Below are 125,246 nucleotides of genomic sequence, written 5' to 3'. Positions count from 1 at the left end.
GGTGTTGAAATGATCGCAAACCTAAACCTAGAATTAAATCCAATCAAAAATGTACTAAAACGCTTAAAATTGATGCAAAAAAAAAAAAAAAAAAAAAAAACAATGTGCAAAGTTGGAAAATACCGTTAAAAACTTCCATCTGTCATAGCAGCTAATGGTGATTCATCAAACTATTGGTCTTTTTAGGATCCTGAATATAAACATCTCAGATATCTACTTATACAAAATGTTGAAAACTACCCATTTGTTCCCTTCCTCTTCAATTATACATCGTTATGTGACAGTATGTCACAGACAACCTTGATAAAAATACATGGACTTAAGGGTTTTAATATGACAAATGATGTTCAAAGGTTTAATAATAAAAATACTTGTGTTCCTGAAAAGTCTTTCCAAACATGTTACCAGAAAGAGTCCCATATTTTCTTTTTTATTACTCCTGAGCATAATGAGCATAATGAGTCATCATTATAATAGATGCACTTTGGTCTCTGTTGAAATTGGGGTCATATTTACAGCCACGCGCCACGATGTGATGCCCAGCATGGAAAAAAATTTCATACCACAAAGCTTTCCTGTATATTTAACAAACCATAATTTATGAACTTGAAGTAACTTGAAATGTGATTAGAAACAAGTAGCTCACTTCAGCTGCTGCTTGTAACCAGTTTTTTGTAATTTTATAACAGAATAAAGAGACTTGAGCGTCATTGATTCAGACACAAACGATATCCACAAGTCAAAAAAAAAAAAAAGAAATAATAAACTTAACCCTCATTGGTTTCCATTAAAGTTATTTGCATTAGGGGTACTGTAATGTATCACTCCCTGACCTTATTAACCCAAAGCCCTTGTTCTCTGACCTTTAACCTTTTGATGTTCTCTGGCATTGGGGGTCACGCCTTTCACTATTTACAATTAACACTGCTCTAACCTTTAGCACAGAATTAAAGCTACTTGCTGCTCAGCACAGGAGGTCAGACAAGCCCAGCTTATTGTAATCTGCATTTATTTAGCTTTTCTCAGTCTTATTTAAACAGATCTCTTCCCTTTGGTCCCCTAAATCATTGGTGCCGATTGGAACGTTGAACATCGAGAAGCCGTCTAGTCTAGTTTTTGGAAAAGGAAGGAAATTGGTTTCGAAATCGCACCTGACAAAAAGGGCAGTCAGAAGTCGATGGGTAAGATCTAGCCGCTCAAAGAGGTTAATGGCTTTTTGAGGCAGTAGATTGGACTTGTCTGCTTCTTCAGAATGACTTTGCTCATGTTGGATCACACAGAACAAGGAACACCAGCGAAGGGAAGAATATGCCACAAGAACCCAATTCAAAATTATGTTACTAGATATATTTTCTTATCTTTTCCCAAAGAACATAGTAAGTAACTTATGCATCAAAACAGACGTGTTTTTGTTTCACCACATGCCAATTTGACAATTGCAGGTATTTGAGCCTGGAAGTGTTCAAATTTATCAACACTTATTCTAAACATGCACCTTCATTTGTCAGCACCACCTGTTTGTTTTTGGTTTTTTTCTCCAATTTTTTGGTCCATTTTTTATGAATGCAGTACCGACTCCTATCTTCTATGTATGCATTGGCATGGTGGTAAATTTGGCAACAAGTACCCTTCTCAGAAATAAAACCGATGATCAACATTTTTATTCTTCCAAATTAAGACGGCTTATGACAGATTGGCAGTTTTGCTCAGAAGGGGTTATCAGGTGTATTTGCAGATGTGGTGGAGAATTTTCCAAGAGAATCACAAGCGCCACTATTCGACAAGTTTATAAGTCAGGCAGACAGAAGTGCCAAAAGTAAGGAAAGGATCAAAACTATTCGGTCAGAGTCCAAAAAATATATAACCAGGCAGAAGCAGGTAAAGAGCATGGGTTCAGATGGTAGAAAAAGTCTCACGTTCATAGTAAATTGGTTTGGTTTGGCTTAATCTGCTTGAAGCTTCTGATAATCAATAATCTGACACTGGTGCTGTGACTGGGGGAGGCTTATATCCTGAACAGAACAGGTGAAGATCATTACACTGGCATAGGTGAGGAAGATTAAGTGATTAGGCAATCAAGAGTAATAAATGGTTAAAAAAATAAATAAAAAAATCATGGCATGACAAGAACAGCCCAGAAACATGAATCATGACATTGCATTTTTTTCAGTTTGATTAAGAAAAAGCATGAAACAAAAAAAAAAAAAAAAATCTAGAATCTTAATCTGGAAACAGTTCTCAACCTATTTTGTAATCACTGACAAGCTTTTTACAAGACATGTTTCCACTGATATTTTTGGAAATGTATGTGTTGTGATAAATTTAATTTTGCAAGTTAAATAAATAAGGCCTCCTTGCCATAATTGAAAGTTTTATTTCCCTCCACAGATTCATGTTTGGACTACAGCTGGGGTTCCAAAACATTAATGTTGCTTTCAGTCAGAAATCTTAGTCAAATCAGAACGTTACTCTTCACAGAAATCTGACAGGGGTTTGCACAAAATATGGTGTATTTATATATGAAAATATATATTTGCCTGGTGGAGGACATTATAAATAGGAATGCTGAACAGATTAACAAATAAAAAATCTCTAAAACTTAAATTACTGAAGGGACGCAAATGCCACTATTACGTTTAAAAGAGCTATGAAAGACTTGATCAAAAAGAAAAGAAAATTAAATTACTTCCAAAATAAAACTGCTTTTCTGCCTTAGGAAAACCACTGTTACAATTTTGAAAATTAAATAAATAAACACCTGAAAGACCTTTCTTTTTTCTCTCTCTCTCTCTTTCCAACAGGAGACCAAAGAGACTAAATTTGCTTGTGTTGTTGCTCTTTGTATTCAGCAGCCTCATGAAAGTGCATTGTTGAATTTAACCAAACAATTATCGTCAGCCCTGAGAAAAGCATAGAAAAATTTTTTAAGTAAATTCCTACTTTATTGCCGCATTGTACTCTCACCCTGAAAATCGTCAATGAATCAAACATTTATTTGGCAGTGGGGAAAATCACATCTCGCACAGATATTTATTTGCACCCTTTCTGACAGTTCTTATACCTGATTTCTGGAACTCAAGCCTGACGCAAACAGAGAGAGGGACTTTTGACTATATTCTTCTTTACAAAATTTCTCCAGATGTGTTTAAAGAACAAATGAGTCACACTTTGAGAATTTTATTCAAGATTTCCTTGTATTTCAAAGAGCTAATGATGGCATGCTTTCTAAAACGTGCCTTTGGAAGAGAGAAAAAGCGTCACAGATCCTCCATGGTATTTAACAGGTGGAACGAGTTGCTTTCCAACATATTCATCTCTAGTTCCCAGCAGTGTTTCACAAAATTCTACGCATCTGTACTCGTGATGGACTGAAACCCCTTTCATCCTCGCATAACCCTCAAACAAACAGATGTGGATTGCATTTAAATGCACTTGTGGAAACGTGGACCTGAAGTGGGGCTTTGACTGTTGGGAATCGACTTGTTATTGATCCCAATATCCTTTAAGGTGAACAGTTTGGGCTGAATATTGGTGCAAGCAGAGGTAGATGGAAACTGATTAGCTTACTTGTATAAAGAGGCTAAAGTTTTGATGTGATAAAAAAAAAAGAAGAAACAAAATAACAGTCAATCCTTTTGGAGAATCTTTGACTAAATCTTTTTTTTTTTTTTTAAATCAAACCTCCATTTAACCCAAGAACTGAAGTAGAAAAAGAAACTTTTTATCTTTAGTCTTTTTTATTTAAGCTGAAAAATCTAACAGTAAAACTTCATCACTCTGCAAAGAAATAGCTTTATAAAGGCTTATTCCTTCAAACGGATGATGTAAGTAACTAATCTACTCTCACAGGGGAGCTCTGGTCACATCAGCGGGGAGCGAGCTTTTGGACTCGGCTAATTTGCGTAATGTTCACGAACAATGGAAGCTTCACTACGCCATCCATCAGTGGCTGACACGGGACTGCGGGAGCAACGAGGATTGACCGAACATGTTGCCTATTGTCTGGGAGGTGTTGCTTGCAATATGCTGAGGCTGAGCGGCTGCGTGTGCATGTCACATTAATCAAACCTACATCATTTTTCATGATCCTTTATCGAGGTCAGGCTGTAAAATGATTAATAGAGAATTCTAAGAACTGCGCACAAACGCAAAATGCGTCGACGGAGCTTGTTAAACTGTCTTTTTTTTTTTTTTTTGACGGGGTGATGTTGACGTGTCTTATATGTGACTGGAAACATTGTTTATGAATGTGGAAGAAACATCACTGGATAATCTTTTACTCAAATAAAAAAATAAAATTACGGAATATTATGGAAAATATTTATATTCCTTGAAATTTTTTTGTTTGTGTCACATCACAACGTTTAATGTATTTCATTGACATTTTATGTAATAAACCAACTCGTGTTATGTTGAAAGACAATCGTACATGGTTTCACAAAAACACTACAAAATCTACTGAGTGTGGTATTTAGCCCCATGATGCATCACTTTCTGGATGTATATTTTGCTTCTATTAATGTTTTAAGTCTTTATACATATAGCGATGGAAGTTTTTGACCTTTTTTCGTTGCTCAATACTTCAGAACTGATGTTCTCTGTACATCTGGGAACATCAGTTTTCAAGTCTTGAAAATAGTTCCTCAACTGGATCGAAGTCTGGATTTTGGGACATTTTAAACACATGAATATGCTTTCATCTGAACTATTCTGATAAACATCTCGTGGTACGTTTAGGGTTGCCAGCTGTGTACTCAGCACGGCTTGAGACAAACCGGAAAGGCTTTCTTTCAACAATGACATGGCAATAAGCAATGCTTGTTTTGTTGACTTTCTCCACCTGAATTCTGCCAACAAGTCCAAAGCAGCTTTCTAGCTGTCTCTCTTAGTCTTGCTTTCTTCACTCCATCTATTGGTAGGTTTCCAGTTGTACCAAATTGCTTGGATTGGTCAGTACTCTGTTAGATATCCAAAGCTTCACATGTTTTATAACCAGGAAGGGAATGTCTACAATCATCTGGTTGCACTGGGAACTACTTAAGTGTATAGGAATAATGATAGATGGCAAATATATGCGTACATTTTCATTTGTGATTTCTGTAATTATGTATTGATCGATTTCATAAATTTCCAATAAACTACATTGAAGTTTGTGGTTATAATGTGAAAACATCTTTAGCCAACATCAATATTTTCCCAGACGCCATCAGTGTCCTGACTTTTTCTCTGTGATGCATGTCTTCCAAAGACAATTAGTAGGCAAACACAGATGTTTTTTCCACTCATTTTGCCATGATGTCATTAATTAAGTGACATTACTACAAGACAAGACTATGCTGTGTTGCCCCATGGGAAATGAAGCTGGCAGGTTCTTCTTGAGACTGGATAGGTTTTTAGTAAGTTCCCAAACATCTGCCAAGTCGTTCATTTTAGCACCCAACTAAGGCGCAGTCTGTAGCCTCCCTCGAGATTGTGACAATTGACAGATGGCTGCAAAAGAAAACAATCCATGTTCATCTCTGTTTATGTATCCATCTGCCTGTATGTTTATCCAAGCTTGCCTCTACATTGCATATGAGCAGTCGTCGGGTTTTTCGGCAGGCCAGTCATCCATGTAACGACAATGTGCCCGCCTTTTGAAATCGACGTGGTTCTCTCCAGGTGTGTTGGTCTTGGTGCAACCCTGAGGGGAGCATACAGAACTGAAGCATCCAGACGAATACCGCTGACCCGACATGGAAAGCAGATGTTTCACAGGATGCAAATATTAGCACGGGCTATAAACTGGTAAGGTTACAAAACCGATAAACAGAATGATTAAAACATTCTCATTTTTTGGTTGATTGTACTCTGTTGAGTTCAACTACAAACAGCTACTTTGCTTTGAAAATACAGAAATAAAGATTCATCAAAAGTACATTTAAAAACGGCTAAGTTTTGTCTTTGAGTTGCCGCCAGAGGCAGTTGTATGGCCATTAGCATTTATCACCTATTTTGCATAATTTGATGCCTCTTTTGCTTTGAGCCAGGACGAGTCATTAAAAATGCATCGGTCTCAATTAAGAATACCACTAACTCATTCTCACACAAAGCCTGTCACTTATTGCTTTTACTTGTATTTAAGAGGGTAATCACTGGAGAGCAGGTACACGATGATGTACCTTAATTTTGGTAATGTGCTTATTAGATTTAGTAGCGCTGTAGAGCGAATTACCTTAAGTTAGAGTGGTATTTTGTCAATTGTTGATGTCAATACGAATTTACAAGACATTGGAAGTACTTCTGGAACACAAATGTGTTTCTGAAAAGATCTGTGTCCACATGCTCTCTAGACTAAAACATAAACATAGTTTTTATTTTATTTTATTTTACATTGTTAACCCTTCAATCTTACACATAAACTTCAACTTATATTTGAATTTTATCAGAGCCAGAGTCAGGAGAAAACTAGAGGAAAGCATGTACTAAGTTTGGATGGTGAAATACACTGGTCACACAGTCAAGTTATGATTTAACAAATGGAGGTGATGACTTTTTCACATAACACTATGTTGGTTAAATGAAATCACTATTTACAAACTTGCGTGTGACAAAAAAGCAAATACAAGCGAAATCTGTAAGGGGATGCAAGTATTTTTCAGAGCCATGTATTTACATTCTAGAAGTAGACAAAAAAGGTTATAGTGCTTAATATACAGTACAGACCAAATGTTTGGACACACCTTCTAATTCAGTGGGTTTTCTTTATTTTCATGAATATTTATAAGGCAAGAAATCCCACTTATTAACCTGACAGGACACAGCTATGAAGTGAAAACCATTTCAGGTGACGACCTCTTGAAGCTCATCAAGAAAATGCAGAGTGTGTGCAAAGCAGTAATCACAGCAAAAGGTTGCTACTTTGAAGAAACTAGAATATAAGAGGTATTTTCTGTTGTTTTACACTTTTTTGTTTAGTGCATATTTCCATGTGTTATTCATAGTTTTGATGCCTTCAGTGTGAATCTACAATGTCAATAGTCATGAAAATAAAGGAAACTCATAGAATTAAAAGGTGTGTCCAAACTTTTGGTCTGTACTGTATTTCAGTCAACATTGCTCCCACTCGCTTTTGCTTGAGTTCTAACCCTTACTGCTTACTCCAACATATTCTGACTAACAAGAGTTCAATTGAAATTCCCAACCGAGAAAACTCTCCAAAAAGCAAAAGAACGGCTCAAATTTGGATCCTGAATGCAGCCCTTCCTTTGTATTTTCTTGCTGCCTTGGCAGTACCTTGACATGCTAAGCACAAGCTTTTCCCCCATAAAGCATGTCCTTCTATGACCTCACAATTCATACTTCTTGGGTGTCCAGAAGAGCAAGGTAAGTGGAGAATTTTGGAATTTTAACAGGCAGCTTTGCCTCAATTGTTGGGGGTTTGCAGACACCAGCGCCATGTCCCGTGCATTTAGTCCATCAGCTCCAGCAGGGCATTATGGACATTTACAACTGATGTCACCTGCACAAATAAAGAAGGGGGACCCATTGTTGAAGCTGACAATGCAACACGTTTGCTGCCATTTGGGCCCGCACAGGAGACTCATCATTCACAGGGAGTGACGTTTTTACTGCTCTTTTCCTGTGGAGATAAAGTTTTACGGCTGACAGAGGACAACAATTCTCACTAAAGGGGGGAAAGTAGCGGCTAACGCGAGCGAGTGCGCGCGATGCAAGAAAACAGAAGATAGACTTTCACCTAATGCAGTTCCACTAATGATTCTCAATGTAACGAGTGCGTCAACAACCAGAGATCATTCGAGACTGAACCTGAGCCAACAATGTCTGATGCAATCCAACATCCACGCTGACAACAGTCTGAGATAATGCTTACTCCAACATATTCTGACTGTGTGTTGACAAGGGTTTCTCCTGAGTTGCTGTCGGGGAATAAAAATGCTAAATACACTACAGAGACGGCTTTTAAGTGGAGATAAAGAACGTACAGATGCCTAAACCTGACACACATCCTAACAGAGACACCGCTGAGTCTCAGTCTTTCTGTGCATCTGCTCCCACTTCAGATTTTCATGAAGACGTTTTCACCTTTTGAAGTTGACATTTTCGTCATGATAGATCCGTCATAGGAGAAAAGAAACTATAAAGGGAATATTTGGGAAATCTGCCATCTTGAGTTCCCGCTAAACTTTAATTGGATGTCTACTTTGATGTCACCTCATCCTTGTGGGGAAAATAAAAGAAAAAAATCTACCAAAATATGACTGTGAAGTTAACACTATTAGTAAATACAGTACTGCTAATATGTGCTGGTGTTGCCGTTAGTCTAAATAGACCTAGAAATGAAAAATCTAGAGCCATGTCCTTATATGGAATCTTTTTAAACGCATGTTATCTTCTGCCATGTGTTTTCTCATTATCAGAGGATTCCAACATGCTCTCAGACTCAAAGACGTATGCATTTTATCTGAAGGCAATGGCGTTGGCGCTTATAGATAGCAATGTGGAGATGCTGCACACAGCGCTGCCATGCGCAGTCACTCAGGCGGAGGCAATGTAGATGCTCTCATTGGCTATAACGGCTGCATTATTACTGCAGAGGCCATTCTGTGAAGAGACAAACTATGTAAATTGGAGGTCAAGGTGTTTCCATTGCTCACATTTTTCCTTCCTGACCTGACATTCATCCTTTGTCAAGCTAACAGAGTACATTTACTTCATGGCCTACTGCCTGGCAGATAAATATTGGAGTCTCGGAGTTTGAGCCAGCAGATGAGATTTTTCTGTTTGAAGAGCTCTGCTTTTTCACTTCCATCAAACAAAAGACATTTTACAACTGGACATTCTAAATTGATTGTGATTTCAAGTTTTCTTGGTTGTCTTTGTCAAATTTGTAATTTACCTACTCAGCAAACAATGGAATATTGGAAGCACCATTGTGACGTCGGTTCAAATTGCATAACATTTGCAAATAACACGGTGTGAGATTGTTGACATGTTAATATTAGAGTGGTTGGAGTACATTTCAGCTTAAGTTGCAAATGGTTTTCATGTTCACCATTATTACACTGCCATCTCCTTTGACAGGAAACTATTTTAGTATTTTTTTTTTGGAACCTAATGCTCATTTAGAGATAAACGGTGACTCAAACATAAAATTGTATCCAAAATATTACTACTGTTGATTTAAGCTGTGGTCTTCTGGAGTTTGCATAACAATCCTGTGCTTGCACAAACTGAGTACTCTGGTTTCCTTCCACATTTTGCATGCAAAGTCTTTCATCTTATGTGCTTGTGTTAGGCCTGTGATCGACTGCCAACCTGTTCACAGTTTACCCCTCCTTTCACACTTTGCTGCCAAGATAAACTCCAGTTCCACAGCAATCACGGGCAGGACAAAAACGAGCAAAGAAAATGACTCCCAAGAAATTTTCTTTGGCTTTGAGAACAATACCTGGCAAAGATTACTGAAAAATATTCAATTGTCAACTACTCGTGTCATATTTTTACATGTATGGATTTAAAAAAAAACAACAACAAAAAAAAACATGTAAAGCACGTCTTGATTCATCATATGTCAGTGACTGCTAAAAAAAACCCAATATAAAGAGCAAATGAATAATCAGTTTTCAACAGCTGAAGCCACAGCTTATCCGAATAAAGGTGAAGGTACAAAACAGTTAAATTAATATATTTGGAAGAAATATTTGTAGGCATGTTATTTTTGTAACAGAAATAAAGAAATATGATTAAACTGGAAAGCAGGAGCTTCAAAAATACAACTTACCACATACATTTATTTATTGTACAGGAAGTTACTGACAATCAATCTTCCAACAGTGTTGCTGTCAGTAAATAACCTGACTAAAATGCTAATTATATTGTTAATATTCTGAAAACCCAAGCAATGGTCTGACAAAACCCAGAGAAGACAATTTGTAATTGCCATTCCTCACACAGTAAACCAGGTCATAAACTCTCTGCAGAAGAGGCAATTACTTACTTATCTGACACCTCAGCCTATTTCTGTCACAGAACTAGCTAAGGAACCAGAGAACATGGTCCTCAAGGCTGCTAACCAGGTTAGCAGCATTATTAACACAACCCAGCACCACACTGCAAGATTTGTCAGGAAGATTTAGTGGGGGGTGCCTCCAAACCCCAGGAGCCATCTGAAGAGACTTCTTGCTCTGCTCTGTGGGACTCAAATCTTCTGGGGCTTCTTGGGTTTGAGCCATCTAGTGAGTTGGCCGGGGGGTCTGGGCAAAGATGTGATTCATGGCTCATGCCGATTACTTTGCATATGCCCTGGGTTTTGCATTTTTCCTGGCACTATTATAAAGACCTGCTGCTGTTTAATGAAAAGTAGTGGTTTATTAACTTACATTTATATCTTGCTCAACTACAGAGGATGCACCATGTGGATATGGGGCTAATTCAGAGTAAGGAAATCTGGGGCTAAAAGGGTTAAAAGGACTTGATAACGATGCGACGAGGGTATAGAAACCACAAGCAAGCACACTTTGAGCAATAAGGGCCTCAACTTGATTACAAAATCCATCTTTGAGCTCCCACCATCACAGGTTTAATGTGGCAATCAGAGCCTCCCTGATCAAATGGAGGATATCTAATATGTAAATAACTGGGTGTATACTACCACAACAAGGGAGCTTATTTACTCTATCAAACATCTGAGACTGGTATTTGGTAATATTTTTGGTGTCTGCTAAAACATGGTAGTTAGAAAACCAGTGGTGTAGGACGAAGTTCTTCCTGTGTCCTCTCTAGTGCTCCGTTTCTATCAAGTCCCGGTTCTGGGTCCCTATTGCGCCCGGTAAAGAAATATTTTCAGTTTCATTACAGTCCATCATTCTGTCTAGATGAAACATGTTCTCATTAGCCTATTCTTTGACAAGATTTCAGTGACGTATAAAAGAGAGACAAGTCCACAGCATCACTGATACCCCACTCTACTCAACAAATGGACTGCAGGGCTTTTCTGCACCTGGTGTCCTTTGCCACCATCGCATGAACAGATTGTTTCTGAGATTTTCTAAAAAGGTGCAGTAAGCACAATGTGATACATTAGCAAAAAACAAAATTATAGATATGGGTTCGTACTAGCCTGCCCATAGCCTTCCTGTGCAATTCTACTTGAAAAAATGTCTCGCTTCCAGCACAGTCCGATCTTTCTCCCATTGACTCTGAAAGTCTCCGATCAATTTTTGACCAAACCAATCAGAAAACAGAAGAAGTTGTGAACGATTACTTCAATTTTCCGCATTGTTTTATAATTATGCCTGTAGTTTTAGCAATGGCAGTGGAGGAACTGAATGACGCCGTTCGTCGACAACGATTGTTTCAATTACAATTAACCCAAATTTTTCTAGATATTTCTGCTCTTATCCTACATCGCAATGTCCCCATTTCTCTTTGTGTACATTAAAATCCCACTCACTTAAATGAGTAAGGTTGGCAAAACTCCAAACTTCTCCAATGACTAATTCAACAGTCTATTTTGTCCTGAAACATCAATGCTGCCTACAAAAGTACAATGACTGACGGAGTACTGATTTATTTTACTTTTCCACAGTTATGGTCAGAGCTCAACTACAATTGTACATTGCATTTGCTAATTCGAGCTGAATGTCTACTTTTTATAGTCAAGAAAGTCATGCTCAAACATTTGCCTCATAAAAATAACCACCAGCTTAGAGATAGATAAGTGTGATGTTCATATTTTAATGTACACAGTCCCATACTGAAGGGAATGTACAAAAATTAGGTTTGAATTGAAAACTCAGCTGCATAAACGCTCATTTTCAAGATATTTTTATCATGTGAAGAAGAGGCAAACAAATACTAAGCAAACAAATTGCTGTTTTCTACATCAAACAAACAATGTATTCAAAAGAAGAACCAGACTGAGGATGTTAATAAAACCCAAAGGAGATATCACAACAGGGTTATTTAATATACTTCCCTGAAGGAAGAAGACCTCCCCCTTGCCGTGGAAGGACTCACCTTTGTGTGACTGCTGTGGTTGTTTGTAAATGATAGCAAGATTGATTTTTCTTTTGCTGCTTGCGGGATTTTTCTCGGGCGGAGTAATTTGTTTATCAGGAAGGAGGTAAAATAGGAGGAAGAAACAGGTAATAGACGTGGGAAAGATAAAAGCCACTCAGAGAGAGAGAGAGATGTTTTTCTAAGAGCAGCTGCAGATATTACAGAAATGCCATTTTGAAACTAAAAGGAAAATTGGAAATGCATGATAAGATTTCCAGATGGCAGGAGTACATAAAAAAAAAAAGAAAAAGACAAAAGTGACAATGTGTTATCTTGCAATAAAATGGGCGTGCCTCTGTTCAAGTAGAGAAAAAAATGTTTCTATGAGATTGGAATGAAATGTACCTGAGGCAACGGTTAATGTCATGTGGGTACACTGCCATCTGGTGACTGAATTTCTACTTCATTTCATTTCTAGATGTTATGATTTTTATTTTATTTTATTGAAAATTCTTCAAATTCACACATCTTCAAAAAAACTCTACACTAAATGTAGCATTCTTAAAATTTAGCTGACCTGCATAATTTGGTGATTTTTTAAAAATATTTGTAAACATATTCCAGTCTTTACTGGTTTCCTCAGCCTCTCTCTTACAATATCTTGCCACTACTCACCTGTGTGTTGTTCAGCTAATTAGTGCCGAGTTGCTTTTCCTTTGTTACTATATTTTGAAGACTCAACTCCAGTTCTGGAGAGCTACTATAATACAACTTTTACACCTGTCCCTTCTCCAACACACCTGTATCAAATGGCTAATTTCCCTCATTAGCAGTCATTCTGCTCTGCAAAAGGTCTGGAAACAGGCCATTTGTTATTTCATTCAGGTGTGGAGGCAGGGCCGCCGCCAGGAATCTTGGGCCCCATGACAAAAAATTAAATTGGGGCCCCCCCTTCGAAGCTGCTGTTACAATTTCTTGAGTCTATCTGACCAATCAAAACCGTAACAGTTTTAAAGGCTTGCAACTGCCTTGCTTTTGTTGGTCCAATACTGATACTAGCACAATATTCACATGCACCTATTTACTTACTACTTAAGCAACCTATTTACTGCATGCAAATAGGTTGCTTAATTTTTTTAAAATTAGTTTTAGCTCATTGAAATGTCTCCCACCAGCAACAGTCCCACGCAACGTGCAAAAGATACATGAAGCAATCCAGACTTGTCAAAAAAATGCAATGTAGTTGCATTTTTTTTGAGTTGCAGCATATTATTAAAAAATATGTTTTTTTCCACATTTGTTAAAGCTGTCACCATGTCGTGATAGTTTGTTATGAAACAGATAATCTGTGAATAGATCAATCTCTCCCACTTCCTCCCTGAGCTGCTACTGCTGTGTAAAGAAATGCGCCGTTCTGACCAAAAACAACCAATCAGAACCAGGAGAATATTCTTAATTAATCTCATTCACTCACTGCTAAGTGTGCTAAAGGAAGATTTTATAAAGATTGTTTGAATTTCTGTGTAAAAAGAGTAGAGACAAGAAAAATTAAAGCTGCAAGCAGCCTCGGGCGGCCCTCGCAGCAAGCGCCGCTCCGGCCTATTGGCCACCGCGGGGGTTCCGGCCACCGCAGAAGCTCTCGCGCGGTTTCCAGAGCCGCAGCCCGCTCCCCACCGCGGAAGCTCCGCCGCAGTTTCCAGCACCGCCGCCCGCCAGCCGCCGCAGAAGCTGTCGCGCATTTTCCCCGCCCGTCCACCGGGCGATACGCGTGAATGCGTTCGGCGGCGCTGCCCGACGACTGTCGAAAAATCTGGCGCAGATCGGTCGATGCGTCGAGGAGATACAACCCATGTATTAACTTAGGGGGCGCAGTGGAGCCAAATTACATTTCAAACCCGTTGGGCTCTTTAGAGGTGAACAAAGGTCATACATATCCAGTTTGGCGCCAATCGGATGATCTATGCCTCAATAAGAGCCAAACGTATGCATATGGCGAGGGACTGATATTCGCCGTTTGGCCACGCCCACACGGTTCAGCCAGCAGCGAGCATTGACAGAGTTTATCATCCGAATCATCTTGATTAGGTCAAGAGAGCCATAAACGGAGCTTTCCAAGTAAAAAAACGGCACTTCCTGTTCTGAGGGGGCGGGGCTTAGATGACGTCATAATATGATGACATAGGGTCGTCAAGGATCCCAGGGTCACTCGTGCAAAGTTTGGTGCAGAAGCTATCGACCGTTCACAGTAAAATACAAGACTTCCTGTTGTCAGAGGGCGTGGCCTACGTGATGTCATCATTTGACCATTGGATATTATTCTACACCCCAGGATGATCAATATCTCAAACTTTGGTGTCTCTGTGAGTTTTTGTTATAGAATTACAAATTATTTAATTTTTTCCTATTTAATTCAACATTGAACTGTCATTCCGTAGGGCAATGCTGCCCTCTGGTGTCGAATTACTGAAATTACTGAAAGAGTTTCATTATTTCAGTAATTCGACACCAGAGGGCAGCATTGCCCTACACATGACAAAGCCCTTTGTATTACACAGTCGATTACAGGGGAACTTTGAGCCTTGCTAACCCCCCTTCCACCTGTTCAAATGTCACCATATTGATAACTTTGAATTGGACCTGCCTTATGATCAGACTGACCGAGTTTGAAGCCGATCAATCAAAATCCCTAGGAGGAGTTCGATCAAATACGAAGGCTGTAAACGTCAAAATCGAGGTCAAATGAACTTCAATCTAAAATGGCCGACTTCCTGTTGGGTTTAGAGCATGGCTCTAAGACACTTTTTTGTACGTCCTGACAAGATACACATGTGTACCAAGTTTCGTAATTCTAAGTCAAAGCATGTCTTGGGGCTGATTTTTTAAAATATTCTATGGGGCAATGTAGAAATATTAGGCCACGCCCATCCAAATTTTGTTATGAATTCCTGTCGGGGGCTGGATAAGGATCCATCCTAGTGAGTTTGGAGCAGCTCTCCCCGAAACTGTGGAATTCAGAGCCAAACGAAATTCGATGGCGTTCGCAACGCCGCCACGCCCACCTGCTACATCTCAGCCAGTCGGGGTTGGAATCCACAACACACCAACATGTCTTCTGTCTCTGGACACAGTTTCATGTTGATTAGGTCAAAGGGCTAAGATAGCGACCGTTCACAGTAAAACATGACACTTCCTGTTCTCAGGGGGCGTGGCCTACTTAAAAAAATAATTTCACCACAGGGTATTTTAGGACACCCGATGACGATCAATGACTGAACGTTTGGTCCCTCTATGTATTTTTATATAGGAAATATAAGAGTTTCGTGTTTCATGGCGAGTAGCTGAACTTTGACCCCTGGTAACCCCCCTTCAGCAAGCTCATACAGTCACCAATTTGATAACTTTAAATCAGACATGCCTTATGATCAGACTGACCGAGTTTGAAGCCGATCAATCGAAATCCCTAGGAGGAGTTCGATCAAATGCAAAGGCTGTAAACGTCAAACTCGAGGTCCAAAATGGACCTTCAATCCAAAATGGCCGACTTCCTGTTGGGTTTAGAGCATGGCTCCAAGAGACTTTTTTGTACGTCCTGACAAGATACACATGTGTACCAAGTTTCGTAATTCTAGGATAAAGCATGGCTTGGGGCTGATTTTTTAAAATATTCTAGGGGGAGATGTAGAGAAATTAGGCCACGCCCACCAAATTTCGCTATGGATTCCTGTTGGCGGGTGTATAAGGATCCATCCTAGTGAGTTTGGAGCAGCTCTCCCCGAAACTGTGGAATTCAGAGCCAAACGAAATTCGATGGCGTTCGCAACGCCGCCACGCCCACCTGCTTCATCGCAGCCTGTCGGGGTTGGAATCCACAACACACCAACATGTCTTCTGTCTCTGGACACAGTTTCATGTTGATTAGGTCAAAGGGCTAAGATAGCGACCGTTCACAGTAAAACATTACACTTCCGGCTCTCAGGGGGCGTGGCCTACGTAAAAAAAAAATTTCACTGCAGGGTATTATAGGACACCCGATGCCGATCAATCACTGAAAGTTTGGTCCCTCTATGTGTTTTTGTATATGAAATATAAGAGGTTTTTGTTTCATGGCGTGTAGGTGAACTTTGACCCCTGGTAACCCCCCTTCAACATGCTCCAAAACTCACCAATTTGATAACTTTAAATCAGACATGCCTTATGATCAGACTGACCGAGTTTGAAGCCGATCAATCGAAATCCCTAGGAGGAGTTCGATCAAATGCGAAGGCTGTAAACGTCAAACTCGAGGTAAAAAATGGACCTTCAATACAAAATGGCCGACTTCCTGTGATACTTGCACTATGACATTACTTGTAAATTCTGAGCGTCTTAGTGAGCTCTACAACTGTACCGAATTTCAAGTCTCTACGATGAAGTAAGTGAATAGCAATGGGTCTGTTGAAAATTGCTAGTTGCCGCCGTTGAGCAATTTTTTTTGCGATTTTTGCGGCGACCTTAAAATTCAAAATTTTTAAACCGCCTAGTCGCTTCCGCCAAGTTTGGTGAGTTTTTGAATATGATAAAGCCCCCAAAAAGGCACACGAAGAGGGGGGCAGAATAATAATAATAAACAGTACAGATACAATAGGCCTTCGCAGCGCTTTGCTGCTCGGGCCTAATAAACATAGATTGAACACAGTGTCGCTCACCTTTTTCACTGGGACAGGGAGGAGGAGTTATGCAGGTACCTGGGTTAGAGCTGCTGCTGACTGACTCATCTGTTGTTAATGTGGTAAGAGGTACAGGTACAAGTTAAACATATGAATATGTTGTTAAATTTTTTCCTTCATTCATTACATGCTCGTGAAATGGAGGCAAACAATAGCCTGCAGCTACTATGGTAAGCTAAGCTAACTATGCTAAATAGTTGACAATCTCGCGCAGTCTACCCACCTCTCGGAGAAAAACTGGGCTATAAATTGACACTCTTGTCATTTTTCTCCTTCTCCTTTTGAAAACCTGATTTTATATATATTTTTTGGCAGCACAGTAGTTGCCACAGTCGTTCTTGTCTTCCACCGACTGCTGCTGAACACCGTCGCCGTCAAGCGGGCTAAGCAGGGACGAACCATTTCATGAAGATCCGGGGGGGTTCAGAGAAAATACGGATGTCTGCTTTTTGGTCTGGGAGTGGTAACATTTATGTTTTACTGCTAAAATAATTTTAAAAACAGTATATGATTAATTTTGTAATCGACAGGGCCCCCAATTTTTTTTTATTTCTACAAGACAAAAATAAAAATGTGGGAGGCTCCCCTGTCGGTCAGGGGCCCGTGGAATTGTCCTAACTTGTGGAGGAGAGAGGCCGCTTCTTAGAGTTGCTTTCAGGGACTGGAGTTGTGCAACCAAGGCCTAAATATTAAAAATGTACCTGTATGAAAATATAATTTCACAAATGTGCTTCCACTGTTTGCTAATCTGTTAAATACTTGCTTCATTTTGGCATAAAACAAATAAAATACCTGAGATCTAACCTGACATCTTGGGGTGAGCACAGAATATCATAAAATAACATCAAGACTGTTGAAATCTGTTTAATAGTTTTCCAGCTTTACATAAAGGAAAGTGGCGTTACGATACATATATAGCTTTACATCAGTCAAACTCCCTATACATGGCTTTAATGTTGTAATATGTACAAAAAACTGCTGGGTTTATGCTGTTTGGACAGAAAGCGTTAAACACTGTCAAATATTGTGACCCAAAAGTTGGGTTGCAGAGAGAGGGAAACTTGTTGTTCTTCTCAGTCCACCATTTTGGACCCTACAAAGACCTGATCAGTGAATCAGAAATGAAAAGGTTGAAAATGATGCTGTATAATAATGTAAATGTCAGTGGGTTGGTCAAATAGCTTTAGTCCACACTAGAGAAAAAAGTCTGTCTACCTAAGACAATGCTGACCCTTAAAATTATAAGGAGATATAAGTACAAGCTATTGCTCACTACAGTTGCTACTCCAATGCCAACTCCTCAATAAGAAAAGCAGTTATTGGCTGTTACTAGAAAATAATTTTCATTTAGACAAGCAGCTCGGCTCTGACTGCAGCTGAGAGGGACTGTTCCGTGAGAACTAGTCCGCCAGTGAATGGTTTGGAAGTGGCCATTGTAGCAACCACGGGTTGTTCATAAAAGTAAAATTAAAGTGATTTGACTCAATAGTCTTAAAAGAAAGACGCATGTCGCATGTTTTTCCACTGGAGCTGTCTGAAAACTTGTTAAACACAGAGAAAATGTCTCCAAGTTGGTTAAACTGTGTGATGTTTGCATGTCTTCCCTGTGTATGTGTGGTTTTTCTGGCTTCACACTAACCCCTAAACCTTTTCCATATTCAATGCAGTACTTGGTTAGAAAAATATGCCAAATTAGATTGTTTGTATCCCAGCAGTTTTTAAAATATATCAACAATACCAGCATGGATTGTGTTCTGCTTGTGAATAACTCAGACCACATTTTAGAAAATGTCTAACGATTTTTTTTCAACAAAGGCAAATAAATAAATAAAATGTACATATAAAAGTTGATTGTGTTTTATAAAAAGCAAAACAAATGAATCAAATCACTTTGTACATAAAAATCTTTGTTTTCTAATATCAGTGATTGTTCTTGTAATCTACGAATGGTTCGTAATGTTTTGAGTGCAAGCTCCGTTTCAACAGTTTAAAAAAAATACACAATAAACTAAGTAAAAGGATCACAAGAACAAGTATATTTTGTGCAGCATAGTGATCTTTCTATACATTTATTTCATTCTAAATAGTGTTTTAAATATAGGCCCCAGGAGTCGTCATTTGTCTTTATTTACGATGAAAAGCGTCTCCGCGTTTTAAACATTTTTGATCTTGTGTTTCCAAAAAACTCCAGCTATGTTGTTTTTGTACAGTACATTGTCCAGAATAAGTGCTGACAACCCATTTTAATTTGGGAATCAAAAATCTTCAGTGTATTGTCACAAATACTGTAAAAGCAGATACTAGTTACTGAACTACCATGTAAAGATTTCTCATGACAACTCAATCATTTGCTAGGTCCTATTATTTTCCTTCCAAAGTCCATTATATACAATGTATTTGCTTCACACTTAAATTTACAAACCTGTAATACACAGCGCCAGCAGCAACAAGGATAAGAAACTGATTGTTGGTGTGGTCAGAGATGCTTTACCTGGGGAAAAAAACATCAAAAAAGTTAATAATAAAAACAACTAGAAGTTTATTTAATAACCCACTATTATCTTAATTCTTACCCTTAATACTTATCATCCTGACTGGACCATCTCCCCCTTCATAGCGACCACGAACCATCAGTTCATAGTCTCCAAGCTGAGGCATTGGGAAGTCCATAAAGTGCCAGCCAGTGATGTAGACCTTCCCGTAGATGTACCCCGTCTTTCTAAACATGACCTGACAAAGAAATCAACCCCAATAGATTTTTCCAATTTCCAATTCCTAACAGCCATAAAACCTGAAGGCATAGAGGTGAAACAACACTAAATGCTCCCACCTTGTAGTACAGGGGGAAAGAAACATTCCCAAACCAGTCATACTGGATATGATCCCACCACACGTACAACCATTGTCCGGTCCAGGTGACGTAGCGCCACATTCTGGGAGGCTCAGAGGGTGCTGCGGAGAAACAGTTTACGTATTTTAAAAGTTTCCGTACGCATTTTTACAGATCTCATTGTCCGTTTTTATGTCGCCCTTACGTGGCCTCTTTGTGAACATCTCGCAGTGTTCACCGGGCGGTCCAAGACCAGCTCCGTTGAACGCCCGGACCTCAATGAGGTAGTGCGAATCTGGCAGCATGTTCTCCAGCCGGGTCTGATTGACTGTAGCTGGAACGAATATGCGATTTGCCCCGGGCTCTGGATCGTCATACTTTCTCCAGTATTTGATCTATGTAGTAGGATACATTTTTGTAAGACTTTTGCTTTTTTAGTGTATAGCATGGAAGATAAAGTGAAGATAGGTACAAATTTAGATGCAAGTGTGTATGGTAGTGTTAACATAGGCTGACATTGATGTAAAGGGCAAACCAAACATCTTGAAGAACAAATTCATTTGAGTTTGCATTTATTTTATCACATGCTATATGAAAAAAATCAAATATGGCTACAGTTATTAAAAAAAGATGATCATGAGACTAAAACTACCTATATTTTCTACCCATACTGCAATCTAAACAATTACATTTTTAAAAAAATCACGTGGAACCAAAATCAACAGAAAAAAAATCTTGTATAGTAGCTTTAATGTACATCTGTAATTTGAAAAAAATCAAACTGTCAAGATCGGTAACAATGTAATTTCCATACCTACGTGACATCTCATGATAAGACATTTATTTGAATAAACTCCATGTAAAGCAGTATAAATTTTAAGATTTATTTTGAAGAGTTGTATAGGTTTGTACGTTGCAGGAAAATAACCATCCTGTTATTCAGGATATTCCTCTTGTTCACAGAGCATCAAATTCATATTGAACATTTTGGTCTCCCATCAGGTCATTAATCATAGTCTTTATTCCGTTATGCAACATTGCAAATTTGACTGTTGGGGTCTGTAAATACGATCTATTTTTAAAACAAATTCAAACAATTTCTGACATGTTATTTTTAGCTGATCTAGTTTAAAAAAATTAGAGGAAAACCTCCATACCTGGTATCCCTCAATGTACTGCTGCAGGCCAGTTCCAGTATCAACTATAGGCAGCCACCAAACCACAGCTTCAGTGGAAGACACGGGTCTGGCATAGACATCTGTGGGAGGTTCTATTGGAACTGAGTGACCAGGAAAAAAAACATATATATTAATTTACAAAACTTCTAAAATTATAGTGTGCACCAAAAATTGAGATTAAATGTGATTAGAAACTGATAAGACTCATAATTAAAGACAAATTCTCACCATCTCTAGGATAATAGATGACCTTGGTGAGGCTGTACGGTCCATCTCCTTTAACATTAACTGACTTTATCTTCACCTGGAACTCTCGCACCAGGAAGTCCTCGTCGGTCGGAATGAAGTAGGAGTCTCTGTGAACGTGTCGTCTCGTCTCAGGGTCCGAGATGGTTTCATAAAACCAGTCGTAGGCATTGTGAGGCTTTAACGCGACAATGTACCCAAATTTCTTGCCATAGAAATACCAGGGCTGAACAGGCTGACGATTGCCAAATAAAAAGAAATCCATGTACATTAGAAACGTAGAGGAGACATGAATTTAACTCGTGAATTTGGAAGCTTACGTTCCACGTGATGACAATCTCGCCATTTCTACCTCCATATCCTGCCACGTCTGTGGGAGAAACGACTGGAGCTGGACAAAGAAGGCAGCCTTTTGTTAGATTTTTGCTAAAAATCTGCCTCATGGCACAATCATAAATAAAACAATTCTCAATGAACTTACGGGCATCCCAGGTTTTGATCTTAAGGGAAGGTATACTGGCCTCCCCGGATCCATACTCATTGGTGGCGATGATTCTAAACTGGTACTCCATCCAAGGGTATAAGTCTGTGACGTCTGCTTTCTCCAGAGTCCCATCGAGAAAGGTTGGAGCTGAGGGACACAATTAAGGACTGCTTAAGATTTGATTGAACTACAGCTTGTCCTGGAATTGCGTTCATTGCTGTTGGTCGTCTTTGGAGCAAGATGGCCCTCTGCTGGCCCAAATCAGGACTCACATGTGCTGGCATTCCTCCAGTCGTCTTCATTCAAAGCCCAGAAGTGTCTGGTCTGAACAGTGTAGTACAGGATGGGGCTGTTGTGCTCAGCTGGTTTGGACCACAAAAGTTTCACCCAGGTGTCGCCAATCTCCTCGATCCGGAGCACACCGGGAGGCCCGGGAACACCTGGAGGTTTCACGTGCAATCGATTTAAAACACTAGTGCAAACGACAGATGGTGGTCTCGGTTATTATTTTCATGCACCGACTTACCTACGACTTTCAGGTCAGCATAAGCGGTGTCGTCATCCACCACGGTTTGAGCGGTGCAAGTGTAGCGACCTTCATGCCAAATCTGTGCATTTTTTATCCTCAAGTCACCGACTCCATCTTCACTCTGATCAACACCAAAAACAATGGTTCTCAGGAAAGCTCCAATTGTGAAACATGTTTTCAGTAATTACATGCAAATTTAAAAAAAATTATAATAATAATAATGCTTTTCAAGGTTAAAAAATGATTAAAATGTTGACTTACCATTACTCGCTCATAGTGTTGCCACTCAGCATTGAAGTCAATGGCTCTGAAGTCAATGGCCCAGATGAAGGTGATGTCCAGCATGGGGTCGTACGAAGCAGCACAGTGAAGAATCACCTCGTCTCCAACTCTAACTTCAGAGTCTTCAGGTGCTGCAGTTATACTTGTTGCCTCTGACAATAACAAAAAAAAACCTGATCCCACGTCCAAATCATTATGGACAACAATAAGAAGAAATTAAAGTATTGTAAGTGAATGTAAACATATATTTTATCTTTATCTTTTGCCTTTTTCATATTAAATTAAATATTTATTTTCAGTTTAATGCTAGGACTCATCAAGTTTGTTTTTTTTTTACCAAAAATCTTCTTGTTTGTAGTAATTCCTTAGAAGAGAATTATGCTCATTGCAACATATATTCTTCATAATACATCGTAGTGGGCATTGAGGAATTTTACGAAGTATTTATTCTGTCTTTTATACCAGACACACCTGAAAGTGTGTGTTTTTTAATAGCTCAAACTTATCCCTGGTTTTGGGGTATTAACACACTTCTGATTAACTTAAATAGCAAGAATTTAAGTGGTTAAATTAAATTTTTGCAAGAATTTAAGTGGCTAAATTTTCTTTCCCAATTTAGCTTATTCTTCAATAAAGCCAGGAATTAATCACTTATTGTTCCTAGATAAGCTAATCAGTTAAAAAGTGAAGTACGAATTTTAAAGTGTCTCCGTTCCGTTTATTTTACTTGAAAGGTTGGCGATGCCAGCAAATGTCACACATGTAAATTTAAGTAAATAAGAAAAGCTTTTTTTTTTTTCTAAATGTGGAATGTTTTTCATGAATGAATAAATTTACATTTAAAAAAAAAAACCCTCCAAAGGACTTCAAAACCTTTAAAAGAAACAATCAGACATAACATCACAAATTTAAACTTTTTTAGACAACAGAACTGGAGACCGTAAGCTATCATAACATTTTGTATAAAACAAGACATATTTTGACAGGCAGTGTACAGTACATGTCCATGTGAAGGTGACTTTACATAATTTCCTTTTAACCGTCTGCAAAACTAAAAAAAAAAAAGATCTTAGAAAAGTTCTGACTAAAGTTATTCTAAGTTTTGAGGTTTTATGTTTTTGATTAAAACTAGTTAGTTTTAAAGGCAGTAATAGTACTAAAAAACGACAAAAAGCAGAGAAGATCTGGGTGTATGAATGCTGCTACTATGATGCAGCTAACCTGTGATGGTAAGATATCCTGAACTGTCGGCCTTCCCTCTGTCATTCTCAGCGAAGCAGGTGTAAAGGCCTTCGTCGTTTTTGGTGGCGTTGCGGATCTCCAGGCTCCCATCGAACATGACAGAAACACTGTTAGCAAGCAGAATCAAGTCAATTCATTAGAAAGTTGTTTGTGACTTCTCACAAATGGAAAGTGCTTCTGCTGACCGTGAACTGTTGAAGAGGACCTCTTTGCCCTTTGTCCAGGTGAATCGAGGTTTCGGAGCGGCTCTCGGCTTACACTCTATTACCACGCGTCTGTCTCTAGCTCCAAGAAGATACTTCTTTACTGGGTTGCGCTCGAATGTTGGAGCCCAGGCTGGTGGGAGATAGTAGATGGGGATTTCAGTTTAAAGAACTGTTATCATAAAAAAAAAAAAGAAAGAAAGAAAGAATTGCTACCTACCAACAACTCGCAGCTCAGCGTTGGCATATTTGATGCCCCAGTAATTCTCAGCAATGCACTGGTACATCCCCGAGTCATCAAAAGTTAAACTGGAAAACTTCAGCTCGCCTTTGCCATACTAGAGAAACCACATGCCAGAGAGGAGTGCAGTTTTGTGGAAAAAGACGACAGTTCAGATTACACACATTCTTTAAGAAAAAGCTCACAATATATCCAGTTCATGAACCCGTCCATTATACCATATATCCATCTTTGTACCAACGGATGAAAGGGAAAGGTTTTCCTGAAGCCACGCAGCGCATTGTGTGCTCTGATCCAATGTCCACTTGAGTGTTGTTGATTGTTTCTGCCCATTCAGGTGCAGCTACATGAAGATAATAACTATTATTATTATTATTATTTCATACAATTTCTTTTTTAAACATTTAACTTGACTTACACTCCACATAAAGCCAGTTTTTATGCCAGTCCTTTCCTTTGGTGTTGATGGCTTCGCATTCGTATGATCCAACGTCCTCATACTGAACATTGTACAGATGAAGCACAGCGCCTGATTCACTGATCTCATGATTTGCAGGGAGGTCAGTGGCGTCCACCTTCCTCCACACAATATGTGGGATGGGACTGAGTGGGCATGGCGATAAACAGAGACAGGAACTCAATACTTAGAGAAGAGTATTCACTTTGATCACATTGCAAATGCATTTACAGCATTTAACTTTCTTTACTATTAAGTCAACAATCAGAAATAATTTTTGCAACATTTTTTGTGGTTTTAGAGCACGTATTGTCTTTTTCAAAAACTACAGTCTAGTCTAGATCTATAGACTAGACTAAGTGTTTTGTGTCTAATTTATTTGCAAGTGCTCTGCTAATTTTTATTATGTCACAAACGTTTACCAAGAAAGCTTTAAAAACATACTTTCCAAGAGCAAAGCACTCCAACGTAATATTGGAGGCCAGCATTGCAGTAGTGTCTGGAAACTTCACCCTAATGTCAGCTGGGTATTTTCTCTCTTCACCTGGGCAAAAAAAAAAAAAAAAAAAAACCTGACAAATATGAATGACGCTAAATATTAAACTTTTTTATTTCAGCCTGCCACAGATTATGACTAACCGTCTTCTGGAGGTAAAGGGATGAGAGGGATGTACTTGGAGTAGACGCTCTTTCCTATGATAGGACTGGAGACGAAGCAGGAGTAGTTTCCAGCATCCTGAGCTTCAACCTTTGCGATGTACAAGTTCCCCGTCTTCTGGGAGACGAACCGACGGCGGTCTGTGGGCAGGAATACTGGGAACTCGTTGAAGATCCAGCGATAGCTTACTTCCTCTGAAAATAAAAACGTAGACGCGTGGGTAAAGTGAAATTTGAACATCTAAACACACGTTTTTGAGTTAAACAATTACAAATCTTAAATTTTTAGACCGATGAAGAGTGTATACATACGTGGCCAGGCCTTCGGTGGGACACACAGCAGAACTGCTCCCTGGCCTTCTTTGACATACACTGGTTCCCTCTCTTCATCAGGAAACTCCTCAATATCTACATGAGAAAATAAAACAAACAAAAAATATAATAATGATGAAATTAGCTGCTAGGCAAGCTTTGAATTGGTTTCACCATCTTTCAAAGCCAAGTTAATAACATAGATTATTAGTTATATAATTCATGTCTGCGCTCACATCCAAACTTGATTCGGGCCTCCTTGCTGAGAACAGTGCCATAGATATTACGGGCCACACACGTGTACGTCCCAGCGTGTTTCTTCTGGATCGGGTTAGTGATAACCAGGTTTCCTCCAACCAGGCTGTAGTGTTCATCGGGTTGTTCCATCAGCTTGATCTCCCAGTTATCCCGGCGCCACCTGTGCAGGAAGATGCCACGCCTGTGTGGCGTGCGGACCAGAGATGCTGTGCACAAAGAAATATCCTCCTTACCTGTACGTAGCTGGAGGATTTGCACGGGCCCTGCAGTTCATGGAGATCCTCTTATCAGGTGAGTCATCGGTGTAGACCACATCCATAGGCTCTTCCTCAAAAATGGGACCATAACCTGTGGCATCCTCTGAGACAATATAAGAAAATATGTTAGTTTGTGTTTAAAAACCTCACTAAATAAGCCTTGGTGTTTTAAACTCACCTCCATATATTCTGGGTTCACCAAATAAGACCGCCACTAATCAGGAAGAAACAATGAAACATTATCATGATCCCTGACGATGAGAATGCATTGAGTATACACTTGTCTGCATTCTGTTTTATCAATGTAGTTTTAGTCTTACATGTGACGGACACAGAGGAGAAGAGGCCCAGTAGTAATAAAGGTGTGGAAGCCATGATGGTCAGCAAGGAGAGTCTGTGCAACCGAGTAAGTTAGACGGATGGAAAGACGGGGGCAAGGAAGAAGGCGAGAAGGAGGAGGATGGACAGGGCATGAACTGGAGTGGGCTGAGAGAGACCAAAACAGAAGACATTCGCATTCACTTGAGGATGGCATCTAAAACATGTGATTTTGTCCAGAGAGATGGGTACAGTGAATATTCAGTTTGATCTCCCTGACTGGTGACTGGCTGTTTGACATCTTAAATCGGATCTATTTTGAGTCAGTAAATGCATCATACCTAAGGGCTACGAGGTGTGGAAGATGAAGACTCCAATGTATTTCTATTTCTTTCTTGTTAGAAAGAAAAATATTAGTAAAGAGGAAGAAATTGAATTCAGGCAGCGCGCAGAGGTGTACAGAGCTTTTTAAATTCTATTTTCATTCGCATGGCCAAAACATGTCTGAGGTTTGTTCAGGTTTTATAAAGAGCAAGACTGTAAGCAGATAACAGTAAGGCTGAATACATTTTTTTATCATTTCCAGCATTTATTCTCTGTGTATTATGTAACATGTTGGATTTGGAAATTTCAAAAATTAAGGTTTCTGTGGGAAAGACAGATTTAGCAATGCAACTTGCTCTAGTTATGATAGTACAAGATACTAAAACTAAATTAGAATTTGGACTTATTTTGTCTTTGTTTAAAAATAATAGTAAAGCCTTTTTTTGCAGAAACTAATCTCTTACACACAAGACATTGCCTCATGTCTAAGTGTAAGTATTCAATGTCTGCATTATAGCAGGAACACTGAGGAAAATGTTCAGATTTTTATTTTTCTTGTCAAGAAACCAGAATTAACAACATGCAACAACTGGTAAAATTGATCAAAAATCAGAAACCATCAACAGATTTCTGATTATTGCATCTCTAATTTTGTCCCATTGTGGTTGACTGTGTAATCAGCCTACTTGTATGAACCTGGACATGTGTCAGCAGGGCGATATGCGAGACTTTCCAGAACAGAAATGCTCCAAGCTAACCTATCTATCTGCAGTCCTCCTAATAAGTATAAACGATTCAGGACGTCAGTGACTCAGCAGAAGAAAAAAAAAGCTTGCCTGAATCGCAACAATAAATCCCCATATGAGCAAAATGGAAAGAATCTCTGCAGTATGCAATGTGTCTTGTGTAATCACACAATAAGGAAGAATCGGACAGGCTGAGTTAGAGGTTTAAGATTAAAGCAGATACAGAGGGGAGCTGCTATATATAGCAGAATGCAGAGAGTACTGGGAGAGTAACCTTCTGTGTGCAGACTCAAACATTAAGCTGGAAAATTACACAGCTAAATATACAGAAAGTAAACTGGGAACCTTTGCATCCACATCCCCTCGCATCTTCAAAAGAAAACGTACAAACTACACTTCTGATTAAAATGGATATCAAATCAAGTAAGTTTTTTTGTTTGTCTGTTTCTTTTTTTTCTGCCAGGTAACAAAAGATGTTTTGGGCTCTTCTGTGTAAAAATCCAAATCCTTGCTTGAATGATTAAGCATTTAATATAAAAGGAAAACATAGCAAGGATGGGAACAGATACACCATGTGTAGAAGGACACCTGGTGTACAGTGCCTGTATAAAAGTATTTACCTTCTTAGTACTTGTGTGTGTGTGTGTGATTTTTTTTGTCACATTCAGACTATCAAATAAGAATATCAGGCAATGTACAGAAAATGTAGTTTTCAAATTACTTAAGTGAAAACGGCAATAAATCAGCTTAGGTCAACGTGAAAAAGTAATGGCCACCTAAACCTAAAAGCAACAAGTACAGATAACTGGCAATGAGTTCTACTTTTATCTCATCAGTACTCAAAATACTTTCACAAAGGTGTTGGTGATCTTCACAATGTTGTTTGGTAAATGTGAGTTTTTGCTAATTTAAGTAATTCTAGCCACTGAGCTCTCCCATGAATGCAACATTGTCTTTAATCTATAAAAATTGCTGTGGATCGCTGTGGCACTGTTAGATGGTGAAATTTCTCCCTCTTGTTTGGGCACCTTTTCCTACCACAAATTTTCCCTCCACTTAACTTCCCATTTTTATGCATGGTTACAGCAATGACATTTGTTTTGTGGCCAACTGTCCTTGTGAGGTGTGCTAATAACTCTCCTATTAAAATTTTAACTCATCTAAATGCACCTGTAATTCTTAACATCCGAATTGGCTAAAATTAGTATCAACAGGTTAAAAGGTTACAAAACTTAGACATCTTAAACCGTCCATAAAATTTAGATCTGTGCACCTCCAATTAAGATCTCCAGAACGAGAGCAAAAGTCCTGCTCAAGGAAAAGCAAAAAAGCGCAATTTCCTATGTAAGAGATCTTCATACAGATATCAAATACAAGGAGTGTCAAAATTTTGGACAATGTAATTTCTAGTTAGCAGCCACAAATAACTATGAATGAGAAACAACATTGACATAATGTTAATGATGATTTAGCATAGTTTAGAGGCAGTGCAACCCAATACATAGGAGAGACCGCAGCTCTGGGTCCGGAGGCAGTTCTGATGACTCAACACTAACATTGCTTCAGCACACAGCACTCGGCTGCATGTGTTGTGCCACTGCAAGTCAATATGCCCTCTGTCTATCTTCGGGACAGAGAGAAAGCATGAAACAGCAACGTCTCTTCTATCAGATCTCCTAAATGACCCTATAGTGTCGCAAGACATGTCTCAATGATGCAAAAACATTTAAATATCGTTTTATAGTTTATCTATCCCATTCTAGATCTATCTGATACATTTTTTTAGAGTGTTTTCAAGCTTTTCCCTCTATTGGTAATCCCATCACAGATCCTCTTTGGATTTCCTGCCATGAAATTTAGGTCACACGTATTAACCCAAGCCTACTGTTTCAGCCACTGGCTGAACGGTGATGTCTGCTCTGGCTTTGTGGATTCAGAGAATCACAGTCAGAACAATCTCTGAATCTAAAAAAAAAAAAAAAAAAGAAGAGATTGTCCTCTGTAATTCTATATGTATAAATCCTGATTTAAATGTAGGATTTGGATATTAAAAAAACCCTAAAAATAATATACTAACTGCATTGTGTCAAATGCTGAAGAACTTCCAGCGTTTTCCTGTCACAAGCAAATGGTTTCTGGCAATATGCTGAGAAATCACAGACTTTAACTGCAGAATTTCACCCCCCCAAAAAAAGTTTTTATAAAGCTAACTCAAAAGAAAAATCAACTATTTCGACCTTGTGTGCATCTAGATTGATGACGAGGCAGAAGAATCAGATCAATATCAATATCAGATGGTACTATTTGCAAACACTATGGCAGACGATCATTAAAAAAATTGGCCAGTGCTTTACCCTCTCTTTTTTTTTTGTCGCAATTCAGGGGGGAAAAATAGGAAATGATTACAGAAAGTAAGTAAAATGGTGAAATGCAGCATAACATCAAAGCGAGAGGTTGAATTTCTATATAAATACCGAGGGAGTGGCCATTTAATCCTTGGATGCAGCTCCCTTCGCCCTTGCCGTATCTGCCACTTTCACCTTGCGTTTCCCTCCCTACCTTTACTATCTAGCTGTTGTGTGTTTATTGAGAAGTCTACGACTCCGACTACAGAATGACAGATTTTTTTTTTTCTAATAGTGCCGACTCCAACGAGGCCGTCCGGAAAACGCCTCAAAAAGTATCTGCGCAGCTCCTTCCATCACCTCACCCTAATGACGCCGGAGCGGCACCGGTAATTCGTAGCTCTGCATTGCGGTACTCCAGAGCCGGTCCACTTCAGCACCACGGCGAGCCCAAAACAGTCCACGGAAATTAAGAGGCACGAAAGGGCGAAGCGCGGCCGGTCTTACCTTCGAGATAGAAGGACTGAGAAGAAAAAACAACAAAAAAAAGGAAAAATCAGTAGTCGGTCTTCATGGAACACATGAACCCGAACCGCATCGCGCCCAGAAACAAGCCCACCCGCCGGAGCGTCCCGTTCAGGGCGAACTTTTCTATTGGCTGAGAGCGGCGCGTGAGGAGGGCGGCGACGCCGTGGCTGTGATTGGTCCATGAGCAGGAGAAGATGGGAGGGATGCAGGAGAGACGCAGCTGCGCATCCCAGACAGGCAAAGGCGTCATGGAAATGATGAAAACAGTATTTGTCCACCTGCGGATTTTTTTTGTTTTGTTTTCATTTTATGTCTCTCTCTGCTTTTACTTTGAGGTGTGGATGTAAGACTTTAAAGTTTAAGATCATAAAAGGAAATGTCAATATCACCCAAGGATAATATACATAAATAGGACTATTTTTCCTCTTTATTTACTAACATTTAGAGCATGAATATTCTTTATTATGATCATCTTTTTTTATTATTTATTTATTTACTTTAAGTTCTTAAAATGATCTGAAGACCCAATACATGCTGATTTAAGATCCCATCCCAACCACTGTTACAATGGACGGGTTCATGAACTCTGAAATAGCACAGCCACCGCATATTAAATACAAACCTGAATGACAATTGTTTCTTAATGGATCATTATCGATGCGAAGATCACTCGTGTTTTCATTCTTAAAAGAATATAAGTGAACATCTCTCAAAATACTGCTCAACGTATCACCTAAAGGTGAAGTTCTGCAAGTTTGTAAACTTACTCAAACATGGCTGCCTTAAAGAATAAGGAAGGAACGCATTAATAAGTAAAGAAGGCCAACTGTAATTCTGAAAATGCTGCAGAGACACGAAGTTTAAGTAGAACAATCTGTGAACACAACATCGATTCTTTATGCAGTCGATAAATCTTGGCTTTATGGAAGTGGAAACGCATAGCAGTTGTGGAGGAAAACATATTGGATGCAAAAGACATCAGTCTAAAGGCGACGTTCACATTTCACCAGGAGAACAACATTAACTACACAGCCTGAGCTACAATGAAAGACGTTTAAATCACACTCTATTAACTATATTGACAATGGTCCAATCAAAGTCCAGCCCTGATTCTACAAATTGAAAAGAAACGTTCAAACCTTTAGAGATTGAATAGATACACCAGGTGGAGCCAAATCTCTCACTTTAACATGTTGCACTGCAGCAAGGATACAAAAATAAACTGATTTGAAATCCCGAAACCAACATTTATTCGTTCTTTTTTTGTACTTCATTTAAAATACAAAATATTTTGCAGTAGTATATTGTGAAGTAAACCATTCAACAGTCTTTCATGCTTCTCATGTAGCTTCAACATTTACCAGAATGTTATAATTATATACTGTTTCAGCCAGCAACATTGTTTCCAGGGTATTCACACTGAAATGCACCCGTTATTGAGTCCATGCCATCCTATTGTATTCTCCAAATTACTAGTATATTTTTCATTTTCCAGTGCACAATCCTAAAAAAGGGGATCTATTTAGGACAATCTGGTTGTCCTAAATTAGGTGTGCATTTTGAAATAATAGTCCACTTAATGTTTTTTTTTTTGTAATATTTATATATATTAAATATAAAAAGGCAGAAAATGTGCATGAACTGCCAGAAATAGAAACAATACAGGTGTCACAAGAGCTCAGTCACAAGTGAAATCATCAGAGGTGATACCCGATACTGTAGGCTAAACATGTTTACCTGACGATAATATAAAAAAACCCAAAAACAAACAGAAGTTCACAATAAATCAAAGAGTGAAAACTAGAAGCCGTCTAATTCCTCACAGTCTAACTTCCTTACGCCATGCCAACTCTGATCTTAACACGTCTACGCTCAAATCAAACCGTTATTTACAATAAACAGAAAATATATATATCTACACGCGGTGTTCTGGCATGTTGAAACCTAAAAACTTGATGCAAGTTATGATAAGACATGAAAATGCTTGAAAAAAAAAACAACAAAAAAACAAAAAAGAATCTCCTATGTCCAGAAGGAGCAAACTACAGGATACACATTGGAACAATAGAAAGCAGTGTGCACTTCACGCATGCACACACACGCTCGTGAACTCAGACATTCACACCTGTACTTCATTGGCAAAAACATGAAACCTGCACTCAGACTGTAATAACATATACTGCAGAAGGTAAGCATAAATGCATAAATCAAAGTCACCAGTGCAATCACTCCTTGAAATGAAACAAGCAGTATTTTCATTCACATAAACGGATACACTTGTATCCACATTCAGTATTATTATTTCCCCCTGCCCCCACTTATTTTTCCCAATGGTGACGGTTACAATAGGACGAGACAAGATGGTGAAGCTGGTTCACACTGGCAGTTATCTGGTGAGCAGTTTGGCAGTAGTCTAGTTTGGGTTTTTGATGAATGAGTTGAGAGAGGGAACATGAACGCGCGATCTAGTTTCCTATCACATGCCCGTTTTAGAATTGCTTAACTCTCAGCAAGATGCTTTCTTTGTAGAAGAGGATGGAAGCTGAATAACATGATTGTCGACAAAGCTACAACCATCGAGAGTTAAAGTAGGTTCCTTCCACTTACTGCCACTTTTGAAATCTGTTTTCAGCCTGGTGTAGGAACCCGGACCCCTAAGAAAATATGGATTCATTAACATTTTTTTCAGATACTGTAAAAGAAGTCGAGGAGGTAATCGGAGTCTCACATCAGCTAACATCCATTCGATCTTTCAGACCTTCCAACCACAGGAAACAAACAAGGGCACCTTTGAAGAAACTCTAAAAAACACAACCACGGAGGGGGTTTTCCAATCACGTCAAAGAATATCAATTCAATTTGTTAATTTGTTCTTTATAGCTTACAAAATGGTCAAATCTGTCATATTTTCTGGCAAAATAAAGGTCATTATCAGCTTTATATTAAGGACTATTTGAAACAACAAACTTTTTTTTAAAAACTCTTTTTTTCATGAGGCGCCTTCTATGAAGCTTTGAACATCCACCTTGTTTTTAAAATTTCTGTTTGCATAAATTGGCATTGAACTGTGGACCTAAGTATCTGCTTCCTACCAAGGCACTGGAAACCATGCTGACAGCTTTGTGATTACCAACACGTCGCTAAATACCTCCAATATTCTTAGCAAACTTGTACGATTAGAATATTTCTGTAAGTACGTGTACATAAAACGAAGGTGGAGGATTAATGCCAGTGAAATTAATGTTAAGATGGAAGAGTGTTGACAGGGTTTGCACTGCGGGTGGAAGCAATAGACAGCGACACTGGATCAGTCATTAGTGTTGAGCAACAAGGGCACAATGCAACAACAATAGAATATAATTTAAACGATGGTAGAAACCATGAGGCTACAAGCAGATTGTTTGGGACCACAGTGGCTTGGAAATGTGCTGATACTTTTACTTTTTTTATTGGCTTTTGCTACATTACAACCTTAGCTTCAATGTATTTTTTTAATAGCCAACATAAAAGTTGCATGACTGTAAAACGGAAGGATGAGGATTGATGGTAACCAACATTTTTCCAATTGTAAAATAGGAAAAGGGTGACGTTCATTTGTGCTCTGCTTCTTTTATGCCTTGATTTATCCAAACAAAATCCAACCATTTTTCTACATCTGCCTGTTAATCGGAGGGTTTGCCTTTAACTTTTGAACAACGGACAACAGAGGCATTCACCCTATAAGACAAAGGACATCAGAGGGCATGCAGACACTCACAGAGGCCAGATATATGGCATGCATGTTTTTCAGTTGAGGGGGAAAAAAAATCAAAGAACCTGGAAAGAACCCATGCACTGTATGAACAGAAAATCCCCCTGCTAAAACTTTAACCAAGGAAACTCAAAAGTTTCCAACTATCAGCACTTGCCTTTAAAAATCACCAAGGAGGAAATACATTGGGGGATGTTGAATTTTTGCATAAACGCTTATGTTTTGTCCAAGTCTTAGAGTTTGGTTAGAGAAAATCAGTGACCAAACCGTATCATGGCGACTTTCATTAACCACAAATGGAAAGAGTATGACACAATTTGCAAAACAAAACGAGCCTAACTTAAGCTTCTTTGCCAACATGCAAAACGAAAAAATGTGGTGGAAATATAACACAAGAAAGAGGAAAAGTTCCGGTTTCTAGATTTGGAAAGCTGGTAGAGACATACCCCAAATCATTTTCACCCGCGAAGACAAGCTTACTGTGTTTCAGCAAAGTACAAATGCACGCCACTTTCTTAGATTTTCATAATGAAAAATATTTTGAGAAATCTCTGTGTCAATTATGAATCACCTTGTGTTGGTCTCTCCTGTAAAATCCCAATAAAATTCATTAAAATATAAGGTTGCAATGTGAGAAAATGTGAAAACATTTAGTTTAGCACTGCACTGCTAGCGTGCGACACCAGGCTGGCTCCCGAGGCTTTTCAGGCACTACGACCGGACACCCCTGACCTGGAAATATAGCTCCCATTCTTTCTCTAGCACACACGCACAAACAGTCCACCTGTAATAAAATAAAGAAAGGTAGTTAAATAAAAACACCAACTAGTTTCTACTTTGAGTCACTCTTTTCGCAGCTGGAACCACAATACCACTGCTGCCATTTTTTTCTTCTATATGTCAAACACCATATAACACTTTTCTGCAAGTAAGAAAATAACACCCTGGCTCATAGGCGTGCACCAAATACAGCGTAAGATGCAGCATACTTCTGCAAAAAAAAAAAAAAAAAAAAAGACAATAGGAAAGTAAAATGCCTAACAGACACACAATTTGCTCCATGCAGTTGCTTATGAATGTGATTCATTTATATTAGCCTGCCTGCGGATCATATGCCGTACTTCCATCAAATATATATATATTCGCTATATTTATCATGTTTGTAAAGAGATCACTAACACGCACACGTACACTTGGCCACACTCATGTTTCAGTCTGAGCGGTAAAATCCTCTCTGGCACATTTTGTCTGCTTTTCAGCATTGCCCGCTGTCTCTTTTCTTCTTTTAATGGTTGTGGGGGATTCGTAAGTGTGTGTTCACTGGTAGGTCACAGTGCGACTGGGGTCGACGGGGTGTGGAGATGAGGACATGTCAGCAGTCTTGGTGTAAAGGTAGCCTTGACCACCAGAGTGACGGCAACCACAGGGTAAAAGTAGGTGCCCACGACGGCTGTCGCCTTAGCAACTGTCACCACCGGGATGATCACATTTGCCAGGGTGACGCGGGGACAGCCGTAGCAACCGCTGCAGACAGGAGGCGGCCGCATTAGACAAACGAGTTCATGGCGTTGACAGGCGACGGCGCCTCCGAACTCTCATTGCCCTCATGCGTGTCCTTCTCCTTCTTGCCGCTGTACTGGCCGATGAAGGAGCCGTCCTCGTTGAACTGTCCATCCCCGCCCTCCCCGTAGTCCACTAAACTGTCGTCGCTCTCGTCGCGCCGCACCGTCCCGTTGGATGGTGTCCGGCTGCCCTTCAGTGGCTTGTGGTCCTCGGTGTCACTGTTAGAGGGCGGGAAGGTAAAGCAGCGCAGAATCACTGAGAAATTATTCATACCGTTGATCGAAATTCAGACAGGCTCTTCAAACACATCCACATTCTACAGCTTTTCCACTGCACAAGCGTTACAAGAACAATGCCATGGTGGCATTTCTTGATGCCAAATTTTAAGTCTACAACAATTAGGCATGGGTCAAGTCATGGTAAACAATGACTTTCTAGAACCTTCCATTATATTGTTTTTGTGGCATAAGGTGGTTGCTGCAGACTGAGAGTAGGCAGAGGGAAAGGAATTTCCATGAACTTTCATCTAATGTTTATGGAAAGTAATTTTTCACTATTTTTAGCACAATATTTTTTTAACAAATACTGGCAACAACATGCAAAAGTTGGAAAGTTTGTTTAATTAAACAGCCTACCGAAGGCAAGATACAAATGGAGAAAGGATTCTATCACCAAACATCATCTGATTTCAATACTCTCTACTATCTATCTATTATACCAGATCATGCCTAATTACAAGTACACAAATTAATTATGTCAACATTTACTGCACAAAAAAACAAACTGTAAGTTGTTTATATTACATTTTATGTTCCTGTACTTGTACAGTGGAGCAGCTCAGCTACATAAAAGTATCATGTAAAGCGTTAGTGCTTCAATGCTGGAAGCCTGTGCACTAATGGAGGAAGTCTGCGAAGTGCGTGCTGTTTGACTTGTTGCAGTGCCCCAGAATAAGAACTATTTTAGTCAATATGCCAGCAGGTAACATGCAGCAATCCAAAATGCAATCAGAATGTCTATTTTGATGCTGCATTTCAGTAAGAACTCCTTAATCTAGTCCTTTTTTATTGCAAGCTTTTCAAGGATAATATCAACACAGCCTTTAGATTTTTTTTCTTTACCGACTGTCTATTTACAATCAATAAAGCAGTATTTATTTGTTAAAATGATGAAGGTAGAGTAAATAAAAGTAACTGTTTTTGTGTTAGACCATTTACTCAGGTAATACAGACCCAGTTACACATGGTATTAACTGAAGGGGATAACTGGTAAGTATGTTTTAAAAACTGTAGAGAAGTTGATAACTGATTATTGACACAACATTACAGATGGTTTGAAATAAAGTTGGAAATACCACGCTCTTCTGCGCCACACTAAAACAAGTAACAAAAAGTTCTGCACATACGAAACTTAGACCGCTCTCTTCAAATTTAGGCAAGTAAACATTTTACAATTAAGGAGGATCCAATGGCATAATAGCTTGTCTTTCCCATTTTGAAGAGTGACACTAGGCGATTGTAACATTAGATATATGTGTCAGGGTGACATTATGGAACTACATAAAATAGATACAGTTATGTTAAAGCTTTTTTAAACAGAGCTACACATGAGCTGCCACTAAAAAGTAGCCATGTCGGCATCGACAGTGAACAAAATGAGATGAGTTACGGTGAGCTCCATTTATGACTTTTGGACAACTGTAAGCACAGAATTGTTTTTTTTTATCCATTGCATGAAAGCAAAAACTACTAACAAGGAGACTAAGACAGCTTTAAAAGACAACAATGTCTGATTTCCTGAGACTATTGTTCAAGTTATTAAATGTTATTAAATGAACAAGACTGTCACCTTAATGCCAGGTGTAAACTGGGTCTGTGTTGATGCTGCTTGTCCCCACAAATTAACCCACTAAAGTTAGAAAGCGCTTGAAAAGCAACCGAGGGCTGCATTAGGTGCATGCTGGTTTTATCGCATGTCTTACCTCTCCATTGACCTAAATCCCACAGAGGAGAAAGATAAAAATGCAAATTTACATAAACAGCACTTTATGGATAATTCATTCGTTTTTGGCCACAGAAAATGTATATATCTCACAAAGAATGAAAACTGACAAGGATGCTAGTTTCCATTTGCATCTTTGTAAACCAAGCATGCAAATGGAAAGTAGAAAATAAACAAACAAACAAACAAAGCTCCTTTAATAGTTAAACCAAAGAAACTAAATTATTTCAATACTATGTCTCTAAATTCCAAAATACACCTTGACCAAATAATGTCAACATTATGTCAAGGTTCTTAATTACATCTGCTAAATCAGATGATCTCATTGAAAAAACTAATAATGAATTGGTTGCAACATTTTAGAATTAGTTAGTGTACATGACTAGATACGGATTAATCAAAACTTTTTCTGGATTACAGGGTCAATTAGGCGGCCAATGAAAAGGTGAGTTGGTAAACAAAGCATGTTTTGAATTTTGCCTTGCCTCAATGGAGCGTTTGAAAATGGAGCCAGGTGAAGGGGAGTGTCTCTGTAACCTGATGGCAAGTTTTACATACATAAAGTAAATAAAAACACACATGTATTTCTTACTATACACTCTATTGTAAAGAGTGTTTTCTCTCACCTGTACTCCCCGAATGTTCCATCGTCCTCCTTCATAGGTTGGATCTCTGGGTCTTGATGAGCGTCTTCTTTCTCTTTCACTGCAGTAACACAATGAGAGCCCTTTAAACATGCACTCTTTAAACATGCACTCTTTAAACATGCACTCTTCCATTCCCCGCAGGCCCCAGTTAGGTCTTTTACTGTTGCCAACTGTGCCTTTACCTGGATATTTGCCACCTTTGTTTCTCTTGATGAAGCACACGATGAGAAGCACCAAGATCAGGAGAGCGATGGCGCACATCAGTCCGATAAACCAGCCCTGCGTGGCGATGTCTACCTGCCGGTTGGGGACAGCTGGAGGAAAAGACGGAGAGAGACAGGAAGGGAAAAAGAACAAATGGAAAGTGTGAGAACAACTGACTGAGTACATTTGAAGAGATGCACCAATAAATGGGCGGGAGATCTGAAAAATGGCTGACTCAGCTTAACTGACCCAACGGCCAGTGACTGTCTGGTTAGAACATTAAAAGTATGAAATCTTTCCTATTGGCACATTAGGAAACAAGGTGCACTGCAAGCACTCTTCGACGTGGAAGCTGTTACCTACCAAACTCAAAACGTAGCTATTTTCTGTAGCAGTGAGGTGTTTAAAATTAAGTCTGAAAAAGCACAAAAAGAGAAGTTGTTGAGAAGAGACTGTTTTCACATAAAAAAAATATCCTCAGCTCATCCAAGTAGCTATAAATAAAAAGGAAGCAACTGTTCTTCTGTCTTATCCTTCCGAGGTTTTGACTCTCTGTTATGGAACCTAGTGGATTTATAAAAGCTGGAAGTTAAGCTAACGGTCCATAATTTCCATTAACATACAAATAAAGAAAATTGTTCAGGTTAGTAATCCTACCCACTCACATAGTGGCCACTCTTACAAATATTTATTGACTGCTCACACTGCGAAAATGGAACAAATCAAACAAACAAAAAAACCATTAAGTGCTGTTTTAGGTTTGATCAAACTGGAGATCTGAAATCTGCCACAAAACTTGGTGCATCTCTTTACATTAATAGTGAAACTTAAATGTTTGGGTGGTTCTCGTCATGGAGTCCAAAACTAAAGTTGACAGAGACTTCAAATTTTGAAATAAAAATACTAATATGGATCAACATGCAGTTTTTTTTTGAGACATTAAGTAAAATGACAGAGTGAATAGAACACAAATAACAGAAAATATGGATATTAGAGTAATTATTAATGTCACATGCATTTATTTTGCTTTGTTCTTTTTTTCTTGAAGTTTATTTCTTAATTTATTATAATTTCATACGTAACATGTCATGTCTTTCATAATCCTTTTATTAAGCAAAAAAAATTGTTTTTCTTTTCTGAATATTATTTGGGTCCAGAGAGAAGATTTAAGGATTTGAAAACTGCACAGTTAAAATCCCCTCACGTTTCGCTGTTCTTGTCTTTAAAGATTTGAGTTTATTCCTGTAAGAGTTGCTTTTGGATTACATGCATCACAACTATTGAGCAAAACACCACCAAACGGCAGGTCTGACTTGGACACAAACTCCTCCCAATTTTTCAATAAAATCTTTCTGACAAACAGATCTTTTCAAGAAATCCACTATTTTAGGAAAAAAAGAACAAATTTTGAAAGGAGCACACACGAAATGAAAATGACCTGAAGTAAATGACGACAGCTACAAAACGACTACGTTCACGGCCGACTGTAACAGTCGACGCCGGGTGACTGAAAATAACAGAAAACTGACTTAAATCAAACAGAAAAGACAGTCTGCACCCTGAGGCACGCCGCCTCACCTGGCACTGTTACCGACACTTCTTTGGTCTTGTGGACCGCCGGGCCGGCGCCGTCTCTAGCTACCACGCGCACAGAATAGGACGTCCCCGGCTTTAGGCCTTTTATAGTATGCGAATGTGTACCATTTACTGACTCCCTTTTCCAGTCATCATCACCTGGAAGTGGTGCAGCGCATGGAGAGGGATTAGAATCGGACAACATTTGGAATAGCTGCATGCGCAGGGCATTCTGAAGATGGAGGAAGCAAGGAAATGCCTTACTGTTCTCTACAACATATTCCACAAATAAAATCTTATTGTGTCCAAAGTATTCCCAACTGATCACTGGGCCTTCCTCTGACACAGATGCGTTAACTGTTCCGAACACAGGCCCAGCAGAAGGCACTGGGCAAACAAAAGAAAAAACAGACGTTCTTATTTAAATATGAAACAGAAATTTCAGCTTAGAATGTTTTTCAATATAATCAAGTTACTGTATACTTTTTTTAAAAAAACCTACAAAATACATTTTCAATTGCTACTAAAGAGTCAAAAGTCAGTGCATTCACGAACATGAAGTTCGTAGGATCATTTTTCGCATTTTGGTTACATAAATAATTTCAAAATTAAGCCAAGATGAGAAAACAGTACTATATTTTTATAAGTCGCAAATGTCCTTGTTTTTTCTAACTGTTTCTGTGACATAGTAGAAAATAAATAAGTTAGTTGCTGCAAAAACCTCAATTCCTTGTAAAGACTATGTTACCCTGGAGTATAAATCATACAAGGAACTAAAGTAAAAATGCCTTCATTCCTACATAGTTCAATACCACATCATTTAGAAACCACACTAAAATTTGTCATTTATTCGTTGATAAGTTATTTGGTAAAAAAAAAAATTAAAAGTCAGAATATATGTCCAGAAATGAAAGTTGATCATCAAAGGTTAGTTTCTCCAATGTATGATATCTAAAAAAACACCCATCTTTCTTCAATAAATAAATGACTCAATAGGTTCTTTTCGGGGTCTACTTTTAAGGGAAACCATTTTTGCAGCACTCAGTGTAAGCCAGGGTAGACGTTTGGATGTGAAGTTAGGGGCATGGGAAGTGCTTGTACCCTTGTGAAGCGGGGGATGTAGAGACAGAGTGATGGGGGAGGTTGGGTGAGGGGGCTCTGTGGGGCCTGAAAGGACACGGAAAGAGTAAGACAACACACATACAGTGCACGTGACAAAAGGCAACATACAGCACTGAGATAAGATATTCTGTACTACCTCTGAGCTTTGTCATTTAGAACGCGTTCAAACACTGAATTGATCGTTGTATCCAGACCAAAATAAGCCAGATCTGAATTACAACAAGGCAGGCATGCACACTAACTGGGCTTGATTAAAATCTCTTATGTAGCAGATCAAAGACAACAGGTAGCAGAAGGTAACAAGGCGAAGGAATTATAGAGTAAGGTTAGACAGAGAGAGATTGCAAGCATAGCAACAAGGCAGTGTGCATAAAGGTGAGATACAACTGAAAGCAGATATTCACATAAAGCTCATGAACACACATAACCGTATTTTTTCTCAATGTGACATTAAATCAGATTTGAATGTTTCCTGTTCCAGCTCGTCAAGGATTACCAAAATCCTTACAGATTGTTTCTTTGTCTTTCTTCAAAGTCAAAAATTAACATACACTATAATTACTACACCATTAATCTTTTTGAGGACGCTCAAATGATGATGTCATGGCATTGTAAGGTTCTGAAAGGTTAATATACCAGCTAATTAGAGGCGGAGTAGGTATGTTGCATTGCTTCCTTGTTGGATATTATAGAGAAATGACAAGAAATCAGCAAAGGTGTCAGGAAGAGATTTGCGAACCTCCGTAAGTCTGATTTATCCTTGGGTACGTCTTCCAAATGTCTGAAGGAGCCAAATGCCTCCAAAATATTATCTATAAGGATAAACGACCATACAAGTTGTTGATATTTAGCAAATAATTGTGGTAATTGTAAATGACCTAAAACAAGAAAAATTTTGCCTGATTTTAAGTCACATAATGAAAAAAAAGGTTACATGTCAATTTAATTTGTAAATATCTAAGATTAACTCTAAATATAGTTATAAAATATGACATCCTAGGGATTGTTTTGGTTTTCTAATGGAAAAAATATCATGCAAACATGTTTGAGGCACACATGTTACCTTTGCCTGGCTGTATAGTGGGCTGAATAAGAGCTTAAAAGAGAAAAGGAAAGACAAAGACAGGGCCGTAAGACATTAAATGGGGGATAAAGAAGAGCCTCCTCATGGTTGTCCATTTTAAAGGAATCTTTAACCCAACTTTAGTTCTAACCCTCAGTAATGTTGCTGATGTAAGATACTGACCTTTTCTGTCAATCAGAATTTTGGTGTGAATCACCTCAAGCTAAAAACCGAAAACACACCAGGCCATACCTGTATCCATGGCTGTAGACGCCTCTTCTGTGATTTCCGGGCCAGGGCCTTTTCTTGTCCGAGCCTTCAAGTAAAACTTATAGAGCATGCTTGCGTTCAGGCTGGTCAGTGTGATGGTAGTCACGTTGGCTGGAAAGGTCACTTCCTTGACTGGTCCCAGTTCACTTGTGGTATTAACTGTTGAGGAAGCAGAAAGAGGTCAGTGACGGGAAATGAACGACTACATAAAAGTAGAAGAGAAAACAAGTTATTCGGTGTCCGGTTATCCCTACCAGCGTGGTATTTGAGCGTGTATCCTGTAAGGCGTCCATTGTTGCTCAAAGGTGGGCCCCATTTTACCGTAAGAGTGTCCAAACCGTGGTCAGTCACTCTCAGAAAAGAAGGAAGATCCGGTACTGAAATACAAAGTTAAGCCACAGTCAGGACTTATTATGTATTAGAAATCTCTGGAATTGGTATGAAAAAGGGTGTATGAAAGCCAACTATTCAGAGGAAATCGCTAAACCTTATATACGCACCTCCTTCGGGGGTTTCAAAGGTCTTTTTGGGGCTAGGAGGTCCTTCTCCTTTGTTATTGAACACCTTGATGAAAAGGTCGTAGACACTGTAAGGCTGAAGCCCCGGCAGCATTCCCTCACTGCGGTTACCACTGAAAGTTAAAATCTGCTCCTGCTCGTCTGCTTCTTCCTGTTGGTCTTGCTGGCCTCGCACCCGACGGTAGTACACCTACATAAAAGACACAAAGACATAAGCGCTATTTTGAAGCCTGGTCACCAAATGTCCTGGTTTATCTGAGTAACTGAAGTCATGATTGCACATTGGTCCAAGAAAAACCAAAAACTAACAAATTTCTGTGGATGAAAAAAAAAAGTACCTTGTATCCTTGCAGTTCACCTCGGACAGAGGGATTTGATACTGGCTCCCACTGAACTTCTGCCAGCGTGCTGTTAGGAACGGTGACCTGGACGCTACCAGGAGCAGACAAAGGCTCTACCAAGTGGAGATACACCAGTGTTAGTCATCAGCATGGAAAATGATACTGTGCTACTGTGTCTGAGGCAACTACACAAAAAAAACAAAAACACAAGGACACGTGTTGAGAAAGTTCAACATTTTAAACTTGCTCAACGCTTTTTCTTTTAAACCTATCTGGTCGAAAACAAAAAACAGAATTCATGGAAACATCCACAAAATTCACTCACTGTCTTCTCCCGAGTATCCAATCACAACTGTGGGCTCAGGTGCGTTGCCGTAGTTATTAAAGGCTTGAACTTTAATTTCGTAGGCCACATAGGTTGGTGTTCCAGAAACAATGAGCTGGGAATCGTTGACAACATTCTTCGAGGCCCAGTCGTCTTCCACATCCTTTTGTCTCCACTGCACCTTGTACTGCAGTCCTGGACCATTTGACTGAAATCCTGTGAGGGGCTACGCAAGACAAATGTTAAAGAGTCTATTGACTAAAAAGCTGAGGAACACAGTTTTAAATCTAACTAAACTCAATCAAATCCTTCTTACCTTCCAAGAGATGACCAAGTTGTCGGACTCGGTTCCTGCTCCTTCCACATTTGTTGGATTTTCATCCGGAGCTGAGGAAAATCAAATAATAATGGACGGCTCACTCTGTACATCTGGGAACCTTAAACGTGAACGACTTGTTAAGTAATCAATGAAAAGTCTTTACTACCTGAAGGGTTGGTCCTGTACTGCGCCGAGGGGTTACTGGGGTCGCTGTAGCCGACGCCATTCTGAGCCAGCACTCTGAACGTATAGTAGATGTATGGAGAGAGCTCTAGCTGAGCCGTGGTGGTGGTACCAGAAACTTCTGTGAGGTTGACCCAAACTCCTGGCTGGTGGAGTAGATCCATGTATTCAATCAAAAAGTCTGGAAAAGAAAAATGCACAATGTTACTAAGACCATATAGATGGGAAAGTAAGGATCTTGATTCTAAAATGCCAATTTGACTAGTACTGAGTTTCTGCACTGGCATAGGAATAATCATGTTGGCATCCCCTATCTTTGCATTTTATACTGTAGCCAATGAGATCATCGCAACCTTGGGTATCGTAACATGAGTAAATTTCTTCATGGTTTGACTCATGCAAAAAATATTTTATAGAAGTGGCAACATAGGAAATAGTGTAAAGAGAGGTTCACACAGGGAATTTACGTTTTTTCATTTGTTACCAGTTCAAATCTGACATCAAAGTGCAAAACTGAATGAATGAATGAATCAGTCAATCAATATTTCGTACTCTGTATTGGACTGTTGTTTTCATCTCCGGGGATCCAGGTGAGCTGAACACTTCTCTCCATCTGGTCGGTGAGCTCCAGGTCTGTCGGAGGGTCCGGCTTTTCTGCAAGACCGGTCAGAGTAAAGCTAGTACTCGACATCCTGCCGGTGGGCTTTTAATTGTTACACAGTAAAGGGAGCATGTTTGAGTTTATAAAGACATATTTAATGTACCATTATGACGACAAAAGCAAATCGTTAAAATTCAGCATGAGCCTTTTGGTGGAATGTATGTTTTGTTTTGGGTTATTTCTACATTCATTTCATGATGACTTGCGAATCCCTAACACGTTTGCGTAAGTTTGCTAAGTTTTCGGTGAAATTTTATTTTGCAGCAATTGGATATCTCCTACACAGGTTTTTCACTTTTAGCTCATTAGATCTAAGTGCTGAACTGGATGTAGGGGGGAAAAAAATCAATCAATGATGCTTATACACACACCCACAGTTCTGACAGGAGAGAATGTGAAAACGGCTGCATCGAAGAACTGTGGACATGGAGAAGAAACTAAAGTGCCAAAAATGTAAACATAAATAATGCAGGACATGACAAAACGGACCGGATGGACTGAATGAAAGCTCTAAGTTTACCTAACACAATTGGTGGAGGAGGAGTTGCCTCTGATAGCAAGAAAAATAGAGGAAAGTGAAAAAGGAAGATAAGCTGTTAGTAGAAGACATTTTTGAAATGCAAGAAAAGGCAGGAAAAACACGACTGAAACATTAGGTTATCACAGAATCAGCAAAGATAAAAGAAGAGGACAGTCATTTGAATTCATGGAGCTTAAAGATAGATTCTGATGTACAATAAGTGATTGTTCTTGCTTGAATGAAGTGCTGGGCTATGATGCAGTGGTTAGCCCAGTCCAAATTGACACAACATGTCAGCAATAAATCAGATTACATGTGATTTCCCTCCACCTACCTTCCCCACCCCCTCAGGTGCTTGAGTCACCCTCAAGGCGCTGCTGCCCTGGGTGGTCAGCCATGTTGCGCGTATCACCGACCGTCAATGTTTGCAATGTTTTTTAACTCATGTAATGTAACGAATGCGTCAGAGAATAACACGTTTAAAGCAAAAATGTGTCAACGCACCAACAACAGTCAGTGTAGCGCTTGCAGAGTCCTGATCCAGAATGGTGTTTGTGACGCAGGTGTAAGTGCCTGCATCATCATCTGTCACATCTCTGATGATCAGACTCTCATCGTCCACCTCAAACCTGCATGGATTACCAATGAAGAGGTTTTAGTATCATTATTATCGCTGTCGTGTTTTCATCTGAAGGTCTGCTGTACCTCTGATCGTCTGGTAGTTCTCCGTTATCTTTCAGCCATGTCATGGTGGGCATGAGGGTTTTGTCGTGTTTGACTTTACACTCAAACAGAGCACTCATTCCTCTCTGCACCTTTTTGTATGTCGGCTGGGTGAGGATGCGAGTGGGTTCTGGAGCACAGCGTTAATAGTAATTCATATTTACAGATAGAACATAAATAGAATCATTAAAGCAAATTTTCTATCTCTTACTGACCTTTAACTTCCAGGAAGACATCATTCTCTTTAAATCCTAGGTTATTGGTGGCGGTGCAGGTGTACTTCCCACTGTGTAAAGGCTGAGCCACGTTGATTTCCAGCGTGCCGTTCTCATGGATCACATAGGAGTCGCCGTTCCTTATGCTGGTCTGACCGTCTTTAAACCTGTATTGAAAAATTGAAAAGGACACTTTCGTTATTGTGGTTTTGGGAAACACAAGAAACTGGAAGACTTCTGGTCAAGTTTGTTCATAATGTCTACGGATGGAACCAGAAACAGTCGATGCAGTCCCCGCTCAAGCAGTTTAACAGAAAGGCTGTCTGACAGACACAAACAACAAGCCAGGAAACAGCTATTCAGCTTGCCAACACGTCTCAGTCACGGCTCTCCTTTACATATGAGAAACTGAATCAAAAATTTTTCGACACTGAGCAACCGTCAGTTTTATGCCTGGAAGAAAACGGCAAAATGGAACAGTGACCGACTTGGTTTCGGTTCCAACTCCTACCATGCGATGGTTGGTATCGGTGAGCCAAAGGAGGCGCAGTCGAGCAGCGCCGGGTGGTTCATGATGACTCGGTACACTTGGTTTGGCAGAGTGAGAACTCTTGGTGCTTCGGCTGTTGAACGCACAGACAAACATTGTTGCTGGATTTCACTGCTCACGTGCATGTCTGCGTATTTGAAGATACGCTAACAGGTAGATAACGTTAAAGCTTACCCAGCACATTTACAAACGCATTAGCCATCAAGTAACCAAACTCATTGGATGCATTGCACTGGAAGACGGCACTGCTTCCCGACTGTACATTGCTGAGAATCACGGTGTCCTCCTCTATCTTTGGGCCATTTTCTTCATAAACATCTAGGACAAATAAAAAAGGAGATATTTTTGTCTTTCTGACACACAGCTTTCTGGCACTTCAGTCAACTGCAATGCAGCATTTGATCGAATTCGTCTGTATCTTGTTTCACCGTAGTGTATATTGCAGTGAACAGATACTAGTCTGTTTGCTTTTTTTACCCTGTATTGGACGTCCATTGACAAACCAATTAATTTTTGGCTTGGGATTTCCATTAACACGGCAGGTTAGGATGCCGGTCTCATTCGGAGCCAGTATCAGGTTTCTGGGAGCACTGATCCAGAAAGGAGCAGCTGGGGAGGGAGAATAAAAACGCACAATGAGATTACTGAGAACATGACTCCAATCCTTTAGATATGCTTGTCTTTATATACGCTTATGCAATGACGTTAGGGGAAGCAGACGAGCCAAATGCATTTTTTTACAGTGTACTCCATTGCAATTAAAAGTATGTAATCAGCAGATTTTGGTGAATTTATTTGGATTGTACATTTTACTTAAATCAAGCACAGTAGCACATTAAGCGATACTCAAAAAAATCTTTAGAACCAAGATGTTTTTGCTTTTTTTCCTCAAACTTAAATGTTGCAGATAACTAAACAAAGTAAATAAACAAGATTTTATATTCACACCTGGCTAGGAAGGCTTGGGTAATTTTCTCCCCAAATAAATTATTAAGTATTATTAAGTCATTCAAAATTGATGAAGAGACAACAGTAAGTAAAAATCTTTGCCGATCTTCAGACCTTTAACGGTGACTTTAATTAGGTGATGTGCAGAGCCCAGCTTGTTGGTCGCTGTGCAGCGGTATTCGCCAGCATCGTCTTCATTCACGTCAGAAATCTTCAGCGTTTTGTTGAAGTTGGAAAAGAAGGCCCTGCCACTCGGCAGCTTCCCTGCATCCTTCTGCCATGAAATTTCAGGAGTGGGTCTTTTCACCGAAAACACAAAGATCAACTTCATGAGACCGTTTTGTTTTTTTTGTGTTTTTTTTTTTTGCAATTTGTGTTGCATGCACCACTTTGTGTCGGTTCATCATATAAAATCCCAACAAAACATGCTGAATTTAGTGGTTTTAATGTGACAAAATGTTGGGAGAAGTTCAAAACATGTATTTAAAAAAAAAAAAGCCAACTTACAATCCCTCAGCGATGCATTCCAGCTCCAGAGTCTCTCCTCTCAGAACCATCTTGTTGCTCGTACTGCCGCTCGGCAACTTGAAACCGGGGCGACGCTCCCCCTCTGGATTGCCTGATCACAGGAGGAAACAAGTGGGAATCTGAGTCAAGCCAAAGCAGCAGCTAGCTTAGACGTTGGTCTCACCACAACATTTACAAGAGAAGCTTAGTATGTGGAGATGTGAAGTCAGGAAGGGATATTTACGACAATTAGTTAGAGGCACTACCAAGTCAAGCTGTTTTCTAAATGTGATAAGATGGGACAGAAAATAATTTATGGTACCAGAATAAAAGAAAGACACATGTTTTATACATATTTATTCTTTAATATACTCTTCAATTTGAGACTTGTGTTGCGTGTTAATGTAACTACACAGGGAGTGTGTTGAGGCCAAGTTAAAAGGAGCATGTTTATGCCAGGGGGTAAACACAGGGCAGGGTTCACACTGGGAATACACCAACAGCACTCACCACTATAGAAATCAGTCATATTATAAGCAGCCAAAGTCTCATTCATTGTTTCCACTGGAATATGACAAAAGAAACATGATAACCATGCAATACCAGGAAGTATAAAGTTGATGTTTACTTTCCCTTCAATAACATTTTCTAAGTGTTGCGTTGGAACCATCGTGACACCGAAAGATGTGCACTGCGTTATCTAATACATACATGCAGAGAATGTATGCAAAAGAAGCGCTGTACATTCTCTTTACAACTTTTACACATTTCCCCACTTTTAAATAAACGTCATGGTATTTTACTGTAATGCTATGTATCTTATGTAAGCTGATTATGAAATAAAACTTTCAAAAGTGTACTGTGTTCATATATTCGGCTCTCTGACTTTGATACATCCAACAAGCTTCTCTCAGAGGCTAACTAATTTGATAATACAATCAACGGATTTCATTGCATTGCATTAATACAATCAACCGATTTCATTGCATTGCATGAAATCCGTTGAAGTTTGTGATAGTAACATGTCAAAATGCTGACAAGTTCAAGGTGTATAAACGCCTGTTGCAAAGGCACTGTATTAACCAGAAACAGTGGCAGCCACATTTCGACTTACACAGACAAAACAAACTTTCACTGCCTGGACTTACTGTTGAGCACCACAACAGAGATGGGCTGTTTCTGCTGGATGGTCTGCGTGTATGGAAAACGAGCGTAGCAGATGTAATCGCTCCGGGTGTCTTCTGGGAGAACGTTGGAAAAGTATAGGTCTCCGTTCAGGGCCTGGGACACGCGCTTGTTCAGCGGCAGCTTCTGGAAGTCTGAGGAAGGACACAGCATGTCAGGTGTGATTAATGTGTGGGTATACAAGAACGCGGCAAAGTTTGCATTCAAACGACTCACTGTTATCCATCCAAAAAATGACAGGAGGAGGCAGGCCTGCCGGGGGTCGACATGGAAGCACGAGAGAAACCCCCTTCTGCACCAAAATCGCCTCATTTTTCTCCTTTGACCACAAGGGGGACCCTGCGAGTCACAACAACCAAACGAGGGTGTTGTAAAAACACATTTCAGAATAACTGAATATTATTTATTGAGGTGTCTTACTGGACTGCCTGATCATAATGGTGTTGGACAGAGCTTTGCCATGCTCATTGCTAGCTGTACACTGGTATGTTCCCTCGTAGGCATCAGCCTTTTCTCCACTGATATCAATGACCAGCGTTCCTGAACCGGGCTTCATCAGGACTTTGGAGTCCTTCTCCACATCAAAGTTGGTGCCGTTCCTTGTCCATGAAAAGCTACAGATAACAAGAGTAAATAATGTAGCTTAGCAGGAACATAAGCAAAAAAAAAATAAAAAATAAATAAAATAATGCAGGTCATTTATAAAATACGTAAAACGACTAATGTTTTGACGTCAGCTTTGGAGCTTTGCGAAGAACAAATTGTTTTTGTCCAACTTTTAGTGTTAGTCATTTCAAAAACATCTTAATTTTAATTGTATAAAAAGAATTGTTTTTATTGCTCGCCAATGGTACAATAAAACTCTTATTCATGCAGAATCTCAGATCCTTTTCATCCATCTTCAAATACACTCTGACCAGCTTTTCCGTCCCTGCTGAAGAATAACTTTCCTACAATATGACGCTTCAAGAACCATGTTTAAGCGTGAGGATGGTTGTGTTGAGCGTGATGTGCAGTAATAGTGTTCTGCCTCACAAAAAGGTGTTTTACATTTTGAGTGAAAAGTTCAGTTTTGGACTCGTATGAGCAGAACATCTTCATATATTCTCGCTGTGTTCCCTACAACGTTTGTAACCGGGTTTCTTCTAGCATTTTTGACAATTGATTATTTTATTTTTTTTCTTGCCAGTCTTCCATGATCCCCAGATTGGTTAACTACTTGTTAAATAAAACGTTCTGTCAACAGATACTCCCGCATAAGCTGTGGATGTCTGCTTCCAATTTATGCTCTCCTTGCCCAACCAGTCAAGTTTAGGTGGACAGCTGTGCATTGGTAAATTACTAAAATGTTGATGGGATTTGTCATGTTTCAAATTCAGTACAGGTTTTGATTCAATTTGCCTGATTCTAACATATTTGATCCAATGACTGGTGGCAAATCAGAGCAGCAGCTAATCCACCCTTCCGGGTGTGTTTCTTAACCGCCAGATCTCCAAGACGACAGTTGCTATGGCAATTTATCTTCTCCACTTGCCTCCAGGTTAAGTTGCCCTCGGAAGTGGGGCTGTAATTTAGCGGAGAGGGAGCACGGCAGTGGCATTAAATCATTCAATAAGTGTTTTGGAGTTGCCGTCTCACCTGGGATGAGGCTTCCCTTTGGCCTCGCAGTGAATGACGATGTTCTCCCGCGGATCAAAGATGTAATCCTTTGGGGATTGCAGAGTTATGGTGGGGGGTTGAGGCACTGGAGACACATCCGTAGAAGAATGTTTCATACACACGTCAGCACTGAATTCAATGTAGAGACGCGTTGTATAAACGAGGAGATGAACTATTCAAGCAACAAGCATGCTTAGCCAAACTTGTCAGACAGGATTTGTGGAGCAAACAAAGACATAAGCAGCAATCTCTCTCCTGAGTAGATGACTTACCATTGTTTAACTTCAAAATTACACTTCAAGCAACACTCCAAAGCCAAGTAAGGTGCTCAGTAGAGTTATGCGGTTGGGCGAAAAGGCAAACAAACGAACAAAAAAAAAAAAAAAAACACTCCATGCACATTGTTACCCAAGGCACACAAAGAGGAAATCAATACATTCGAAAGGCAAAAACTGCACACAACAAGCCAAGGCTATTTTTTAGGCAACTTACATCCTTCCAGTACTTTAGCTTTTTGTCCCCCATGACATGCCATACAACGGTAATAGAATATTGAGGAGAAGTGTTAGAGTTTCTTCGGATGTCTTGCAAGGAACAAGCAGCAGATTAAGTTGAAAGACAATTTATTTTTTTAGAGTTTGATAGAGCCAGCGTAATCAGCTTTCCCACGTGTAGCTTGCATTTTTTGTGGAAGAAGGTGGAATAAATGCAAGAAGAGGCTTTTCACAAACACTGGAGTCACAGATATCAATTTACAGAAGAGAAACACCACACAGCATCGGTTGCAAATTATATGTTATTGTGAGTGATACTTACGATCAAGAGGCACTTCAAGCCCTGCGGTCATGTGACTCAGCAGTATCAATAGTACAGCTTCAAGACCTGGAGTCCATTTTTGTTTCTTGTCCATGTTTGTGTAAGTCAGACCCCGAATGATGATCTTCCCTCCAGGGTTAACAGTAGCAGAAGAGTGACCAGCTGGTGAAGAAGAATCAACTCTACAAAGATATAAACACATAAATTAGTAAAAATGAACTTTATTTAACATATATTTTCTTTGTTTCATTTTAGGCAGTAAAGAAATTGCAATATCAACTCCCAGCCTAAAGTTTAAATTAACATTTTGATGCAGCTGTAACAGTTTTTTTGGAGCATAATTGTCATTTCCATCATCACAAGTATAGCCAGTGTGAAAAATACTTCACTATACAGCAAATCTAGAGACGGCGACGATCCGATCCAACACCAATATTGAGATCCGTACTGAACATGGGAGACCATCAATCTACAACCCCTGCAGTGAGTTCAGTGCACCTGGCTTCTGGTTAATTCAATTATATTATTAGAAGTGATTTAATGGTTTTTCAATTCATAAAAAAAAAAGAAAAAAAAAAGCAATGTTCGAAGCATCAGCATCAGTTTTGGTAAAGTCTCTTGAGCCACCCTCAATCAATCTTAAGACAGTCTACAGTTTGAATTTATCCTTTCTACAGCTGAAAAAAATGCAAATTAAGACACAAAGGATTATTCTAATATTTATAACGTAATTATGAATCTTGTGAATAGAAATACAATTGACCATGTGGACAAAAGTTACAGCAGCATAGCCATCAGTGCCTTTGTGGTTTACACATAATATAACACATGACCAAAAATAACAGAGTTTTAAAATAAAAGGATTCCGGTGTGCATGTAGATGCCTTGGTAGAGTCTAAATCAAACAGACAGTGCTTCTATAAACACAGACTGATTTTAAAACATCTATAAACATTTACTCTCTAATATTAATACAATTCATTTACAACTTTTTTTTGTGTGCTAAATTTCAACATGACACGCCGTAAGACAAGCACTTTCAACTGGCCAGTCTTGTGGTTATCCAATAATTCTGCCAGTGCAGAGGCTCTGGCAGAAGGAGCCGTCAAAACAAACTTGATTCAGGATTCGCTTTCCTAAACAACCCTGTCCGTGGGTCTGTCCCCGTCCCCATTATCCAACAAATTGAGAAACAGTCACTTGAGTGTTTTACCATCCAGGTTGATTAGTTTTCTCAAACTTCCACCAGTTAATTGAGCATTAGCCTCCAAACGGGCAACCACTCGTCCATACAATGTGCACAGCTGAGACGCCCCACATGCTTAGAGAAGACATGTACGAACATTCAGCTGGGCAAAAAAACAGAACAAACAATGCTGCTCCAGATACAGCTGCATGCATACTGGCACATGCATGCACAAAAAACCCCCCAAAAAAACTCCACATCACCAGAACCATCCTGGGTAGCGTGTCAGATGAGCTCTCGTTTCTACCGGGTAGAGGATCACCAACGGATATGAGCTGATGCGTCACAAACGTAGCGTAATCATGCTAGCTTATTCACTATTGCTTGCGGTTCACAAACTATGCTTTAGTAGACCTTAACTTATGAGCAGACTTAAATGGCTACAGTGACTGACACATATACATGTCTGCTAAGCAAAAATGACTACAGGCTTTGATCCTCTTGAGTCAATAGGCATGTTAAAATGTCTGATCAATATTCACTCTATCGGACAGGCTATTTAATTTATTGACTGAGAATCAAAGAATAAAACGTAGAAATTTATCATAATTCCCATGTTCCTCTTCTATTTCTACTTCCTGTTCCCTTCCAGCTCATGCTCTCTTGCAAGCTGGGCAGCATACATAATCAAACTGAGACAGACCTCTTTTATTCTTTCTGTGTCACAAATATTTTTCTCACTAGCTAAAACACAACAACAAACAAAAAAACATCCAAAAAATTGTCCACTTTGGAGATCATTTAGCAGATAAGCAAAGGACATTTGCTTGGTTTGATTTTCAAGAAGCCAGCACATTTAGCATTTGCATCAGGGCGCATTAAAAGGCATCATCAGGTATGTGGATGCTTGCAGACCGTTGGTCGATGTAATGCAATTGCCTGGCATGTGGGTTGTAAGAATGTCACAGCGGCTCAACGGTGGAACAAATGGGTACATCAGAGCGTATCTGTTTTAAAGCATCCAGTTGCCAAACGCAGACCATGACTGCCAGCAAGCGTTACATAGTCAAGAGTTCAGCGCCTACCATCTGGTTAAGAATAATGGACTCTTTACAATACTAAGTATCATCCTGCACCCTGTCTAAAAGACCGCCATTAATCAGACTAACAGTTAACTGAAACCGTGCGCAGCCTGCCATAAACACCAGAGCAGATGGTTTCATTTAGAGTGCAGACGTAGTTGGGAGGTATAAACTGATGACAAGAGGCAACATCATCTTTTCTAAAGAAGATTTTGTTCTTCATTAGTCCCTTACTAAAAGTTTTGTGCATGTATATTGGCACCACGGGGTGAGGTCCAGTTGGGCAAATGTTGCAAAGAGGGACAGTTGCATTACTCCTGGTGTTGTGGCACCAGAAGCCATGGGATAGAAACTTTAAGGAGCTCTGAAACACAGCTCAATGTCAGTGATGTAGTGCTCTCACCTTCAAAAGGAGAGAACAAAAACTGTGTATAAACCAAGCGATCTACACCTACATTCTCTGACATAGAACGCCAAAGACGAGGTCTTGCTGTTTTCTCTAACAAATGACTCTAAATGAACCTTAAAAAGCACAAAATCAACAAAATGTATAGCATCAGTAATAAAATGGATGAGGTCATGTGAGTGTAAAGCCAGTGTTAGAGTAATAAAGTAGACAAACTGAAGAGGCAAGTCATTCATGCAATCAGAATATGATAGGGGCTTAGGATACTGAAGCCTTCAAAGGCATCTGAAGGTGAAATGATCGTAACACATGATTAAACCCAGGTCAGTTACTGCTCTGTAGGGCAGAGGCATTGAGAGAGAGAGAGAGGTTATGAATACACACAGAGGTTTTATCCTACTGAAGCTAGGCAGTGAGTGCGAGCTAACACAACCCCAGGACACAGCTAATTACGCCGACACGTCCTATTGAGTATTACTCTCACCGGGGGGATGAAAAGCATGCATAAAGAGGGTAACATCACTGAATACATTACAGACAGTTCATGGATGCTAAAGCTCTTAATCTCTTTGTTAACAAAAAAAAAGGGAGAGAAAAAAACACATTGCAATATGATTACATAAATGTAGCATCTTATGTTCAGATTAATTACAGTAACGCCCCATGCAGCTGCAGCAGACACAATCCTGCAACATCAGCAGCAGTTACACTGAGCTGTGCTGAGCTTTGCAACACACCGAAAAAGAAAACAAGAGTAGAAGAAATGCAATACTTTAAAAAAAAAAAAAATAAGCCGTCCTAAATATAAAATGAATTCCAGTTTTGGCTCTATCAAAAGACAAAATGTGTAAACAATCATCCAATAGCATTCATTCTCATTAGGACATAGCTCTGAACTTTGATGGGAGGATTCTAACAATCAACAAATGAATAGGCTTTGATTACAAACTACGTTTTCTAGCTCTGAATGTTTGGAATTATTTTCTCTCTGGAAGGTGAGCCTCCACACCAATCTCAAGTTGCTGGTGCATTTTTTCTTCAAGTGCTGCCATGTGTTTAGATCTACAGTATATTTAGCTCAATTCATCTCAACATAAGAACTGAGGAAAACAAGCCCACAGCATTGTGCTACCAAAAAACACAAATAAAATACATAGAAATTTGTCACCGTAACCTCACAAAATGTAAAACAGTTCGAGATGTTATATAATTTTGCAAAGCAATGTTCATCTGCGGTACGTTCAGATGTATAAATATAGCAAACATGAACTTTTACCCTCTTACAAAAACAATACTCCTTCACTTGTTTTGTTTTTCGTTCTCAGCAGAATTGACAATATTAATGTGTTTATGTGGCCTGCTGAGTGAACTTCTCAGAGTTAAAGGGTAAGAACCACGGAGGCTGTGCTGCGTAGTGTGGTGGAAGACATTATTCACACAATTACACAAACGTGCACAACATTCGTCCTATTGGTAAAAGGAGAATTCCTGGATGAACATTTTCTTAGAAGCTGCAAGGAAAAAGCAGCTATGATAATAACAGCCGAATCAGTGGGATGACTTCAGCAAGCGGGAAGGTCATCGCTCTTCATCCTTTATCCTTTTACCAACTCTGAGGTCAGAAAAACCACGAAGCTCTCGCTTTAAGTTGTAATTGATTTACTTCACTGGATGCTTTGTCGTGACTTTTTTTTTTTTGCTCTCCTTTCCAAAAACGAACCCATTAGCATGATAGTTTACTGCCACAATAACAATGGCTACGTTCTTTCAAGTTTAAACTTGCACAATGGATACTACTGGTGCTATAAAGTCATATAAACACATACTGATCAGCTCTCCAGCCTAAAGAATAGTGCAACAGAAAGTGGGTACATCCAGCTTACATGAAGCTCAAACTGGTGTCTAAGACATAATAAAGTGAATGATGACGAAATGTTTTGTCTGTTTTTGATCAACCCTGTGTGTCATTTGTACCTGCCCACTAAAGTATGCTAGGAGGTCTCTGCAGATATTCATATACTGCCCAGATGTTTGTGCAAACACTGGATGTACTGGATGCGCCAACAAAAACCATAATAGTCTCATATAGACAGTTGTGTCAAACACACAGCAGGTGAAAAAAGTTTACATAATGAGCAGCAAAGCGTATTTCAAAGTAATACAGAGTAGAGAGCTGCTGCCCCCCCCAAATGAGGATATGTTATCTCTTCGGACAAGGATTTAAAAACTTCATTGATATAAATTATGTTATTCCTTCTTTTCAGTTCTTTTCTTCAGCTCCTTATTTGAGCAGACGAAACCATTATCGCCCCCTAAGAGGTTGTAGTAAAATATGTATATCTCTAACTGGAGTGAAGTTGCTTAGCAGAGCTAAAAATAGTACCAATAGACGCTCGTTCTTGTTCACAGGGTCCTTCTGGCTTGTTTACACTGACATAAGGTGGTACGTTCTTTAAGTGGTGACGTCAGGCAAACCTGCAAATCTCAACTAAAATCCTTTAAAGGACCGTAGATCTTCTAATTATTGCTTAGACAAGCAATAATTACGACCAGAAGACAGTACTCTCTTCGTTCTTGCCTAAATGTTCTAGATCAAAATAAGCAACATCTCTTAAAGCCGTCAAATGTACTGCCGTGAACTACTAAGCCCCTCAGTTTGTAAAGCCTAAAGCAAGCTACTATGCTGGTCACTCCTCAGCCCTCAGTCACTAACAGATACTGAAAGATCGCAGGCGGATATGACAGATGAAGGAGGAGAAAAAGGGAGGCAGGAAGAGGATTGCAGGGAGGGATGGAAAACAATGATTTGCAGTCACGTTAAATCACAGCGACACAGATATTTATGTGACAGTGTACTGACTCAGACTCTGTTCAGCAGGATTGGACCAAAAGTTCAGAACATGCTTAGCTATCTACTTGCATGGAGCTGATCTCTCAAAAACAAAATTTGTATTCTTCCCCCGCCTTCTTCTTCAAATACCCTCTGAACCACTGAAAACATAATCCATCAGCTACTCCTGTAGCGTCTGAGAAACTCCCACCAAACAGCATTTATTTAAGAAATTACAGTCACAGCAAGAGGCTAAACCAAAACAATGAAATGAAAACTATAAGAAAGGGAGCACAACCTGGAAGAACTTCAAAACTAAATCTATGAATGCCTGAATGAATAATCTTAACTTGGATTTAAATAACTTTAATATATATATAATATACATATTTGCTGTTTTTATAAATATCAGTAGTGATTTAAGGTGCCACAGCAAGGGTAAACATTTGTCTCCTATCATTTCCTCAAAGGTATACCTCAGGGAAGATTAATTAGATCATATCCTTTTTCCAAATACCATTTGATTATTTATGAAAAGCTCTCACTAGTTTCTAGGATAAAATTTCCTGCATAATAAGTGACAATGGGATCAATGACATTATTGATTTTGCTTAATCTCTGCTCTGTACACAAGGCGATCTATGCCTAAGCAATTTTGTTATTTGGTTTTAACTCCTGAAACCCGGCAACAGCTGTTAGCAAAGGCGATTTATTCTTTGCCTTCAATAAAATAAAACAATGCACTGCAAATATCAAAGGAAAACCAATATTTAATATTTATTATGGCAACCACACAGATTATAAACTTCTGGACGAGTTCATTTATGGTCCATTTTATGGATTTAAGACGCAATTTCAGGATTTCTTACTGTCCCAAAGCTGCCGAATGACACTAAGGATGAGGGTCATACACTTTTATGTTGATTCTACTTTCAGCTTTACTTTCAACTTGCAATGCCGCCAAAATACACAAGACATTAACAAATTTAGACCAATATTGAAGGTCTTTGTGATTCCCTACAAAAATGCAAACAGAGGACCGTGACTGTTTATTTCTCTTGTAATATAAATGACAGTTGGGCAGTTGTATTCTGGAACATGTTTTGCAGCTGTGATTCATCAACAGATGAAGACGATGTAGAAGATCTCAGTGTTGTAAGCGTCAACCTACCACTAACTGGTCTTTGCAGACTCATCGACATTTCATGTGTCGATGTATCCTGATAACTGTCCTGCTGTTTTGTTGATTATTTGTTGAAAACAATAAATATAAATCTTTTTAAAAAAAAAGAAAGAAAAAAAATGCAGTCGTTTGTTCCTCTGTCAACCAATTTATCTCCATATGATCCAGATCTTGTTTCGCCTTTTCCTGTCAAGTTGGCAAACTCACTCCAGCCAACAGACATGTTGCAAGTGTTAGATTAAAAAAAAAAAAAAAAATTCTTAGGAGCAAAACATTGCCTTGACTGTCAAGAAAGATAACAGGTGGCATTTTTCTACTAATCTGCCTTGACAGGGGACACTTTTCATGCAAAATGTATCTTTTTACGTTAGTATTATTTACTTAGTACATAATATGCATCGTGTAGTTTGGATTATGATGCTTTCTATCTAGGCTATAAAGGAAAGCAATGAAAATCCTGTATTCATTCTCAAATTTAAGGGAAGCCAGGCAGGATGTTAAATAACAGGGTTAAAACATGAGGCTGAGGATTTTCACTACAGCAAAGACAAATGGATGTGAACAGATTTTAAAACTAAACTGATGGTTGTCTCCAGGAAAATGCATAAATGTTCAAACAACAGATTCAGCAACCGAGTTCATCCATTTTATGCATTTTTAAGGCAGGACATAGTTTGTAAGCTTATCTTTGTTGTTTTGCAAAAACAAATAAGTCAAAACGCATTTAAATCTAAAAGACCCCTCTGACTTATAAGTGACATCTTTTTTTGTTTTGTTGCCCTGAGCCTGTGGTTTCAAATGTTGGCACCAAAAGGATTCATCTGCTGACTTCATCTAAAGCCATCACCTTTGTTGGATATTATGTAGCTTTTGCTTCACCAACATCATCTCTTCCCGACAAAAAAAAAGAAAGACCGACACAACTGGCAGGTCCCTTTGTCGCCCACAGCTCCACAACCGGATCACACTGAGCCACCTAATCAAAACAAACTATCTCAGCTTCTTTTACATGTGCAAACAACCCCCCCTCCCCGCGCGCACACACACACACAGGACCTTGGTTTTTCGGTTCAGTTTTTCCAGCAGCATCCACAGAAATCCCCCCCACCCGGTGCCTGCTTTTCTCTGAGGCTTTGTGATGTGCTGATGGTCAGCATGCCCCCATGCCCTGACGGCCCCCACCCGCTCCTCTGACGCTGACCCATGGGGGCTTTTGTCCTTCTGCATTGTTTACCACTGCAATAATGCTGAAACGGCAGGGGTCTCCCAGGGTACAAAGTGACACCTCTGGGCAATAACATAAGAGACCACAGCTCCATCATATATACTTAATATCTGGTGCCTGTAATAAGGCATGGCACATCATTTCATTTGTAAAAGAAAAAAAAAATAAACTGCAGATTTTATTGCATAATGGCAATAGTGTAACGCCGACTGCAATTAAAAAAGAATAAACTGTGTTATCTTTGACTTAAATGGCGAAGCATGCATAAAATGAGACGTATACATTTGTAAGGGAGCAAAAACCTTTCCACAGCACTTCATGTCCATTTATTAGTAAGTCCGAGTGTGGATTCATTTTTGACCTTGTGAGCTTTTAAAAGAAGCGAACAGCAAGACATCTATTGATCTCTCTCTGGGGCGTCCAAACGCTAAACGTGGCCAAATGTCAACTTAGGGGCAATATTGACCTGCGAAGGCATTAAGATTTAAACAGTTAAGCACCCATCAAGTGGACATGCACAGCAGGTGGTTGAGAGACAGAAATATATGTTTGAAAACAATATGATTGTGTTTTTGCATATACTGTATGTATACCATAGCACCCTGATGATTGGAGCTAAATCCAACAGACTGATTAGGAATCTGATTCGTTTTCACAAGCAGAAAACAAAAACGGAGGACTTTTTCTTTTGTTGGCGATACCAATAATGAGTTTAAAAGTCAATCTTCTGTGATCCTGTGTACAACTTCTACAGCTGCCATTAGGGCCATTTTGATAGAGCAAGGCAAGGCAGGAAAGAGGACAGTGTTCTCTGCTGCCTGTCAGAATTTCTAAAAGCCCTCTTTAGGATGATGGCATGATTTATGTAAGAGTTTTTCCAATTCAAGTCTTCTGCATGATTTAGCTAACACTATATGCAGAGCGTCTTGGCTGACATAATACAACTGGGGCTACTGATAAGCCATGATACGGGCACCATAGAGGTATGCCTGCATGAGACAAAGTTTTGGAAAAGGTTTTCTGATAATAATGACACTGAGTGTTGCATTGTTTATGTTCAATATGGAAGCAGTATTTACAATTTTTGTTTTTTTTACTTTTAATTCTGTTAACTGCATTTTCTTTAACACTTTCATTTTTGTAAGGCACTGTATTCATGTATAATGCACCGTTTTCATCCAACGTCCAGTTATAGTGCGATATTCAGACAATCGTACACATTCAGTGGGCAGCAGAAATCTGTTTGTTTGCTGCCTGAGGCCTGGCTGTGGATGTGCCAGTGGGCACATGCGAGTGTGTTCAGCTCTGAATGTGCGCCTTGCATGTCTAAAGTCATCTCTTCAAACATTTGCAGGCAGAGTCAGTGCAGCGGCTGGCTCCGTCCATCACTGGTTGTTGTTTGCCAAGTCACGTGAAATACTGAGCAGAAATGAGACGCATAAAAAACTTTATTTCTCGCTGTGTTGACTTTATTTTTTCCTTTCAGGAAAGCAGGATTACAAAATCGGATCTGAGAAAAGTGCCAAGCTAAATTTTTTGGGGGGGTCAAATTCCTTTTTTTATATTTACTTCAAAGTAAATGATTACAGTCATCATGTCCTAATGTTTCCTAAAAACAATACCTAAAGGTAGTGTGTTCACATTAAAAACTACTGGTCCGAGCACCGAACCCTGGCAAACTGAACATAACACGAGCACAATAAGATATATTGGATAAAATTTACATAAATCATTTAACCGCTACATTTTAATTAATACATTTCTTTACAAAAAGAAATGTATTCTTTTTGTGCACTGTAATCTTGGGAAATAAAATAGTGTTGTGTAAAATCGGAATGAAAACATTTGGACATTTCACAGTCAACAGCTGAAGAACAGAAAAGAAAAATCCTTTGAGATGTACCTCTTCACTGCATTTATTTTTAATTGATTATAAAGTCAAAGCATTAGTTTAGAAAATATCACAAGGACCTGCCATCACTGTAAATCTTCATGGGTATCATCCCACACTCGGAAAATTGTAGACTTTGACTGGTTTTGAAGAAAGAAGCATATAAAGAGCTTGCACATTAGATTGCAAGCTCTAAAATCCATATGAATTTCATTTCAATGCGGCATGACTATGGATATGTGCTGTAAATCCTTCTGGGCCTGTAAACAAGCCAAGTCTCATTGGTATTCCTGGGTGCTACTGCAAAGCGAAAAGGTATTGATGAGCCACGATACACGTGGCCTTGCTATGTGACTTGGGGCTGCACGGCAACATGATTTACTGTGTGCAGTCCTCAGGATTTGGATATGCTCATCTTTCAGAGCAACAGTGTCACGAGATTTTACGGTTGTTGAACACCAATATTTCATGTATGTTTTCTTGTTGCATTAGTGGCACAATCAAATAAACTAGCTGGCTGACAGCGACATTGTCGTTAGCACCCAAGTGTAATGATGGATACAGAACTGGGAAGGCCAAATACAGGGCAGAGGAAGCTAAAGCGCTAACAGGAGTGAAAAGGGCATGATGGGAAAGTGGGGGCAGAAGGTGCAAGGGGGGAGGTTTCCAACTGACGGTGTTATGGCAGTGTAACAAGCTGGCATGGCCACTTGCCTCCTCCACCCATCTGTTCATCAGGATTACTCATGTAGAGGAGAGAGAAAGAGAAAGCTGGGGCTCCGCAGAACAGAGATTCGCCATCACTCCGAGCGACACCTGAAAGTGAACCACTTCTCTACGACTTCTACGCACTAGAACAAACCCCTGCGAAAATGACTCGCAGTGCAAGTTGTGGCTCAGTACGAGCGAGTGTCCTCATGAGACTGTTCAGAAAACAATGATGGTAATTAAACATGGAAACATAACAGTGGCGTGTTATGCAATACTGCTGTACAGCATGCTCGACTTACTAAACCATTGCTCCCGGCCGGCAGATTGGTTTTATGGGGTTTCCACATGGCCGATTTTATATGCATTTCCATTCAGCGCGTCTTACCACAGTGTTGCTAGAGAGAACTTGAGACTAGTGGATATTTGATTGCTGTGATGTGTGTTTGTTGTACCTTTGTGAAATGAGTGTGTGCAGTGTGGTCAGCAGCAGGAGAGCAGCAGGTGACGCCAGGACATGCGGCTCGGATTTTTCCAGTCATATTCAAACTGTGTTCAAACACGTGCTTGTCCTCTCATCTCTCAGGCAAATTTCTATTTTGCATCCATGTCATTTCATGGAAATGAAAGCAATCGCGAAAAGCAATTGGAATGCAATCGAATAATGTTAAAATATTCTTATTATAGACATTATATGCTATAATGTCTATAATAAATTCTGTTTGTGAAAGATTATAAGTCCCTCCGAATGCTTTGGGCTCTGTTCACATCTGAAAATCAAATCAATAGCAAATATTGCTTAATCCAAGCTTTTTTTTTCCCCTTCACAATGTGTTCACCTTTATTTTGTGAGTGGTTTTTCTTCTTCTTTTTTTTTTTCAAACATTCACCATCTGCAGTTTGCAGAGGTAAAACTGCAGATGCTACAAATCACTACTCAGCACTTTCCAGCTGAACTTCTGTATTTGAAATACAGCAACTTTAAGAAAATGCAGTACAACTGCCAGAAGGTCTTCCTGAGATCGGACCAGGCACCTTTCTAACTCTATGCTCAACCATTCAGAAACAGATGCTATGGTAACTGTGACCCAGTGCCAACAGGGTGCACGCTTTCACAGTGAAATACAATCATCACAATGATGCCAAACGAAATAAAGCACCAAAAAAAGAGAAGAAAATATACGCAAGAAGGTATGGCAATACCCTAAAACAGCACATCCAGTAGATTTATATACCCAGAACATTTCAAAACATCTCAAAACATCCCCCAGGACAAATGAACCTGAGTTGCTTTTATGTATCTCTAGTCAACTTGCCAAAACTACTAGACAGTGATCTTTGACTCACCTGTTTGGAGTTAATCCCAGCAGTTTGTTGTAATGCTGTGTCAGACCTGCAAACACAGACAAAGATGTAGTGAGACTTGATGTTTTCAACCCCAGTAAAAAAAAAAAATCTGTTGGTTGACAAGACATTAATGAGGCTCTTGGAAATAAAACTACACTGAAAAAGTATATAACAAGGGAGGTACCAATAAATCTTGACTTTGATAAGTATCCTGAGAGACAGAGAACAAGCACAAGGGGAGGACTGTTCCACGTTTTTATCCGTGATGCAGATTTCGCACGATGATCAAAGATGTCCGCACTGTTTTTGGAATGATAGCTTTGTGCGCCATCATGCAACAATCTAATGGGGACAGCAACAAAAACTCCTGCTAGCAATTAAAACCAAGAATTTTGGTTTTGTGTAGAGGTTTGACTGAAAGCTGGAATAAAAAAAAAGAGGAAAAAAGGTTGTTGTGTAATATTTACCTAGTTCTATTTTTGTTTTTATTTTTTTACATCCAATTTGTAAATTGTCTCTCAATTTAAATTGAGAGACAGGAAAAGGCCAAACGGAAAAAAAAAGAGCCAGCACTTCTTAAGTGGTACCAATTAACAACATCTGACTTTCTTCACCGCATCATGCCATTTATATTATTATTTAGACATTTTCTGATAGAATTTAAGATAGCCAATCAGCATAATAATAGAAAAATGGGTTAAAATTAGTCATCACAGCAAACAGATCTTAATTCTTTCACTTTCTATAGCCATGGTTGACCAGAAGCTGCTGAATAATATGTGCACATCTTCCTCCCTCCCCAGAGAATACTCAGTAAATTACTATTTCTTGCTGAATACATGGCCTTTAATCAGCCACAATGTCCCTCTGTCACTTTTATTATTTCTACCTCCGTCAGGGCGCATACTAACATAAAATCCACCCAAACCGAACACACACACACACACACCCACACACGCACACACGCACACACGCACACACACACACACACACGCACACACGCACACACGCACACACGCACACACGCACACACGCACACACACACACACACACACACACACACACACACACACACACACACACACACACACAATGCCCCTTCCACCTCCAACAAAGAGGCTACCCTTCGTGACCACAAATGCATTATCATAATCTCCAGAGGGACCGTTCATTCATCTCACATTAGCAAACAAGCAAAAACATAAATTATAAACAATAAAATAAAGCGTGCTTAGTTGGACGTGGAGCTTTAAAACTGATGAGACTGAATCATCTTTCAAAAACAAACAAAAAGAAAAACTAAGTAAAACTCAAATGAAATTTTTATTGGTTTATCTTCCTGGTGAAGGTCTACAGCATATGCTAGCAACAGAACCGAATGATCTGAATTACAACAGCTAGAATCGATTAAGCTCTGCGCTCTCGACTGATCTGCTTTGAACTTGGACTGCATTGATGTTATCTGAGCAGAACTGAAGCAAGCCGAGCCGAAACAAGAGAGGACAAAGATAAGGATAAGGGAGAAAAGTGGGGTGAGGGGGAGAAAAAAGTGTGAGATCCTAATGAATAGAGACAGAAGCGCACAGAGACATCAGAAAACTGTAGCTAGAGGCGAACGCGGGGATCGTGGGAGAAAGACTTAGTTTGAGATGGACAGAAAAGGGTAGAGGAGGAACAAACATAAAAAAATGAAGAGCAAGCGGAAACATGCATTATTAAGGAGCAAATCTAAAAGCGCTTCATCATCAGAGTGAAGGAGGGAAGGCAAGAGGAGGGGGGGGGAGACTCAAAGATGAAATGTGACAAGAGAAAAGCTGGGAAAGGGCATAAAAACCAAGCAAAGCTGACCCAATATGTAAACATGATGCCACATAGTGAGCTTTAAAGGTGTTTCTATGAGGTAATGTAAGGCTAATGCAACTCACAAAGAGACCTGCATCTCTGTTGCAAACTTAAAAACATCACCATTTTTTTTTTTTTTTTTTTACAAATAGCAGCTGCAGACAAAGACCTATTGATCTGTTATGACTAATCCCAATGAAGACAATTCGCTGCTGTTCAAACGGCGGATCAGAACAAGGAAGGAATGCAATTTAATTGACTTCGAAGGCGGCATGAGTGTTGATGCCAGACAGGCTAGTTGGAGTACTTCAGAAACTGTTGACCTACAGGGATTTCCTGTGCAAGCATTGCTCATATTTGCAAATAATGGTGTTTAAAAAAAAAAAAAAGAAAAGAAAAGGAGAAAATATTAAATGAGATGTAGTGTGAAGGCAAGATCAAATTGGCTTGTTGGTGTCAGAGGTGAGAAGAGATTGGACAGACTGGTTCAGGAAGACAAACAGTCATTAGCAAATCAAACACTGTTCACCACACTCAAAGTATGTGGTGTACTGTCACACAATAGATTGAAGAAGTTGGTCTATAGTAGCAGAAACTGAGACTGGAATTCACACGCTGAACAACACCGGACAATAACAGAAATAAAATGTCTTGATGACAGCTGTGACATCAAGCTTATATTGTCGGGTGAATCAGTCCTGCTTTGTATCAACAGTTCAAGGCTAGTAGTGTTCATGAAATGGTATAGGAGATATGCCTTTGGGCTTCTTCGCACCAATTGAGCATCGCTTAAACACCACCGTAGTAGCCTTTGACACAAGTAGCCTTTGACTCGTCAGCTTATTTGATTTTGACGTGTTAAACCACAAACCTAGTTTGTTTGAGCCAACTCATAAGTGCAAGTATTTAACTGTTATTGAACTGTGTACTGTCTTCAGTAAAGCTTCTCAATTGCATTCATCTAGAGAAATATTTAAGCAAAAATCAACCAGAATATCTCTGTGACAACATTGCAAATTTGAAACTTAAGCTCAGGAGATGAAGGCAGGTGGCTCCACCAACAGAACTGGGTCAATAACATCGGCGACAAAGGTGAAGATGTAGCGTACTGCATGCCCCAATGCCTGCACCGCTTTGATTTAGCCTGTAGCTGTTTCAATTAGTTCCCTGATCTTATGGCTCCACTGGGAGTGAAACACCATGTGTCTGATTTCTTTCCACCGTGACAGAATAAGCGACCCCAAGCATGAACAGAAATTTATGTGTGTCCCCTAATGCCTGGGGGTAGAAGCCTCCGCCCTGAGAAGACAGAAGCACCTGCCTGAAAAACAAATCTAATCCATACTCTTACTGTCTATCCCTTAAATCTTTCGTATGATCTTAGAAACATTTACTTAAACTCTACATAATCTGCAGACAGTGAAGCTATTTAACTCTAGGCAATCTGCATCAAGAAATATGTGTTTTAATTTACCAAAACCTTCAAGGACAGCTATGTAATGTGTTTACAATGCTTTATGGGGGATTTATTTCATTTTTAGCCTTCTACCAGTTTTCTTTTTAGCACTTGAACTTCTGGCTCCAGCCCTGGAATGGGTGGATTGCAAAATAAGGCTGAAGTTGATACCTATAGAAATAAATAGGCCTTTATTGTCTGCAGCGTGTGATTGTTTTGAAGTCACTATTGGCTAAGATGGCAGGAGAATTTGCATAAGTTGCACGTTTCTGTTTGCCATTTATGAAACTGGAGCCTTACAACTCAACACAGCGAAAGCGAGCGCCATCTGTCTGAGTACCGAACGTCTTGGCATCGCTTAGAGAGCCCAGGCTGCCACGAAATCAGCCCAAGTCTCGCTGGAGAGCCACACATCAGCTGACCCGGAGTGCAAACAGCAGGAAGCAGAAGAAATACCAGGCTGTTTCTTTTGCGTCAAGACATACTAATGTGATATTTGTGACTGCTTGATCGTGTCAAGGCATAGGAAAACGTAAAAAAGACTTTTCACAGCAGGGTGGGCAGCAGAACACAGAGGTGAAATCCTGGCTGCCAGTAAGACTCTGAATGTTGTTTGGTTCAACTTCAGACGTGCCATCTGTCCATGAAGAGGCTCTGGTGAGGGGCTTGGTCATTCATTATTCTGTGTGTGTAGTCTGTGCCTATAAACATCTGGCTACATGCTTCTCCAGTTACACAAAATGACAAATGATCTCTTTAAAGACGGCAGCCATGCCGGCGCTATTTGCAAATTTAGATAGATTGGTCCCTTGGGCACAGGAATCATGATTGTTGCGTTTTGGACAGCAGTTCGGCATGCGAAAAGAGAATCCAAACGCAGATACAACAACGTGTGCAACGGTAACGGCTGGCTGTAAAACAACGTTTAAATGGTCAATGAAATTCAGTAGGAGAGGTTTGATTTTAACAGCTTGTGACAAGGCTGGCAGTACCGCAATGAAGCGCTGTAATTTAACTACGCTTTCAAATCACATTAAATGTAGATAATGTTCCAGATAAATGTTCCTTTCTCGCCAACAAATACAATTGTTGCAATTATCTAGTACCTTTTGATAACCATTATTTGCTATAATCCAAACAGTTTATCAGTATTTACTGCAAGGCATATGAAGGAGGTAGGGGCAATATTTAGTCAATTATGTATGAAAAATGTCAAGTACTTATGAAACTGAATCCATTTTTATTTAATATATTTCATTAGAAGCAGAATGTGAGGATGTTGCAGTTCAAAATATTTGCACAGCGGGTTTTACTTTGAGTTTATTCAGATAAAATCAGTTCAGACTAATCTTTAAATTTCAGTTTTAGTATCGGGTCAGGAACCCGTTTCCTCGCTGACGGGTGCAGATGGTGGCATGTCTAGGAAGCCGAAGCTATGTGTTGACAAGGGTTATGGATAGCAGCCAAAAAAAATAAATAAAAACAGGAAGCATGGACGGTTTTTAAGCCGAGAAGACTTTAGTTAATTGTTTTTGTAGTTTTATTCTAATTCTGGTTAGATTTCTAACGAGAAATCCCACATTCCTGATAGTGGTCATTTAGAAGTGTTTGATGGTTTAATGGTTTGTCAAGCAGCCAGAGAAGCTTTTAGGTAAAATTTGTTTATTGGTTATGACATGCTAAAAGCTGTTGGAACTATATTTTGCTTTCAATTGTTGAATTGGACTTAAAATGAACAATTAAAAAAAAAAGATTGTCATGTGGTCATTTAAAATAGTACTTACACAATTGCCATTATCTCTACCACTTTCACTAATCCTCCAGATCACGGCCCCTGACGATCACACTGGTGAAACTTACAGTATAAACTAGTACAAATCAGCGTCTGCGGATGTAATAGAGCTGAGAAAATACCACAAACAAGTTCTGGCCCTCAAAGACTCAGTGAAAAAGTTCAAAACCCATCCTTTCCGTTACTGTATGTGTTCACACGTATGTGCGTTTCACATGGAGAAACACGGGGCAGACTGGTTGTCATAACTACGCACAGAGTTTTTATTTTTTTTATTTCAACAGTCTGGGAGCATTCTCCGAAGGACACTCGCATGGACCGGCCCCACGCAAACAGGAGCAGACTGAGAGAGCCGTGGTTTAATCATGAAGATTTACTGCCTCCTCGAAGCTTTCTTTGTGCTCCTGCAGAGGTTAAAGAGTCATTCCTCCCTTCCTCGCCGTTTCAGCCAGAGCCCACAATATAGATATCAAGAGTGTCACGCAGAGGATGTGAGGCAGGAAATATAAGAGCGAGATTGAAGAACAGTAGGAAGCATTTTGATAAAATGGGAGTGAGAGAGGCTCCGGAAGAACAGGAAAACAAAAGAAAATGCAATCTGACCTAAAAAGATGACCTATGCGGATATCCATGAGTGCATAAAAAGACTTTACCATAGGAGACTTGACTCCATTAGATCAGTGGCAGTGAGTAAGAGGCCTGCCACTGAGTTTTATTTCTATGCTAATTTGCAGATTTCTGCAGAATGTGTTGGAGCGAATGTCCCTCAAGGCTATAAAATCCAATTTAATACAAATATCTAGCCCTACTCAAGACATTTGACTTCCTTGTTGACAGCCTATAAGGTAAATAAGAAAACTTGGGCAGAAAAGGAGTCGTAACAGTGCTGTCAAACTGTTTTTCATCTGGTGAAAATAAGTGTCTGGTGAAAATTACTTTTGCTAAAACAATGAGGTTTTGTTTAGTAGCATTTTTTCCTGTTCTGAGGTCAGTTGATCTTGTTGGTACAAAATTATCTCAGAAGTGTCCTCGAACGTGAAATAATTGTTAGCCTAATTAAGCAAACATTAGTTATGGTGTCAGTTTCAGGCGTCCCGCATGCAAAGACGAGTAAATCGCCAATGCAGACAGAGCGCATGCATGGCATAGTGTTATCGCTGTAATATTTTGTGCGACTTCTCTAAGTGTGGCAAGCTTTAGCAATAGGGAAGAGATGCAAAAAGACACATCATTCATGCTGGGGACTTTTCAGGGGATCTATTTGTCCAAAAACGTTTTTCTCAAGGAAACCAACAGCTGGCACAAGGTAGAGCGACGAGTTAGAATCGGCATTAACTTACATCAGGTGGCACAAATGTTAAAGCCTAACAGACATTTTTATCTCATAAAGCACTTTGAGTTTTTTGTTGCTGAAATGTCTTACACAAATACATGTAATTATAATGAAGATGCTCGGTTGCCTTTTAGATTGCTCGCAGTAATATCAGTATAAACGAGGCCTATAAACAAGAGTTTATGAATTGACATATGGTTATAAACAGATCTTAGCAATGAGGTTATTACATTATTCCCAGGCTGCCGTCCAACCGCCCAACTGGTCACCAGCTGCCAATCCACATTTTACACCGAGACAAAGTAGTGATTGAAGAGTCCACTGGTGCATGTCCACTGGTGACATGCATTCAGTAATCACCAGTGGAAGAAATAGAAAATATTAACAGCAGGTATTCAAAAGCCGAAGGATAAAACTGGAACTATTATTGTGCAAAATATGCCTGCAATAAAACCTTTCATAAAATCCCATAGTTTTAATTATTCACACCATACGAGTCGCCACAGGAAGAATAAAAATTTATTAATAATATTAAAGGCTTCAAAAGGTCACGTCGTTAATTCGCAAACTAGATTTTAAAAATTACATTTTACTAAGTTCCTGCAGCAACTACCTGTGCTGCAGTGCACAACAAAAACTCATTATTTGATTGTTTTTAAGTGACTTACGTCACGCTGCAGGTAACAACTTGGGGAGTTTGTTTTCTCTATTATTTAGCCACTTCAGTGGAAGCTTTGATCCCAGCCATCCTCCCAGTACAAACAGTGACGAGTGAAAGACTTTAAGGACCAAATCAGACCGGTCACTCTCGCTGAGCCCGGTCCTGCTGGAGGTTTCTTCCTGTTAAAAGGGAGTTGCTAATTTCCACATTCTCCCTGCAGAATCTTTGACTCAATGCGATTATCTACACACTCTTGCAACTTGCTTGCTTAGGAGGAGGAAGTGTTGCCGTCAATATAAATAACTTTTAAGAAACTTTTTTTAACCAGTTGGCATTATGAACGGAATTGGATTTCCTTTTACACATTTAAGATCGAAGTGAATTGCAATGTCACTGAATCCAATCTGTTTCTATGTTCACTGAGTGTGTAAAAAAAAAAAAAGAAGAAGAAATGAGTTGAATTTTCTTTTTTTTTCAAAGTGCCTTCAGATGCCATTTGTTTGGAAAACGATGGCTATATCAATAAACCTAAGTGACTAGATTTAATAGGACAGTAAAGTCATTACAAGTCAGCCGTTTCCTTAATGCATAATGCAATCAAGAGGCAACAGTTAAGGGTAATGGGGGAACCAAGAGTTGATATCTGGAGGGAAACTTAAGAGATAATGACACAATTGTTTGTTGGGAGAAGAAAAAAAAAAGACACTGATTGAAAAAGATTACCACAACGCTTTAGAGGATTGTGACACATTTATTATTGTAGGCAGTCTAAACTTAATTAAAATAATGTCTTAAACACACGTCATTGTCTAATTTTGTGTCTCATCAGGAGTGAGGAGTGAGCTAACGAATCATTTTTAAATGCAGAACGGATAAAACTAGATAGAAGAGTGAAACTATTAGCACTAATAAAACTGCTAAATTTGACATTTGATGATTTTAAAGTAAAAATATTGAACAAAAGCAGAGGAAATAAACATAGTATTCAATCTAATGTAATATTTTATCAGCAATGGGAATACTTATAGCTCTTATTTTTATTTTTTTGTATAAAATCGGTAAGATTGTGCTGAATATTTCTGCCTTCAGCCAATTCCTATTAGTAACTCACTATTAACTTCTTACTATTGAAGAAAGAAGGAAAAGGGAACGAAATGGTCACAACATATCACCACGGTGATACTAAAACCATCTCATCTCAGGCAACAACCTTACAGGCATGCAAGGGAAAGCAAAGACAGACTCAGATGTTGAGGAATGGGAGTGGAGGTAAACGAGAAGCAGAACAGTGGAAATGAGGAACAAAAGCTCCGTGAACAAAGGAAAGCAAATGGACTGAATGGACCTGTAGGACGGGCGGAAGATGTCTAATATTGACCGCATGTCTTCCAGCTCACAGAGACAAAAGGCAGAAAGAGGGAAGGAGATTGAGGCCTGCTAATATTAGCAATGCCAGTGGAGAGGGAGTTCTCCACTGGTGTGATCCCATTAATTTAGGACTGATGTAAAAAAAAAAAAAATCTCGTTCTCACAGTCGTGGAGCTGTGATGAGGAGCCGACACAAAAGATATCTGGGTGCAGACTGACGCCCGCATTCTGTCTGGCAGTGCAGCTGCAAGGAAGCGAGACTCGCATGAAAAAGATCATTTCTTTTAAATGGTTCAACTGAGGATTGAAGCCCTGATTGAAGTTTTATCACACAGTCCCAGCTACCAGCTCTCTTCCTGGTGTCAGATCAGGTAGAAGACTCACTGAAGGTGTCTATTTTTAGAATATCATGTTGACTTTGCCTTTCAAAGTAGTTATTGTCAATAAATATACAATAGATTTTTTAAATTTATTTTTATTTTCTTTTTTTTTTTGCTGTGCCAACCAAACTTTTTAATGGCCTCCAGTCATTTTCTGTGCCCATTTTTTTTCTCTTTGGGGCCAGACAATACAAGAGAATTAGGGGCATGCCATAATTATGGAGACAATCAGATGATTATGACGACTCTGTGTGTGTACAGAATTGGTGTAATTTTTTTTAAAGGCGCATGCCAGACACAAAGGCAACAAATTACCTTCTGCTGCCTTCTAGTTTGTGGCACACTGGACTGTAAAGGGACTTGATGCTCCCAACAGACAAAGCAGAACTCGGTTTAATCGGCGGCATTATTCTCCGTATTGGGTTTGTGTTCAAACTGAATCGTTCCCCGCGTTCGTGCTTTCAAATTTATTTAAGTGTCGTGTTTGTTTACGGGGCTTGTGGTCAATTAAATCCCAGCTGCCGCTCACCGCAGCCCCGAGCTTTGTCAAAATGACAACGTTCATTACGATGACAAAAGCGAACATAATGACGCTCCAGAGCGCCGTGAGTCACGGCTCCACCTGAGCAGCAAAATAAAAAGGGAACGATGCAACCCTTTTGTTTGGCCTCGCGGTTCAGGGATTGTTCTCCTCTTCGTCTTAGAGTGGAGGATCATTATACTGAGAACTCGGTGCAGTGCAGACAAATAAACCCCCTTAATTTGCTTGTTTTCTTTGCCCTGATTTCCATTAAACAAATTCTCCAACTACACTGACCTGCAGTCAAATGCAGCATACAAAACAAAAGCAACCAGTCCGCCACGTTGTTCTGGAGAGTCGCAGGTCTGCAGCATAGCAAGACCAAATTCCTGTTTCCACTGACAACACAGATGTTTCTACCGCTTTGGTTTTGACATGTTGGTAAAACGTTCCTAAAACTCACAACTGGATGAAGCGCAGGGTCGACATGTTGCAGTGAAATAAGATAAACAGAAGAGACGATCTAGTCATTGCTTGTACATTATGTAGTTTCAACAGTGATAATAAAGTGATAAATTATTCTACACGCATCTCAAATCTGTGCCGTTTTCACTGTTGTTCAGGTTTGTTTCTTGCAAATGTGGGATTTCAGTGACTGAAGATCTTAGCAGAAAGCCTGACTATCAACTTTGGGCTTTTCTTTTTATGGTTTTTTTTTTTAATAGCTGACAAATTTTCCCCAGGGCTTTTTTTGCAGGCGAAGACAAAGCTTTTCTAGTTGATAAAATGCAACCCAGAGTGTTCAGAAACAATCTTGTTTAGCGTCAGCCACTTACAGGGCAAAAATTTTCCTCACAGAACTTTCAAAATCTTTTGTTTGCAAATTTCAAAATTCACCCACACAAGAAAACGCAATGAAAACAAATGTAAAAGTGATGGAAGCTAAGGAGTAGCAACATTTGCTATTGTAGATTTGATATTTTCAAAGAATTTTCTCAAGTATCTTTGTTCTAACAGTATTGCATTCTGGTGCTGGCATAGAAAATCAGCCAGCGTTGCACCGGACATCTGCTGCCTTGGCACACACCCAACTGTGTCTGACAAAGCTCACAATCTGACATACGGTCGGCTGTACGGACTTTTCTGCCCTTTTGTTCTCTAAAATTATACTGTATACGAAGCCGATAAAAGTTATTCTACGTCTCCGAAACGTCTGCAAATATTTTTCCGGTGACTGTAAACCCGCCAGTCAGGTTCTCCTTCTACTGTATCCTACAGCAAGTAAAAAAAAGGTAACACTTTATTTGACGGGTTGTGAATAAGACTGTTGTGACACCGTCATAAACATGACATAACACCTGTCATGAACATGAGTAAATCTTCATGAATGTTTATGACTGTTGCTATAAAGTGTCATTCAGTAAATCATAGCACTTAAAAATTATGTAGCTTTATGTTATTAAAGCTAAAGTTTAATCAGTAATACTTTTATAACAAATTTACGTCAGATCATGATTTCTTGGTTAATGTCAAGTTGTCATAACGAAGACATTTTGAATAATGTCAACTTTGTATTGAAAGTGTCATGATTTACCGAATGACAACAGTTATGACAGGTGTTATGTCATGTTTATGATGGTGTCATGACAGTCTTATTCACAACCCGTCAAATAAAGTGTTACCGAAAAAAACAAGAAAAAAAAGCAAGCGCTCAGGTTTCAGTCACAGCTCATATAATTGCAGCTTATCTTTGGCAACAGATGCAAATGCAAAAGAGGATTTCACCCTGATTCAGAACTCAGCTATGTGCCGCAGTAGACCAACCGAAGCGGCGAACCTGAGCGACTATCACTTCATCTCTCATCACACGTGCCTGCACAGACCCAGGGATATTCAGGGCTGGAATATGGTGCCGAGCTTGGGGGGCAGCCAGACAGCATGGACTCTCTACTGGAGAGGCTGCAGCCGCCTCTACACAAAGGCCCCAGTCAGCGATTTGGTACTTCAGACACAGACGGATGCTGCCTGCGCTAAAGTGGATAGCTCAAAGCAAAGCAAAAGCCCCCTTAAATTGGGGAAACACTGTGTAAATATACCCACAATTTCTTTTTGTGTGCTTAATTACGAGGAATATTTATATTTATAAAATATTCTTTCTTAGCTTTAAATCCCTGCATGATGTGCGTGTAAAAAAAAATAATTAAAAAACATCATAACCTCAGGAGTTCTGGCTCAACTTGCGTGCGTAAAGAGGTCCAAAGCATGAAATTCATTCGGTTCTGGTCACAACCGAATCCTTCTGCTTGCGGCTGATGGAAACAAAAGGTCTGAGTGCGAGCGGTTTGGGCCGACGAGGATAAGCTGAGCAAACCCACAGAAACCGCCTGTGCGACGGAGCTCACAGGGGATCATTTAACTGTGTAAAACCAGCGATTCTACATTCGGCTACACTAAAGCCCCCACGGTTCCTGATTCTAATCCTAAAGTCAATTATCTTAGTGTCAATAAAACCTAAATTCCTGCCTCTTTATTGGATGTCCGATACCTGATCCTACTTATCAATCGCTGTCCCAAATACCTTCTCGTTAAACACAGAGTGTGAGGAAGCTTCAAATTATGACATACTGGTCACCAACAAACACAAAATAGATCAAAAGTCTAATTGTATCCTGAATCGGCAGTTTTATGGAGATGCAGCCTCGTAAATGGAAGATGTCAAAATCTTATAAAGAGAAAACAAAGGCAATCAATAATTTATATGCAAGGAGACTCCTTAGCTGTTTGGCAACGATTCATCAAAAAGAGAAGCAATGCTCCTGGGCGACATCGTAAGAGGCGTCGTTATGGAACATGGCCAGAAATATTAATATTTTAAAGAAGAACCACGTCCGACGGCTGGAAGAACCATGGCTGCTGAATAAAGCGAGGCGACCGTAAAAATCACTGGATGAGCAGTAAAGACTGTTTAAGGTAATGGAAAGTTATAGAGCTGCAGAACACATTGCTAAGTTGCATCTATCTAATATATAAAAATTGCAAATAACAGCTATGAGTGTAAACAAATTCTTTAAGTACCATGGATCCAGGCGGCCTATGCCTGTAATAAACCTAAGGATAATTGTTGTTTAATGCAACATAAAGGCTTTAGGACCAACAGAGGTGATGAGTGGTAAAGTCATTAAGAAACTACAACTACCATAAGCAGAAATAGCTTCACCACTATTTGTGGACATCATTACATGTTTCCCTAATAGAATAACAAGGTGCCACTAAATTTAACCAAAAGTTACATTTAGTGGCATCAAGTTCGAGCTACAAAATAAAGTCTGAAAAAATGCAATGATGCATGCATTCAGTGTAAATTAATTTCACTTGTGTGTTTCCTCTTGCTCAAAAGAAACCTACAGTGAAATCAGTTGATGACTGGGAAGAGGGAGATTTTCGGCTTGACCAACGTGACCGGTAGAAAAGTCCATCAGAAAGTGAAAAATCAGATAATTTTCCTGATCAGCAAAACACCAAAGTGCCACCAGGTAAAGCCAACGCAAAGAGAAAAAGACTCCAGGTTAGCCATTTTCAGAATCTGTTAAGTGTTTCATAAATTGATTTATACTCTAAAGTGTTATTTTTTTTCTGAAGATTTGATTTATTTTTCTTTCACAGCCTCATCAACGGGACACATCTGTCAAGTTTTCAAACGGCGCATCTCTGAGGGGGAAGAGCAGAAAATATCCAACAAAAGTGAATAAGTGCAGCGTCATTTTCGACCAAAAGACAAGGTAGTTCATCTGAACCGATGCTTCAAGGACACACCCTTGGTCACTTGATAGCTTGTGTGTGTACAGAGGAAGACGCCACGAGAAAAAAAAAGCATGCGATACCCATTTCGAAAAGTTAGATGCTCTCCTTTGTTTTAATGGGCCTTTTGTAGAGCAAATATCTCACAGGTAACATATATCCTATAGCTGAAACGGATGATCGGCTGGAGCGGATGTGTAACAAAGCACAGGAGTTTCCTGAATTTTACTCTCGTTTCTCCTTTGTGCTCGGTTATTTCCTAGACAAAAACAGGTCCTACAAGGGCAGCTAGAGCTATGCGTTATGTATACCGCATATTTTCATACCTAACGACAATACCGCTGCCTGTTGAAATATCAAGTGTACAAAAGGGACACAATAAAGGCGGCTGCACGGCGAGACACGGTGCGGACAAAGTATCGGGAAGGACGAAAAGTAGATACCGGGGTGCTTTCAGCCAGAGGGTAGAAAAGAAGTGTTGGCTTGCATTTAGCTGGGTGAAGGTTAAATGGGCTTTGTGAGTCATGGATGAGACCGGAGAGTGGAGGAGAAATAGAGTGGGATGAGAGTCAATTCCAGTGGTGTGCATATGGTGGGAAAATGGTGTGGAGGAGAGCAGAGAAAACAGTCGCTATAATGAAACGCATGAAGCCTCCCAGGTGTCTGAGTAATTGTAACTTGTGAAATTGTAATTTACTAGGATTTAATAATCTTGTGCTGATGTCAGCTGGAGAAAAAAACAACAACTATGTTTTCATAATGTTTGTATAAAGCCTTAAGTTAACTTTATGCTCTTTGTAGTAGAGATATCTCACACTGACAAGAATTTGAGGAAAAAATCCTACTTTTAATTCACGGACATTTAATTGGTACAGGGGAAAAAAAATAGCAAGCTAAAACAATTATTTGGCAAAAATCAACGCTTTAAAACCAATAGTTCCTATCCCTTTAGTTCAGTAGTCCATGACTTCCTATTTGTCTGGGTTTAAATATAATGGGATAAAGAGAATCAGTCACTCTTTACATTAGGTAAGGCAATTCAAAGCAGGCAACTGTTGGATAATCACAAAAAAAGTCTAAAAATAAAGTTGGCTACCAATTGTTGCTATGTCCCAACTTCTCTTTTTCACTTTTAACATTTTCCACATCTGCCTCGAAAAAATTCAAAGATGTTTGTTTGACTGTGACCCGCTCACCCTGCAGACTGACCATGACTAACGCAGACTGACACGGACTTTCCCTGATGGGGACTTGCGGGAAAAAATCGGGCAAAACATTGTGTAACGTGGCCCCTGCTTTAGGCACATGTCTGTCGATGTTCATAAGTCAGCCCCAATGTCGCTAACGAGGCAAATACTCATGATAAATTATCCACACCTAAGGTTAGAGCAAATATTTAAAAGTTTAAAACAATACGCCTCTAACACGCAAAGCCTTTTGAATCTCATAGTCGCAAACCTTAAAATCGGCAGTTTCCGAAACATCTTAGGAACATACTGTATGTTTTCAGTCAAATTAGAACAAGATTGAACTTTTACAACAAGCAAAAGAAGAAAATTCCTCCAATCTTCCTCCACAGAGATGTAAAAGACTCATTGCTATTTGCCACGAATGGCTGATGACCGTGTTGATGCCAGAGGTGGCTCAATCAGTGGCTTGGTGGGAATATTCAATATTGGTTTAGGCACATTTAACCCCTTTATTAATTAAATAAAACCTATTTAAAAACTATATCTGCATTTACTCTGAGTTTGAAGCGATTCCGATGGCCTGATTTCAATGTTTCAGAGTTGAACTTTGAGGAATCAGATTAGAAAGACGGATTGTCTGCTTCCTGCAGAAAGAAAATAAACAAAGATGCCTTGGAGCGCTAGCAGAACAGCAGCTAATGAAGTAGAAAATGGCCCAATCACAATCTGCTGCTCCGTTTGATCACATACACCCACTGAGAGTCACAAAAAAGGGAAAAACAGTTCTTGATAAAAGTGCATTAACTAGAAATCACCAAGCCAGGAAATTAAGCTAACTTTGAAGGCCAAACCTGCAAAGGAGCGCTCACGGACTTCAGCTGACTCATGTCTTTAGTTGAACTGCAGTGAGCTCAGATGCTAAGACAGCAAACCGGGAAGCATTGTGTCATGTAGCCAAAAGCCAAGGTGAGTAACGCCGCAAAACAACCACCTCATCAGTTCCAAGGGTAAAAGTGACAGAGAAGACGCAGCAGCTAGACTGGCATGGTATGACTTTATCACTGAGGGGAAATGCCACTGGAGTATACCGTGGCAGCAATCCAGCTGCGTCAAATCATGCTGAGTAAGGATAAACATCTTACAGTAGATCTGTGTACCCCGCAATAAAATAAAGCCATAAAAAACGACCCTCAAACTTTCTGTCCTCATCAGCTGTTTGATGAAGCGTATTGCTGTGGAGACAAATCGAGGGATTTCTGTTGTCCCCGTTATCCGGCAGCCGTTTCAGCTCCAGTTAAATTCAAAGTTAAGGACTTTTCCTGCTAATGTGGGAAGGTTTTTTATGAGCGCAGATGTCCCTTTCCTGACTTTCCTTAATTGCTTTACAACGCAGACAAGACTCATCTTTAGCAAGACGGACGGCCTCTGCACGGCGACATCCGCTCCTGTTCTTCGTCCGCCGCGTCTGTGTGCTCGTCTTCTCCCACAAAGACATTCTTTCAGTTCAGGAAAAGGACCGTCGGTGAAGACAGAGTGGCCTCAGAGCAGCCTCCCCTAGGGGGAGTCAGGCAAGCAGGGCTGAGAACCTGTGAGGACCGCCATCAATTGGAGATAGTATATTTACCATTTCTTGATGATAAGCAGAGACTCACCAAAGTGTGTTCCTCTAACAAATAAGACTAGGAGCTCATTTTATACAGATAATATGGCTTACACTGTGCAGCGATTTCCACATTTTATAATGGTACGACATAGGTATTTAAAACTTTACATAAAATTAAATACTTATCTTTTTAATATACGAGTCCAAAAAGTATTCAGTCTCATTCGAATACTACTAATACTACCACTTAATGAGCTGTTAAGTGCATTTTATTAACACAAATGCACAGTTACGAGCCACGTTATGTGGCTCTGTTACATAAAGTACAAAACTACAAGGGCTAATAGATTTAACATTTTACAGTAAAACCATTTTCCCCCCAATAACGGCTGAGGCAGAATGGTTCCAACACGACAGTCTGAAACCGGCTGGGCTTTTTAGAGTGATGAGAGGAACTCCTTAAGGACTCCAGTGACCCAAATCTGTACTAATGATTTTAAAGCTGCGACAAAGATTGCGATGCTGGGAGAATGATATTATGCGTAAGGCGAGAAAACGACGAGCTAAACGCCCGCCGCTGAAATTTTAACCCTCTCTCTCCTTCTCCTTTATTTGCCGTTAAGTTTGGATTAAGCGCCGTATGTGACGAATGGAGTAAACAAGCCCACTGGAATAAAGGTATATTTGAAAGAATGAATTATATTGTGGCCAAATTTTTGATGTTACTTTGCTTTGTTTTCCTCAGATACCGTTTAGTATTTGCAATAGTAACAGCCTGTTTCCATTGAATGTTGATTTTTTTTTTTTTTTGTTAAATTTTGATAGTACTCGTCTTTTTGATCATTTTGTCATTTTCAGCAACTTTCCATGCTTCATCTGGTTCATAAACAATCAAAATATCCGACGAGTAAAAGTCAGTCCTCATTTGAAAGACATTCTTATATTTGACCGTCTGATTCAGGACTTCAGACGGTCAACAATTGTCTTAAAAACCTCTTTCGCTTTGCTGCTCTGAAGACTAGTTCTTTAGGCTGGTAGAGATGGAACAAGATGATCTCAGTTTGCAGGCGACGGGTAAGGATTGATGTGTTGTGTCAAGCTCTGAGTCAGTTGGGAGAGCTCGACTGTTGTCCTTAAGGATTTTTGCTGGTCGCCCCAGCAAAGAATTCAGCCGAGCAGACATTTTTGGGTGGATTCTAACAGACATTTATAAGTTTGCTCGACGACTCTCCAGCCAGATGACTTTGCCTGATAGCTTGTAGCTTGCTTCTCATTGGTTGAAGCATGCACCAGGGTCAAGCTAAGAGAAAGGTTTTGTCTGTTTGTCTGTGACTAATCAAGCAAGCTAGCCTTGTTTTTACTGAGTTTTTCATTCTTCCAAGTCCTGTTTGGTTTTTTGGGGGGGGGCAAGTGAAAAAAATGATAAAAACCTCATCAGTATTCAATGCGAGCCAAACTTAAAACTTTTAAAAAGTTTAGAGTACAGTTTGATTGTACATAGAATGGATATGCACCACATTGCATCTACTCAACTACCATAAATTCAATTAAAATGTTTTTTTTGGATCATTTTATGTGCACGCGTCCATTCAGTTTTGGAAGACTGCCTTTTTCATCTCTTTAGGCCAGGGGTCTCAAACTCAATTTACCCGGGGGCCGCTGGAGGTAGAGTCTGGGTGAGGCTGGGCCGCATTCACACACACGGTCTCCTCAGCCGAACCTTTCTGATTGCCTATTACCATATTTGGCCGTAGTCAGGCGCTGTAACAGCCGTAATTGTGTAGTGTCTCTTTAAGATACTCTAGTATTGCTAATGATGTCAGAAGTATGCGCCACGGCTTCTCTGTAGAGAGCGTGGGAGAAACGTGCTAGATGGACATGTTAGCTCCCTAACTTTTCAGTAATGTTACGGGTTGTTTGGACGCTGCTCAATTTTCATGTCTGATAATATAGCAGCCGTTCAACCGGCTTTGTAAGGTTGGTGAAGAGCGTATTTATTAAAGGACAACACTGTGGAATTCCCAGTACCAGTGTGGTTGTGAGTTTTTGACCGTCCTGACGAATCTGCCGCCTCCTCTCCTCCCTTAAACACAACCCAGGAGTTACAGCGCCTAAGCTTAAGTACGTTACACTGATCAGCGACTTCCGGGTCTAGACTGGATGCTGAAGCACGTGAAGCGGGAGCGGAAATTGCGCATGTACTGCATGCAAATAATGACAAATAGAAAATGCAAATAGGCCCGGCCGATGTCCCGCCCCCAAGAGCAATATACTCCACCGTGATTGGTAAGTTCGTTCAGCTCCGCACACAACACTGAAAAGTGCCAATTATATCAAACTCACGGGCCGCACTAACATTAAACTTTCATATTAAGGCGGGGGCCACAAACTATCGTCCCGAGGGCCGCAGTTGGCCCGCGGGCCGCGAGTTTGAGACCCCTGCTTTAGGCCATCTTGTATAACTATTCCATGTCTTATTTTCTTGAAAACGGTTGATTTTAAAGCCTAACATATGGTACATGTTTGATGCTAAAAGCTTCAACTTCAGCAATAACCAGCTGTGCTACACAGATAACTGCAGCCAAGCCACCTAAACTGCACCGCCGCCTGTATGCCTTTCAAAACACGAAATCAAATCAGCCGATGTAAACCGGACACACGTTCTGTACTGGGACGACCATAACCAGTCTGACGACTTTTCCACTTTCCCATCTGCTGCCCACCTGATCAACACCAGCTCCTTAGTGGCAGACTCAAACCTTCTGCTGGCGTTTCTTTCTGACGGCGAGACAATTTTGTTCCGTGACCTTTAGGGCACATTTACCGCATCATTGCTTTTAACCACATGTGCAAAACTCAGTAAATTAAACGTGCTTATATGTCTCCCGGCGGTTTAGGATGTTTAATTTATTCTAATCATCTATAGTCCATATCAGGTTTTTTTTCTAGCACAGCTACATGGCTTTAAATTGTGTACACTGAACCAACAGTGCATAGCCTACAGATGCAGAAAAATACCCAGGTAAACATGACACCATCATGCAAAACTGAATCTCTTTTAATAGTAATAACATCCTTTTAAGTGTATAAATTGTTTTAATCAAAAAGATTTGTTTATTGATCCTGAAACTTGAAAAAAATATTTCCAATTGACTTAGATCAGCAGATTTTTCTGACACACAGCAGCAGAAATATTCATCTTGTCAAAATGTGCAGATATTTACTGATGTGCTAATAAACAAACTCAACAGAGACATCATGACATGACAAACAACCTCAATGATCTTTAAGAAAACATCCTTTAGAGAACATTTTTTAATTTGTATCATTTTTTAATTTGTATCATATCCATCACTGTAAAACAGTGATGGATATGAGATCATCTGTCTGAGCAGACAGACAATGAAACAAGCACAGCAACAGTGCTAGCCAATGCAAACGCACCAAAATGGTGGATAAACCCTATAAAAGGTGGGTGCAAAAGAGGAACCTTTGGTTGGATCCTCCAGGCAGCTTCGAGCCAAGATCGAGACGGACAAAGAACTCTGCAGCTGAAGAAGAGCCGGGGCCACAGGGCCGAAGACTGTCCTGCTCATGGGGACCAATCCGTTAGCCCCGCAACATCTGGCTTCAAATGGCACTCCTCTCATCAGCTGGGTTCAGACCCCAAAGACAAAGATGAAGACAAAGGCAAGCACCCAAGTCCTGTGTGACCTCACCATCCATGCGGAGAAGAAGCTCATCAGACCTACAGAGATCCCGGCCTTCATCGATCAACATCTTCCTCCTGCTGCAGCACCTTCTTCATCATCAGGCCAGGTCTGGGGTTTGAAAAGCCATGCTCCGGCCGTCTCTCTCAAAGGTTCCCTTTTTTAGTTCTCAGTGTCAGCATTAGGGAAAGATAGACTAGATGATTGATTTTACTTATTTGATTATTTCTGCTACTGAATTAAGCTGCACTGACCCTTGCAAAACTGCCTTACTAATAAAATACTTAGCATAAAGAAAATCTAAAAGATGTTGTGGACATTCAGTTAATGAGTCACCTTAAGGTTCTTTGATGGTTGTAAAATAGCTCTGATGTTTGATTCTGAAGAGGAAAAAGTGGAAAATGTTTTATAGGTTGCTGGTAGCCCAAATGTAAAACAACATCCTTGGGACTCGCCGAGTCACTAAAACCAACCTGGTTACCAAGTGCAAGTTGTCATAAAGAGAAGAGCGACCGTTAACAGGTGAGCTCTGTGAAACTAGTTGGCTGCAGGCTGCTCAGTCTGGCTAATTCACAGGGGGAAGAAGGTTGGGACACCTGGATGTAGTTCGTCAGGAACCAGGCGACTCTTTTCTCGATGCCAGCTTAAACAGAGTTTACTTCAGTTCTGGACAGGATAAAACCCAGCAGATTTAGGAAACTCAATTAACCCGACAGACGGAGAGCTGGTAGCACATCTCACCTCTCAGAAGAGGAAGTAGAGAGTGAGAGAGGAGAGAGAGAGAAGAGGGGGGAGATGTTGCGCAACAACAATATATAAAATTTGATCATTATCAGAGAGTTAACAAAGATTAGAGAAAATTTTGTTTTGCAAATGTTTATAAAATCTGAACAATTTCCTCCCAGAACCAAATTAATAATGGATAAAGACAATTTATATGGCAGCAGGTACAGAAAACCAGGGTAGAAATCTATTGTTAATCAATTCATGTTAAATAAATGGGGAAAAAAATTACTTATTAAATATTTGGTCATTATTTCAGTTTGAGTCGGGCAGAACTTATCTGTTCGTTCCCATAGCAACGATCAGAAGCAGGACCCTCCCCAGAACCACAGTGACCTCACTGATGAGGTCACAGACGACATCATGAACATCACAACAGATCAAAGAAGTTCTGAGGCTTTAACTGCTTGAATCTCAACACATCAGTTAGAATCCAAACGTTTCAGTGAGAATCAGGTTTTGTGTCTAGAGAGGATTTTTGTGTTTCCAAAATGCCATACCCTTTAATTTTTCCACTTGGTTTTGGACTAGGATATCTGGTGACGACAGGAATGAGGAAAGTATTCGACCATTTCTTCCCTGGAAATGATTCAGATGAAAGTGCCTCCCAGGAGGTTGAGAGTGATTTGTTTTGGGACGGGATTCCATCGGTTCCCAGAGATAAAGCTGACCCGGCTGGGGAAGTTTCTTCTGCGGCGAATCTCAAAGCTCAGGCTACAATTTCAACAATTTTATGTCCGGAGTGTTCAGCGAAGACATCGACAAATGACACATCCTCCGGGGTCTCTGACCTTAAATGTTGCCCAGACGGCGCGTCAGGTTCAACACGCAGGAGCAGCAGTGGAGCTCCAGGCGGTAAGACTGCCCACAAACAGAAAACTGCCCTGAACGAGGGCAGAAGGTACCCCTCAAAGTCAAAAGATGAAGAAAGACTGCTGGAACCACAAGTACCTAGTTCCCAAATAAAACACTACCCCAGACGGTGCACTTTGACCCCAGAAGAGGAAGAAATTTATAACAGGATGTTACTGATTCCCCCAAAGAAAACCTACTACTTTTGGGATAGCTCAACCTCAGAAGAAGAGGACACCAATTGGGACCGGGGGCGTGCCGTGGTGGCTTAGGGGTTAGCGCGACCCGTATTTGGAGGCCTCGAGTCCTCGACGCGGTCGTCGCGGGTTCGACTCCCCGCGACTCCCGACAACATTTGCCGCATGTCTTCCCCCCCTCTCCTTCCTGTCAGCCTACTGTCATGTAAGGGACACTAGGAGGAAGAAACATTGAATTTTGCGAATAAATTATCAAAAGTTAACATCCTGTTTGCAGGTTTCTCTCCGGGCGCTCCGGCTTCCTGCCACAATCTAAAGTCATCACTGTTTGGTTAATTAGTTTCTAAATTCTCCTTTGGTGTGAATAAAACATCAGGGCTGCACAGTAGCTCAGTGGGTAACACTGCTGCCTTGCAGTAAGAAAGTCCTGGGTTTGAATCCCAGCCTGGTTATGTCTGCATGGGGTTTTCTGGTTCTCCATGTCCATATGTGGGTTCTCTCCGGGCGCTCCGGCTTCCTCCCACAGTCCAAAAAGATTTAGTGTGATTTATAATGGATGGATGTTAATAATAATAATTATTATTAATATTACCATTACTATATATAAATAGATATATCTATCCATCTTTGCTGGGGGATTTTAACCAGGCCAACATGAAGACTGTTCTCCCTCACTGCAACCAGTATGTGGATTTTCCAACCAGGGGAGTGAATACTCTAGACTTGCCCTACATAGAGGGTTAAATAAGTAATATTTTTTATTTATTTAACAAAGAGATTAACGATAGATTTTAATCTAATCTGTATCGCTCAAAAATGCACAATACGTCTATAAACAATTTTGGAGAATTATCCACCTTATTCCTGGAAGGTTTTTTGGGGGGTAACTGTTGTGCTGCTCCTGGTTGTACTCTAATCAGACCAAGTTTAGTTTGTGGCTGCAGCAAGTTTTCATCGCCTACTGACAGACAAGGAAACAAAAAGAATTTGGCTAAAAATTCTAAACTTGAACAGAGAAACCAAAATGCTTCATATGTGATCATTTCATTGTGTGGACAAAAAGCCAACGGAAGAAAACCCGCATCTGCATCCGAAGCAACTGAGTCAGTGAAGTAGCTAAACATGCTAGTGCGGGTTATTTGCGGCCATTTCTTCAAGTCGCCATCCCTCCCCGCATTAGCTGTAGGTAGCGGTAAAACAATATTGCCACATTTAAGCTGTGATAGCTGGAGTTCCCACATGTTTTACAGCCTAAAAGCTCTGACGAAAGCCGGTTAGCGAGTTGCTAACATGTAAACAAACGGCGGTTCCGGTTTGCGGCGGAAGTCGCGCCCACAAATCACACAAAGCTTCATGGGGGCTCGGAATAAGGTGGATAAAGAAGTACGTAAATATTCCCTTTTCCAACGAAATAACGTCTTTGCCACTTCGGCACAAGCACAGTGACAAACGTTCAGAGGATGAAAACACTAGACTGCGAGTAAAAATCATATGACCCAGCTTTTCACCAGCATTTAAACGCACCACTTGTGCACAAATCTGAGGCTGTTTGAAGCGTGAAATGAGTCAAAAGTGCTTTTGTCCTCATAAAAGATAAAACTGCGTAAATGCAGTTTTATCTGTGTATCAGGCGACTCGTGCGAACTTCTTTAATATTTGTAGGACTAAGAGGGTTTGAATTCCTAATGGTCAGATTTGTGAGGTTGTAGTTAAAAAAATTGTGTGCAGAAATTTAACGTTTGTAGAAATTGTAATTGTGTACTTTTATTTTTTTTATTTGTAATTTCTTCATATCTGTGTATGCATTTGACCACATATTTACAAGTACCCAGTGTTATCCACAGGTTTTCTTTTGACGGTTTACAAATAATGTTTCACAGATAAGTAGAAAAAAGACAAGTAAAAAAAGGAGAGGAGGCAATGACAAAAGAAGAGCTTGTATAGATTCTGAAGAACCCTTTGCAGTGGTCAGTGTGTTTGTGTGCACTTGTATATGCTACATATAGAGGACATTTTTCACCAACAATCAAAGATCATCTGTGGAGTGACAACATTTTCCTGTCTTCACTTTTTAATTTCAATTCTAGAAGTATGGTGTGGATTATTTTTTATTGATTAGTTTTGATTAAGGTTAGGAACACACTCAGTTGTTAGGATTAAAAAAGAACTAAAAAGCATCAATAAAAAAAAACATCTGTCCTGTGGAGAGAACAGTACCAACAACAGCAGCTGCTTTCGTTCAAATCAACCATCAGTCTTAGCTGTCATCCCCATTCTCCAATTCATCAGTCTTCAGTCAGACTCGCCAATTTAATGCGTCGCAACGATGTAATGAGAACAGCCATCCAAACACCCTCAGCTGCGAATCGCAAGGCACCGAGGCTGGTTATGCTCCTCCCACCTCCAGGAACTCAGCATTATCGCTGCAGGGGGCTATTAACCCAAAGTGTTCAGGGGGATGTATGATGCTAATTACGATTATTGGGCTGCAGATTGGATAAGATGTCCAAAAACCTTACAGTGATTGGTGTATTTATTTATTTTTTGCTGTATTTTGCTTTTCATGTTGCCTTCTTGTCCATTTTCATGTCTTAAGATTTAAGAGTTCATTACCATCAGCGCCTGCAACACTTTCCTTATGGCTACTTATGAAGAAAATAAACTAAATAGCCTCTGGGGATGAATTAATAGGCGGCATTGTTTCCTTGTTTGGGTATTGCCTTAGGCAAAACAGGCTATGAGAGCATAAATCTTCATTTTAATCTTGCTTGCATTGAAATTGGAGCATTAAAATGAATGAAATAACCGTCACTTCCACATTTGTCTTTGTATTAAACACATTTAAATAAATATTAGTGGAAAAGGACACAGTACCAGATCTTGTACTAATATTTAAACAATTTGTTTATGAAATTGTTCGTGAAAAACATTTAAAAAATGACAGCTAGCATCTTTTAAGATGTTTGTTTACCCTGTCGGAAGCTAATACTTAGTTGACTACTTCGGGACAATCATAAACTCTGAATAGAGCGTTGATGTTCGTGATCTAAAGTAGGTATTTAGAAATAATGCTCAGAATAATGTGAATAACTCATAAACAGTGCTGTTAACAAACAGCAAGTGATAGTCATAGCAAAGGTTTGTAGACACTTGCTTAAAAAAGGCAGGTATTTATATTAGACTTGTTATATTTGTACATCTGATTGCAGGATGACAAATATGGGGACTTGTAGAAATAAAAAGAAATTGCCAGAAGAGACATCTAAGGTGATGTGGCACCAGGGCTTCACGTTAGCTTCCTTGCTGTGGGAAAATCTTAGCCAAAGATTTGTTTGTTTTCGTTTTCTCATGCAGCCTCCACAGAGCCATGCATCTTTGGATTGTGCCATCGCGTACAGGTACGGCAAACAGAATGAGGAACGCGCCCAAGCCAACCATAAACCCTCATCCACTCGGCTTCCCGTCTAATGAGCCGTGGACGAAAGCGGAGCAGAGCTGGGATGGTGACACCACATCTGCCGTGAGTAATGGCTCCGGGCCGACTCTGCTGTGACAGCCTGGTGGTTGGGGTGGGGTGGTGGGTGGAGGGGTGGCTGTCAGAGGAGACTGGACCCGCGTCGTCCGATCTCCTACTGCAAGAAGAACTCCACAGAGGTGGAAGCAATGGCCGGCAGCACCAACACTCACAGACACACACACACACACACACACCACATGTACCATGTCATGGTAGGAGCTGATTTGTTCTGTAGATGATTTGTCATGGAGCTAAATCAACAACACTGCAGTAGTCACATAGAAGTTTTGGCAAACCAGATTTTCCAGATTAGTATCTAATAATGGATTTCTTTCCATTACTATTTATTTTTGTCCAGCTTAGAGAGTAAATGAACTTCTCTACCATAGCACAAACAGACAGCTAGATATTCTGTCCATCTATCAATATGTTCTCCAATCATTTAGCCACAGTTCCTTCTCTATCCAGGTTCTACATTTGGATCCCAGTAAGTGACCAATATGCGCCTAAAATATCTCAACACCGAGAGCTAAGCCTGTCAAACTATCATCATCTGACATAAAGAAACGAGTGGAGACCCAGTTGCTGTATGCATCCACTCCGTCACTGAGCAACACTCGCTGCGACTGTTTATTGTGCGACACATACAGCCAGCGTGAGAGGAAAATGTTCCAACATGCAATCTCTGAGCGTCACTTCTCTGATTTGCCATGTCATGCATCTGACAAATTTCACGCTTGTTTTGAAATCTGGGGTCAATTTTCAATTGTGCCGACCGTCAACATCGGTCAAATTAGCCAGTTCGTGGCAACGAATTACATTTTCTACGTGCTTAAAAAAAAAAAAATATATATATATATATATATATATATATATATATATATATATATATATATATATATATATATATATATATATGAACCAGATCAGGGATTAGATGCGATTCTGAAAGCGTGATGAATTAAAACAAGGCCTTTGTTGTCTTTCTTTAAGCCCAAATACAAAAAGGAAACTCGGAGGAGGAGGAGGAAGAGGAGGAGGAGGAGGAACGGGGCTTCCAGCTGGCTTCGTCCGACCATCCGCTCAGCTTCTGCGGGGCCTTCCTGCACCGGCCGGCAGTAGGCGATACAAATCCTGCCGCACCACCGGCGGGTTGGGGCGGGGGGAGCGAAGCCACAGCGCACTGCCGTCCCTCCCTCCGCTCGCCTTTGACGGCAGCTCCTCAAGATGCTGTGCGTGCGGCGCAGCGGCCGCGACGGTCTCTCAGCCTCTGCGGGATCCACGTTAAAAACACGCACACGCGACCTCCCGTCCTCAATCACTCGCACCTGGCGTCGTTCTTGGTCATAATTACGATAGTGAGGATGCCGCATCCAAAGAATGACTTGAATGACTACCCGCAATATATATATATATATAGAATAATCATCAAAACAATGGGAAATGAAGCCATCATTTTTTGAGGAGGGGGAAGAAAAAAAAAAAAAAGAGAGATAATCGCATGTTCTCACTTACCGTTTTCTGCAGTCCGGTTGCAGTTTCCCTTTTCTTTCAGCGAGTGTGCCTTGATGCTGCTGGAAACGATGAGGTGTGTGTGTCTGTGTGTGTGTGTGTGTCTTTGGAGGGAGCGTGCCCCTGCTGGTGCGTCCGTCCCCCCTCAGCCCAGCCGCTGCAACAGCAAGCTGTGTATTTTCACCAGCTTCCCCCGCCGCTGTCATCAGCAGCAGCTGAGGAGACGATCTATGTTTGGGAGGGCGCACTCTTTTGCGAAAAACACCACCGCTCTCCTGTGCGTTATTCTTTGACCTTTTTAACATTTCTGTTTTGCATTATTAATGCCAGGATCAAATTTTGTGAAGTAAATTATTTCGGTGTATTCATTTATATTTTATTATCTTTCACATTCTCTTTGATTGTAAAATAAAGCGACTTTTTTAATATTATTACTTAAAGTTTAAATTTCACTATACACAGCTAAAGATGACTGTCGGAAAAACGTTTGTTCCAACAGAAACCTGTATATCAGAATAACATCCCAGTGACAGATCTTCAAGTTAAATCCTCTTCAGAGAATAAATAAACAGACCCTACAGCGCCCCTCTCGTAATGAGCGGCGTAAATGGGAAGTGCAAAACTTGAGATAAATATTGGAAACAAGAAACTTCCAAAAGAGTGGAGTTAATATCCAAGATTGTACAAGGAAGGACCTGAGCAAAATTTCACAGGTTGGGGAGAGCTGGGGGAAACTTCATTCACTCTTTGTCTGTCATTTTTAATTCTTGAATAACTTTGTTAGTAGCTATGTTATCACTGTCAACAGTGATGTGTGAATGTCTAAACTGCTCTACAATAGATTGACAGCATTAAAATCAGAACCACCAGACTGCCACAGTTTTCTGCTTAGAATTGTTTAAATGACAGCGCCAGGATTGGATGAGTCCAAAATGGGGCATAACACTGTGAAATGGTTTCCATTCCCCCGCCCCTCATCTCTCACCAATGTAATTCACATTTTAAATAGCAGAGGATTCCTCTAAACAGCACATTCCTCCAACAGCTACCTCTCTCAACTGTAGTCAGACATTGGCTGAGCGTCTCTCTCAAGCAATAAGTTATTTTATATGGACAAATTGGAGAATTAACCATAAGAGCGTAATGTGTGAAAATGTGCTAAAGGTGACGCTTACGTAGGCTGACGGATCTCAGACTTAATTTTTTTGAGCAATGTGAGTTTATAAGAGATGGAGTCAAGTCACTGGGTACAAAAAGTGTCAACTTCACGCAGGATAACAAAATAACTCTGGTTTGAGACTTTCTACTAAGCAGACGACAGCTCCACGGAGTGTTACCTTAGTTTATCTTTCAACACTACCTTACTGCTGGGGGACAAGACTCCATAAACGTCCAGACTTTACACCAGTGGGCACAGGCACCTTTGACGACAGCCAAATAGGATGCGTCTGTGTGTCCAGGTGTGTCCCCGGACTAACAGGCTGGCAGGGACGAGCGGAGGGCCACACCACTGTGTAAATGTTTCCGCTCAGAGAGGAGACGTGAAGGCGGCCCCCGTGTTTTCCTGGCAGACATACCATCCCAGTGCTACAGTGCTCTCCGAAGGGAGTGCTCTCAACTTACCCACGCCTTAAGCAGACGTTGCATGAAGCTCGGAAAGTAAATCACTTGAAAGACAAAATGTCGACTCTCACAGCCGTTTAACACTCATTGGATCCACTCCAGAGCTTCTATTAGGAGCGGGCCTGTTTAAACAAAGACAAAAGATAAATCAGGATGAGCCCATGTTGCTTTGACACTCACCAGACTGAAGCTCCCCTACTGGTGTTGTTTACACGGCAGCCATCTTGACTTGATTTGATAAACGCCGACGTGAAGCAGTCTCTAGTCTTCCTGTCGTTGGTGCATCTGGGCCTTTATCACATACCTTATGCCGGCAGGACTCGGATGAAAGACTGGAAACTACAAAGAATGTTTTGCATTTGCTCATCAGGTGTCAGACCTCAGTAAGGTTTATTCGCGGGACCCAATCAGCTGCAACCTAGAATGTGGAGATGTGTTCAGAAGTGGCTTCGATAAAAATTAATTCATGTCAAGACTTAAATTATGTTTGCAAGAAAGAAAGGATATTTGTTGTGACAAAATGTGAAAAAGTTCAGTGTGCAAGAAGATTAAACAGTGAAAGACGGTGATCATCCCATCATGCATTTCAAAACAACACACAGCCATAATAACACAAGATCACACAACTTCTACTAGAGGAGGAGATTGTAAGCCTATCACATCCTTTCGTGCATGACAACATTTCACTTGTAGCAATAAAACAACCAACCAACAAACACAGCAGACCGGCTTCATGCTCTGTTTCTGCCAGATCCGGGACAATTATAGGCAAGCGTGGGTACATTGACAATATTGTAAATAAGACGGAGCTACAACAGTTGCTAGGGAACGCCACCGGACCACGCAATCCAACCCGGCTTGTGGAGGAGGTGGGAAAGAGACAGACAGGTCCTGCCACAACAAGCGACTAATGACGCGGTGATATGAGCGAAGAAAATTTATTTTTGTTGCATGTACCAGGGTTTTGGCATTTCGGCTTTAAAAACTCTGAGAAAACTTGCTGACAGGCTTAAAGATTTCACAACTTTAAGCACCATCGGGTATTTATTCCTAAAAAATAAATACCACTTAAAATTGAATGAAACTAAATTATTTTACTGGAGATGCTACAAAGAAATTGACATTTCCACTGGTATTTACATAAACCCACATCATGTATTTTATTTCAAATGTATTTGAGCCAAGATATAAAACAATGTCACATTCACTTTGGAGATTCCTGCCACGCAGTGCAACCTGTGGTTCAAATCAGGTTTGTGTGTTTATGAGACAAATTAACTTCATAAAATGCATGCACATTGTGATGAAGGGTGTCAAATGTATAATATGCTGCTGTGTAATGGCATAGTGACTTTGCAGTCTACTGCGAGCACTTAGAATGCTGAGGTGAGTGAGCTTTCATTGATATAGACAGAATCCTCTTAGTGCAGTATGACAATAGGCTGTATTTTAGGGTTACTGCATTGAAATTTGTATTTACAAGTTTCCAAAGAAAAGCAAAAGTGCCCATACCAACGTGACTTGTTTTAACTTTTGATATATATATTTTTTTAAGCAATATTGTGGACTTCAAGTGCTAGCTGCAACAGAAAGCTACATAAAGGACTGATATAGTTACTTCAACATTTAGGTTTTCTTTTCAAATAATGTAAAGAAAAAAACAAAAGAAAGAATAAGAGATGATCCTTCTCTTTTAAATATCAGTTGTTGTGGTTATGATCCATGGTGGCAGGTTACTCCTGGTGACTATAGCAACGAGGGCAAGACTTGATATGATGTCAAAGAATTTCACCAAAATAATTAAGTGAGATCAAAACGTGAAGCAGTGAATTTGCAGCTGAAAGAAACGTCAGTTAACCACGGGAAGACAATTAGCATTGAGTGACGATTTTATTGTGCGGTGCGAAAGTGTGTCAAACATAATAAGCGATACTGTCACAGAGAGCGCCATCAACTCAGAAGAGACGAGAAATCAAGTGCGTTTTAATAACAACTTTTATTACTTCGTGACATTTTGGATCTTTTTAAAATTCCATTAAGGAGCAGAGAAAGAAGGAATCACAGCAAGTTGATTCTCATCGTGTTAAACATGCTCACAATACGAAAGGCCCAAAAGTCGATGCTTCAAGCAGAATAAGCATGCTTTGAAAAAATTTAGAATTAGGCCAGCGAATGTAGTTGTTTAATTTTCTTCCTAAAATCTACAAAGAGGAACTTAAAGACATTCATGACGGTTTCAAACAGTGATACATTTTCTCCCTAGGATAAAAGAAAGGTTATCCTACAAAGTGCACAAGTTTTCTTGTTTTACGTTTGTACAGTGTTAGTAATAGGCAGTCCTATTTCAGTTCCCATTGTGCAATCGCATATCCTTTACACCCTAATCTATTCAAGTTACCATGGACGCAAGCAAACATCACTTACAGGTAGAGATGCACCTATCAGACAGTTCATTGCCGATACCAATTTTCAGTTTTCTTTGAGGTCCGACTTTCTCATAATTTATTTCCCTAACTGACCTTCACATGAAAGGTAAACGTTCTTCAGTTCCTGCGACCGAGGTAGAAGTTTTGAATTGTATAGGAAATGGAAAATTTCCCCAATTCCTTGAATTTTTTTTATATGAATTAAGCGCAAGCAGTAGGTCAAGGCATCTTTAGAATGTAAATAGCGGGACGTCATCCATTTAATACACGAGAAAAAAAGTTCTGACTGATCGGTGCAGCTCTATTTTCAGGCATTTGTTTCACATGTTCAAATTAACACGACACACAGCCACATATCAGGCCATGAACATGAGTCTCACACAAGTAAGTTATTTACATTTTCAATGTTCAAAATCAAGTCAACTCATACTTGTACATGGTTTTCTTTTTTTTTTTTGTAGAAATGCATAATTTTTTTAAAATCTTACATCAGCCATAATATTGTGTCTATCACACATATTTCTTTAAACAAAAAAAAATAAAATTATATAACACATTATTTAACTCCACTTCTTTCATCTCATTATTGTAATAAATAAACAGTTTTTAGTGCTAGGTTAATATCATCATTAGCCCATGTAAACGTTTAGGAATGAATCTAATTCCAAATAAGAGTGTGCCAGAAATGCTTTTTTTTTTTTCCTCCTGCCCCTCATTACCTTAAAAACCTACAGTTTGGACACGAAGGGGATTCCCTCGTACATGTCGGCCTTCAGCTTGGCCCACTCGGCCAGCTTCTGGATGGTGCCCTTCTGCTGGCCCAACACGCTGGCCGCCTTCTTCAGCTTGGCCTCGTTGCGCTCGAGGTAGCGATCCCCTTCGCCTTTGAGGAGGTTCAGCTTTTCCTGGCGGTTCTCGTTCAGCGGCACGTCCTCGCTCATGTGGGGGTTGAAGCGGAAGTAGGTGTCCGGTGGCAGCAGGGCGTCCAGCATGGTGTGCACCTCTGAAATTGAAAGTTCACGTTAAAGCCAGAACCCACACTCTGCTGCGAAATCAGTAAAAACCCACTTTAGATGCGGTCTGGCACCTACAGAACAGCGCTCTACGGTCAGGTTTTGTAGTGGGTTAAAAATGATATTTCAAAGATAAAATATGCAATGCAAAAGCAACTTTTGAGCTGCAAACATGTTTGATGACATCACATGGGGTAAAAGGAGAGAAGAGAGAGCTTGTCCAGATGTAGAGTATTAACAAGACCATTAGAGACAAAATTTTAATAAAGAAAAATTATAACAGTTTGGAAGATTAGAGACACATTCATTATTTAGGGAAATTATTATTTTGCAAACTCATTTGGGCTAAATAATAAAATCCAATTGGAAAACTCAATTGAGCAAAAGAGCGAACACAGAGTTTCTGCAAGTTTCACCAACTCACATTTATGACTTTAAGTCAATCATGAATAAAATTTAAGACCTGTATCGCAACAAAAAGGTACAAAGGATGATAAATTGGCGATACATTTCCACTTGCTGGATGTAAAAAAAAAATCTAACGACTAGCTGTGAAGGGTATACTAGCAGCTAGTTAGCGGTAGCCTCAACTTCCTCAAGTCACAAAACACACTGAATATGTACGGGGGCGACTCAAACCTTATGTTGACAAAGTCATAGAACATACAAGATTAAGTAGTTCTGCCATGACAAAATTTAAGACCTCTGATTAACAAATTTAAGGAAAATTTGCATTTTTCAGAAATTCATTTAAGACATTTTAAGGCATTAATTTTAGATTCAAGAATTTTAAATTGAATGTGCGACTCTGGACAGTAAGTAAAAAGACATGTTGAGAGTCGCTGATATCGGTATTTGACACGTGCCCAACTTCAACCGCAACTCGATCGCCATAGGTTTTTAACCGACGCCTGCTGATCAGCTCACTTCTACTGCCTCTTGTGATGTCATCAACCTAATCACACGCAAACAATGTCTTCTTTTCCCCCTTTGGAATTTTTGTATTTGGTGAAATCCTGTCGGTGGAAACTTGTTCTATTACCTACTGATGTTCTTCATTTGTTGGTAGAAGAAAAGACATCACTGGGTAGCAGCTCTAGTCCCTTTTCCCCGCCATACACATCTTACCTTCCGTATCCGTGGCACTGCTGATGACGTGAGTCAGCTTGGTCTTCAAGCTCGTGTAGTTCGTGCTGTTCGTGCCCACGGTCTCGTACCGTCCCGTCCCCAGAGACAACACGCACTCCAGGGGTGCGTTCGGCCACAGGCACTTGCACTCGTGAATGGCCAGAGCCGTGGGGTTGTTGATGAGGAGTCCTCCGTCCTTAAGTGACAGTGGGAGAGATTAAGGTAAAGAATGTGGGGTTGGGGGGCTTGGATGAGTAGTTTAAATATAGTCCTGGTGACAGATTTCTCAGGATAAATGAGGTGAAGTAGACAAGCTGTCACTGAGCCACACAGCTTTGGGTTAGAGATGTGCTACTCTGGCAAAAAAATAAAAAATCAGTTTACCCAGAAGTAAACAAGCTCCCTGAAACTAAAATAAGAAAGACATGACCTATATACTGAGTCACACAGCTGTGTTACTCTGAATTCGGCTTGATTCATGAATTAAACTGTCTCACAGTAATACAAAGTGACTGTTTGTTATGGAAGAAACTGTGGAGCCAAACAAAAAATAAGGACAAACTGTTTGAATAAATGGCAGGAAAGATTTAGCACTTTGACTTTATCTCAGTTCCTCCCCCCGAATCCGTGCCGAGACCTTTTCCGAGCCCCGACGTACTTCTGATCCAGAGTCGGATAGTGACTAACACTGTGATTGCTTATCTTCCTCTGCACTGCAGGAGGAAAGATTACTTCAATGACTCTGAAGGTGATGTGGACGTCTGTCAGAGAACTGGAGGCCTTTGTTTCAGTCTGCGTTAGCCCAAAATGTTTTATGTGTTGATGCTTTTGTGATGGTGAACAGTCTTAAAAAAGAACATTAATCCCAGCTAAAACTAAAAGTCTAAACCTCTACAGCAAATCCTAGCAATTTTGGCAGATTTATATCAATTTCTGTATCAGAAACTGTATCAGTGAGTGTGTGCGCCTCTCCAGTGTGGGTATTTTGGCATGATTTTCCTGTGAAATACCTCCGCTAGGTACTGAGAACTAGAGTAGGAGTCAGACCCGTGGGTGGTAATGTAAGCTCAACCTGCACTGCTCCACAGTGAATGTGGATGACAAATCTCTCTCCATCTTTTCTTGCTTGCTGTCGTTCCCTGAGCTTGCTGGAGACGAGGGCACGCCCATACAAACAGGACGAACATAAGGATTCGATACGTGCAGATGGGAATTAGTGAGAAACGGGATTTGACGTAAAGGAAACCACAAGGCCAGATGTTGTACTTCTTGCTTCTTGGAAAAGATGAAGGCAAACCGAGAGATTAGGATCTTTTATTGACCGAAACACAATCAGAGGCCAGCCATACCAGCATCTGCTGTAGGAAACAGCAGAGCAATGGGGACCAAGCTAATTTAGCTTAAGTAGGTTATCAAAAAGAATCTAAGCCTCCAGCCTAATTGCTCTCTGATAGGAGAGGCTAAAGATATCTGGCCTAATAATCAAACTTTATAGAATAATACCAGTCTGTTTGGGCAGCTCCCTGAAGGCACAAACATACTCTGACTAAAAAGACTAAAGAAGTAGGAGGAAAAATAAAGTGAGCCTTATAAAAAGGATTCATCCCGCGTTGAATCTTTTTTTTACAATCCATCATGTTAAACCCCCAAAACTTCAGTGTTTTAATGGGACAATAGTTGAAGAGGAAGGAAAATTCAACAGAGTTTTCAATTTACAAACGAAAAACTGAAAGCATTCCTGCTCAGACACCTTTAATCCAGAACCTGCACGGATTTAATCGCAATAAAAAAAAAACTATTCTGTGAAAATCTGAAAGGGTAAAATTGAACTCGTTGGCCCACATCAAAGCCAATGCAACACATGGTGCTGCTGTCCCTTAACTAAGACGGTCATTAATCAAAGTGACACTGAGTGAAGTGGAAGTAATCAAAGGAAATTCTAGCAGAACTAGACTGCCTCCCTTTGCAGTCAACTACAAGTCTGTAATATTACAATTGAAAGCCATTACTGAGACATCATTTTTTCAATTGAGTTCTATGCAATTGTACCACTTCTTCTTAAACTTCTGAGCCAAAGCTGAACCGAATTTGGCTGAACTGGACCTTGCCAACCCATTTATCAGTCCGGTACCTGATGGAGGTCTTTTCCCAGAACAAATTCCTGGAAGTATCCGGGGGCGGCAGACGAGGCCCGGATGGCCTGCCACATCTTGTGTTTGCAGTCTCCAAGGTAGTGGGACCTCACTCCGGGCATGAGCCTGTAGTTCCTGAATACGTAGGCCTTCAGAGGCAAACCTCTGTTGACAATGGTGCTCACCGCTGCCACCTAGTGGACAAACACAAAACATAGGAGGATTTTGGAAATCAAAACAAAAGACACCAATCCCACCTTAGTTACAGAAAAAACGCAAGAAATTCAAAAAAATACCTAAATGTATTACTACTAGTTTTAAGAAATAAAATAATAATAAAATCTATATTTACTAATAAAAAAACAAAAAAAAAACGTACTTTGGGGCAGTGTGGGTCCCTTGCACTCTCAATCATGCGCCCCTCACCCATACGTTCCCTACAGGAAAAATAAGAGATCACTAAACAAAGACAGCATATAAGCTATTCCAGCTAAGAATGATCCACAAACTGTAAAGAGTAGTTGGACAGAAAGAGACTCACTTGAGGATGCTTTCCCACATCTCGCTGTCGTAGAACGCGTGGCTCCAGCCCATCTTCACAGTTCCAACGATGACGTTCTGTTTGAAGATGTCCGAGCCCAGCTTTCTGTACATATCCTCGCACTCTTCTAAGGGGATCTGGAAAATCCCCAGCATGAAAGCCAAAATGGCGCCTGTAGGGAAAAAAAAAAATTAATTAGAAGAAGTTAATAAGGGTTAACTCGATCAAACAGTGGCTCTAAAAAGCGAGCAAAGCATACCAGTGCTGACTCCGCAGATGTAGTCGAACAGCTGATGGATGCGTTTTCCAGTCAGGTCTTGCAGCTTATGAAGAGTCTGGAGGGCCAGCAGTCCTCTGCAAACCCAAATACAAACTTTATATTTTAAAAGCATAACAAATGTGAGCTTTTGTATTATTAAACCAACATACAGAGAGCAACAGCTAATTGCCTCTTTAAAAATTTCCCAGCTGTAACAAAAAAAAAAAAAACATGTTCAAAAAGGTTTTTATTGCACAGATAAATTAAAAGTTAATGCTTCTGTTTATACTTGTACTAATTTCCCAATAGGATTGTACTCTGTCTACTAATATAGGGCTAGAATTTATGTCTGTCGACTGAAATGAAAATGACATTAGGTTTGTTTGGTGTATGTGTTCATTAGGCTACAAGTTTTGGTTAAAACATCAAATGATGAGCCATTTTCAGTTTTCTGACACCAAAAGACTTTTTATAGTACATGTCCTATAATTTAAAAGGCTTTGAAATGTGTTTCATTAGCATTTGATGTTGAATAAAGTAACAGAGTAACTGTTTTCACAAAACATTCAAAAGGTTGCAGTGTGTATCTTCAGATTAACAATATGGGCATCTGTTGCATAAAGCATCCACGCTTTTCTATTTCAAAAAATAAAGCGTTGTACCTTGTGCCTCCTCCATCTATGGCCAGCACCCTAATTCCTCTGCCTTTGACCGGGTCTGTGTAGCCAACCAGCGCCAGAGATTCCCTAACAGCCGCCTGAAGGGAAAGGTCCCTGGCCTGGCGCAGTCGCAGCAAGCACGGCAACAGGTTCTCCTAAAAGACACAGCGATAAGAATGTAAACCCAACAACCATGTGGCAGTGAAGCAAACTGCAGGAATCGTTAGAAAGCTGTGTGTCCAAGCCGACCTTGACTGCCACGCCCCGGGTCTCGGGAAACTCCAGGAGGTGAAAACTGAGCTCCTCCACTCGAGTGGTGAGGAGCTCCACGTCGGAGACCCTCTGCAGACCCTTCACCAGGGCTCTGGTCCTGTTGTCCACGCTCACTCTGGCTATTATCTGACAGACAAGTCAGAAAAAAAATTAACACCACTGTGAGACATGGGGATGGCAGCATCATGCTGCGAATGCTTTTTGTTTAACAAGAAAAAGCTGCAGATTAAATGCTGGGAAAACCTATAAAAGGCTTCAAAAGACCTGAGACTGAGAACCAGAAGTGGAAAGAAAATATTAAACATAAACGCCAGCTACATAAAAAAAAAGCACAAATATCTCCCTGTAGATGTGCAACCTGGTAGACATAACCCAAAAGACTTTAACAGGCGTTGCAATTTTGTTTGACACATGACAAAAAATTTTTTTGCAATAACTCTACCTTTTCCCTTTGACTTAGCAGCTGCTGCCGCTTTGCCTTTTCAGCTTTTTCCTCTTCACCCTCAATCTTCTCCACTGCTTTGTCCACTGTGGGTTCAGCTAAACCGTCTGCGGTAGACTTCTCCTTGTCAACCGCCGCTTTTTTTGGATCGCCTCGAAACTTGGGAACAAGGGGCGCGATGTAGCTACCAACGAAGGCCTGGACACTGGGCCGAGGGTACGACAGGTAGTGGGTGAAACCTTTTTTGGGGGAGACAGACACAGCTGTGCTCTCACCAGCTTGGGTAGCAGTGGAGGTGGTCTCTTCGGCCGGACTGGGTTTTTCTGAGGGTGGAGAGGTAGCGGGCGCTTCGGAACTCTTGGTCTCTGAGACTGGAGACGAAACAGGAATGGGTTCCGTTGTTCTCAGGGTGGTGAGCTGCGGAACGGGCTCAGAAAGATGCTGCCTGTTCTCTCCATCTTCTCCCGGTGCGTTTGGACCAAAGTAACTGTTGATGTGGTTGGACAGAGTCTTGTACGTCTCGTCCATGTTTGTGGACAGAGCTGCTGGGTGAAACAGCTGCCTGGTTTGCTTTGCCACAGTTGAGGTGGAGCTCAGAGCGGCTGCGTTTGCTGCTGAAGCCGCGGTGGACGGTGACTTTTTTTGGGCAACGAAAGGCTTCTCTGCAACTTGCTCCCTCTGCTCATCTGCCTCCTCCGCTGCTCCATTTGTCCCACCTGCCTTTTCCTTCATTCCTCCAGAAGAGGTGTCATTAACACTGAAGGTCTCAGCTTTGAGTGGCGTTTTCTCAGAGAGGGAACCGCTGGCTGCGGCACCGCCAGGTTTGAAGCGGGAGAACCTGGAGATGAGGTCCGTGCCTCCCACTGCCTTGGTGACGCTGTCGATTGTGGACCTGAGTCGTGACATGCGTCTGACGACCCGCTGGGAACATTAGCGGAGAAGAGACTGGGGAGAAGAGCAGAGGCTAAAATATTTGTTTGAAATGATCCGGCATCCTGGCAGGTTTGCCATCCGTGATCTATGGTTGCTTTAGCTCCATTTCTAAAAAGAAAAAATGACTTGCACTGAAAGTTTCTGGTAGCCTTCACTTCCTGTAAGAAAAAAAAAGAACATTTTATTATTGTTGTTACACCAATAAGCCACCAGATGACTCTATTTTCTACAGTATTGGTGCCTCTTGACGTAAGACAATTCAAAAAGTAAAACCTTTATTATTCACTCAATTATAATAACCAAACTTTTTAAAACAATTTTGGGCTCTAGTGCAATTTATTTCCCAGTAATCCAACAGGAAAGACGCAAGGAAAAAAAGCAAAAAAGAAATGCGGAGGCAAAGGAACCAAGCGGGAGTCGAACTCGGGCCGCCCGATCAACCCAGTGTCACCGAACTTAATAGAAAACAAAAAACAAGTTGTGTGATGCATCTATAGAATAAATGAGTTCCACATTTAGAAATTAATTGTTGTAAAAAAAAAGAAAGAAAGAAAGTTTACATCTAAATAGTTCATAAACTTGTATTGTTGTTACATAAAGACGTCAGCAGAGGGAGACGTGTTCTACACTAAGTATTAATGTTGCAGCAGCAGGTCGCCACTAAATGGCTGTATTTGACGTATCCTTCTTCAGTAACCATAGAAACCTCCAGTACAACAATTCCGACACGACAAGATGGAGCGAAACGAGGCAGCTGAGCTCTCCTTGCTTGTAAAATCATTGCGGTTTGAGAGACAGTTAAAGGAGGAACTTGAAACCCCCCCGCCCAGTATGATGGACAGCACTGTGTGGGGCTTATGCAGAGGCTTCACCATCGGACAGGGGCACGTTAGGATTCGGGCATATATTAAAACCTGGGATATCAAGCCCGTTTGGGTCTACAACGTGGACTATCTCCGCCCGGAACTGGACGATGACTTTAAGATCCACCTCTACAGGGCCATTTTCATGGCCCCTACGGCCAGAAAACCAATAGAGGACAGGGTCAACATCTACTTCGCGATGGAAATATCGAAAACCGAGCCCGGAGCGCCGGTGGAGGTCCGCTTCATACTCGAGTCCAGGCGGCTCATACACACTCCGGGGAGGAGCAAGTTCAGCGAGAAGTGGTTGACCGACATTACCGAAACCAAGGCTTTATTCCAGAGAATGATGGAGTCATAAATCAGATGGCCACCATATATAACATTCAGTTATATAACAGGCCCTGTGTATGGACTTTGGTCTCAGCTGAAACGACCTGTTTAAAAACACACCTATGTTAGGTAAAACTGTAACAACGCCCTGGCGATTGAGAGCTCGTTCAGAGGCAGCTCAGTTAAAGGACGTGTTGGCTTACCAAATAAAGCGTACTGAATAGCAACATAATCGTAAGAGAATGTGTCGGCGAGTGAAATTGTTCTGGTTAAAAATGTGTATATAAACGTTCTTCTTACCTCGTGAAACCTAAAGAGGGTTTTCTGAAATATTTCATTGATTGCAGAGCTAGTACTTTCTGCCTCCACCTAAGCTAGTTGTGAAAAATAAACAGGAAACGGAATGCTGCTCTACTTTAAGGGAGCCAGATAAAGTAGACATTACTGCCACCTACAGTCCTGGAGGGAAATGAAACAAAAATGGCCACAGCAATGACAATTCGTTTAAAGGAATGGCACAAAATACTGAAGCTGGAAAATTTTAGAATTGCTACAAAAAATGTATTACAGCCAGTATTAGGTAGGATACCTTCTTTTGTTGATATTTGTGGATATAATGTACAATGTCGTCTCCACTTCCTAGTGTATAGAAAAGTTTAAAGAAAACCAGAAAATATAATCGCTTTAAAGATTCGTTGGACACCAAAATATGAGAATCTTATTGCTTCATTTAGCTTTTAACCCTAAAATGGGAATACTTCAAATAAAAGTAACAGCAAATATTAGAAAAAGTGTTGGATTTAAACATTTCAAATGAAGCCGTTCTACGTATTCAATATAGTAAATAAACACAATCAGTAAAAATGTATTCATTTTCTAATGTGTTTTGTTTACGTGTTTGTTAATTTTTTATGTTTTGGGGTTACCTGTTGAGTCAATGAATTGAACTCTGAAATGGTTCAATTCATTTCTGTGAACGTCAAAGGAATACTTCTCATAAATTTTGGATATTTACAATTTACAAAGTAAATTTCATGTAAAGTAAAGATCTGACTTTTACCATACTCTATAGGCCATAGTCGTGTACTAGGAATCTTCTCTGCCTTTTTGGCTGTTAATTTCAACACATTTAAAAAAAAAAAATGCAGTTTAAAAACCAAACAACCAAAGTATTTGCCTTACACGCATATAAACTCCAGTGATATGTTATTCTTAATCCATAACGTTTGTAAGGCTTTCCACAAGGTTTAAGAATGGGTTCATGTTTTTGTTGTTGTTCTTCTTCTATAAGTGCATTGGTGAGGTCAAACACCGATGTTGGACAAGAAGGCCTGGCTCACTTTGAACCATATTGTCAATGTCAAAACCTATTCAACTGTGCTGTTGTGCCGCAGCATTGCATTGCATCAAACACGCATTACTGTCCGAAGTGGAAGCGCAGTTTTGTGATTTAGTATACCATAAGAAATCAGGTCAGCATGGATTATACCAGCTAGTTATGAATAAATGGTATTTGAGCAAATCTCTATAAAGGAGTGAATGAACTGGAGCTGGTTCTTTTGAAGGTATGTTTTCTATATGCCAATAGATGTAGACTGAAATATATAAAGATTTATTGCTTTTTTGTTCATATGGAAAAAAGCAGAACTAATTATCAGGTCAACTGAATTTAAAAAGTGTCATTGCATATTTAACGTAATCATAATTGTACATAAACACACCAGTTTCACTTACAAATTATAATAGATTTAATATAATATAATTTTGTATGTATTTTAGATTTCACAAATTGGTAGAAAGGGAATGGAATGTAATTGAAAATGCTTTAACAATAATAAATTATCAAGCAGTAAAGAAAAGGTTTTTCAAAGTATGACATTTGGTAGCGTTAGAAAATTTTTTAATTTACATATATACAGCTAAAAAAAATACTGAAATCAACCATTTTTAAAACTATGTTTTCAAGTATTGAAATTCTTTATTTGCTTCTTTAATTATAAGAAATAAGGTATTGAAAATTAGGATAAGCCAGACACAATGTTTAAGCTTCATAAAATAGAAATATTTCATATTCTCACAATTAGAGCTTAATGCCATCACAAATTCTTTCCACTGATTTTTTTTCCTGGTCCTTGTCCATCCCTTTGTTAATATATATTGGATAATATGATCCACATTATCCAATGGAATCTATATTTTAAACTAAGAATAATAAGAAGTTGTGATCTCTGTGTGTTATAATACGTACAAGGCAAAAAGTAAATAAATAAAACAGAATAACCCAGAAAATAAGCAGCTGATTTTTGCACAGTAGGAACAAAATGCTCGTTCTAAAGCTCAAAATTACACATAATGATTTATTTTACTTGGCATGAAACAGGAAATTGCTGTAAGATTTCTGAGGTGTTACTCATTTTGCATGACCTTCTGTTTGATGCATTTTCTTCCTAATTTGAGAGACTTGCACAGATAAATTGCCAGGGAAAGGTAGACGTAAAGACTGAGCGCACGCTGTTCGAGAAGCAAATTCCTAAAACATTTCTGCTCATCAGTTTACTTCTTTTTTGTTTTTTTCAAAAACAAAAATATCTGTTTTAGAAAATTGCAGAGATCGATTCTCCGAAAAGACACTCCCGTCTGTAAAAGCGGTGTGTGGATAGCTCGTGGAAAAAGCTATTTGATTTATTGGTTTTCAGAGAAAAAGCGTAGCTTGAGATAAGTTCTTAGAAACTAAAATCTTACCAAAAGTAAACAAGAGAGGAGAAAAACAATGCAAGGAAGAGAGAAAGAGATACAGAGAGAGAGAGAAATGCAAAATCTTCATTCACAACATCAACCTGCCATGAAATAGAGTACAGATTAAGAGTCATTTGTCATGAGTGGAGAGTCACTGCTCCATACTGGGGAGGGACTGAATTGAGTTTCATAAGCTTCTCAGTAAAGCTGGCACAAAACGACAAAAGCTCACTTGGTTGAAATGTTCAAGTAAATCAAGACTTTTAGCCGTCTAATCAAAACAGATTAAGACTAGATCCCAGATGACTCTTTAATGGAAATCTCTAATCAAGCATTTCTTTAATGGAAAAGCTATCTCTCTGTCGCTCAAGGGTCATAATTATTTAGATTTTCTTCAGCTTTCAAGCTTTTAAGAGTGATTTTTTTATTTTATTTATTTTTTTAAGTCTGACATTTGGGCAAATGTGCCTTATAATAGAAGACTGACTGACGTTTTCTCTGAATTTCTATCGAAGAGTTCTGAAAGTCAACATCAGAACTTTTATGATAACCTCAAGCGCAATTAAAGCCAACAAACCCACACGCCATTACTATGATTCGACAGACTCTCACTCAGTCGCCCCTTTGGATGCAAATAAAATGGCCGAGCTGCCACTTACTGAGAGGAGGAGAGTATAAAGATTTCATTATATGCTGCTAAATAAACAGCACGTTGCAGTCAGTCTCCTTGAAGGCTGAATGCAAAAGGCTTTTATGGATCTGGCCAATTTTAAATCCACTTTGCTGACGCGCTAATGATCAGGAGTGATCTGGAATAGAGAAGAGAGAAAGAGAGGGGGATTTCATATGAAACAAACACCATGTCGTGTGTTACTGTAAAGGAGGAGGAAAAGTATTCAAAAATGTTACGACGCAAACAAAACACTGGTATTTGCCCACTTTTACACTCTGTTCATACAAACCAATTGCACTTAACGAGTAAAGAGCCACTGCTGAAAGAAAGAGATAAGAGGATCAGTTTGCAGATAAGTGCACCATCACTCTGTGGGGAAGATTTTGTTCAGCAGGGACAGGGGAGCTTCTCAGATGGATTCAGGTGAATACAGAGAATAAAACCTGCAAAACACTTCAAACCCAGGCAAAGGTTCACCTTACAGCACGGCTGCACAAAGAGCGGTGTAGATCAGAGGGTGTTCATGTGTAAGAATGGTCCAGTCAAAGTTCTGAATGAAATCTAACAGAGAATGTCAGGCAAGAATTCACATTTATGCTGCCTTCCATCCAAGCTACATAAATTCTGTGTCTAGATGTGCAAAGCTGACACAGACAAAAGCATGTATTTTGTTTTTCCTTCCACTTAATTATACACTACTTTGTGTTTATCAATCCCAATGAAATACATTCTATAAATATGGACGTTTTGTAGATGGTTAAATAATGTTTGTTACTCTCAAGTAAATCGTGATGATTTTAAACATTTATGTCAGTGCGTGTGTGTGTCGTATTAGCGATAACACTGACATTAGTCATACTTCAGCCCCCCTCCTCTCTTCTCTTCTCACAGTCACCGCTGACACCTGCGACGCGTTTCGTTTGTGCTGCGCCAAAAAGAAGGCAAAGTCCAATTTTTTGAAAAAGAGGTTACTGATTTCAAGCCACTCGGGAACGATATACATTTTTCTTTTTTCTCCGTCTAAATGGATCCCAGCAGCAGCAGTAGACCTGCGGTGGCAGCAGATGAAGACGAAGCCGTCCGTTTTGCGCTCCTCAGAGCCGGAGTTCTGGGGTTAATTTTTGTGTTTGCCACATGTGGCAACCTTTTCTTCTTAGTCACCCTGTGTAAGAGGAGGAAGAGGAACTCGCGGACCCAGCTTTTCCTCTTGCACCTGTGTCTAGCGGATCTGGTGGTGGCTTTCTTCCAAGTCTTGCCGCAGCTTTCCATGGAAATTACGCACAGGTTCCGCGGGACGGACTTCCTCTGCCGCCTCGTGAAGTACTTGCAGGTGGTCGGGATGTTCGCCTCCGCCTACATGATTGTGGCCATGGCCATTGACCGCTACCACGCTGTTTGCAAGCCCATGGTCTCCTTCCTGGAGGGCTCCTTCAGGAGGTACATCTCCATAGGCGCAGCGTGGCTCATCTCCCTCGTCTTCAGCTCCCCGCAGCTCTTCATCTTCTCCCTCCAGGAGGTGGAGGCGAACCTGTATGACTGCTGGGCGACGTTCGTCGAGCCCTGGGGGAGCAGGATCTACATCAGCTGGATCACTCTGGCAGTGTTCGCGCTGCCCGCGGTCATCTTGTTGTTTTGCCAGATGAGGATATGCACAACAATCTACTTCAACATGAAGAGGAAGGCTCTGCAGTCGGGGCGCGCAGGCACGAAGGGGGTCTCCAGTGCAATGCTCAAGACGGTGAAAATGACTTTTGTGATTATAATGGCGTACACGGTGTGCTGGAGCCCCTTTTTTGTCGTGCAGCTGTGGTCGGCGTGGAGCCCGAGCAGCGCGCCTACGCAAGGTTGGTTTCAGGGTTTCAGCGGGGCTGGATGTAGGATGTGGGCCCCTGGGCTAGAGCCCGTCTTGAGTGCACTGTTCACTTACGTTTGTTTTACGCACGCAACTTAAATAGGTAGCGGAGCGTTAACATTTCTAGGACTTTTGAAAACGGAATTTCTCTCACTTCTGCTGAAAGACGCTTCTTGAAATCATCTTAAGGTACCAAAAATATTCATTTTAGAGGAAACAAATTTGTTTCAGTAATTTAAATGAAAGAATATATTTACAGATTCGTTGCATATTGAATGATAAATGTCATTGTGAGCATAATGGAAGCATTAAGTGCTCAAATTTCCTGGTTCATAAGTGGCTAAACTCAAGGAAAGTGGCAGTCCTGGTGTGCGACCTGGATTCATTCTCTCTAAGCTGCAGTTTGAAAAATAGATATTGCTAGTGCACGTTTTTCTTCCACTCAATTTTACATGAGTGTGCTTAGTTGCAGTAGTGCGCAACGGTGGGCTTCTTTAGCACTTTTTGAGGCTTTCTCTCTGTGATGAGCGGTGCCAGCTGGATAACTGTCAAATCAGCAGACTTCTCCATAAACATGACAACATGACATTTCTGTCTTAAAATAATATCTTATTGATCTTATGTAATATTCAAATTGTCTAAGGGACTGCTGAATGAAATCCCTGCGTAATGAATCTGTACATTACTTTGATATACATCACTTTTATTTTTACGCGATTTAAATAATCTTTTAAGAATGTTCTAGTGTCTGTAGTAGCTTGTCGTTACATCAAACAGGAAGACGACCTGCAGCAAGTGCATAAAGACTCCCAGGTTGTGACTTTGACATTGGTGTTTCATCACATTTATTCTTTTTTTTTTTTTTGTCTTGCAGGTCCCATATTTTCAATTATCATGCTGCTCGCCAGTCTCAACAGCTGCACAAACCCTTGGATATATCTCTACTACAGCTGAGAAACCCCTCGCCCCCCCCCAAAAAAAATTCTCAATTGAACCTCATAAGAAAACGAGAAATAATTAACAGGATTTCTACAGGTTCCCACCTGTGAGGACTGAGGTGAAGCGATCCTTTTTTTTGAATCGCACGGAGAAGACTTTGAGGAAGAAAGGCACATCTGTTTGTGTTCTCTGTTGGCGAAAAATATCCTCTCGCTCCTTTGTGCAAAAGAGAGAGGTGTATATTTAGCAGACTGCGGGGAAACCGTCAAAGTAACAGAACACAAATATATTCAAACAGGCTTTATCTTTTCAGAAGGCGCTGCAGTGACTGCATGGAGGATTGTCTCCTGCTGGACCAAGATAAAACAGAAATGAGCAATCAGAGACATAAACATTCGGGGGTTTATTCCTGTCGGTGTGTAGCTATGGGTAAACAGGACATGTGGAGGCTGGGAGTAGAAACTGGCATGTTAAAATTCAGTTTTCAGACATAAATGAAAATAAATTGTCGCGTCTAGACAGTTGACTTTGCAAATGTATTTTAATTTCAGTTTTTCCCAGGTGAAGCAAGGTATTTCTTACTTTTTTCAGTGTTTCATACCAAAATGAGGTCAAGTAAGCGCTTTCAGCTAGAAAACACCATTCAGACTTTGACTGGGTCAAGACAATACGCTATTAAATAATTGATATTTTCAACATCTTTCATGATTACTAGAAAACCTAAGAAATATTTCTGTGAGGATTTTAGCCAGTTTGTATGTTTTGCTATGGTTGACCCCTAAAAGTAAGTGACATCGCATACATTCTTAGCATTAGCATTAAACTGTGTTTACGTCATCCCTGCATATAAAAACAGTGGAGGAACGTGAGCTTTGAAAGTTTTTGCTTTCAGATCGTCCTTCCTCTTCAAGTATTCATGGGACAACATTCATCACTTTCACACACACACAAAAAAAGAAGTTTGTTGGACAAAAAGACCACAAATATGAATGCAGATAATGTCACCATTAACATGTACAGAGTAATTGAGAAGCGTTTATTGTAGCCATCAGAAAGTTCCTTTTGACTTCTTTCTGGAAATTCCTGACATACATTGTTACTTCTAACCTACTTCAAAATGTTTTGTGTGAAAGGTTTACTGTCTGTTTAACCAAGGCAAAGATCTGCATTTCTCTGAAGTCAAATCAGGCATAATTATGAGTCAGAGTTTCTTAAACCCACATACCCCACAGTATGATTGAACATCCGACATAAATGGTTCTCCTTTTGTGGGAGAAACTTAAATTTTGGTTACAACGTAGGCATGACGACTTCTTTTCCTGCAGCTGCACACTTCACCAGACTGACTTTATTCCCATTTGGAATATGAATTACGTTCTCTTTTCCATTCCAGTAAAGTCTATAGCGCAATAGTTTGCCTCGTGTTGTTTTCCCTTGCACCTCACAAGCCCATCCATGTCTGCCAATTTGCAGCAGCCCGTCAACAGCACGTGCCCATTAGCGCGTATGGCGCGTCTGTGTCACAATATAAATGATCTAATTTGCCGTAGAAATTCCCATCAAGACAACGCAGAAAGGAGACATGCCCATTTCGAAACACATGCTGATTTTCACGTCAGGTAAAAAAAAAAAAAAAAGAAGAAGAAAGAAAGAAAGATAAGAATGTTCTCAGTGCAACCTGAGAGCCTGTGGCACTTTGTTTTATATCTGCTTCAAATAAGATTAGCTATCTGATGCAGCCAAAATACAACTGTGACTAACTCAAAGCCCGAGGGTGGAGAAGTGGGAGATAAATCCTGCTGCAGGTTTGTGCTCATGTAATTGCATTGAATACAACCATCACTACAGACTTAATGGGAGGAGAAAGAGGGTGCTTTCTGAGATGCCCATGTTTAAAGGAATACAGCGATTTATTTCAAAAAGGCCAGAATATGAAAGCATAGTAGTGACAGATGATGAGACGTCCTTTGTCAGGCAGTGTTCACCCCTTTGCTTCTTTTAGCTTTAGCATTGATGCACAGCGGCCTCATTTTGAAGCCCACTTGCAAATGTTTGAAGCTAAATTTTACGTGAAGGATGCAGAAAAAAAACCCCATTTATGATGCATCCTAAAAGATGTCAGACGTGGCTGTCAATATATTCAATTTTGCTTTTGATTAGCTGTAATCCTACTTGCAATTTCTTCCGTCAAAAGTTTTTCCAAGTTTTCCAAAAGCTCAGCTTGACCTCAGCCCATCCTGTTAGCTGTTTTTTTTTATTTATTTTTCTACCTAATTGAATTGCAAACAGGCAGAAGCTGCTTCCTGGAAAAGCCTCGCTATCTTCTTATGGCCTTGTCATGCTTTGTGGGCATCAATTATTCAAATTTCCAAAGTGTTAGGCAGACACTTGGGGGCACACTAGTGACTGCTGATTGAGCAGATGCAATGTGACAAGTAAGAGTATTTATACCAGATTTATAGACACCTGGGTCTTAAACTTTGAGAAAAACATGCAAGAGAAAAAAAAAATCAAAATAAATTCATTCTTTTAACTAGTTTTTGTAACAACTTGTCACAGCAGTTGTATTATTAAAAAATGGTAGAATACCACTGTGGTCAATTAATTAGTGATACATTGGCTGTTCCATAATAAATTATGTCCCCAAAAAGTGGGCCAGAAAAAGCGAGATTTTTCATATGAAATTTCCGCAGCTTTCTTGGCTTCCAAATTACTTAACAAGTTTAACATAAAAAGACAACTTAACTTAAATGTACTCTTAACGGAAGTAAGCTATTAAGGAATTAAGACCTGTACAGTCTACAAATATTTCAGATCCCATTGGCCCATCAAAACCTTTGTAAGTGCATGAGGTCATGATTTTCAAGACAACTATTCCTACGATGCTCGAGACTCGATGTGGTAGATGAAGAAAGAAGTGAAATGATGGTCACCATGGTGACTAGAAAGGAATAAAAGTGTGGAAAACATTTTTACATTTCTCCATACTCTATTTTATTATGATTGACAGTCACAGAGAAGTGAAAAGTGGTGAAATGAATAGTTTTCACCACCACACGGAAAGCCTGACAAATTGATGACGACAGTCTGGGGAGGATTATGAAGCTGAGTAGCTAGAATGAATTTAAATCATCTTGTAGATTGGTGTCAGGTTGCAAAATGAAATTTAGGACCATTTGGAGAAAAAGTTAAATGTGCAGTTCACATTTAAAAATATAGATACATGAATAAATTAGAATATGCTTCCTGATAAGGCTCATTTGTCAGGATAAAAGTACGTTTTTAAAATTGACAACATTAAGCAGGTATAAAGCATACTTTTCATTATGACTACATTTTTATATTAAAAATGTTTAAAAAAAATTGGTCTCATATTATATTTTAATTTAAAATTTCAGCATAATTAGCAGAAATAAAGGCTTTAAAACATCCATCTGTGTGTAATTATTATTATATAATGTTTTACTAAGCGATAATGTTCTTGAAATACATGGACTTTTCAAAAATATTCTAATTTGTCCAATAGGCCTGTACAGCTGTTAAGCAATGAAAATGACCACAGTGCCACCATGTGGACATCATCAGACCTGCATCTATAGCAGCGTGTTACAGAAGCTGTTTCACCCAAGACAAATAATTGACCAAAATTAGCTACAGAAAAGGCAATAATAACACAAGTCAGATGTCTAAAGATCAGAGTAAAACAGATGATATATAATCTTCTAAAATTTTCTGCTTCTCTTTAAAAACTGCCCCATCCCTCTTCAGGAGGGAAATCTCATTCTCTAAAGTGTGGATTTTAGCCACGGTGCTCTCCTCTCTACGGTCCAGTTCCAAGATCTTTGCGTGCAGACTCAGGATCTTACTCCACAACTCGTCTTTGTCAGTGTCCTGTCTGCAGTACGAGTGCTCGTGAACCAAAACGTGCTCCCTGTCGCTGGGCTCGGTCTCCTCTGCAAAACTCCCCAGAGATTTGTCTCTAATCAATTCCACAGGCACAAAACGAAAAGTCTGGCTCTGGTCTGCTGCAAAAGAAGCGCAATGTGCATGCTCCTCATCGCTGGCATGAGTGCCAAGTGTCTCGCAGCACAACACGGTCACAATTGAGTCAGTTTGCTCTTCCGAGCGCAACGGCGGTGTGAGGCAGGGCATTGCTGAAACTCCACTGTTACTCGTTACCTCGCAGACAGTAGTGTGCGTCGCAGGTAGACTTGACTGAGAAGTGATCCCTGATTCTTGGAAGAGAGGGACTTTGAGCAGCGTCGCGGACTGTTCTTTAACAGGTGGGCGCATTTTCCTCAAAATGAGAGGCATCCTACTGGTATCAATCTCAAAGTCCTCAGCCTGTGACGGGGATGTGCCTTTAGGATTTCTCTGAAGGGTAACCTTGTTCTCACATTCCTTGGATGAAAAAGAGTACTGCAGTTAATTCACAGCAATACAACACATGTATCTGTTGTGGATTTAGGATAGAAAAAAAAATACAGCTGCAGTGTTAAAACATCTGTAAACTCAAACAAATTTTCTTTAAACATTTTTTTTTTCATGGAGGTTACTACATACATTCTCAACAGAGGGAAAAAGGGTGGGAATAGCTGTATTCTTCAGATACCGGATACCCCAGCGAATATCAAAGCAGTCCTCTGTGAAGTGCTTGCTGCAGAGATACTGATGCCGACTTGGGGTCCACTCCCCCCGCCTCATGTTGTTTACCCATTTTTGGAGCCTGGTCTTGTCCTGCAAGGGAAAACTATGCAGAAGGAGAACAACCAAGGACATTAATTAACCTGAATGAAAGATTATTGTGAATTCTGAAACTGAACTGAGCCTCTTAGACAGTTAAACACACTGTACACCTTTCCCCCCTTTCACAATAAGTTCATTTTGACTAAATGACACTTTAACTTAAAATAACAAAACAAATCCAGAAACTGATTGCATGTTATACCAATATGATCTATTGTATTCTTATCAGGTATGATAGAGAAAGGTTTGGCATGTAAGCTTTAAAGATGCGTAATAGCAAGCAACTCCGTTACTACTAGTAGTTTATTTCAATCTAGCACAAACATGACACTGCCCTATCGTCACTATAAGCAATTTATAACGGTGATGGTAAAAGCCTAATTGAAATAGCTGAGGAAAAAAACTGCAGACAGAATAACTTACGGGTAAAAGCTTATTTTCTTGTCTTGTTTTGATGAAGTCCCTCCACGGTTTCGGCAAAGCTTTTCTGCGCAGTATCGTGGCATCTCCTCTGTGAAGCCGCATGGAAACACCTTGACACAACACGTTTAAGGATATTTTTAACGTGAAAAATGTCGAAAACGTCCACTTCCGGTATGCCGTCTGAATGGCGGAGGTGACGTTTATTTATTTATTTAGCCAACACTTTGGGTTGAATCCTTCACAATCAGCCGGGGTGATGATTGGAGTGGAGTTGAAGGAGTTCCTTAAATGGAGGGGAAACGTGCAGAGAATATATGTCTATTTGTTGCTACGAATTAAAAAGTTGACAGATAAAAAAATTGTTGAAAACGACGCCGACATCGGCGCATCTTGAACGGGTATGCGTATTCTCCAGTTGAAGCGGAATTTGAAATTGTCAGCAAACTGCAATCATCCGGCAAGCCTAGTTCCTGCCTCGCCGGTTGACAAATCGTGCGTACCCACCGCATAGTTACTCAACAGATGAGCATTAAAAAAATGTACATGTTAAAAATACGGATTGAAAAATCCAAGCAAATGCGACATAATAAAAAAGGGCTTAAAGAAAGAAAATATATTAGTTGTCTAATGCTGCAGGGAAGGGAGAAAGGGTGCTGTACAACATCTAGCAAGAAAAAGATTATAAGCGTCAGAGTTTTATTCAACAACATATTTAGAGCAAAAGGCTTAGGAACATTACAAATATAAGCTAAATAAAATGAAAATATATAGCCTGTCAAATAAAATGTTCGATTTTATCTAATCTAAAATTAGCAACGGAACCCGAACACGGAAGCAAAAGACCTGTACTTATCTTTTCATACCGCTACTCTTTGTCAGACTCCTCTCAGTCTAGTCCACTGCTCTCGGTCCTCAAGCTTCCACGTGCGCAAAATTCCCACCAATCACAGCCTTCAGAGTCAGTGTGTTCAGTAACGGACCAATAGGAATGCGAGTCGTGTTGTTGCGGCTCAAGAATGCTTGTCGTCAACAGCTGCTGGGTTTCGTTTCGCATCAGCTGGAGCTGTTGGCGGGTGGCAAGAAGAATCCACAAGGCTGTTCATCAATTCTTCTGCAGGTAACTGTTCGGATTTCTGTAAAAAAAAAAAAAAAATATATATATATATATATATATATATATATATATATATATATATATAACGGTTTCTAATGTACAAGGGGCTTATTTGTGACTGGAAATAGAGAAATGTTTTTATAATAAGGTTTGTTACTGCTAGAAACTGATCGAAAGTTTCTAGTCGGTTCCAGAGTTCCCACCATCAGCTTGATGGCTCTGTTGAAACGGCAAGCGAAAAAAAAAACAACCGTTAAGCAACGTTTACCTGCTTTAACTTTCTGTTATCCAATTCTGAACTTCGATGTTTATTCTAAACGTTATGCATCTGGTATACGTTCTGCTTTTATAGCTAATGGGTGTTAAAACTGTCGGTATGGCCACGGCGCAGTCGACGCTGCTCCTCGCAGTTCACATTCTTCTCATCTCGGAGTTCATCCTGGCTAAGAGAGACTACTACGAGATCCTGGGGGTGCCCAGAGATGCCGCGGAGCGCCAGATCAAGAAGGCTTTCCATAAACTGGCTCTGAAGTATCACCCTGACAGAAACAAGGGCGCAGACGCAGAGGCGAAGTTCAGAGAAATAGCAGAAGGTACGCCAGTGATTCGTCATAGTTTTTCTATTACGTCAAGGAAGTGTTTTGTTTACGAGTTGGGTCTGTAAAGTTTGTCAGGTGCTTTAAAATACGTTCCTCCTGTTGTGAAAATTGACTTAAATTGTCACATTCAGCTCGACAAGTTTCTTTAAAAGTCATTTTTATGCCACTTACTCTGCTGTGTTTTGAATTTCCTTCTTCATGGTAGGAAGGGAGTTTACTTTTGGTGTCTTTACTATGTTTGGAAAAGAGACATGCAGTTAAATTAAAAATCATTCTTGTTTCTTCCACATTAAATTTACATTAAATATTTGTACGTTTATATGAACAAATTGCCGGGGGGAAAAAAAGGTGACCAAATAATCTTTATCTGGAAACTTTTGATATTTTGAAACAGGAAATGTGCAAAAACTGACATTAGTTCAGACACAATGTAGGAAAGTTAATTAATTCGTACTGATCATTCAGTGAAATTCCAGTCAAGAGGAATGAGCTTTTATTTACAAGTCTTTTAATTTGTACATTATTAGTATGAGACAGGATTAAATCTTTTGAGAAAAGATATTATTTCTTTTATTATCTATTATCTTCTTATTAATTATTTTGTTCATACAAGTCATCTACATTTTAAGGTACTCCAAGTTTTTTCCATGGCTTTTGTTGAACTTTAGAGCACCTTTTAAAAGTATTCACAATGTTAAAAGTCTTTTCTTTTTTACATTACAAACTTCATAGTTTATCCTCTGACTGGCTCCCCTGCCCTTGCTAAAGAAAGACATCCCCACAGCATGATGCTGCAACCGCCATGTTTCACCAGGCAGTGGTGTTCTCAGGATGTGACATCACATTTCAATCTTGACCTCATCTGACAATAGCAGCCTTGTCCTCCCGCTTGCTGTGTCCAACACATGATGTGCATTGATATTAAAACACTGATGCTTACTTTACATATGTTTGCTTCTTTTAGCTTATGAAACGTTATCGGATGATAAGAGGCGGCGAGAGTATGACCAGTTTGGCCACTCTGCCTCATCAGGAGAAGCTTACCAAGGAGGTAGAGGAAGTAGAGGAGGCGGCAGCGGCGACGACTACAACTTCAGGCAGCACTACCAGTCCTTCCACTTCAATTTCAATGACATCTTCAAAGACTTTGACCCGTTCGGTCAACAACACCAGCACCACTTCCACTCGCATCATCAGTCGCACCAAAAGAGACACTTTGACAGCCACTTCCAGGCTCACAAGGAGGCGATGAACCGGCAGCGGAGAAGCTTCCAGCAGGGGAGCTTCGGCGGAGGAATGTTCGACGACATGTTCGAGGACTTGGAGAAAATGTTCTCCTTCAACACCCACACTTCCAGGACCGAGAGCAGATTTCAAGGCTCGGCGAAGCAGCACTGCAGGACGGTGACTCAGCGCAGGGGGAACATGGTGACCACCTTCACCGACTGCTCCTGAGACGAGATGAAGGATTTAAAAAAAAAAAAAAAATGTTGGGACGCTGCACAATTTTTAGGTGTTGAAATCGAATTGAATGCTAATTTATCACTTGGTGTGGCTTTTGTAACTCTTAGTGTTTTTTTTCCCCAGCAAATATCCAAGCTGGTCAAATTAGTGGCTGTTCTGAAGCAATAACAAATCCACATTTTTGATTATAGCACGGGAATAAGTCTTAGGACCATTCAAAAACCTCCCCTTTATTCAGCTTTCCTTGTTTGTTGTGTTTGTTTCAGTTTATTATGACTGTACGGTTCCGACACTCAGGTACGGCCTACGTTTAAACAATGAAAGCTTGTTTTCCGTCGAGGGCAGGAAGGCAATAAGAGTTCTCAAAGGCAATCTTTGATTCAGCAGCCAATCAGGCCACTTTGCTTTCTAACTTTGAAATGACAACATATTTCTCTTCCAGGAAATGTAGCTGGAATGCGTGCAGGCTGGCCGTCGTCAACAGTTACCTCATTTGAAGTTTAAGTTTCTTCCTGCAGAGATGCATCTCCTATCACTCAGTCAGGGTCAGGAATTAACATCAGTCCCACGATAAATCCTGTGAAACGGAGACGCAGACAATTTATTGCTTCGTCCGCTCGTTTTTCAGTCAAACTGGATGGTCTGACAGGTTAAGTTTCCCAAACTGATAAGAATGTGCAATACTTGGCACCTTTGCTCTTCATGTTGCCTATGATTCAAAGACGGTGCCCTGCAAATGTCATTGTCTTACATCTGCACTTTGTGTATGTGTGTGTGTGGTAAGTGTGTGTGTTGACTGCAAAATGTTTGGAAAGAAATTAAAACATGAAACATCAAAGAATTGTCTCTTCTTCCCTCTGTGACTAAATTAGGAACTCACTGTGTAGACCAGGGGTCACCAACCTTTTTGAGACTGGGAGCTACTTCACGGGTCCAGAGTAACACGAAGGGCTACTTGTTTGATACAGACATAAATCTTCTTGGTTCAGCCTTTATAACAATAATACATACTGTATGTGTATATATGATTACATCCTGCCTGATCATATTAATGTTAGGGACTACTCACAATAGTTGTCAGTAAGAACAGCTATGTGTTAATGTTAAATATTATCATTTCTTATCACTCATTCCTTTATGTGACGAAACTGAAGTGGAAGCTTAGAAGTTATGCTTAGCGTAGCACTGGAACAATTCACACGACAAAAACACAAAAATATTACTTCATCAGAATATCCTACCCACTTAAAATGAAAAGCTATCGCAGATGTTTGCACTTATCCTTTTATGACGACTCTGTATTCAAGAAAGAATTTGATGTAAATTGTACGTTTTGTGATTCATATCCTTAAACTGTTGTCCACTTGTTTTGGCACTGTCCCTTTGTTGATCCTTTTTGGCAGAATCGGTGTGTGACTTTATCCACAACAACATAGATGCACAATTTATGCTGTTATGGGAAGATGTCTGTATTCCCAGATTCCACAGAGAAATTCATTCATTTGCAGTTTAAGGTTTGACCAAGAAAGCAAAGGTGGCAGAGAAAGATTTCTTGTTGACCAAAATAGACAGTTTGCAGAAGAGCCACGGGAAGCTGCACAAAGAAAATGAGCAGCTTCAAAAGACTGTGGAAAGCCTGAAGGTAAAACTCGAGCGCCTTGACAACGCAATGAGCTGGCAAGCTGAGAATAACATCCTTATAAATTCCAACGAGTATTACAAAAAACAGATTAGGAGACAATATTGAATTGGAGGAAGCAAGGTCAGCAATTCAGGCATTGAAATGCGATTATGGTACCATGTTAAGATTAAATGTGATACTGGAACAGACACAGGCAACAATGAAAGAAAAGTCAAAAGTACTGGAGTGGCTTGAGAGGGACAATGAAGAGCTGAATAAAGAAATCGTAGCTCTGAAAGTCAAGCAGGACAGGATGAAATCAAGGGTGGCAGACAAAACCAAGGATGTCCCACAAAGAGAAGAAACCGTGGAGGAATACGCAAAACAGCCAACAGAAGAAACCCAGGAGGAAACGTCAAAACCAACGATATTTTAGAGAGCCGGGCGTAGTTTTATTCATATGTATCAATCGGGAACGTTAAGGTGCTGGGTCCCACCCGGGATTTTTTAATTACTGAACAGGAACTTTAGGGGTCGCTGGCACCAGGATGCTTGGGGGATAGCGGCAGCAGAAGGAAACCTATCATTGTTTTCTCAAGCAATGCTTTGCAAATGTCACAGTTAAGACTTTTAAGACGTGCATATTAAATGTGCAGCTATTCACATAAAGCATTTAAAATAAGTTATGCTTTATGATATTTTCTTTGCAGACAAAGACGATAGAATAGTAGTTAATTGAGAACTTTCTATGCTCTTCTGTATTCAGATCAGAGCATGTTTACTAAGGGAACATTAGAGCAGTTTACCATATATTTCTCTGTTTTCTTAATGAACTAAGTGGGAGGGAACATTAGAGAAGGAAAAGTGGAAAAAATAGAATTATTAAAGTAGAAGTTTAAAGTATACCGTTGTCTTTCCCATTCATCCAGATTCCTTAGAGACTATGAAATGACCTTTTATTCATTGTGAGAGAATATATTGACACCCTTATGTCAAAATGCAATTGATAGAGTGATTTATGACCTTAATAATTAATTGCTTTTAATTTCCGGTGACTGGATGCCTCCCTCTCTTCCCCTCCTTAAAAAAATAATCATTCTTTTGACATCTGTTAATCCCATCTTTGTGACACTTTGTTTATGTAAACTCCTTCTCACCTCTATGATTTAAAAAAAAGAATACAATTAAGTATGAAAAACAATAAGTGTTAGAATAATCAATAATAATATATAGTGTGTAGACTATATAGGACATCACTAAGTTACAACAGAAATGTGCTACTTTTAACAGACCTAAAAGTAGTTTTTATGGCACTAATAGAGTACATCTTATGCAATGAGTAACTTTTCTACTTTCCAAAGCGCAGAGGTTTATAATCCAACTGTTGTTCCAGACAGTTCCACCAGAGGGCACACTTTCTCAAAGCTAAAAAAAAAATAAAAATCTACATCTGGAATAATCTTCTAAAAGAGGCCTAGAAAAAGCAAATACTTTTTGAGATGTCAAATACAAACAATTTTACCTACATTTTCTTCTTTGATTGTTGGTTTATTTGGCCAGATTCAAACAAAGTGACAAGGCCAAAACAGGAGCAAATTAGCTCTTAGCCCTAATCTAATTTACATCTCTAATATTTCACGAAACCAAAAACTTCCCTTATATCGCTAACATATTTTGGTCGTCATCTCAATCCACATAAACTTGAGTGACGCACAACTTAAGCCTCTCACTGTGCTCACAATTCCAACTCCCACTAACCAGAAAGGATAAAATTATCTGAAGGAACTGCACATGACCAAGAGGAAGAACTTTCAGCCTGAAACCAGCGCAGCTGATTGATCATGAGTTCCAATCGAAAAATTTGGTTATATAACGTTTTTAATGTTGAAAAATATATACGTATATGAAAGGCCTGTTAAAACTGCTTAGTCATCTAGGCTGCGCCACACCTAAATGCTGCACAGCTAAAGTAAGCTAGATAAGGTTGCTGCTCTGAGAGTTTTACACTTTTATATAAGACAATTGCTGAGTCATTACAGATCTGCAAACTGGCGCTTGAAAATAAGTACCACACACAATGTAAAACGAGAAACAAAAAATCAAATCAAATCTAGCAGCACTGTAGATTTAAGTAATATATAGACAAAAAATAAAATACAAATTTGATGTTTTTATAAACTTAAACACCACGCAATCGATGTATTTTTTTATTATTATTATTTTTTTACTTTCTGAACTTCAAGGTACCCAAACTAAAACATAACTGAACCGCCTATGGGCTGCAGCTCTGAGGCATTTTGTTAGCATGTTTTCTATCATTCTTATAGCTGGATAAGAAACCTTATCCAAACTGGCCACCCACATTAATGAAATGGTGAAATAATATTGACCACAAAACACTGTATTTATAAAAGATGTCAAAGTTTTTCCTACACAATCCTAACAAAAAAAAAAACGGTTTCTCTTCATAGTATTTATTAATTTATTTATTAATCTATTTGTATGATTTGTTTAAATTGCCATTTATATTATTTTTCGGTCTCAGGAAATGACTGAGGGATGAAGAGACTGATGTCTGGTTCTTTAGGTTCTGACGGGTCTCTCCTGTTCCTCTCCTGACCCATTCTATCTGGTATCAAACAACCCACTGTGCGCCACTGAATGTCGCCGGCACATTTTTTTTAATGCCCCTATTAAACTTCACTGTAGTTGTTTTGCCTGGAATGTGCGTCTTCCCACTCCCGCCCGTATATTTGCCAGAGGTTTTGCTTCTAAGGACGGTGTGGTAGCGGGTGGACATTTTAAAAAGACGCGGGTTGATAGCGGCTCACCGCGGCTGCGCAGTGTCCGTCTCTAGGCAACCGTGACAACAGCGTCAGTTCGTGGCGGTTGAGAGGGTCCCATTTAGGCCCCGCAACGACAATTTAGCTGACCTTACCATTTCCCGTGTTTTGTTTTGGTCATTATTATTACACTTATTGAGATGTGTGTGATAGGTGTGTCAATCAGACATTTATAGCAATACGGAATAAATCGCGTCCTGGAGACAACAACCATCTGTCAGTTTAGGCTAGCTAACCTGAATATTTACAACTCTCTTGTTGATACTGTAATGTAATGGAACTATTTTATGTGTAAGGTCAGGTCGGAGTAGAACAAGGAAGTGACGTAGAACAAGGAAGTGACGTATACAGGAGAGACGTTGAAGCCGACAACACGCTGTTCAGCAGCCCGAGAATGTGTTAGTGTTATGTTCAATATTAAAGACGTTCAAACGCAATACCGGTGACATCCTTGACTAGGCATAACACTACAGATACCAGAAACCTCTGACTGAAGACAAGCCAACACTGAACATCCAGGTGGAAGATGGAAAAATATCGGCAGGAGAAGGTTCTCTTGTAGACAAAGTTTCTGACATTAAAGGATGTGTAAGATAACAAGGAAACTACGGCCATGGCAGCCGTCATTCCTCCAGAAGTCCAGGAAACCGTAGATCTACACGAAGAGGAGCCTGAGGTTGATGAAATCTCACCTGCTGAGCCGTTCGTTCTTCTAGATGTTGCAGATGTGGAGAACTCCATACCAGAGACTCAGTCAACCGAAGATTCACAAGAAATAGAAGCGAAGCCAAAGTTGGATGAAATCTCACCCATGGAAGCCTTCATTCATCCAGAGACCTTGTTGACTGAAAATCTGCTGGAAAATGAATCAGAACGGGAGTCCAGCTCTGATGATACCACATCTGTCTTCGCTCCTTCAGATGAAGCTTTAGAGGATTCATCTGTGAAGGAAGCTCTGTGGGACAGTCAGATGTCAGCTTCCTCAGTGCTGGACGATGAAGGCAATGAGGAACTAACAGATTCTCAAGTTTGTTCTGAAGAGGAAAGAGAGGAGCAGGTTTCACATTCACCTCGATCTACAGCTTCTCATCCTGATCCAAATTTAAAACCTCCAGCAGAAATCCATGAGGGTATGATTCCTGCTGAGCTGGAACTGGAAGAACCAGAAACAGAGCGCAACAGCGACCCAGAGAAAGACCAGGGAGAGTTTGAAGAAGTAGAGATCAGAAAAACGGCAGCGAGAAGCCTGGTCAGAGATGTGATCCAGAGGATTATTTACAAGTCAGGACAGAGCTGCTACCCTTTTGCAGAACAGCATGTTATCTGTAATTGACTATTTGAGAAACTCTGGGCTGAAACTAAACCATGAGTCCTCAAAATGAGCCCGGAGAAGATAACGGGCCAGGGCAAGGCCGTCTTCAAGGACCTGCTGAAGGAGTGCAAAAAGGCAGAGAACATCCTCCATCTCCTGGAGATAGGGACACCAATATTTGAGAGAAATGTCCTGAGAACTGTGGAAAACCGATTTCAGCCTCGGTGGAAGACGTTCAGCTCGATTAAAAAGGCTTTCAAGGAAGAGGTAGAAAACCTCATAGAAAACCAACACAGGCTTTACAGCCCAATGTAAAGCCAGAAACCGAGGAAAAATGAGTACAGTTAGTTCATTTTAGATTTCCCAATTTTTTCTCCTCTTTAAACTCTGCCGGTCTATTATGACGCTTTTATATGGCAGCCTAGAACCCCCCCCTTTTTATTGACACTGCATTCGACCAATATGAAATGGCTTTTCCCGAGCCAATAATATCCATAGAGTGACTTGAGTTTATTTTGACATGCCCGTATTCTTTCTGGAACATTTCTGACGGGTCAACTCAGAGATTAAATCTAAAACCACAGATGTGTAGCCAACACGTGTCCTGTCACAAGGGGTTTGTTTTGACATGAATCCACTAGTTCTATGCATAATCCTGCACAATCTGGGCACTTTTGCTGCGTCATCCTGAGGGGAAAGTCAGGCTCTGTGCGCCCTCATGTGTAACAGTGTTTACAGAACTTTCTCTCACCAATGAAGAGACACGTTGTCAGCGTATTGCAAGAGGGGGGAGGAGGTCTGACTGTACACTAACCACCTCTCTGTTCATCCCTCCCCTGCTCTGATGGACTTTTAGCAACCTGCTAAAAGTTTCCCATATTCTCAAATCCAAAACTTGACAGATATGCTATTTTATTTACATAATTATAAGTAATTTCCACTATCAGTAATGTTGTGTCTACCAGAGTATTCCTCTGGTCATTATCTTTCATTAGAGCCCTCATTGATGAGTGCATGTTGAAGCACTGAGGAGTTGCAGTCATTTGAAGTTTGTATATTAGGTGTTGTCCAAGTGTGCCATTTGGAGACTCCAAATGGAGACTCCGAATGGCACACTTGGACAACACCTGTACATCTTCAAAAATAAACATGGCCAAAATGACTTGTTTTTGAGCTATTTTGATCAATCTTGAAATTCATGAGCAGAATAATTCATTCTACAGATTTATTGTATTTTCCAGTTCATACGTTCAACACTCAATGTTCATTTACAAGAAATAAAAATGAAAAATCTGGGTGAAGCAACATTTTTACATTTCTTTTGTGTTACAAACGCAATAACTAGAAACTACTTACAGTTAAAGTATTTTTGACTGCAAAAATAGAAAATTTAGCTTGTCATCTTCATAAAGATACCAAGCTTTTGCATGTTCTCTAAATTGTTCAAGAACAGCAGCTGATTTAATTTGGGTATACCATTTTCAGCAGTTTTTTGTCCTCGGTCCTTACCTCCTTCCACTGGGATTTTTTTTAAGGTAAGGCTTGCTCTGTTTGCTTTTGTCAATACATTCCGAAAAACTGAAAAATTAGCATGAATTTATTGATGATTTTGTCTGAAAAAGTGCAATTTGTTGCTTTATGGTGAGCGGTGAATATACAGTATGTATTCAGCAGCGGGCAGTAAGCTAGCTAAAGCACAATGCTAACATGCTAACTTCAATTCAAATTACGTCTGCTCTTGAAAGACTACAACCCTTAAACACCAATTTAATTTCTACATAATTTAGGTCTCCTATAATGTCATTAGATATTATATTTATGTTTTGTTCTTGTGTTTTATTTTGTTCGTGTATGTTTTACGTTTGAAATCAAGAAATAAAGTGAGGAACGGAAATGCTGCGTAAACAGTCTTCACTCTTTCTGTGCAACCAATATCTGTGGATCACAGAGGAAGCAAGGTGAAACCATGTTACTCTGGCAGGAGATCGTTTATTCTGACACACATTTTCAATTAAAGAAAAACGAAAAAAAGAAATAAAAAAATACAATTACAATACAATTCAAATTCAATCAACAACATCTGGAGTTTCCACAAAGAAAGAAAACAAAACAAAA

At 39.9% G+C, this 125,246-nt stretch overlaps 7 protein-coding genes across 23 annotated transcripts; 3 read left to right on the top strand and 4 right to left on the bottom strand.

Annotated features, from left to right (window-relative positions):
• Nucleotides 1-17,558: 17,558 nt before the first annotated feature.
• Nucleotides 17,559-30,269, bottom strand: cntn1 (contactin 1). Of its 4 annotated transcripts, none has more exons than XM_014468784.2 (24): nucleotides 30,126-30,269; nucleotides 26,206-26,371; nucleotides 26,064-26,099; nucleotides 25,862-25,988; nucleotides 25,607-25,788; nucleotides 25,371-25,466; nucleotides 25,041-25,253; nucleotides 24,846-24,945; nucleotides 24,363-24,547; nucleotides 24,163-24,287; nucleotides 23,924-24,041; nucleotides 23,686-23,836; nucleotides 23,480-23,607; nucleotides 22,238-22,410; nucleotides 21,974-22,097; nucleotides 21,720-21,887; nucleotides 21,445-21,594; nucleotides 21,284-21,354; nucleotides 20,946-21,198; nucleotides 20,697-20,818; nucleotides 19,745-19,934; nucleotides 19,540-19,661; nucleotides 19,283-19,439; nucleotides 17,559-19,200 (listed from the first exon to the last, which is right to left on the bottom strand). In XM_014468784.2, exons 2-24 carry the CDS (start codon nucleotides 26,258-26,260, stop codon nucleotides 19,124-19,126), a joined length of 3,123 nt encoding a protein of 1,040 aa, XP_014324270.1. In that variant the 5' UTR covers nucleotides 26,261-26,371; nucleotides 30,126-30,269; the 3' UTR covers nucleotides 17,559-19,123. The 4 variants fall into 4 exon arrangements, with proteins under 4 accessions (XP_014324270.1, XP_005799132.1, XP_023206244.1 ...); XM_005799075.2 differs by having other exon boundaries at nucleotides 26,206-26,279; XM_023350476.1 differs by lacking the exon at nucleotides 30,126-30,269 and adding an exon at nucleotides 29,984-30,115.
• A 1,103-nt stretch (nucleotides 30,270-31,372) lies between these two features.
• On the bottom strand, nucleotides 31,373-90,368 carry nrcam (neuronal cell adhesion molecule). 13 transcript variants are annotated; one of them, XM_023350089.1, is made up of 33 exons: nucleotides 90,188-90,367; nucleotides 63,671-63,716; nucleotides 51,813-51,994; nucleotides 51,489-51,506; nucleotides 50,976-51,081; nucleotides 49,758-49,951; nucleotides 49,554-49,676; nucleotides 49,301-49,471; nucleotides 48,153-48,264; nucleotides 47,760-47,944; nucleotides 47,175-47,306; nucleotides 46,872-47,015; nucleotides 46,659-46,770; nucleotides 46,148-46,314; nucleotides 45,915-46,062; nucleotides 45,714-45,838; nucleotides 45,210-45,239; nucleotides 44,581-44,682; nucleotides 44,012-44,209; nucleotides 43,843-43,913; nucleotides 43,527-43,752; nucleotides 43,199-43,314; nucleotides 42,843-43,050; nucleotides 42,597-42,719; nucleotides 42,325-42,501; nucleotides 42,073-42,105; nucleotides 40,989-41,054; nucleotides 40,152-40,274; nucleotides 39,891-40,046; nucleotides 38,291-38,422; nucleotides 38,088-38,166; nucleotides 37,442-37,453; nucleotides 31,373-35,678 (listed from the first exon to the last, which is right to left on the bottom strand). In XM_023350089.1, exons 3-33 carry the CDS (start codon nucleotides 51,904-51,906, stop codon nucleotides 35,444-35,446), a joined length of 3,918 nt encoding a protein of 1,305 aa, XP_023205857.1. In that variant the 5' UTR covers nucleotides 51,907-51,994; nucleotides 63,671-63,716; nucleotides 90,188-90,367; the 3' UTR covers nucleotides 31,373-35,443. The 13 variants fall into 13 exon arrangements, with proteins under 13 accessions (XP_023205857.1, XP_023205859.1, XP_023205858.1 ...); XM_023350091.1 differs by lacking the exon at nucleotides 45,210-45,239 and having other exon boundaries at nucleotides 90,188-90,368; XM_023350090.1 differs by lacking the exon at nucleotides 51,489-51,506 and having other exon boundaries at nucleotides 90,188-90,368.
• A 3,411-nt stretch (nucleotides 90,369-93,779) lies between these two features.
• LOC102236395 (calcium-independent phospholipase A2-gamma-like) lies at nucleotides 93,780-103,328 on the bottom strand. Its single transcript, XM_005799096.3, has 10 exons — nucleotides 103,110-103,328; nucleotides 100,681-101,771; nucleotides 100,215-100,364; nucleotides 99,969-100,120; nucleotides 99,307-99,401; nucleotides 99,048-99,219; nucleotides 98,886-98,943; nucleotides 98,506-98,700; nucleotides 96,375-96,570; nucleotides 93,780-95,236 (listed from the first exon to the last, which is right to left on the bottom strand). Exons 2-10 carry the CDS (start codon nucleotides 101,584-101,586, stop codon nucleotides 94,962-94,964), a joined length of 2,199 nt encoding a protein of 732 aa, XP_005799153.1. The 5' UTR covers nucleotides 101,587-101,771; nucleotides 103,110-103,328; the 3' UTR covers nucleotides 93,780-94,961.
• Nucleotides 101,787-103,101, top strand: akap14 (A-kinase anchoring protein 14). The gene has a single exon (XM_023350395.1). The coding sequence runs from the start codon at nucleotides 102,349-102,351 to the stop codon at nucleotides 102,835-102,837; it is 489 nt and encodes a 162-aa protein (XP_023206163.1). The 5' UTR covers nucleotides 101,787-102,348; the 3' UTR covers nucleotides 102,838-103,101.
• Nucleotides 103,329-107,090: 3,762 nt separating the features above from the next.
• Nucleotides 107,091-109,900, top strand: LOC102235889 (arg8-vasotocin receptor-like). The gene is made up of 2 exons (XM_005799094.2): nucleotides 107,091-108,062; nucleotides 108,945-109,900. The coding sequence occupies exons 1-2, from the start codon at nucleotides 107,243-107,245 to the stop codon at nucleotides 109,022-109,024; spliced, it is 900 nt and encodes a 299-aa protein (XP_005799151.1). The 5' UTR covers nucleotides 107,091-107,242; the 3' UTR covers nucleotides 109,025-109,900.
• A 131-nt stretch (nucleotides 109,901-110,031) lies between these two features.
• Nucleotides 110,032-114,298, bottom strand: thap5 (THAP domain containing 5). Of its 2 annotated transcripts, none has more exons than XM_023349829.1 (3): nucleotides 114,179-114,298; nucleotides 113,573-113,746; nucleotides 110,032-113,410 (listed from the first exon to the last, which is right to left on the bottom strand). In XM_023349829.1, the coding sequence occupies exons 1-3, from the start codon at nucleotides 114,278-114,280 to the stop codon at nucleotides 112,703-112,705; spliced, it is 984 nt and encodes a 327-aa protein (XP_023205597.1). In that variant the 5' UTR covers nucleotides 114,281-114,298; the 3' UTR covers nucleotides 110,032-112,702. The 2 variants fall into 2 exon arrangements, with proteins under 2 accessions (XP_023205597.1, XP_005799150.1); XM_005799093.3 differs by having other exon boundaries at nucleotides 113,573-113,759; nucleotides 114,179-114,280.
• Nucleotides 114,299-115,130: 832 nt separating this feature from the next.
• LOC102230185 (dnaJ homolog subfamily B member 9-like) lies at nucleotides 115,131-117,844 on the top strand. The gene is made up of 3 exons (XM_005799073.2): nucleotides 115,131-115,295; nucleotides 115,645-115,885; nucleotides 116,856-117,844. Exons 1-3 carry the CDS (start codon nucleotides 115,167-115,169, stop codon nucleotides 117,344-117,346), a joined length of 861 nt encoding a protein of 286 aa, XP_005799130.2. The 5' UTR covers nucleotides 115,131-115,166; the 3' UTR covers nucleotides 117,347-117,844.
• The last annotated feature ends 7,402 nt before the right edge of the window (nucleotides 117,845-125,246 follow it).

The sequence above is a fragment of the Xiphophorus maculatus genome, chromosome 17 (genome assembly GCF_002775205.1).
Source record: "Xiphophorus maculatus strain JP 163 A chromosome 17, X_maculatus-5.0-male, whole genome shotgun sequence".
NCBI lineage: Eukaryota > Metazoa > Chordata > Actinopteri > Cyprinodontiformes > Poeciliidae > Xiphophorus > Xiphophorus maculatus.
The sequence above is the reverse complement of the archived record's forward strand: the minus strand, read 5'-3'. Positions and strand labels throughout refer to the sequence as shown.

Bases quoted from the DNA above. Each gene is read 5' to 3' on its own strand.
- cntn1 (XM_014468784.2), bottom strand. From the start codon at position 26,260: ATGGCTTCCACACCTTTATTACTACTGGGCCTCTTCTCCTCTGTGTCC. The intron at 21,888-21,973 runs GTAAGTCGGTGC...TGAAACCTCCAG, and splicing joins TGCTGACCTGAAAGTCGTAG to GTGTTCCCGGGCCTCCCGGT. The intron at 19,935-20,696 runs GTATGGAGGTTT...CCTACTACATAG, and splicing joins AGTACATTGAGGGATACCAG to ATCAAATACTGGAGAAAGTA.
- nrcam (XM_023350089.1), bottom strand. From the start codon at position 51,906: ATGGACAAGAAACAAAAATGGACTCCAGGTCTTGAAGCTGTACTATTG. The intron at 47,016-47,174 runs GTAAAAAAAGCA...TATTTGTCCTAG, and splicing joins CAATGGACGTCCAATACAGG to ATGTTTATGAAGAAAATGGC. The intron at 38,167-38,290 runs GTAAAGGCACAG...GTGTTACTGCAG, and splicing joins CAAAGGTGGCAAATATCCAG to TGAAAGAGAAAGAAGACGCT.
- LOC102236395 (XM_005799096.3), bottom strand. From the start codon at position 101,586: ATGTCACGACTCAGGTCCACAATCGACAGCGTCACCAAGGCAGTGGGA. The intron at 99,220-99,306 runs GTATGCTTTGCT...TTTTCCCTACAG, and splicing joins CATCTGCGGAGTCAGCACTG to GCGCCATTTTGGCTTTCATG. The intron at 96,571-98,505 runs GTACCGGACTGA...CTGTCACTTAAG, and splicing joins TGGGAAAAGACCTCCATCAG to GACGGAGGACTCCTCATCAA.
- akap14 (XM_023350395.1), top strand. From the start codon at position 102,349: ATGGAGCGAAACGAGGCAGCTGAGCTCTCCTTGCTTGTAAAATCATTG.
- LOC102235889 (XM_005799094.2), top strand. From the start codon at position 107,243: ATGGATCCCAGCAGCAGCAGTAGACCTGCGGTGGCAGCAGATGAAGAC. The intron at 108,063-108,944 runs GTTGGTTTCAGG...TTTGTCTTGCAG, and splicing joins GAGCAGCGCGCCTACGCAAG to GTCCCATATTTTCAATTATC.
- thap5 (XM_023349829.1), bottom strand. From the start codon at position 114,280: ATGCGGCTTCACAGAGGAGATGCCACGATACTGCGCAGAAAAGCTTTG. The intron at 113,747-114,178 runs GTAAGTTATTCT...TTTCCCTTGCAG, and splicing joins AAGAAAATAAGCTTTTACCC to GACAAGACCAGGCTCCAAAA. The intron at 113,411-113,572 runs GTATGTAGTAAC...TTTTCATCCAAG, and splicing joins TTTTTCCCTCTGTTGAGAAT to GAATGTGAGAACAAGGTTAC.
- LOC102230185 (XM_005799073.2), top strand. From the start codon at position 115,167: ATGCGAGTCGTGTTGTTGCGGCTCAAGAATGCTTGTCGTCAACAGCTG. The intron at 115,296-115,644 runs GTAACTGTTCGG...CTGCTTTTATAG, and splicing joins GTTCATCAATTCTTCTGCAG to CTAATGGGTGTTAAAACTGT. The intron at 115,886-116,855 runs GTACGCCAGTGA...TGCTTCTTTTAG, and splicing joins GTTCAGAGAAATAGCAGAAG to CTTATGAAACGTTATCGGAT.